The 144,179-nt window shown below is 43.4% G+C and overlaps 1 long non-coding RNA gene, 10 other non-coding genes and 5 pseudogenes across 11 annotated transcripts; all 16 read right to left on the reverse strand.

Annotated features, from left to right (window-relative positions):
* Nucleotides 1-15,943: 15,943 nt before the first annotated feature.
* LOC132118751 (U1 spliceosomal RNA) lies at nucleotides 15,944-16,104 on the reverse strand. Its single transcript, XR_009425978.1, has one exon. It is a non-coding gene; the product is annotated as a U1 spliceosomal RNA (small nuclear RNA).
* Nucleotides 16,105-16,456: 352 nt separating this feature from the next.
* Nucleotides 16,457-16,611, reverse strand: LOC132118870 (U2 spliceosomal RNA; annotated as a pseudogene).
* Nucleotides 16,612-33,071: 16,460 nt separating this feature from the next.
* On the reverse strand, nucleotides 33,072-33,235 carry LOC132118749 (U1 spliceosomal RNA). The gene has a single exon (XR_009425976.1). It is a non-coding gene; the product is annotated as a U1 spliceosomal RNA (small nuclear RNA).
* Nucleotides 33,236-44,992: 11,757 nt separating this feature from the next.
* On the reverse strand, nucleotides 44,993-45,156 carry LOC132118738 (U1 spliceosomal RNA). The gene has a single exon (XR_009425966.1). It is a non-coding gene; the product is annotated as a U1 spliceosomal RNA (small nuclear RNA).
* A 352-nt stretch (nucleotides 45,157-45,508) lies between these two features.
* Nucleotides 45,509-45,682, reverse strand: LOC132118818 (U2 spliceosomal RNA; annotated as a pseudogene).
* Nucleotides 45,683-55,471: 9,789 nt separating this feature from the next.
* On the reverse strand, nucleotides 55,472-55,629 carry LOC132118755 (U1 spliceosomal RNA). The gene has a single exon (XR_009425982.1). It is a non-coding gene; the product is annotated as a U1 spliceosomal RNA (small nuclear RNA).
* A 352-nt stretch (nucleotides 55,630-55,981) lies between these two features.
* Nucleotides 55,982-56,158, reverse strand: LOC132118816 (U2 spliceosomal RNA; annotated as a pseudogene).
* A 1,382-nt stretch (nucleotides 56,159-57,540) lies between these two features.
* LOC132117634 (uncharacterized) lies at nucleotides 57,541-61,636 on the reverse strand. The gene is made up of 3 exons (XR_009425787.1): nucleotides 61,489-61,636; nucleotides 59,787-59,913; nucleotides 57,541-57,612 (listed from the first exon to the last, which is right to left on the reverse strand). It is a non-coding gene; the product is annotated as an uncharacterized LOC132117634 (long non-coding RNA).
* A 9,506-nt stretch (nucleotides 61,637-71,142) lies between these two features.
* Nucleotides 71,143-71,306, reverse strand: LOC132118733 (U1 spliceosomal RNA). Its single transcript, XR_009425961.1, has one exon. It is a non-coding gene; the product is annotated as a U1 spliceosomal RNA (small nuclear RNA).
* Nucleotides 71,307-71,658: 352 nt separating this feature from the next.
* LOC132118848 (U2 spliceosomal RNA) lies at nucleotides 71,659-71,832 on the reverse strand (annotated as a pseudogene).
* Nucleotides 71,833-84,211: 12,379 nt separating this feature from the next.
* Nucleotides 84,212-84,376, reverse strand: LOC132118750 (U1 spliceosomal RNA). The gene has a single exon (XR_009425977.1). It is a non-coding gene; the product is annotated as a U1 spliceosomal RNA (small nuclear RNA).
* Nucleotides 84,377-84,728: 352 nt separating this feature from the next.
* LOC132118850 (U2 spliceosomal RNA) lies at nucleotides 84,729-84,910 on the reverse strand. Its single transcript, XR_009426034.1, has one exon. It is a non-coding gene; the product is annotated as a U2 spliceosomal RNA (small nuclear RNA).
* A 5,807-nt stretch (nucleotides 84,911-90,717) lies between these two features.
* On the reverse strand, nucleotides 90,718-90,881 carry LOC132118746 (U1 spliceosomal RNA). Its single transcript, XR_009425973.1, has one exon. It is a non-coding gene; the product is annotated as a U1 spliceosomal RNA (small nuclear RNA).
* Nucleotides 90,882-91,244: 363 nt separating this feature from the next.
* Nucleotides 91,245-91,417, reverse strand: LOC132118817 (U2 spliceosomal RNA; annotated as a pseudogene).
* Nucleotides 91,418-102,319: 10,902 nt separating this feature from the next.
* LOC132118745 (U1 spliceosomal RNA) lies at nucleotides 102,320-102,483 on the reverse strand. Its single transcript, XR_009425972.1, has one exon. It is a non-coding gene; the product is annotated as a U1 spliceosomal RNA (small nuclear RNA).
* A 363-nt stretch (nucleotides 102,484-102,846) lies between these two features.
* LOC132118819 (U2 spliceosomal RNA) lies at nucleotides 102,847-103,031 on the reverse strand. The gene has a single exon (XR_009426031.1). It is a non-coding gene; the product is annotated as a U2 spliceosomal RNA (small nuclear RNA).
* Between the last annotated feature and the right edge of the window lie 41,148 nt (nucleotides 103,032-144,179).

The following is a 144,179-nucleotide window of genomic DNA, read 5'->3' on the forward strand; positions in this document are numbered from 1 at the left end:
AAAACGTATGTTTATTTGTCTTGGCCTTTTTTTTTTTTTTCTTGCTGATCCGAAAAAAGATTCGATCCATACAAGGACGAGCGAGCGCGGGTTTGACTAGATGTATTTGGAGGTTATTGCTCACGTCTCGTTCTGCACATATCCAAATGTTTCCATATTCGCTATGTATCTGAATGTTAAACTATAATATATATATTTTTTTTTTATGTAAACTAGACGGAAAAGATCATCCTCTTCACATGAGCAAAAACGTGCATAACATCGGACCGGTATAATACGGTCTATTTAAACTGACGAGTTTTAAATGTTTGGTTGACTGTACTTTATTTTAATAATGAACAGACTGCGATGTAAGTTTGAAATTTGATTTGAATATTTTATTTCGAGCTAAAGAAAAGAAAAACAGAAATATATATATAAATAGTAAAAGAGAAAAAAAGACAAAATAATTTACATTACAGCTCGAAAAGGAGTGGGAAGAAGACAAGCTTATTGACTCCCACCCCTGTTCATAAACCCAAATAACAATAGACAACAACACTGCATATTTCTTACCATTTTACAAAACAACTATCAACCGAGTTGGTTACATATTAACAAATGCGACACTGCATTATACCAGGTCAACATTTACAGTATCTCACACGCTACAACCAGTGTATTATTTCTGTCTCCCATACAGAATTCATTACCATGTTGGCATTACCGTTATTCATCATCACCATTACAACCCATATAGCATTACTCTGTATCAAAGTGTTTGAATGATACATAAAATACTCCACTTTTATTCATGAAAGGTACAGTAATCTCAGACCGATTGATGCTCATGTTAACAAGAATAGTCTTAATGATATGTGTTAAAAGGGATTCGGGGCTTTTCCTTCTTTTCTGTGACTGGACCTGCTGCCAGAGGGGAGCAGCCCCCGAGCAACCAGACCATCATTTGTTAAGTGTCCTATACTATGTATTAAAAGAGACAAATTTTAGAAGTCTGCTGCCAGAATAGGGTTTCCTCGAGCTGCCGGCCCCCACATGTCTGCCCTATACTACGGGTTATGTTGAATGCGGAGTACATAAATATGTGCATGTTTTACTTCTAAGAATTTAATTCCTTTATATTACCATCAGCATCAATAGCAATACCTCTGTCTGAATTGATTGAGTTTGATTCTAAGAATAATCCACAGATTGTTAGGTATTAATCCTAGACTTTTACATTTGAAGTTTAAAGTTAAAATAGTGATGATAACAACACAACAGCAATATTAATAACAGTGGCAGTAACAACTGCAATAGTATAATAGTAACAACCACAATATACTTCATTATTAATTAGATCTGACCTTTAAAGTACACAACACTTTGTAACACCCATTAGCAATCAAGTACCCATTTCCTCCTTCTGGTACTTTGACCATACCATTTTTTTATATCTTGATTTGAAATGATGAATATTTGGACATTGTTTATATTCTGCCCCCAATTTGTTCCAGAGTTTAACTCCACATACAGACACACACATACTTTTCCTAGTGGAAGACACTGCTTGAACCTTAAAGTTATCACGCCCCCTCAGGTTATACCCCCCTTCTGTGCGTGCAAAAAGCATTTGTATCCTTGAAGGTAGCACATTTTTGTTTGCTTTAAACAGAAGTTGGGCAGTAGAGAAATCAACTAAGTCGTGCATTTTTAATAGTTTAGACTGCAGAAATAATATATTAGTGTGATCACAATATCCTACTTTATGTATAATTCTTACAGCCCGTTTTTGGAGTATAACAAGGGGGTGTAATGAGCTTTTATAGTTATTGCCCCAAACTTCTACACAGTAGTTTAGATATGGCAAAACTAATGAACTATATAACAAAAATAATGCATTGTAATTTAAGAAAAACTTTGCTTTATTAATGATTGAGATACTTTTGGAGACTTTACCTTGTATGTGTCTTATGTGTGGTTTCCAGCTTAATTTACTGTCAATGGTGACTCCTAAGAATTTAATTTCTAATACTGTATCTAAAACCACACCGTCTATATTTACTGAGTCTGGTTTTCTATTATAATTACCGAAAAACATTACTTTTGTTTTATTTAGGTTGAGGGACAATTTGTTAATGTCCATCCATGTTTTTAATTTCCTTAGTTCACAGTTTATGTTAGTTACTAAAGTACTATAATTGTCATTGGAATAGAAGACGTTTATGTCATCTGCGAAAATCACTAATTTTAATAATTTAGACACATTAAAAATGTCATTTATATATAAATTGAACAATTTTGGGCCTAAGACAGATCCCTGTGGGACCCCACAACCAATGTCCAAATAACCTGATGTAAACTCCCCCATCTTCACATACTGTTGTCTCCCAGTTAAATAGCTTTGAATCCAGCTCAAAGCCACTCCCCTTATGCCATATCTGCCTAATTTTTTTAATAATATAGAATGATTAAGTGTATCAAATGCTTTTTTCAAGTCAATGAATATTCCAGCTGCATGTTTCTTTCCCTCTAAGCTATTAGTAATCTCTTCTATTGCATCGATGATGGCCATTGTAGTTGACCTTGTTGCTCGAAACCCGTACTGACCTTCATTAATTAGTTTATGCTTATCTATGAAATTATCCATTCTACTGTTATAAAGTTTCTCTAAGATTTTGGAAAACTGGGGGAGCAGAGAGACAGGTCTATAGTTGGTGAAGATGTGTTTGTTCCCATTTTTATGTATAGGTATAACTTTTGCAATTTCCATTTTATTTGGAAATGTTCCTATTTGAAACGATAAGTTGCATATGTAGGTTAATGGTTTCACGATACTATATATAATTTGTTTAACTAGTGTCATATCTATATCAAAACAATATGTAGACGATTTGTTCTTACACCCGTTAACAACATCTATTACTTCTGTTTCAGTTACTCCAGACAAAAACATCGTTTTTGAATTAATGTCTATCAATGACTCCATTTCGTTGTTACTACACTCCGGAATCTCTGCTGCCAGATCCGGTCCAACATTTACAAAAAAACTATTAAAATTTTCCACAATATCATTCATATTATGATTGTCATTGATCCCATTAGTGAAATAGTTTGGATATGAATTATTTGTTGCATTACCCTTGATTATAGTGTTTAGTGTTCCCCATACCCCTTTCATGTTGTTCTTGCTTTTATACAACAGATCGGCATAATGTAGTTTCTTAGCCTTCCTTAATATATTGGTCAGTTTATTTTTATATGTTTTATATCTACTTTCAGAATCCTCGGTTCTTAGTCTAATGAATTGTCTATATAGAGTGTTTTTCTTCTTACAAGCATTTTGTAAACCCTTGGTTAGCCATGGACATTTTGTCGTTTTTCTGTTTTTACTGTATTGCTGAATTGGACAGTTTTTATTGTATACTACACTGAAAATTTCCACGAAAGTATTGTAAGCACTATCTACATCATTCTTGTTATATACCTCATTCCAATCTTGTTTTGTTAAGTCCCTATAGAGTGAGTAAATTGAGTCCTCAGTTCTTGCTCGTTTATAAAAATATTTTTGAGGTGATTTTTGATCTAACTCATTACCATCATACACCGTGAATACGGGCAGATGATCCGTTATATCACAAACCATTAGACCGCTGGTATTTGTGAACTTCATATTATTAGTGAAAATGTTGTCAATGAGGGTAGCACTGTGCGTTGTTATTCTACTAGGTCTTGTGATAGTCGGGTATAAACTCATACTGTACATCCTATTAATAATACTCATCAGTTGTCTTATGTTTATTTGGATTTATCAAATCGATGCTATAATCCCCACAGATAAATAATACCTTATTACTCAATTCTGAGAATGTTTTTTCTGTCCAATTTGTAAATATTTCCACGCATGAGCCTGGTGACCTGTATAAACAACTAACTATTATGTTTTTCTTTTTTTCATTGATAATTTCTATTGATAAGCATTCAAGCAAATTGTTTATTGATGCTGTCATGTTTTCCAATATTTTGAATTTAAATTTCTTGAGGACATATATAGCAACTCCTCCTCCCCCTTTATTAGTTCTGTTTACGTATAATTGTTTAACTAAAAAACAATGCCTCTATCCTCATTAAACCATGTTTCTGATAATGCAATGATACTAAATGGTTGCTCAAACTGTTTTAAGTATTCTTTGATTGCGTCAAAATTCGCGTACATGCTTCTACTATTGAAATGGATAATTGAGAATTTCCCTTCTGTTTTAACAGAGATGTTAAATTCATTCTCAGTGTAGTATTTGCAATTAATTGCGTTAGATGTTAAGAACAGGTTATCTGGATCTAACTGATCTTCCAAGTCCAGTGCATTATGTTCGGTGTACTCTGAAGCTTTCAGCTCTAAGAGCTCACAGTCCAAAATCCTTTGCTGTAATCCTAGGTCACTGCCATCAGTAGCATATGAAGTATGATTGGACTTCATTGTATGAGTATATACAGTATATTACAGGACATGTGAAATTATTTGTTTTTACATACCAAAATCCATACGTTTTCCCGGTGTTTAAACTTGATTTGGTGTACTGGTTCGCGGACGTACAATGAGTTTATCATATCGCAAGAAGGCTATGTCCCCCCGTTCCCTGGCAGCTCTCAGCTCCGGCATCAGCTCTTTTCGTTTCCTTTTAATGGAGTCCGTGTAGTCCTCGTTTATGTAGATTTTCGTTCCTTTGAGTTGTTTAGCGCGCTGCAGGATTGCTTCTCGAACCTTCCAACGCAGTAGTTTGGCGATGATAGGTCTCGGCCAGTCTCAGTCTCTGCGGCTCTGTCCCTCCAGATACTCCAGTTTATCCGTGATGACGTGCAGATTGTCACATACTTTATAAAAATCGGTTTGTATTGTGTCCGTGCGCTCAGTGAGTTTCCTTTTCTCTTCTTTTATAGTGTCCACCTCACCTTGCTTGTTTTTAGCTCTTGAATGTCTTTTAACTGTGAATCCATGCGGGTGTTTGTTGATTCCATGATGAGTTTTATGAATCCTTTGAAGTTTTCCTGCTGTTGTTGAATTAATTCCCTGAACATGACCCTCTGCTGCTCCATGAGTTCCGTGACTCGACTGAGGCTTACATAGTCCCGCTTCGTCTCTATTTTTGTCGGTTTTGGCATTTTGCTCCCTCTCAGCAGGCCTCTCAAAATTAGAATGCACTTTAGATGTTCTGTGTCATTTATACCAAACACAAATGTTTCTGGTTGCTAGTGTGTTTGCAGAACTACTGTTATTTATTTTTTATATATTAAATTTTTTATATTTTTCAGTTTAATTGATTTTTATTTCTAAAATTGTATTTATTTAAATGTATATTTAAGTTTACATTTATGTTCCAACAAACCTGAAAAATTCTACTTGATAAATGCACTAAAACTTTTATGTAAATGATTGATATATATATTACCTGTTTTATATATTTAATACTTGGTCGGTTTATTGATTTTGTTTGGTTAACTTTGGATACATTTTTTATTTTAATACCGTGCAGTGCACAAAATTAAGATTCGAGAGATGGTTCAAGTCAGTGCTCAATAAATGATGATAAGTTTAGAAATGTTGTGCGTCCACTTATTATTAGTGTGATATTTTACCATGCAAATGAAGGGGAAAACTTCAAGATATCGGCCCTAAAAATCGGCAAAACATATCGGCTGACCCTGACCTCTGAACATCGGCATCGGCTATAGAAAAACCCATATCGGTCGATCTCTAATATATATATATATATATATATATATATATATATATATATATATATATATATATATATATATATATATATATACGGATAAAAAGCTAAATGTTTTCATTTCATTTTCATTTTGGTTCATTCTTGTTTTTAAAAAAAAAATCTTCAGGTTCCATATGCAGAGCGAAATGAGAACGTTGCAACATTTAGCAATAATTATTATTAACTCTGTTATTATTCTTGATTTTTCTAACTGCTAACACTTCGTATTTTTGAATTATGCCTTATGTGTGTCCAAAAATGTAGTATTTTTTATTTCAGTTGTTTGATCGCGCTGGTGCCTCATGCACATATTCACTGGAGACAGCAGTTCACCAGACATTCAGTGTTAGCAGCGATCCACTTACTCCACATATTGTTAATTATGATTTTTTTCCATCGATACTGAAACACGCGTGAACTACAAAGCCTATTTTGCCTCACGAATAATAGTTAAGCTTCAAATGGGCAACATCACGAATATGGAAACAGATTTCTCTGGAGTGAAAGAATGAGAAAGCCCAACATTACTTTATGCTTAGCTTTAAATTATTATTATTTTTTGTTTGTTTATAGCTAAGCCTATATTATTATATACTGCAAATATATTTATCCATTAGAATTCTATAATTTTAATTCTTGTTTTGTTCTGATATATTTGTTAAATTTAAAGAATTTGTTGTAAAGTGAAGGGAACTAAATATATCCTGTTGGTACATTATAACATTGTTAGGCCAGCCATTTTTATTTCTAAATGTAATAAAATGCAATTTATACATGAATTATATAATATCAAAAAAAATAAAACATGCAGCAAACGAAAATAGGTGATTAATCCGTTAAAATTAGGGCTGGGACAACGCGTCGAGGTCATCGATGACGTTGACGCAAAAAATACGTCGACGCAAAATATGCGCATCGATTCGTCGACCTGTTTTTATTTCTCTAAAAAACGTTTGCAAAACGTTTACCTTATGTGCGCTGAATATACGCGATGGCCGGATCAACATTCTGTCCAACGTTATATAACCAATCCAGGGGTTTTTCTGCATTGATCTTTTTTTTGGCGACTGTCAAAGCCTTATTTGATCGGTGAGTGATGTAGAATAGAATGACTGTGCTGCGCCTGACAGGGCGCGTACGAGCGAGAGCCCCGGCTGTGCGCGCGCACTCACAGTCTTCAAACAACACGAGCGCTTCTTGCTCTCTCTCTCTCTCGTGCATATTAATCAAAATCATTAAACACGATAGAAAAAGGGCAAAACACCAAAGTTTCACGCGCGCTCGCGCACTCACAGTCTTCAAACTACACGAGCGCTGTCTTGCTCTCTCTCTCTCTCTCTCTCCCTTGTGCATATTAACCAAAATCATTAGACACGATAGAAAAAGGGCGAAACGGCAAAGTTTCACGTGGAGCATTCGGAGATTTTTTTTTCTCCATGACAGGCTGCTGGCTCCCACTGTTAATTTTTTTTTTTTTTTTTTTGGGAAAAGCACTCTGTATTAGCTTAAAGCCCTAAAGTTTACATTGGTTACTGTATTCTTTCAATTGCTCTAAACAAGTATTTTGGGTGACCTTTTTTATTGAATGCTAGACATCAAGTTGTTGTTATTTTCATCTGAAAGAAGAACTTTTTTTCAGTAAGCTAGGCCCTATGTGTTCAGTAAGCTATGTGTTTTCAAGGCTTCAAGGTTTTATTGAATGCTATCTCTATACAAGTGCAAAGTAATGCATTCTTAGTCAGTCTTTTATTTTGTAATTTTAAGAGCAATAAACATATATTGCAATGTTAAGGAATTCATGTTTTTTTCATTCAGATATGTAAATCAACATGTATAAATTGTTAGTAGTCAATTAATGGGGAGATAATCGAAATCGAATCGGTCTGAAAAAGTTAATCGTTAGATTAATCGATGCATCGAAAAAATAATCGCTAGATTAATCGTTTAAAAAATAATCGTTTATCCCAGCCCTAGTTAAAATGAAACCTATACACGACTCATATATTTCTTTTTCTCTCAAAAACTTAGTTTATTTTTTAGCGTGTTTAAAATAAATAAATAAAGAAAACATGCAGCAAATGAAAAAAGGCGATTAATCCATTAAAATTGTTACTCTGGGTTAACAGTAATTATAAGTATTATATACCTCAGAACAGAGCCTGGGCCTAATCTTGTTACTGTGCTAATTTATAGTGTTTTCACTATACTTTGGATATTAATATCCAGCGCAGATTTGATGTTAAACGGCTCGTTCAGTTAATCGCTGGCTGTCTGTGATCAGCCGTAAAACAGTGATTCTGTTCAAATTCCCTTTAAAATCTTAAATGATTCCCTTTGAGATAAATTAACCTGTTTCCCTTACATGTGTTCTGCGAGGTCCTGCAAACATACTGGCAAAATGAGGCAAAATGTTTATTATCTTTTGAAAATAGTAAAGTATAATGTTACGTTACCAGAGTTTACAAATCAGTAGCTTAAAGGATATGTATCCTGCAGAAGATAAATAAATACTTGTGTGTGTATTTTTGTATTGCTTTATCACAGATAATCAAGTTAGATGCTCATCTGTTGTTGTGTTGCTGGTTAATTGTGTTAATGTCTGTCCTTTAGGGATTTTTCCACATTTTCTTGATATGAATCCCATGCATTGGGTTTGTTATATATGTTTTAATTCTTATAATAGTCTCAAAGTGTTTTCTGAAACAAATGTTGGTACAATTTAAATGAGTTTATCCTAATTTATTTTTTAATTCATTTTCATTGTTTAAAGCAGTGGTTCTCAAAGTGTCAGGCCCCCTCTAGTTCTTACGCCGGGGAATCAATAAATTGTTAATACATTTTAATTTAATCTGAGTAAGGTTTTTTTTTTTTTTTTTTTACATTTAAGTACAGTACAGTTATGTTACTTTTGTTATAACACATTTTAATTTAAACTTTAAGTCTTTCATTTACGTTACCTGTATGTAAGCACAGTGTAGTGTTAATGTTCAAACTGTATTTACAATGTTAAAGTGGCTGATAACAATACATTTTCTTATTAGGAATAAAACTGCCTCATTTTTTAACTGTAGAGCTGTAGCTGAATAGTTTGGCCTAATACAATGCTGAAATTTAATTTTGGTCATTATGGTGAGAGACAAATGTTTTCTAGTGGTACTTGGTATGAAAGGAAATGGTATAAAATGAAATCCTGCTTTTTAAGAACTCTTCAGTAAAACATTTCTTCTTTCCCCTTGTAGAGTCATCAAGGATCCAGCTTGTTCTTGAAACATTGGTAAGAAATTGTTCATCTGCTACACTGCACTGTCACTTCTGCTAGAGATACATTGTCCTTTTGTGATAGGTTTTGATTTTACTTAGTTAAATAAAAATGTACTTAATTTGATTTTACTTGTTTTACTACATTGTATTGCTAGTGTTCCCTCTGGAGTCTAAGGGTATTTGTGGGGCCTGGAGAAGTTTTGTCATGCCCTGACATTTGTGCTTTTTTCAGTTTCTTATAAATATCTAAATGGGTAAAGTCTAATCTCACTGTAATCAGCACAAACTGGGCTGTAATAATTTGTGAAATACATGTATGTACATGATTGTATTTTTGAGAAAAAAATTTTTATGCGTGGTTAGTGAAAAACTAAACATGTTAAAACGCTTGAATAAGGCAAAAAAACACATACAGAACAATGGTTCCCGGGACTTTTGAGAACTGGAGCTTGTAGCCTAGAATTTTTCTTTTTAAATTATGTGAAAATCATCTTGTTTACTCACTCACAGAAAACAATATATTGATTTACATTTTCTAAGACACTTTTTGTTGGTAAAAGTCATATGCGAGTAGGCGTCAACTATCATGAATATCATTGTGATTTACACCTGAGAAGACAAAGGCCTGCATAATGAGCTGCATAATGAGCTTCATAATGAGCTGCATAATGAGCTGCATAATGAGCCTTTCAGTCATCTGTGCCACTGTGAGGGAAGAGTTACAAGAAAGAATGTGAAGACAAAATAAATGTATATAACTTTATGTTTGTAGTTTATTTAGAATATATTTAATTATCCCACAACATAATTTAATATCCACTTGGGGGAGCAGTTAAACAGTTTATCAGGAACAATCAAAGCTGACTTTCAAACTAATTTTTTTTTTTGCATCATTACAATCCTCACACATTCCTTCAGAAATCCTTTTAACAATCTTATTTTCTACAAAAAATTTTTCTGGTTTTTTAGGGGGGATAAATTAAAAGAACAACATTGTGTTACATTTGTTACAGTTACATTTATTTGTTACATTTACATTATTAACATCAAGCTTTTGAATGGTATATATTGTATATTGTTATTGAAACTTCATAATGTATATAAATAAATAAAAAGAGACTTACTCATGTTTATGATCTCTGCTGAATAAAGTGCTTCATTCTTTTTTTCTGAGGAAATCCATTTCTCAAATCCTCAACCACATAACATCTTTTTGGGGTGATTTATGTCTTATTCCTCTCATCGCGATGCAAACAGTAAAATAAAAGAACTTGAAGAACAGTCTGGCTGCTTTTTCTTCTGTGTGGGCGTATTCAAGCAGACAGCACACCTTGTTTGTTATCTTTATTTTATAAGTGCACAAAGTTTTGTTGTTATTATGTCTGTATCCAAAAAAAGTAGACCCTTTACAGATTCGATTGATGTATTCATCTTATCTGTACGATTAAAACGGAAAGTGTAATTTAAGTTCTTTTCGGGGTTATCAGGAGAAAATGACTCATAACGCGTATACGTGTTAATCGACTACAGAGGGTTAAATCAGTGTAACTGGGGGCTCTGAAAAAAACACTGCTTGTGAATAATTTGTTAATATTGTAAACTTTCATCTGAATACATTAAATAAGTGTTTCATGAATAATGGGGTGCTCTTTGTTTCCAACCTCACTGTTGCTGAACTGTAAAGTGAAATATTGTGTGATTTGTTTTGCATTCAGTTTTCAGTGAAATATATTTCACAATATCAAAGTTTATATTTTATGAGGATTTATGTGTGGTGTTTTTGTGTTTGTTTATACAGGACAGTACAGAAAGCGCACAAGTGGGAGAGAGTGGAGGGGACGGTGTCAGAAAGGACCCAGAGCTGGGACTCTTTCAAGGATCACCCGAAGCACAACCACACCTCTATGCACTATTGTCCTAATCTTGCCTTACCTTACAGCGTCCTTTTTACATTTTCACTGCACAAATGTACCCATCTCTTGTAATGAGACACATTACTAAAACATTACTAAATGTTTTTGACAAAAACTGTAGTTTTCCACCAAAATAAAAGATCTTCTGGTTTCAGTGATAAAGGTACAAGGGTTTCTCTTGCAAGTGCTGCACAAAATGCAAAAATATGCCAAATTATTTTTACAAAAACCTTTAAATATTATTGTATTTGTATTGTTCTTCTGCATGTTTTTAATAATACATCCATGCATACTCTGCAAAATAAAGTTTGGTATTATTTTAATCTTTTTTATACCGTATGTTTCCAAAATAAAACTGCCGTTTTACAATTTTGAGCATGTGGTAGTTTTCTTAAGTTGACTGTAAAGCCATTGCTGCCAGTCATTTGATTTTTAGCCTTTATGGTGTGCAGTGTTGATCTAAATGCAAACTAGGCTCGAATTGAACATACAGTGATGTATTTGTACATGGTGCAAGGTACAACAGTGAAACAACATTGTGTTATCGGCGTTGATTCACTTTTCAAAATCAACACCTCATTCAGCGCTAATCCAAGGTCTCCCGAACAACCATAATTCACCCGTGATGAAGGTAAGACGGTGAATCATCTGTATCAGATGTGATACAGCGTTCTCGTGCCAATCAGAGCGATACCTAGGTATCTACTCATTCCCTTTGGGTTTTTTTTAGCTTCTGCTTTTATCCTCCCCTTCCTAATTCCCCTGTCACCACCAGCTCTCCACCTGATCGAGGTTAGGTGGAAACTTCACGCATAACAGTCTCCTATGCTGGACCTATGATGTTTTTGGCTGGTTCTCTGTTCATAGCAGCCACCTTACTGATGGTCCGGACTAAAAGGATGTAACAGTTCATAGTTCTGTTACTATGGTTTTAGTAGGTTGTACAGTCGTGGCCAAAAGTTCTGAGAATTACATAAATATTAGTTTTCAAAAAGTTTTCTGCTAAACTGCTTTTAGATCTTTGTTTCAGTTGTTTCTGTGATGTACTGAAATATAATTACAAAGCACTTCATACGTTTCAAAGGCTTTTATCGACAATTACATGACATTTATGCAAAGAGTCAGTATTTGCAGTGTTGGCCCTTCTTTTTCAGGACCTCTGCAATTCGACTGGGCATGCTCTCAATCAACTTCTGGGCAAAATCCTGACTGATAGCAACCCATTCTTTCATAATCACTTCTTGGAGTTTGTCAGAATCAGTGGGTTTTTGTTTGTCCACCCGCCTCTTGAGGATTGACCACAAGTTCTCAATGGGATTAAGATCTGGGGAGTTTCCAGGCCATGGACCCAAAATTTCAACATTCTGGTCCCCGAGCCACTTAGTTATCACTTTTGCCTTATGGCACGGTGCTCCATCGTGCTGGAAAATGCATTGTTCTTCACCAAACTGTTGTTGGATTGTTGGAAGAAGTTGCTGTTGGAGGGTGTTTTGGTACCATTCATGGCTGTGTTTTTGGGCAGAATTGTAAGTGATGAGAAGCAACCCCACACATGAACGGTGTCAGGATGCTTTACTGTTGGCATGACACAGGACTGATGGTAGCGCTCACCTTTTCTTCTCCGGACAAGCCTTTTTCCAGATGGCCCAAACAATCGGAAAGGGGCTTCATTGGTGAATATGACTTTGCCCCAGTCCTCAGCAGTCCATTCACTATACTTTCTGCAGAAGATCAATCTGTCCCTGATGTTTTTTTTGGAGAGAAGTGGCTTCTTTGCTGCCCTTCTTGACACCAGGCCATCTTCCAGAAGTCTTGGCCTCACTGTGCGTGCAGATGCGCTCACACCTGCCTGCTGCCATTCCTGAGCAAGCTCTGCACTGGTGGCACTCCGATCCCGCAGCTGAATCCTCTTTAGGAGACCATCCTGGCGCTTGCTGGACTTTCTTGGACGCCCTGAAGCCTTTTTTACAAGAATTGAACCTCTTTCCTTGAAGTTCTTGATGATCATATAAATTGTTGATTTAGGTGCAATCTTAGTAGCCACAATATCCTTGCCTGTGAAGCCATTTTTATGCAACGCAATGATGGATGCACGCGTTTCTTTGCAGGTCACCATGGTTAACAATGGAAGAACAATGATTTCAAGCATCACCCTCCTTTTAACATGTCAAGTCTGCCATTCTAACCCAATCAGCCTGACATAATGATCTCCAGCCTTGTGCTCGTCAACTTTCTCACCTGAGTTAACAAGAGGATTACTGAAATGATCTCAGGAGGTCCTTTAATGACAGCAATGAAATGCAGTGGAAAGGTTTTTTTGGGATTAAGTTAATTTTCATGGCAAAGAAGGACTATGCAATTCATCTGATCACTCTTCATAACATTCTGGAGTATATGCAAATTGCTATTATAAAAACTTAAGCAGCAACTTTTCCCATTTCCAATATTTATGTAATTCTCAAAACTTTTGGCCATGACTGTAGTACTACTTCTGTCCTCTAGGGACCCTAAGTGGCTCTTCTCTTCTATCTTAAATCCCAGTGAGGTAGTAGAGGAAGGAGAGATCTGTTTGGTGAAGAGGAAGCATGGTTTTCTCCTCAAGTAATCAATGCAGTAGAGTCCAGATTGAGAAATGTGTTTCAAGCTCAATCATGTAAGTGATTTTCTGTTTATTAAAGTCTTGTATTTCTCTAACTAAAAGACTTTATTCATGTATGGTAATTTTGTTTAGCATGGTTGCTCTGTGTAATATGGGGTTGTTAGCAAGCTAACTCACTTTTTTGTACATTATTTTTAGAAGGACTCTTTAGTATTGGTAGAATCACTACTAATATGTACAATGGGGATGTGAGGAGCATTTCCACTGTGACAACTTCACAGAAACCTATAGTGGATCTTCTGGGAATATTCGTTCCACAACGACTAAAGCCTCAGTTGGGAAGCACATGGTGGATGGGGATCGGGTTGGTTTATTGTTTATTGCTTACTGAAAAAGACATTGTCAGCATCATCATCATCCTATACGTCCTCTACGCTGGGTTTAACAGACAGTCTCCAAAGGACAGTTGAGATTCTAACTGGACAATGGTCATATAAGGTTTTTCATACCAAAACTCACTTTGGTTTGCTATGATGTTTGTCTTTATGCTTACGGGTTGTGTTGATAGCACTTTCCAGTCTTCTTGAAATGAGTATGCTGATTTAGTTTACTTTATTTTTCCTTGTCTGTTGTTTTTGCCCATTCTTAATATGCAATAATCATTTGGTATAACTCTTCTATCTGTGTTGGTACAAACTTTATTTCTAATCTTGGTTGACATGTGAGTGATCAGCAATTTAGGGGCTTTTATTAAATGTGGTTGGTTGGCCCCTCCCTTAAAAATGATCAGTAGCTGTGCCTTTTAAGAAGAGGAGGACAGTTATAAGGAGGCACCCCTTGAGCGGGACTCCAGCGCAGGAGGGTGGGTGAGTACATAACCCTTTCTGTATATACTTATGTGTATTAAGATGCTATGGTAAGTGTGCACGTAAAGTCATTGCGCACTTTCTGAAACCCACACTGTGGTAAGTTCGCACGCTAGTGCCCTGCGTTCTTTCTAAAATCCTATATGGTGAGGGCTCCACGCGGTTGCTTCGTGCCCTTTCTTGAGTTGGTAAAGGCCCTGTTCATCTTGGGCGCCACTCCACTTATGTATCCTCGGATACCTATCTAAACAGGGTGTTGCTACTACGGATCTGTTGAGACAGCTCCTTCAGAAACGTTATGCAAGAGTAAGTGGTAGCCCATGTGTGACCTGCAAGACTTAGTATAAATACTGGGTTCTTAGCCATATCTGGGCAACTCCCATGGAAATGCTAGAGTTGGTACTTAGTGTTTGCCATGATCCTGGCCTGCACTCCCCTCAGCATGGTGGAGTGGGTATACTGTTCCCCATAGCGACCCCTAGAGGATGCAGTTCGAAGTTCCCTTAAAAGGAAACATCTCAGGTTACGAATGTAACTATGGTTCCCTTAGTAGGGAACGAGACATTGCGTCCTCTAGCTCCCTGCCATGCTTCGGATGCAAGCTTCACACGAAGAAGTGGATGACGTGTTCTCCTGGCGCCTATTTATAGTCGTGCCAGTAGTGACATCAGGGGCTGTCGATGTCCAACTCGTTGATTTTTCAATGTATGCTTCAGACACGGGTCACGACGAGGTGTTCCCCATAGCGACCCCTAGAGGACACAGTGTCTCATTCCTTACCCTGTTGGCTTCCTGTTCCTGTCTACAATGCTGCTGAGTGGTTTGTGATTGTAGCTCTGTGTAGCTTCGCTTTTCTGAGCCTGGTTTCTTCCAAGATTTTCTCTCCATTCTGTCACCGATGGAATTTAAGTTCCTTGCCGCTGTCACCTCTGGCTTGCTAGGGACACTTCATTTACAGCGATATCGTTGACTTGATTGCAAATGATTGCACAGATACTATTTAAACTGAACTGAGATGAATGATGAAGTCAATGATGAACTGCCTTTAACTGTCATTTTGCATTATTGACACACTGGTTTCCTAATTAATGTTGTTCAGTTGCTTTGACGCAATCTGTTTGGTTTAAAGCGCTATATAAATAAAGGTGACTTGACTTTATTGATTAAACTCTATCTTACTAAGACAGTGCTAAAATACAGTGATTAAATATAACTTAACTCCCATCCTTATCTCTTATATTATATTACATATGAAACTAATCTGATTAATTTGATAGTTCTCTATTATTCTAAAAGTGTCTATATGTCCAGGTCATATTTTGCACGTTGTATGGTCCCAGGGCCCTAGGATGCAGTCAATCCAATCGACTTGCAAAGTGAGGTCTGTGCAAAATTCAAACTAAACCACACACCAGGGACCGATATTTCAAGAGCGTAAGTGATTTTGTTTCATGAGCTCAAAACACATACCCAGCGTGTGGCAGGACTCATCGTTCTGAAACTAAAAAGTAACTGAGATAGATCTTTCTGCTTTGTTTCACCAGTTAATTCAGGGGAGAGCGCGAACGCAGTCCCACTACCATAAATTATGCAGTTCAGATTCCCACATTTGGGGAATTCGCAGGGATCAGCATGGCCGGAGTGCAATGGACAAGCCTCGCCCTGGGTGAACTGCCTTCTTGATCATGGTGTCTCCCCTGCCAGGTAAGTATGAAGACCCAGGCGGCCAGCCAGAGGTACAATTTGCGTCTCTACCATCCTCACCAACGGTTAGCCCTCCGTAAACCCCAACAAAGGAAGGATGGGCGACTTCCATTACTGGCCTGGAAACTGCTTCCCAACGCTGGTTTTAGATGACTCCCTTTAACCAAACACACCAAATTCGATACATCACCTCGTCAGTGAAAGACTCCGAGACCTCAGGTGGGAGCATCATTAGTGGAAGAGTCCAACACCTCAGGGGGGTGCCTCAGAAGAGAGTCCGCAATAAACCACAGGACCTGCAAAGGCAGACCTCATTACTTGCTCTGCTATTCGTCACAATAAATGGCATTCCCAAAAAAGGGAAAGCACACCGTTCCTGGAGACACTGCAATACCAGGCCGATGCGTGGAGTGGACGGAGCAAGCCCCGGCTCCAGCTCCGTGATCTAAAAATCCATTTAATATGTAGTCCCCGGATGGGGGACGTATCAGATATTAAAACTCCTTCAAAGAGTTTTATTGTCACCAGTCACATTTTTTCCATTTGCATTTTTACTTTCACACACATTTTTCTTTTCAAGCACACATTAAAACAAGCCATATAATATATAATAAATACACAAGGTAAAATGAAAGAAACAATCATTGTTAAAAAACATTTGATTAAAACCACAGTGTTTTGCTTGTTTTTAAAAGTCCATATTTGAGGTGTGTTTAAAAGGTGCGATCGGTTTCAAAAGTAAAATACAAATTTAAAAAAGCAAACAAGCCTCATATGCATGTTAATAAAACCAATTTCATTGATAAAACACAATAAAAACCAATAAAAAAAAACCATCTGTTGTGCAAGACCGGGGGTGAGTCCTTATCAAGTCGGTCTTCACCCCACTCTCCAGAACAGGGACATGAGATACTACTTTACGGGCTCAGCGGAGATCCCCTCTCCTCCGGCCCGCTGGCCCGCTGTTCCCGTAGCCAGAATGGTGAGGGTGCATCTACGGGCAGCCAGGGTCGGTGCCTGCCGGGACCCTCTCTGTGCGATCACGGCCCCCCGTCCGAATATCGTTGTCCGGTACCCCTGCAGCATTGAGGTTACCTTTAGCTCGCATGCATGGAGGGTTACCGTAACGCGCTTCCCCACCAGCAGGTTTCTGGTGGCCCAGATGGCATCCTTGATGACGTTGAGGGTGAGCCAGAGCGAGGTAAATTTCTGTGCCGTCAAGTCCTTCAAGCCCCGGCCCACCCCAAGGATGGCGAGCTGGTACCCGAACTGGGCCCCACCTGCTGGTAGGCACGGGAAATACAGGGGGCCGGTCTTGGCCCACAGGTCCCGCGCAGTGCTGCGGTCCCAGAGCAGGTGGTGGACGGTCTCCGGGGAATTGCAGCCGGACCGAGGGCAGATTTTTGGGGGTTTTTGGCCATGCCTCTGGAGTGCATAACCGCCCTGACCGGGAGGATCTCATGAGCCACCATCCACGATAAGTCCTTGTGCCTGTTCTGGAGAGCAGGGTGAGTCGCATTCCGCCAAACTTGTTTGGCCTCACTTAGTGTGAGGCCCGGAACTGGACTCACCGGTTCCCGGTCCTGCACAACAGAAATGAGAGACTTGTGTTTAGTTAAAATGGTGACATCTTCACTCTCTAAAAGGTATTTCTTTGAAAATTTTACCAGTAGATTTGAAAACCCCAGTGTCTTTTAACTTGCCTAAAGAGTACAGTTTTATAAAAAAGTTTTTAAAGTTCTTAGGTAAGACCCCATCCAAAATCGCGCCATTGCAGCCGTCTTGTTTTCTTTGGATGGGGTCATGGCATAACTGATCTGCAGGGCGGTGAAGCGGCTGCCTAAAAACAGGTGGGGGTCTGGGAGGCCTTTTCCACCATTCTCTGGCCTTTTCTTGACTGTCTCCCTCTTCAGGCGCTCCCACTTGGACCCCCACAGGAAGTAAAACACCGCCCTCTCCAGTTTCACCAGGAACCGCCGAGGGGGGCTAAAAACAGAACAGACAAGTAAAATCAGAGGTAAAATCACAGATTTAAAAATTAAAATTTTACCTTCAATCGTCAACTGTCTTATCTCCCCAAAACCCTAGTCTTTTCCTAACTTTCCCTAGCAAGTCAGTCCAGTTTTCCCGTCCTCCACCCTCTTTATCAAATTTAACACCTAGAATTTTAAAATCGTTGTCTTTAAAAACCAAATCAAGTCCTCCTGTGTCCACGTCCCCCCACGGCCCGAAGAGCTGGGCCTCAGACTTGTTTCTATTGAGTTTGGCGCCCGAGGCCCGACCGTACCAGTCAGTCAAGTCCAGTGCTCTTCGTATAGATAAAATGTCCGTGGTTAAAAGAGTAACATCGTCCATGTATAAGGCACAAGTCGCTGTCAGTCCACTGATCCATTTATCCATTCTCAAGATCTGTGCCAGTGGCTCGATACAAGCCACATACAGGAGAGGAGATAAAGGACATCCCTGACGGACACCACTGTGTATGTCAGAATCAGAATCAGAATCAGAATGAGCTTTATTGCCAGGTATGTTTACACATACGAGGAATTTGTTTTCGTGACAGAAGCTCCGCAGTACAACAGAATGACAGCGACAGAACATAAAACACATAATAAAAGAATATAAAAATACAAAAAATACAAATAAGTAGATAAGGAATGACAATATAAAAATTGACAATTGTAGGCCGGTATATTACAAAAATGCAGTTATGTATGTACATGTATATTATGTGCAAAATTTAGGTGTATACTAAGTATGTGTGTTAGATAAATTAAGTCTATGTGTATATAAATATAAAGTGTAGTGTGTTCAGTGTGTATCAGCTGTTCATAAGATGGATTGCCTGAGGGAAGAAACTATTCCTGTGTCTGGTCGTTCTGGCGCTCAGTGCTCTGTAGCGTCAACCAGATGGCAACAGTTCAAAGAGGGAGTGTGCTGGATGTGAGGGGTCCAGAGTGATTTTAACAGCCCTTTTGCTCACTCTGGATAAGTACAGTTCTTGAATAGAAGGGAGAGTTAAACCGATGATTCGCTCAGCAGTCCGGACTACCCTCTGTAGTCTTCTGAGGTCAGATTTAGAAGCTGAGCTGAACCAGACAGTTACTGAAGTGCAGAGGATGGATTCGATGATGGTGGAGTAGAACTGTTTCAGCAGATCCTGTGGCAGGTTAAACTTCCTCAGCTGGCGAAGGAAGTACAACCTCTGCTGGGCCTTTTTCACAATGGAGTCAATGTGAATGTCCCACTTCAGGTCCTGAGAGATAGTGGTGCCCAGGAACCTGAATGACTCCACTGCAGTCACAGTGCTGTTCATGATGGTGAGTGGGGGGAGTGCAGGGGGGTTTCTCCTGAAGTCCACAGTCATCTCCACTGTTTTGAGCGTGTTAAGCTCCAGGTTGTTGAGAGTGCACCAGACAGCCAGCTCTTTAACCTCCTGTCTGTAAGCAGACTCGTCACCGTCCTGAATGAGGCCGATGAGTGTGGTGTCATCTGCAAACTTCAGGAGCTTGACAGAGGGGTCCTTAGATGTGCAATCATTAGTGTACAGGGAGAAGAGCAATTGGGGAGAGAACGCAGCCCTGGGGAGCTCCGGTGCTGATTTTACGGGTGCTGGATGTGTATTTTCCCAGCCTCACTAGCTGCTGCCTGTCTGTCAGGAAGCTGTTGATCCACTGACAGACGGAGGTGGGCACGGAGAGCTGAGTTAGTTTGGGCAGGAGGAGGTTTGGCATGATCGTGTTAAAAGCCGAGCTGAAGTCCACAAACAGGATCCTCACATAGGTCCCCGGTCTGTCTAGGTGTTGCAGAACATAATGCAGTCCAATGTTTACTGCATCGTCCACAGACCTGTTTGCTCTGTAGGCAAACTGAAGAGGATCTAGCAAGGGTCCAGTGATGTCCTTCAGGTGGGCCAGCACCAGTTTTTCAAATGACTTCATGACTACGGATGTTAAAGCCACAGGCCTGTAGTCATTTAGTCCTGTAATTTTGGGTTTCTTTGGGATGGGGATGATGGTGGAGCGTTTGAAGCATGAAGGGACTTCGCACAGCTCCAGCGATCTGTTGAAGATCTTTGTGAAGATGGGGGCCAGCTGGTCAGCACAGGATTTCAGACAGGCTGGTGTAACACAATCTGGGCCTGGTGCTTTTTTCCTTTTCTGCTTCCTGAAGACCTGGCGCACCGCATCCTCGCTGATCTGTATTGCAGGTGTGGGGGAGAGGGGGGATGCAGGAGGTGTGAATGGTGAGAGCGCTTGATTGGAGAGGTGTTCAGGATGGGTTGCAGGAGTTGTGAGTGGTGTGAACAGTTGTTTGGAGAGGCATTCAGGGTTGGTTGCAGGAGTTGTGAATGGTGAGAGCGGTTGATTGGAGAGGTGATCAGGATGGGTTGCAGGAGCTGTGAATGGTGTGAACGGTTGTTTGGAGAGGCATTCAGGGTTGGTTGCAGGAGTTGTGAATGGTGTGAATGGTTGTGTGGGGAGGTGTTCAGGGCAGGTGATGGGTGTTCTTTCAAACCTGCAGTAAAACTCGTTCAGATCGTCTGCCAGTCGTTGATTTTCCGCAGTGCTGGGGGGTGGTGTCTTGTAATTGATGATCTTCTTTAGACTTTTCCACACTGATGCTGAGTTGTTTGAAGTGAACTGAGTCCTTATTTTTTCAGAATAATTCCTCTTTGCCACTCTGATCTCCTTTTCCAGTGTGTATTTAGCCTGTTTATACAAGACATTGTCCCCCTTCCTGTAAGCATCTTCTTTGGCCTGACGGAGCTGTCTGAGTTTTGCAGTGAACCACGGTTTGTCATTGTTGTAATTTAGTTGAGTCTTGGTAGGAATACACATATCCTCACAGAAACTGATATATGATGTTACGGTCTCTGTGAGTTCATCCAGATCGGTGGCAGCAGCTTCAAAAACACTCCAATCAGTGAGGTCAAAACAAGATTGTAAATCCTGCTCTGCTTCATTAGTCCATATTTTTACAGTCCTTAATACAGGTTTAGCTGATTTTAATTTCTGCCTGTAGGTCGGTATAAGATGAACCAGAAGGTGATCAGAACGTCCCAAAGCTGCTCGTGGAACAGAGTGATATGCATCCTTTATTGTTGTGTAACAGTGATCCTATATATTACTGTCCCTGGTGGGACAGGTAACATGCTGTCTGTATTTTGGCAGTTCACGGGAGAGATTGGCTTTATAAAAAGTCCCCGAGAATGATTAAAACAGAGTCCGGGTGTTGTTGTTCTGTCTCTGTGATCTGCTCAGCGAGTTTCTGTAAAGCCAGACTTACATGCGCTTGCGGAGGGATGTAAACACTAACTAGAATGAGCGAGTGAAACTCCCGCGGCGAATAGAACGGCTTGCAGTTGACAAACTGCATTTCTAGATCAGGACAGCACATCTTCTTTAACACAGTTACATCTGTACACCACCGTTCATTGATGTAAAAGCATGTCCCGCCGCCGCGCGATTTCCCCATTGATTCTGCGTCGCGATCCGCTCTAAACAGCTGAAAGCCCGGCAGATGGAGCGCACTGTCCGGTATGGCGTCAATCAGCCAGGTTTCCGTGAAACACAGAGCAGCAGAGTGTGTGAAATCCTTATTTGTCCGAGAAAGCAGAAGGAGTTTGTCCGTTTTGTTGGGTAGAGAGCGTAGATTTGCCAGATGGATGCTAGGCAACGGCGTTCGAAATCCGCGCTTCCTGAGTCTGACGAGCGCTCCCGCTCGCTTTCCCCGCCTGCGCGTCCTGAAGCGTTTGATCAGCGCCGCTGCTCCTCCGATAACAATATTCAGTAAAACGTCTGAATAATTGAAATCCGGAAAAACATCTTGGGGTGCTTTCTGCCGAATGTTCAGCAGTTCATCCCTGGTGAAACTGATTGCAGGAATATAACTAAAGACAGGACAAACTAACAAAAAGACAAAAACATATGCAGAGCACGTCACGGAGGCAGCCATCCTGTACCGGCGCAAAAGTCATCAACTGTTCACAGTTTTGGAAAGATACCCGTTTACAAGGAATTTGCTGACTAGTCCCTTGTACAGCAGTCCCACCCAGGCTACAAACCTCTTTGGAAAACCCATTTTTTGCAGTACCTGAAAAAGGTACTGGTGCGAGACTCGGTCAAATGCTTTTTCAAAGTCTAAATTTAGGACTACTAGCCGAATATTTCTGTCTCTCGCATAACAGATGGCGTCTCTGATCAGCACTAGGCTGTCTGTTATCTTTCTTCCGGGCACAGAACAAGCTTGATCCGGGTGAATCACGTCCTCTAAAGCCGTTGACATGCGTGTTGCTAAAATTTTGCTAAAAAGTTTATAATCAAAATTTAAAAGTGTTATGGGTCTCCAGTTTTTTAAGTCAGTCCGGTCACCTTTTTTGTGAAGTAAAGAAACTATCCCTATTCTAAAACTGTCTGGAAGTCTGTCGAGGGTCTCAAACTCTTTAAAAACTGTCAAAAGCTCTTGTCCTAAAATGTCCCAAAATGTTAGATAAAACTCTAGGGGAAGTCCGTCCACTCCTGGGGACTTCCCCTTCTTAAAACCTCCAAGAGCTTTTTGGATTTCTAAGATGTTAAAATCTTGGGTTAAAATCTCATTTTGACAGTCAACCCTTTCCTCAATAAAATTTAAAACTTCTTTTGCAGTGTCAAAGTGTACCTTTTTAAAACTATATAATGCCCCATAAAATATTTCCACATCCTCTAAAATCTCTTTTGTTGTGTTAACCTCCCTATCCCCTGTTTTAACCCTGGTTAACCCCCCACCCCTTGTTATTATTTTCTTAAAAAAAATATCTGGTACACTTTTTGCCTTCTTCTATTTCTCTCTCTTTACTTCTTAAAAGGACCCCTTTACTTTCTATATTGGCTAAAACTGACATTTCTTTTTTTACTTCCTGAATTTCGTCATTAAAATCAAAACCATTATTTAAAAGATTAAAATACCTTTGTAGTCTTTTCTGCAACCCCAACATGCGTTTCTTTTCCCTACTCTTCTTTTCTTTCCCTATCTTTCTAAAAAACTGTCTTGTCCGGTCCTTTACCATATCCCACCACTGTGCACGTGTATCGTAAAAGTCTTGGAGGGTCTGCCATTGGCTGAACTGTTCCCTATATTCTAAAACTATATCCTTGTCTTCCAACAGGGAACAGTTCAGCTTCCACAGCCCTCCCCCTACCGTCACACCCATGGGCAGTGAAAGGGTGCAAGACAGCATCATGTGATCAGAGAAAAAGAGGGGGGTTAATGTAGCATCAGTCGGCGGGCAGTCCCTTGTAAAAACGTAGTCGATTCGAGAGGCTTTGGTACCATCACCACTGAACCAGGTGAAGCCCTCCTCTCTTTGATGCAAAATTTTAAAACAGTCGACTAAATTAAAATCTCTGACTAAACCCTGCAATAAAACCGACGTTTTGTCCACTCTAAAATCCTCCCCTACCCTTTTCCTGTCTGTTTTGGATAAAACACAATTAAAATCCCCTGCTACCATTAGAGGGGCCCTACCTAGCATGTGGGGTTGCAAGTCTTCTAAAAGCTCATATCTTTCATTCTTTTCCGTAAAACCATATACATTAAGAACATTAAAATCCCTGTCTAAAAAGGTCAGATTTACTAAAAGTGCCCGGCCTTGCCTCACCACAGTGCTGCCCTTCACCAAGATGTTAAGATTATTAATTAAAACCGCAACTCCGTCATTTTTGTTAAGATTTGATCCGCTCCATATGGAGGCTCCTGCGGACCATAGCTCCTCCATTTTCTTGTACCTAGTTAAAAAGGGCAGAGAACACTCTTGTAATAAAAACTAACCTGACTTAAAAGATTTTAAAAGGGACAAAATACTCTGTGCTCTAATGGTGGACCTCACACTTCTTACATTGATAGTAGAGATGGTGAGGGCCATGAGCAGTAGGGTTAAAAAAAGTATAAGACATTTAAAACAGAAGACAGTAAAAAGCCTACAAAGATAGGATTAAAATCATGTTATATCTTGTTGCATTTGCCTTTCCTTTTCCTCAGACGAGCTGGGATCAGGAGGGCAAATGCCTGTCGCTTCAGAGGCCACAGAGGAAACCTCTTGTGGCTCCTTTGGCGACGATGCTGTTAGCTTAATGTGCAAAAAGGAAACCTTATTGGGGGACTCTAGGGGCCACATGCGCTCCAGATCTACCGAATCGGAACTATCAAGCTTATATGCTGCCCTAGATTTTTTCTCCTCCGTTACAATCAGAGGAGACCCCGCAGGTCTTTTTTGCACCTGAGCGTTAGGGAGTGAACACTCTCTCTCACTCCCGGTAGATTCCTGCACCCCATCAGAAACTGTTACTAGTGAGGAATTTGTTTTTTCCTCACTTTCCTCTCCTTCCATGACCATTTCCTGTTCCGTTGCCTCCGCCCCTGTGGCCGTCCCACTTCCTCCTTCCTGCCCAATCCCTGAGGCCGGCTGGGAATTTGAAATTCCCGCCAAAACCTCAGGGACCGCCTCCTCTTTCCTTTGTTCATTCGTTTGTTGCCCATGTGGGGCGGCCATTTTGAGCTTGTTGGCAAAACTTTTAGGGCAGTCTCTGTAGAGGTGGTTTGTTTCTCCACAAAGACTGCACCGTCTGCCATTGGTAAATCATCAAAACTGTGACCAATTTCTCTACACTTCCCACATACTAACTCTTGGCATGCTTCAGCGAGATGACCAAACCTGCAACACTTCCTGGAGAGTTTGGGCATTCCTTGATAATGTGTGTAGCCTCTGTTCTCTCCGAGCACAATCATGGAAGGCAGATGTTTCAGGCCCTGGTAGCCCCCAGCGTCTTCCCATTGTTTAATGGGAATTCGCCAGGAGCATGTCCAAATGCCATCTTCATCTAACACTTTGACAGGCTGGCCTCGAACAGTGCAAAATCTACCCAACCAAACACAAATATCATCTCCAGTCACTGTTTCATTGAACATCCTTACAATCACAGTTTTAAGTGTGTTATCAGAAAGTTTCTCGACAGTGAACATGGAGAACTGGACTTTAACTGAATCAAACCTTTGCCAAAAGTCATTAAGCAGGGAAGCGATTTTAAAACTGACATCAAATCCTTTGTTCAAGGGCAGAGTCATCAAACAATTCAGGTCGTCAGATCTAAAAGCTAAGGTCTTTTGGATCAGCTTCCTGGAAAAGTCCATACGGGACATTCCAAGGAGCTTCCCCTCAACCTGCCTGAATAAATGCTGAAGAAATATGTCATCGGAATCCTTGGCTCGAGCCGAACGAGATGCAGGTCTCAGATTGGCTCGTCGCTCTGATGAAATTTTTGGGTATTTTGGATTTTGTAGAAAAACTTCTTTTGCAAACTAGCAGCAGGTATTTGGCCCAGTCCCACCCAAATCAGCACAGAATGCTTCTCTGGAGTCTGACTGTCAATAATCATCCAAAAAAAGTGGAAATTTCCATTCAACTTGGCGAGGGGACCTCAAAACGTGCCAAGGTGGTGTGGCCGAGGTGGCTCAAATGGCTATAACTCCAGGAAGGAGTGAGATCCCTCCACCCAAATCGGCACACCTGTGCAGGGGCTCAGTCAGCGGTCAGGTGTAAAAGGGCGCTGCGACAGGCCACTAGGTGGCGCTGTAAGCGGAAAAAAACTAATATGATTTGAAAAAGCACAACCAAAAAATAACATGGAGACAGCTACAGCTAGGCTGCAGTCAATCCTATCGACTTTCAAAGTGAGGTCTGTGCAAAATTCGAAATAAACCACACACCAGGGACCGATATTTCAAGAGCGTAAGTGATTTTGTTTCATGAGCTCAAAACACATACCCAGCATGTGGCAGGACTAATCGTTCTGAAACTAAAAAGTAACTGAGATAGATCTTTCTGCTTTGCTTTGTGCTCCGTGATCTAAAAATCCATTTAATATGTAGTCCCCGGATGGGGGACGTATCAGATATTAAACTGATAAGAACAGATTTCTTTTTTTTTTTTTTTTTTTTTTTTTTATTAAATCCAAACACTCATACAAATTTACAAATTAATCACTTGTAACAAAGACATACATATTTTCTGAACATACATGTCCCAAGCCTACAGAACTCAAAAATCATTCCGAACTCAAAAATCATTTCATAAAGTGAAGATACAACACATTACAATCAGAACCTATTAACCAGTACTAAATTTTTAACACCAAAGACTTTATCCCACCCCTACCCGAGGGAGTCCCCCCCATACAGCCCTCATCCCCTCCTCCCCATGAACGACCTTATACCCATTTACCTCTTTCACCAAACTAGCCAAAAGTGTTGAAAATAACTTTTGAGGTTCTAAACCAGGCAACTGCTTCCTCAGGCACCTTAGTCGCCAGTCCCATAAGATACGCTTCCCTTCTGAGATAGTAACCCATACTACTCTTCTCTGATCGTTCTCTATATTTCCCAACCCTACTCCATACAACACTAAGTCCTGGGTAATCAGTGGTCCTCCCCACTCTCTCCACCACCCACTGACTGCTTTCCATAAAGCCACTGCTCCTGGACATGACCACAAGGCGTGCTCAATTGTCTCTTCTTCCCCGCAACCCACTGGGCACAAAGGAGATCTGCCCTGACCATGCCTATATAAACGCTCCCGTACTGGGAGCCTCCCTAATGCTGCCAACCAGTTCACATCCTTACACCTCCCTACCAAATAATCAGGTTGCAAGGACAACCAGTTCACTTCAATTGGAGGCCCTGCCTCTCTAGCTTCCTTAACAGAGCTCTCCTTCAATCTATCATACAGCTTCCTATGATTTAACAACAGTGACTCTTCCAAGCACCAAGGATTCCCTTTAATGATGTCTGCCGCCACTTTATAATGTTCAGGCCTATCCAGTGACCAAGGTACCCTATTACTCCACCCTGTTAAATGCCTCAAAGGCCAGCCCAACCAAAAGTGAGCCAGCACATGTGCTTTATGCTCTAGAGCCTGTACCACTAGGCGAGCTGCAAAAGCAATAAACAAAGCCGTAACCTTCCAAGGGAGGCATGGCACCCCTCTGCCTCCCTCACCCAGAGGACGAAACATCTGCGCTCTTGATACTAACTCAGTCCTCCCTCTCCAAATAAAAGAAAAAATCAACTTCTCCATTCTCCTCCCCTGCCAAAAAGGTATGGGAAAAACATAAGCCAGATAATTAATACTGGGCAACACATCTGCCTTCACTACCTGTACTCTACCCCATAGTGACAGATCCCTTACACTCCACCGGCTTACTTTAGACTGTAAAGATTCCAACAGCCCCTCCCAATTTTGTTGTGCACTATTCACCTTGAAAAAGCGAACACCCAAAATTTTTATGCCATCCTGACACAAGATATACCCTCCTGGAACCACAGTCCTCTTACTCCACTGTCCTACAAACATCACTGAAGATTTACTGACGTTTATCTTGGCACCTGTGGCTTCAGAAAAACTATCCAAAATATCTCCTGTCACTACAAAATATTTTTCAGTGGTCAAAAAGACTGTCATATCATCTGCGTAAGCTAACACTTTTGCTCTTATCCCTCCTCTACCTGGCATTACTACACCAATCAAAGCTGCTGTTAATCGTAGCCGACTAATCAGAGGCTCTAAAGACAGTATATAGCACAAGGGTGACAAAGGACACCCTTGCCTCACACCACCGAACTGTTTCACTGGTTCAGAAAAGAACCCGTTTATCCTAATCTGACTGAAAGCCTCACTATACAAAAGCTGGACCCAGGCTATGAACCCTGGGCCAAACCCAAGCTTCTCCAACACTGACCACAAAAAAGAATGGCTAACCCTATCAAAGGCCTTTTCCTGGTCAAGGCTCAGGATTGCCAAAGGAAGCTGACGTTGCTCAGCCCAACTGATCAAGTCCCGGACCAAAACTAAATTGAGGCTGCCTGATCTTCCTGGGACCCCACAAGTTTGATCTGGATGAACCACCAAATCTAACACCCCCTTAAGCCGTATGGTTAAGACTTTTGCCAGAATCTTATAATCGGTAGTAAGTAAAGTTATTGGCCGCCAATTTGCCAAATCCTCCTTACTATTTTTCTTATGCAGGAGGGTCACCAACCCCCTCCTCATAGACAAAGGCAATTTCCCCACTTCCAGACTTTCCTGATAAACTTTAATCAGTTCAGTGCCTACTAAAGGCAAAAAGGCTTGATAAAATTCAGCCGGTAGACCATCACCACCTGGAGACGTGCCTCTCTTCAAGGACTTAATTGCTACCTCTACTTCCTTCAAGGTGACCTCCTTCTCTAACCTGCCTGCCTCCACTTCCTCCAAGGTCCTGTCCAGATCCTCTAAAAACCCCTCCGCTGTTGGCTCCTTATAAAAGGCAACTGAAACCTTCAGCATTCCTTCAACTGAGTAGACCTTACCCTTCTCTGTATTTAAACATTCCATACTGCTGCGCTTCTGCCTGCCCTTCACAGTAGAAAAGAAAAACTTTGTAGGCCTTTCATCTAGCACACGCTGACATACACCTGACTGCATAACAAACTTCTGTGCTTCTCCTCTATAATGTTCATTCAAAGAATCCTGCAAGAGTTTGGCTTTCTTCCACCCTTGCCCAGTGCTCAATAGACCTTGAGAGCATAAAACTTGCAATTCTTTAGTCCATTGACGCACTTGATTCCTCTTAGCCTTCCCCAAAGCTAAACCCCATGCCCTGCAAAAAAACCTAATCCTCTCCTTCACCCCTTCCCACCAGTCAGAATGTGACTGGTAGAATCCTTTTAAATTACACCCTCCAGCAAATAATACCCGGAAAACCTTACAAAAGGTTTGGTCTTGGAGGTATGTTACATTCATCCTCCACTTCCCCCGACCCCTTTGCCCTGCTTCCACCTCTGCCCCAGCCCCAACTAAACAATGATCTGAACACCACATTGGCTGCCTTGTGTAGCTACTAACTTTAACAGACTTTGAAAAAAATATATAATCCAACCGCGATGCCTCCTGCCTACTGTTCCACCATGTATTACCTAAACCCTCCCCTCCAGCAGTCTGACCTGAATCTTGTAATCCAAAATTTTTAATAACCCCTGCCAATTCCCCCCCAGAACTTTTCTCTAAGGACATATTAAAATCCCCTGCCAAGACCACCAGCCGGTTCGTATATAATAATGGAAAAAATTTTCCCAAAAAACCTTCCCTCTCCTCTCGCTTACTGGGCGCATACACATTTATGAACCGTAAGGCCACCCCCCTCCATCTTGCATCCACGAACATCACCCTCCCTGGAACAATCACCCCAGATGTTTCAACAATTACCTCCCAGGAAAAGAATAAAATCCCCACCCCATCCGCCCTCACATTCCCCACTCCCCAAAAGGATGGTCCCCAAGTCCAATCCTTCGAGAACCTCTCCACATCCCTTTCATTCTCCAAGTGACATTCTTGTAAAAACAAAACATCATAATATAAATCTTTGACAGAAAAGAAAACTTCTGTCCGGCGTTCTGCCATTTTCAGCCCTCTTACATTAAAAGTTGCCACTCTTAACAGTCCCATTGAAAACCCTTAGACTCCCTCCCAAAGCCCCCTTATCCCCCACAATACTTCCCCATCCCACTTCCCCCCTTATTCCTTCCCATTTTTCCCACATTCTCTTCTTCCCCTTCCTCCCTTTACCCTCCTTGAAACCACTTCAGACCATTCCCCGGATTCCGCTATCATTTCTTCCCCTCCCTCTTCCTCTTCTTCTTCAATACTATCCCGCCACCCAGTGCTTGTCCCCACCTCCTCATTCTCTTTACCTTCATAGCCCTCCTCATTACAATCTTGACCCACAGAGTCCTGACCTACCGAGTTCTCCAGTTTGCTGAATTTGCATATTTCCCCATTATCAGGGTCACAAGCCTCAATCCAGGCTCTGCGACGGCCAGTCCCAGATGCTGACTCTGCTGCAATCTCCATCTTTGACCCACTATGTACTGTCTCTCGTTGGTGGGTTGATCCAGTTGCAGGTTCCAAAATGGTCTTCTCCTTATCCACCTCCAACACCTCAGAAAGCACCTCTGTGAAGTCCAGATCTGTCCATCCCGGAGACTGATTAAGCTGCTGCTCCGATCCCACTCCTTTTACCTCCTTTCCATCTAGGGACAAAGTTATCAGATCCCCCACGGCTCCATCCGCTTGTTCCTTTATACCAGTACACTCCTGACTTGATGCACTCATACTTCTCTGATCACTCGCACCTGTCGCTTGTTGAAGATGCCTCTCCCTTTCTGCTGGTAGACTGCTAAGAATGGCATCCAGGTCCGCCTGCAGATCATCACCTTCCTTCAATATGCTCGCATATGCATTTATGACCTCAAGGTTAGATTATTGTAATGCTTTATTGGGTGGTTGTTCTGCACGCTTAGTAAACAAACTACAGCTAGTCCAAAATGCAGCAGCAAGAGTTCTTACTAGAACCAGGAAGTATGACCATATTAGCCCGGTCCTGTCAACACTGCACTGGCTCCCTATCAAGCATCGCATAGATTTTAAAATATTGCTTATTACTTATAAAGCCCTGAATGGTTTAGCACCTCAGTATTTGAATGAGCTCCTTTTACATTATAATCCTCTACGTCCGCTACGTTCTCAAAACTCAGGCAATTTGATAATACCTAGAATATCAAAATCCACTGCAGGCGGCAGATCCTTTTCCTATTTGGCGCCCAAACTCTGGAATAACCTACCTAACATTGTTCGGGAGGCAGACACACTCTTGCAGTTTAAATCTAGATTAAAGACCCATCTCTTTAACCTGGCATACACATAACATACTAATATGCTTTTATTATCCAAATCCGTTAAAGGATTTTTAGGCTGCATTAATTAGGTAAACCGGAACCGGAAACACTTCCCATAACAACCTATGTACTTGCTACATCATTAGAAGAATGGCATCTACGCTAATATTTGTCTGTTTCTCTCTCGTTCCGAGGTCACCGTGGCCACCAGATCCAGTCTGTGTCCAGATCAGAGGGTCACTGCAGTCACCCGGATCCAGTACGTATCCAGACCAGATGGTGGATCAGCACCTAGAAAGGACCTCTACATCCCTGAAAGACAGCGGAGACCAGGACAACTAGAGCCCCAGATACAGATCCCCTGTAAAGACCTTGTCTCAGAGGAGCACCAGGACAAGACCACAGGAAACAGATGATTCTTCTGCACAATCTGACTTTGCTGCAGCCTGGAATTGAACTACTGGTTTCGTCTGGTCAGAGGAGAACTGGCCCCCCAACTGAGCCTGGTTTCTCCCAAGGTTTTTTTCTCCATTCTGTCACCGATGGAGTTTCGGTTCCTTGCCGCTGTCGCCTCTGGCTTGCTTAGTTGGGGACACTTCATCTACAGCGATATCGTTGACTTGATTGCAAATAAATGCACAGACACTATTTAACTGAACAGAGATGACATAACTGAATCCAATGATGAACTGCCTTTAACTATCATTTTTGCATTATTGACACTGTTTTCCTAATGAATGTTGTTCAGTTGCTTTGACGCAATGTATTTTGTTTAAAGCGCTATATAAATAAAGGTGACATTGACATTGACATATGATTTGTTTCTTGATGGACAGGTACGGAAGATGATCGGCCTTGCCCCAAAGGCTACAAAGCTTTGGTTGCGGGGCAGGCCAAAGCAACGTGGTCTGCCTTCCCACAAAACCGACAGCGCTGTCCTTCACAGTCTGTTTTAACGTGTCCTTCTCCACCACATCTCCTGCAATACACGGGCTGCCCAGGGTAGTAGAGAAAGCTCCTGTTAGGCCCAATGGAAATGGACCCTGGTAGGTGAACCAGGCTTCCAGGGACTGCTGAATCCACCCGGAGCTTCACAAAAAAACGCCTCTTTCCAGTCCAAATCCCAAACCGATCCCTCACACACTCACCTCCTTTCACAGCCTCACAGTGCCTCTCAAGGAAAGCCATTACCTCCACATCCTCAACAAAAGGATTATACAGATGGACTGTGAGAGGTAAGTAATCCTGTGCAAACAAAGGGAGCAAACTCAATCCTTCCAACAACTTGTGCTTTTTCTTTCCCCAAGACTCAAAAAAACTCACACAGTCCGTTAGATTGAAGAAGGTCGGATCCATAAATCCTAGTGCTGTGAAATCCTGAAGACAGAACACTAAAGAAACTGCTACATTGAAGACTCCTTTCAAGACATCCACGACCACAAATTCCCTCTTGAAGTTTTCCTTTACAAACCGGACAGCATTCTGAAGCACTTGAATCCGTACAGTATTCTTCAACCGCGCCATCATGGCCGGCAAAGTACCATCTCCTCTCGACATAGCAATCGTCGCAACACTTGATATTGGCCAAAAGGCCGAGAAGTGATCTTGATTTGATGCAGCGGGGAAGAAGCTGGACACGGCGATGCCCATCTCGGCTTTGGTAAGTCTGGGAGACCTGAAACGCTGTGGGATGGTAGTACCCTCCCCTGTCTGCAACGTCACCGGGCCTCACCCCGATCGGCCTGACGCTGGCTCTGCAGCGACAGAGAGTATGGCATCGCTCGTAACTCCCAAACGGTTCGTCGCAGAGCCACGTGCCTTATGTCATCGGAATCCTTGGCTCGAGCCGAACGAGATGCGGGTCTCAGATCCCTCCACCCAAATCGGCACACCTGTGCAGGGGCTCAGTCAGCGGTCAGGTGTAAAAGGGCGCTGCGACAGGCCACTAGGTGGCACTGTAAGCGGAAAAAAACTAATATGATTTGAAAAAGCACAACCAAAAACAAACATGGAGACCGCTACAGCTAGGCTGCAGTCAATCCAATCGACTTGCAAAGTGAGGTCTGTGCAAAATTCGAACTAAACCACACACCAGGGACCGATATTTCAAGAGCGCAAGTGATTTTGTTTCATGAGTTCAAAACACATACCCAGCATGTGGCAGGACTCATCGTTCTGAAACTAAAAAGTAACTGAGATAGATCTTTCTGCTTTGTTTCACCAGTTAACTCAGGGGAGAGCACGAACGCAATCCCCCACTACCATAAATTATGCAGTCGAGATTCCCACATTTGGGGAATTCGCAGGGGTCAGCATGGCCGGAGTGCAATGGACAAGCCTCACCCTGGGTGAACCGCCTTCTTGATCATGGTGTCTCCCCTGCCAGTCAAATACAAATTAAAAAAAGCAAACAAGCCTCATATGCATGTTAATAAAACCAATAATTTCATTGATAAAACACAATAAAAACACCATTAAAAAATTATCTGTTGTGCAAGACCGGGGATGAGTCCTTATCAAGTCGGTCTTCCCCCCACTCTCCAGAACAGGGACATGAGATGCTACTTAACGGGCTCAGCGGAGATCCCCTCTCCTCCGGCCCGCTGGCCCGCTGTTCCCGTAGCCAGAATGGTGAGGGTGCATCTACGGGCAGCCAGGGTCGGTGGCCTGCCGGGACCCTCTCTGTGTGACCCCGGCCCCCCCGTCCGAATATCGTCGTCCGGTACCCCTGCAGCATTGATGTTACCTTTAGCTCGCATGCATGGAGGGTTACCGTAACGCGCTTCCCCACCAGCAGGTTTCTGGTGGCCCAGATGGCATCCTTGATGACGTTGAGGGTGAGCCAGAGCGAGGTGAATTCCTGTGCTGTCATGTCCTTCAAGCACCGGCCCACCCCAAGGATGGCGAGCTGGTACCCGAACTGGGCCCCACCTGCTGGTAGGCACGGGAAATACAAGGGGCCGGTCTTGGCCTACAGGTCCCGCGCAGTGCTGCAGTCCCAGAGCAGGGTGTGGACGGTCTCCGGGGAATTGCAGCCGGACCGAGGGCAGATGGGGTTTTTGGCCATGCCTCTGGAGTGCATAACTGCCCTGACCGGGAGGATCTCATGAGCCACCATCCACAAAAAGTCCTTGTGCCTGTTCTGGAGAGCAGGGTGAGCCGCATTCCGCCAAACTTGTTTGGCCTCACTTAGTGTGAGGCCCGGAACTGGACTCACCGGTTGCCGGTCCTGCACAACAGAAATGAGAGACTTGTGTTTAGTTAAAATGGTGACATCTTCACTCTCTAAAGGGTATTTCTTTAAAAACTTTTTTATAAAATTGTACTCTTTAGGCAAGTTAAAAGACACTGGGGTTTTCAAATCTACTGGTAAAATTTTCAAAGTTCTTAGGTAAGACCCCATCCAAAATCGCGCCATTGCAGCCGTCTTGTTTTCTTTGGATGAGGTCATGGCAAAACTGATGTGCAGGGCGGTGAAGCGGCTGCTTAAAAACAGGTGGGGGTCTGGGAGGCCTTTTCCACCGTTCTCTGGCCTTTTCTTGACGGTCTCCCTCTTCAGGCGCTCCCACTTGGACCCCCACAGGAAGTAAAACACCGCCCTCTCCAGTTTCACCAGGAACCGCCGAGGGGGGCTAAAAACAGAACAGACAAGTAAAATCAGAGGTAAAATCACAGATTTAAAAATTAAAATTTTACCTTCAATCGTCAACTGTCTTAGTCCCCAAAACCCTAGTCTTTTCCTAACTTTCCCTAGCAAGTCAGTCCAGTTTTCCCGTCCTCCACCCTGTTTATCAAATTTAACACCTAAAATTTTAAAATCGTTGTCTTTAAAAACCAAATCAAGTCCTCCTGTGTCCACGTCCCCCCACGGCCCGAAGAGCTGGGCCTCAGTCTTGTTTCTATTGAGTTTGGCGCCCGAGGCCCGACCGTACCAGTCAGTCAAGTCCAGTGCTCTTCGTATAGATAAAATGTCCGTGGTTAAAAGAGTAACATCGTCCATGTATAAGGCACAAGTCGCTGTCAGTCCACCCGTCCCAGGAACGTCCAGTCCTTTGATCCATTTATCCTTTCTCAAGATCTGTGCCAGTGGCTCAATACAAGCCACATACAGGAGAGGAGATAAAGGACATCCCTGACGGACACCACTGTGTATGTTCACAGTTTTGTAAAGATGCCCGTTTACAAGGAATTTGCTGACTAGTCCCTTGTACAGCAGTCCCACCCAGGCTACAAACCTCTTTGGGAAACCCATTTTTTGCAGTACCTGAAAAAGGTACTGGTGCGAGACTCGGTCAAATACTTTTTCAAAGTCTAAATTTAGGACTACCAGCCGAATATTTCTGTCTCTCGCATAACAGATGGCATCTCTGATCAGCACTAGGCTGTCTGTTATCTTTCTTCTGGGCACAGAACAAGCTTGATCCGGGTGAATCACGTCCTCTAAAGCCGTTGACATGCGTGTTGCTAAAATTTTGCTAAAAAGTTTATAATCAAAATTTAAAAGTGTTATGGGTCTCCAGTTTTTTTAAGTCAGTCCGGTCACCTTTTTTGTGAAGTAAAGAAACTATCCCTATTCTAAAACTTTCTGGAAGTCTGTCGAGGGTCTCAAACTCTTTAGAAACTGTCAAAAGCTCTTGTCCTAAAATGTCACAAAATGTTAGATAAAACTCTAGGGGAAGTCCATCCACTCCTGGGGACTTCCCCTTGTTAAAACCTCCAAGAGCTTTTTGGATTTCTAAGATGTTAAAATCTTGGGTTAAAATCTCATTTTGACAGTCAACCCTTTCCTCAATAAAATTTAAAACTTCTTTTGCAGTGTCAAAGTGTACCTTTTTAAAACTATATAATGCCCCATAAAATTTTTCCACATCCTCTAAAATCTCTTTTGTTGTGTTAACCTCCCTATCCCCTGTTTTAACCCTGGTTAACCCCCCACCTCTTGTAAATATTTTCTTAAAAAAATATCTGGTACATTTTTCGCCTTCTTCTATTTCTCTCTCTTTACTTCTTAAAAGGACCCCTTTACTTTCTATATTGGCTAAAACTGACATTTCTTTTTTTACTTCCTGAATTTCGTCGTTAAAATCAAAACCATTATTTAAAAGATTAAAATACCTTTGTAGTCTTTTCTGCAACCCCAACATGCGTTTCTTTTCCCTACTCTTCTTTTCTTTCCCTATCTTTCTAAAAAACTGTCTTGTCCGGTCCTTTACCATCTCCCACCACTGTGCACGTGTATCGTAAAAGTCTTGGAGGGTCTGCCATTGGCTGAACTGTTCCCTATATTCTAAAACTATATCCTTGTCTTCCAACAGGGAACAGTTCAGCTTCCACAGCCCTCCCCCTACCGTCACACCCATGGGCAGTGAAAGGGTGCAAGACAGCATCATGTGATCAGAGAAAAAGAGGGGGGTTAATGTAGCATCGGTCGGCGGGCAGTCCCTTGTAAAAACGTAGTCGATTCGAGAGGCTTTGGTACCATCACCACTGAACCAGGTGAAGCCCTCCTCTCTTTGATGCAAAACTTTAAAACAGTCGACTAAATTAAAATCTCTGACTAAACCCTGCAATAAAACCGACGTTTTGTCCACTCTAAAATCCTCCCCTACCCTTTTCCTGTCTGTTTTGGATAAAACACAATTAAAATCCCCTGCTACCATTAGGGGGGCCCTACCTAGCATGTGGGGTTGCAAGTCTTCTAAAAGCTCATATCTTTCATTCTTTTCCGTAAAACCATATACATTAAGAACATTAAAATCCCTGTCTAAAAAGGTCAGATTTACTAAAAGTGCCCGGCCTTGCCTCACCACAGTGCTGCCCTTCACCAAGATGTTAGGATTATTAATTAAAACCGCAACTCCGTCATTTTTGTTAAAATTTGATCCGCTCCATATGGAGGCTCCTGCGGACCATAGCTCCTCCATTTTCTTGTACCTAGTTAAAAAGGGCAGAGAACACTCTTGTAATAAAAACAAATCTGACTTAAAAGATTTTAAAAGGGACAAAATACTCTGTGCTCTAATGGTGGACCTCACACTTCTTACATTGATAGTAGAGATGGTGAGGGCCATGAGCAGTAGGGTTAAAAAGGTATAAGACATTTAAAACAGAAGACAGTAAAAAGACTACAAAGATATGATTAAAATCATGTTATATCTTGTTGCATTTGCCTTTCCTTTTCCTCAGACGAGCTGGGATCAGGAGGGCAAATGCCTGTAGCTTCAGAGGCCACAGAGGAAACCTCTTGTGGCTCCTTTGGCGACGATGCTGTTAGCTTAATGTGCAAAAAGGAAACCTCATTGGGGGACTCTAGGGGCCACATGCGCTCCAGATCTACCGAATCGGAACTATCAAGCTTATATGCTGCCCTAGATTTTTTCTCCTCCGTTACAATCAGAGGAGACCCCGCAGGTCTTTTTTGCACCTGAGCGTTAGGGAGTGAACGCTCTGTCTCACTCCCGGTAGATTCCTGCACCCCATCCGAAACTGTTACTAGTGAGGAATTGTTTTTTTCCTCACTTTCCTCTCCTTCCATGACCATTTCCTGTTCCGTTGCCTCCGCCCCTGTGGCCGTCCCACTTCCTCCTTCCTGCCCAATCCCTGAGGCCGGATGGGAATTTGAAATTCCCGCCAAAACCTCAGGGACCGCCTCCTCTTTCCTTTGTTCATTCGTTTGTTGCCCATGTGGGGCGGCCATTTTGAGCTTGTTGGCAAAACTTTTAGGGCAGTCTCTGTAGAGGTGGTTTGTTTCTCCACAAAGATTGCACCGTCTGCCATTGGTACAATCATCAAAACTGTGACCAATTTCTCTACACTTCCCACATACTAACTCTTGGCATGCTTCAGCGAGATGACCAAACCTGCAACACTTCCTGCTGAGTTTGGGCATTCCTTGATAATGTATGTAGCCTCTGTTCTCTCCGAGCACAATCATGGAAGGCAGATGTTTCAGGCCCTGGTAGCCCCCAGCGTCTTCCCATTGTTTAATGGGAATTCGCCAGGAGCATGTCCAAATGCCATCTTCATCTAACACTTTGACAGACTGGCCTCGAACAGTGCAAAATCTACCCAACCAAACACAAATATCATCTCCAGTCACTGTTTCATTGAACATCCTTACAATCACAGTTTTAAGTGTGTCATCAGAAAGTTTCTCGACAGTGAACATGGAGAACTGGGCTTTAACTGAATCAAACCTTTGCCAAAAGTCATTAAGCAGGGAAGCAGTTTTAAAACTGACATCAGATCCTTTGTTCAAGGGCAGAGTCATCAAACAATTCAGGTCGTCAGATCTAAAAGCTAAGGTCTTTTGGATCAGCTTCCTGGAAAAGTCCATACGGGACATTCCAAGGAGCTTCCCCTCAACCTGCCTGAATAAATGCTGAAGAAATATGTCATCGGAATCCTTGGCTCGAGCCGAACGAGATGCAGGTCTCAGATTGGCTCGTCGCTCTGATGAAATTTTCGGGTATTTTGGATTTTGTAGAAAACCTTCTTTTGCAAACTAGCAGCAGGTATTTGGCCCAGTCCCACCCAAATCAGCACAGAATGCTTCTCTGGAGTCTGACTGTCAATAATCATCCAAAAAAAGTGGAAATTTCCATTCACCTTGGCGAGGGGACCTCAAAACGTGCCAAGGTGGTTGTGGCCGAGGTGGCTCAAATGGCTATAACTCCAGGAAGGAGTGAGATCCCTCCACCCAAATCGGCACACCTGTGCAGGGGCTCAGTCAGCGGTCAGGTGTAAAAGGGTGCTGCGACAGGCCACTAGGTGGCGCTGTAAGCGGAAAAAAACTAATATGATTTGACAAAGCACAACCAAAAAATAACATGGAGACAGCTACAGCTAGGCTGCAGTCAATCCAATCGACTTTCAAAGTGAGGTCTGTGCAAAATTCGAAATAAACCACACACCAGGGACCGATATTTCAAGAGCGTAAGTGATTTTGTTTCATGAGCTCAAAACACATACCCAGCATGTGGCAGGACTAATCGTTCTGAAACTAAAAAGTAACTGAGATAGATCTTTCTGCTTTGCTTTGTGCTCCGTGATCTAAAAATCCATTTAATATGTAGTCCCCGGATGGGGGACGTATCAGATATTAAACTGATAAGAACAGATTTCTTTTTTTCTTTTTTTTTTTTTATTAAATCCAAACACTCATACAAATTTACAAATTAATCACTTGTAACAAAGACATACATATTTTCTGAACATACATGTCCCAAGCCTACAGAACTCAAAAATCATTCCGAACTCAAAAATCATTTCATAAAGTGAAGATACAACACATTACAATCAGAACCTCATAACCAGTACTAAATTTTTAACACCAAAGACTTTATCCCACCCCTACCCGAGGGAGTCCCCCCCATACAGCCCTCATCCCCTCCTCCCCATGAACGACCTTATAACCATTTACCTCTTTCACCAAACTAGCCAAAAGTGTTGAAAATAACTTTTGAGGTTCTAAACCAGGCAACTGCTTCCTCAGGCACCTTAGTCGCCAGTCCCATAAGATACGCTTCCCTTCTGAGATAGTAACCCATACTACTCTTCTCTGATCGTTCTCTATATTTCCCAACCCTACTCCATACAACACTAAGTCCTGGGTAATCAGTGGTCCTCCCCACTCTCTCCACCACCCACTGACTGCTTTCCATAAAGCCACTGCTCCTGGACATGACCACAAGGCGTGCTCAATTGTCTCTTCTTCACCGCAACCCACTGGGCACAAAGGAGATCTGCCCTGACCATGCCTATATAAACGCTCCCGTACTGGGAGCCTCCCTAATGCTGCCAACCAGTTCACATCCTTACACCTCCCTACCAAATAATCAGGTTGCAAGGACAACCAGTTCACTTCAATTGGAGGCCCTGCCTCTCTAGCTTCCTTAACAGAGCTCTCATTCAATCTATCATACAGCTTCCTATGATTTAACAACAGTGACTCTTCCAAGCACCAAGGATTCCCTTTAATGATGTCTGCCGCCACTTTATAATGTTCAGGCCTATCCAGTGACCAAGGTACCCTATTACTCCACCCTGTTAAATGCCTCAAAGACCAGCCCAACCAAAAGTGAGCCAGCACATGTGCTTTATGCTCTAGAGCCTGTACCACTAGGCGAGCTGCAAAAGCAATAAACAAAGCCGTAAACTTCCAAGGGAGGCATGGCACCCCTCTGCCTCCCTCACCCAGAGGACGAAACATCTGCGCTCTTGATACTAACTCAGTCCTCCCTCTCCAAATAAAAGAAAAAATCAACTTCTCCATTCCCCTCCCCTGCCAAAAAGGTATGGGAAAAACATAAGCCAGATAATTAATACTGGGCAACACATCTGCCTTCACTACCTGTACTCTACCCCATAGTGACAGATCCCTTACACTCCACCGGCTTACTTTAGACTGTAAAGATTCCAACAGCCCCTCCCAATTTTGTTGTGCACTATTCACCTTGAAAAAGCGAACACCCAAAATTTTAATGCCATCCTGACACAAGATATACCCTCCTGGAACCACAGTCCTCTTACTCCACCGTCCTACAAACATCACTGAAGATTTACTGACGTTTATCTTGGCACCTGTGGCTTCAGAAAAACTATCCAAAATATCTCCTGTCACTACAAAATCTTTTTCAGTGGTCAAAAAGACTGTCATATCATCTGCGTAAGCTAACACTTTTGCTCTTATCCCTCCTCCACCTGGCATTACTACACCAGTCAAAGCTGCTGTTAATCGTAGCCAACTAATCAGAGGCTCTAAAGACAGTTTATAGCACAAGGGTGACAAAGGACACCCTTGCCTCACACCACCGAACTGTTTCACTGGTTCAGAAAAGAACCCGTTTATCCTAATCTGACTGAAAGCCTCACTATACAAAAGCTGGACCCAGGCTATGAACCCTGGGCCAAACCCAAGCTTCTCCAACACTGACCACAAAAAAGAATGGCTAACCCTATCAAAGGCCTTTTCCTGGTCAAGGCTCAGGATTGCCAAAGGAAGCTGACGTTGCTCAGCCCAACTGATCAAGTCCCGGACCAAAACTAAATTGAGGCTGCCTGATCTTCCTGGGACCCCACAAGTTTGATCTGGATGAACCACCAAATCTAACACCCCCTTAAGCCGTATGGTTAAGACTTTTGCCAGAATCTTATAATCGGTAGTAAGTAAAGTTATTGGCCGCCAATTTGCCAAATCCTCCTTACTATTTTTCTTATGCAGGAGGGTCACCAACCCCCTCCTCATAGACAAAGGCAATTTCCCCACTTCCAGACTTTCCTGATAAACTTTAATCAGTTCAGTGCCTACTAAAGGCAAAAAGGCTTGATAAAATTCAGCCGGTAGACCATCACCACCTGGAGACGTGCCTCTCTTCAAGGACTTAATTGCTACCTCTACTTCCTTCAAGGTGACCTCCTTCTCTAACCTGCCTGCCTCCACTTCCTCCAAGGTCCTGTCCAGATCCTCTAAAAACCCCTCCGCTGTTGACTCTCTTACTTCTCTATTCGCAAACAGCTCCTTATAAAAGCCAACTGAAACCTTCAGCATTCCTTCAACTGAGTAGACCTTACCCTTCTCTGTATTTAAACATTCCATACTGCTGCGCTTCTGCCTGCCCTTCACAGTAGAAAAGAAAAACTTTGTAGGCCTTTCATCTAGCACACGCTGACATACACCTGACTGCATAACAAACTTCTGTGCTTCTCCTCTATAATGTTCATTCAAAGAATCCTGCAAGAGTTTGGCTTTCTTCCACCCTTGCCCAGTGCTCAATAGACCTTGAGAGCATAAAACTTGCAATTCTTTAGTCCATTGACGCACTTGATTCCTCTTAGCCTTCCCCAAAGCTAAACCCCATGCCCTGCAAAAAAACCTAATCCTCTCCTTCACCCCTTCCCACCAGGCAGAATGTGACTGGTAGAATCCTTTTAAATTACACCATCCAGCAAATAATACCCGGAAAACCTTACAAAAGGTTTGGTCTTGGAGGTATGTTACATTCATCCTCCACTTCCCCCGACCCCTTTGCCCTGCTTCCACCTCTGCCCCAGCCCCAACTAAACAATGATCTGAACACCACATTGGCTGCCTTGTGTAGCTACTAACTTTAACAGACTTTGAAAAAAATATATAATCCAACCGCGATGCCTCCTGCCTACTGTTCCACCATGTATTACCTAAACCCTCCCCTCCAGCAGTCTGACCTGAATCTTGTAATCCAAAATTTTTAATAACCCCTGCCAATTCCCCCCCAGAACTTTTCTCTAAGGACATATTAAAATCCCCTGCCAAGACCACCAGCCGGTTCGTATATAATAATGGAAAAAATTTTCCCAAAAAACCTTCCCTCTCCTCTCGCTTACTGGGCGCATACACATTTATGAACCGTAAGGCCACCCCCCTCCATCTTGCATCCACAAACATCACCCTCCCTGGAACAATCACCCCAGATGTTTCAACAATTACCTCCCAGGAAAAGAATAAAATCCCCACCCCATCCGCCCTCACATTCCCCACTCCCCAAAAGGATGGTCCCCAAGTCCAATCCTTCGAGAACCTCTCCACATCCCTTTCATTCTCCAAGTGACATTCTTGTAAAAACAAAACATCATAATATAAATCTTTGACAGAAAAGAAAACTGCTGTTCGGAGTTCTGCCATTTTCAGCCCTCTTACATTAAAAGTTGCCACTCTTAACAGTCCCATTGAAAACCCTTAGACTCCCTCCCAAAGCCCCCTTATCCCCCACAATACTTCCCCATCCCACTTCCCCCCTTATTCCTTCCCATTTTTCCCACATTCTCTTCTTCCCCTTCCTCCCTTTACCCTCCTTGAAACCACTTCAGACCATTCCCCGGATTCCGCTATCATTTCTTCCCCTCCCTCTTCCTCTTCCTATTCAATACTATCCCGCCACCCAGTGCTTGTCCCCACCTCCTCATTCTCTTTACCTTCATAGCCCTCCTCATTACAATCTTGACCCACAGAGTCCTGACCTACAGAGTTCTCCAGTTTGCTGAATTTGCATATTTCCCCATTATCAGGGTCACAAGCCTCAATCCAGGCTCTGCGACGGCCAGTCCCAGATGCTGACTCTGCTGCAATCTCCATCTTTGACCCACTATGTACTGTCTCTCGTTGGTGGGTTGATCCAGTTGCAGGTTCCAAAATGGTCTTCTCCTTATCCACCTCCAACACCTCAGAAAGCACCTCTGTGAAGTCCAGATCTGTCCATCCCGGAGACTGATTAAGCTGCTGCTCCGATCCCACTCCTTTTACCTCCTTTCCATCTAGGGACAAAGTTATCAGATCCCCCACGGCTCCATCCGCTTGTTCCTTCATACCAGTACACTCCTGACTTGATGCACTCATACTTCTCTGATCACTCGCACCTGTCGCTTGTTGAAGATGCCTCTCCCTTTCTGCTGGTAGACTGCTAAGAATGGCATCCAGGTCCACCTGCAGATCATCACCTTCCTTCAGTATGCTCGCATATGATTTGTTTCTTGATGGACAGGTACGGTAAAGATGATCGGCCTTGCCACAAAGGCTACAAAGCTTTGGTTGCGGGGCAGGCCAAAGCAACGTGGTCTGCCTTCCCACAAAACCGACAGCGCTGTCCTTCACAGTCTGTTTTAACGTGTCCTTCTCCACCACATCTCCTGCAATACACGGGCTGCCCAGGGTAGTAGAGAAAGCCCCTGTTAGGCCCAATGGAAATGGACCCTGGTAGGTGAACCAGGCTTCCAGGGACTGCTGAATCCACCCGGAGCTTCACAAAAAAACGCCTCTTTCCAGTCCAAATCCCAAACCGATCCCTCACACACTCACCTCCTTTCACAGCCTCACAGTGCCTCTCAAGGAAAGCCATTACCTCCACATCCTCAACAAAAGGATTATACAGATGGACTGTGAGAGGTAAGTAATCCTGTGCAAACAAAGGGTGCAAACTCAATCCTTCCAACAACTTGTGCTTTTTCTTTCCCCAAGACTCAAAAAAACTCACACAGTCCGTTAGATTGAAGAAGGTCGGATCCATAAATCCTAGTGCTGTGAAATCCTGAAGACAGAACACTAAAGAAACTGCTACATTGAAGACTCCTTTCAAGACATCCACGACCACAAATTCCCTCTTGAAGTTTTCCTTTACAAACCAGACAGCATTCTGAAGCACTTGAATCCGTACAGTATTCTTCAACCGCGCCATCATGGCCGGCAAAGTACCATCTCCTCTCGACATAGCAATCGTCGCTACACTTGATCTTGGCCAAAAGGCCGAGAAGCGATGTTGATTTGATGCAGCGGGGAAGAAGCTGGACACGGCGATGCCCATCTCGGCTTTGGTAAGTCTGGGAGACCTGAAACGCTGTGGGATGGTAGTACCCTCCCCCGTCTGCAACGTCACCGGGCCTCGCCCCGATCGGCCTGACGCTGGCTCTGCAGCGACAGAGAGTACGGCATTGCTCGTAACTCCCAAACGGTTCATCGCAGAGCCACGTGCCTTATGTCATCGGAATCCTTGGCTCGAGCCGAACGAGATGCACGTCTCAGATTGGCTCGTCGCTCTGATGAAATTTTCGGGTATTTTGGATTTTGTCGAAAACCTTCTTTTGCAAACTAGCGGCAGGTATTTGGACCAGTCCCACCCAAATCAGCACAGAATGCTTCTCTGGAGTCTGACTGTCAATAATCATCCAAAAAAAGTGGAAATTTCCATTCACCTTGGCGAGGGGACCTCAAAACGTGCCAAGGTGGTGTGGCCGAGGTGGCTCAAATGGCTATAACTCCAGGAAGGAGTGAGATCCCTCCACCCTGTGCAGGGGCTCAGTCAGCGGTCAGGTGTAAAAGGGCGCTGCGACAGGCCACTAGGTGGCGCTGTAAGCGGAAAAAAACTAATATGATCTGAAAAAGCACAACCAAAAACAAACATGGAGACAGCTACAGCTAGGCTGCAGTCAATCCAATCGACTTTCAAAGTGAGGTCTGTGCAAAATTCGAAATAAACCACACACCAGGGACCGATATTTCAAGAGCGTAAGTGATTTTGTTTCATGAGCTCAAAACACATACCCAGCATGTGGCAGGACTCATCGTTCTGAAACTAAAAAGTAACTGAGATAGATCTTTCTGCTTTGTTTCACCAGTTAATTCAGGGGAGAGCACGAACGCAATCCCCCACTACCATAAATTATGCAGTCGAGATTCCCACATTTGGGGAATTCGCAGGGGTCAGCATGGCCGGAGTGCAATGGACAAGCCTCACCCTGGGTGAACCGCCTTCTTGATCATGGTGTCTCCCCTGCCAGGTAAATATGAAAACCAAGGCGGCCAGCCAGAGGTACAATTTGCGTCTCTTCCATCCTCACCAACGGTTAGCCCTCCGTAAACCCCAACAAAGGAAGGATGGGCGACTTCCATTACTGGCCTGGAAACTGCTTCCCAACGCTGGTTTTAGATGACTCCCTTTAACCAAACGCACCAAATTCGATACATCACCTCGTCAGTGAAAGACTCCGAGACCTCAGGTGGGAGCATCGTTAGTGGAAGAGTCCAACACCTCAGGGGGGTGCCTCAGAAGAGAGTCCGCAATAAACCACAGGACCTGCAAAGGCAGACCTCATTACTTGCTCTGCTATTCGTCACAATAAATGGCATTCCCAAAGAAGGGAAAGCACACCGTTCCTGGAGACACTGCAATACCAGGCCGATGCGTGAAGTGGACGGAGCAAGCCCCGGCTCCAGCTCCGTGATCTAAAAATCCATTTAATATGTAGTCCCCGGATGGGGGACGTATCAGATATTAAACTGATAAGAACAGATTTTTCTTTCGAAAAAGTTTTATTGTCACCATTTACATTTTTCCAATTTGCATTTTTACTTTCACAAACGTTTTTCTTTTCAAGCACACATTAAAACAAGCCATATAATATATAATAAATACACATGGTAAAATGAAAGAAACAATCATTGTTAAGAAGCATTTGATTAAAACCACAGTGTTTTGCTTGTTTTTAAAAGTCCATATTTGAGGTGTGTTTAAAAGGTGCGGTCCGTTTCAAAAGTCAAATACAAATTAAAAAAAGCAAACAAGCCTCATATGCATGTTAATAAAACCAATAATTTCATTGATCAAACACAATAAAAAGACCATTAAAAAATTATCTGTTGTGCAAGACCGGGGATGAGTCCTTATCAAGTCGGTCTTCACCCCACCCTCCAGAACAGGGACATGAGATGCTACTTTACGGGCTCAGCGGAGATCCCCTCTCCTCTGGCCCGCTGGCCCGCTGTTCCCGTAGCCAGAATGGTGAGGGTGCATCTACGGGCAGCCAGGGTCGGTGCCTGCCGGGACCCTCTCTGTGCGACCCCGGCCCCCCCGTCCGAATATCGTCGTCCGGTACCCCTGCAGCATTGATGTTACCTTTAGCTCGCATGCATGGAGGGTTACCGTAACGCGCTTCCCCACCAGCAGGTTTCTGGTGGCCCAGATGGCATCCTTGATGATGTTGAGGGTGAGCCAGAGCGAGGTAAATTTCTGTGCCGTCAAGTCCTTCAAGCCCCGGCCCACCCCAAGGATGGCGAGCTGGTACCCGAACTGGGCCCCACCTGCTGGTAGGCACGGGAAATACAGGGGGCCGGTCTTGGCCCACAGGTCCCGCGCAGTGCTGCAGTCCCAGAGCAGGTGGTGGACGGTCTCCGGGGAATTGCAGCCGGACCGAGGGCAGATGGGGTTTTTGGCCATGCCTCTGGAGTGCATAACCGCCCTGACCGGGAGGATCTCATGAGCCACCATCCACGATAAGTCCTTGTGCCTGTTCTGGAGAGCAGGGTGAGCCGCATTCCGCCAAACTTGTTTGGCCTCACTTAGTGTGAGGCCCGGAACTGGACTCACCGGTTCCCGGTCCTGCACAACAGAAATGAGAGACTTGTGTTTAGTTAAAATGGTGACATCTTTACTCTTTAAAAGGTATTTCTTTAAAAACTTTTTTATAAAACTGTACTCTTTAGGCAAGTTAAAAGACACTGGGGTTTTCAAATCTACTGGTAAAATTTTCAAAGTTCTTAGGTAAGACCCCATCCAAAATCGCGCCATTGCAGCCGTCTTGTTTTCTTTGTATGGGGTCATGGCATAACTGATGTGCAGGGCGGTGAAGCGGCTGCCTAAAAACAGGTGGGGTCTGGGAGGCCTTTTCCACCGTTCTCTGGCCTTTTCTTGACTGTCTCCCTCTTCAGGCGCTCCCACTTGGACCCCCACAGGAAGTAAAACACCGCCCTCTCCAGTTTCACCAGGAACCGCCGAGGGGGGCTAAAAACAGAACAGACAAGTAAAATCAGAGGTAAAATCACAGATTTAAAAATTAAAATTTAACCTTCAATCGTCAACTGTCTTAGTCCCCAAAACCCTAGTCTTTTCCTAACTTTCCCTAGCAAGTCAGTCCAGTTTTCCCGTCCTCCACCCTCTTTATCAAATTTAACACCTAAAATTTTTAAAATCGTTGTCTTTAAAAACCAAATCAAGTCCTCCTGTGTCCACGTCCCCCCACGGCCCGAAGAGCTGGGCCTCAGACTTGTTTCTATTGAGTTTGGCGCCCGAGGCCCGACCGTACCAGTCAGTCAAGTCCAGTGCTCTTCGTATAGATAAAATGTCCGTGGTTAAAAGAGTAACATCGTCCATCTATAAGGCACAAGCCGCTGTCAGTCCACCCGTCCCAGGAACGTCCAGTCCTTTGATCCATTTATCCTTTCTCAAGATCTGTGCCAGTGGCTCGATACAAGCCACGTACAGGAGAGGAGATAAAGGACATCCCTGACGGACACCACTGTGTATGTTCACAGTTTTGGAAAGATGCCCGTTTACAAGGAATTTGCTGACTAGTCCCTTGTACAGCAGTCCCACCCAGGCTACAAACCTCTTTGGAAAACCCATTTTTTGCAGTACCTGAAAAAGGTACTGGTGCGAGACTCGGTCAAATGCTTTTTCAAAGTCTAAATTTAGGACTACTAGCCGAATATTTCTGTCTCTGGCATAACAGATGGCGTCTCTGATCAGCACTAGGCTGTCTGTTATATTTCTTCCGGGCACAGAACAAGCTTGATCCGGGTGAATCACGTCCTCTAAAGCCGTTGACATGCGTGTTGCTAAAATTTTGCTAAAAAGTTTATAATCAAAATTTAAAAGTGTTATGGGTCTCCAGTTTTTTTAAGTCAGTCCGGTCACCTTTTTTGTGAAGTAAAGAAACTATCCCTATTCTAAAACTGTCTGGAAGTCTGTCGAGGGTCTCAAACTCTTTAAAAACTGTCAAAAGCTCTTGTCCTAAAATGTCCCAAAATGTTAGATAAAACTCTAGGGGAAGTCCATCCACTCCTGGGGACTTCCCCTTTCTTAAAACCTCCAAGAGCTTTTTGGATTTCTAAGATGTTAAAATCTTGGGTTAAAATCTCATTTTGACAGTCAACCCTTTCCTCAATAAAATTTAAAACTTCTTTTGCAGTGTCAAAGTGTACCTTTTTAAAACTATATAATGCCCCATAAAATTTTTCCACATCCTCTAAAATCTCTTTTGTTGTGTTAACCTCCCTATCCCCTGTTTTAACCCTGGTTAACTCCCCACCCCTTGTTATTATTTTCTTAAAAAAATATATGGTACACTTTTCGCCGCCTTCTATTTCTCTCTCTTTACTTCTTAAAAGGACCCCTTTACTTTCTATATTGGCTAAAACTGACATTTCTTTTTTTACTTCCTGAATTTCGTAGTTAAAATCAACACCATTATTTAAAAGATTAAAATACCTTTGCAGTCTTTTCTGCAACCCCAACATGCGTTTCTTTTCGCTACTCTTCTTTTCTTTCCCTATCTTTCTAAAAAACTGTCTTGTCCGGTCCTTTACCATCTCTCACCACTGTGCACGTGTATCGTAAAAGTCTTGGAGGGTCTGCCATTGGCTGAACTGTTCCCTATATTCTAAAACTATATCCTTGTCTTCCAACAGGGAACAGTTCAGCTTCCACAGCCCTCCCCCTACCGTCACACCCATGGGCAGTGAAAGGGTGCAAGACAGCATCATGTGATCAGAGAAAAAGAGGGGGGTTAATGTAGCATCGGTCGGCGGGCAGTCCCTTGTAAAAACGTAGTCGATTCGAGAGGCTTTGGTACCATCACCACTGAACCAGGTGAAGCCCTCCTCTCTTTGATGCAAAATTTTAAAACAGTCGACTAAATTAAAATCTCTGACTAAACCCTGCAATAAAACCGACGTTTTGTCCACTCTAAAATCCTCCCCAACCCTTTTCCTGTCTGTTTTGTATAAAATACAATTAAAATCCCCTGCTACCATTAGGGTGTGGGGTTGCAAGTCTTCTAAAAGCTCATATCTTTCATTCTTTTCCGTAAAACCATATACATTAAGAACATTAAAATCCCTGTCTAAAAAGGTCAGATTTACTAAAAGTGCCCGGCCTTGCCTCACCACAGTGCTGCCGTTCACCAAGATGTTAGGATTATTAATTAAAACCGCAACTCCGTCATTTTTGTTAAAATTTGATCCGCTCCATATGGAGGCTCCTGCGGACCATAGCTCCTCCATTTTCTTGTACCTGGTTAAAAAGGGCAGAGAACACTCTTGTAATAAAAACAAATCTGACTTAAAAGATTTTAAAAGGGACTGATAAGAACAGATTTTTTTTTTTATTAACACCAACACCAATTTTTACAACAAATTCACTGTACAAAAATACAAAATAAGTTTACAACATAAGTCCTCTTTTAGCATTGCATAATACTATTCAAAAATCAAAGGTCAAAAGTACATCCAGTTTCAAAATCAAACAAAAGTCAAAAAATAACAGTCATTCTTTCTACCCCACCCCAACCTTCTGCAGCCCTCTCCATACCCTTCTAGTCACCTCATCCCCAAAAAATGTTCTGAAAACTTTAACCTCTGCTGACATTTTCCCCAGCAGTTGAAAAAATAATCTTTCAGGTTCCAAACGAGGAATCTTTTTCCTCAAACACATTGTTCTCCGATTCCCATAGAACATGCTTCCCGTCTGAGATCGTACCCCATATGACTCTCCTTCGTTGTGCTTCAAAAGCATCTTGACCCAGCCCATACAACACTAAGTCCCTTGTAATAATTGGCCCCCTCCATCTCTCCCACCACAACATGACTGACCTCCAGAGCTCTGCAGCTCCTGGACACGACCACAAGGCATGCTCTATTGTCTCCTCTTGGCCGCAACCTGTCGGGCACCTTGGAGACCTACCAGAGCCATGTCTATACAACCTCTCTCTCACTGGTAACCGACCCAGGGCAGCTAACCAGTTGAGATCTTTGCAAAAGCCTATTAAATATGATGGCTGTATCATTATCCAATTAACTTCATATGGCAAATCCAGTTGTCCTACCCCTTCCACTAACTCCTTACTCAGTCTGAGGTGTAGTTTCCTTTGGTCTAGTATCAGGGACTGCTCTAGACACCAAGGCTTCCGAGCAATAAAGTCTGCCGCCCTGCGATAATGCTCTGGCCTATTTGTCGACCAAGGATTCGTTCCTTTCCAATTGCCCAAGGACCTCAAAGGAAAAGCCAGCCAAAATTGGGCTAAAAACCTGGCCTTGTGCTCCCTCTCATGGGATGCTAAACGAGCTGTCCAAGAACAGAAAATAGCCTCCATTTTCAATGGGATGCAAGGGACTCCCCTTCCACCATCCTTCAGTGGCCTGTACACCTGCCCCCTAGCAACCATTTCTGTGCTATTCTTCCACAAAAAAAGAGAATACTAGCTTTTCTAACCTTCTCCCAGACCAAAAGGGAACTAGAAAAACAAAAGCTAAATAATTAAGGCTTGGGAGAAGATCAGCCTTTACCACCTCTAACCTTCCCCACAAGGACAGCCCCCTAGAACTCCACCTTCCTATCTTTCTCCGCACTACCTTCAATCTTGCCTCCCAGTTTTCTTTAGCGCTGTCTCCTCTGTAAAATCGGACTCCCAGAATCTTCAAACCATCTGCACAAATACTATACCCTCCTCTTACTTCTGCTCTTTCAGCCCACTGACCAAAGAACATGACTGATGACTTGCCCACGTTCACTTGTGCCCCAGACACCTGGCAAAACTCCTCCAGAATTTTACCAACCACCTCAAAGTCCCGCTCTGAAGTCAAAAACACGGTTGTATCATCTGCATAAGCAGCCACTTTGGCACATATTCCACCACCTCCAGGCAAATGGACCCCCCTAAGAGAAGGTGCTGCCCTCAAAGCCCCCAACAAAGGTTCTAAAGATAAAACATAGAGAAGGGGGGACAAAGGACACCCCTGCCGTACTCCCCCTAACTGTTTAACCTTTTCTGTAAAATGTCCATTTATACCTATCCTACTGAATACCTCTCTGTAAAGCAATCTAACCCACGCCCTGAACACTGGACCAAACCCCATGCGCCTCAAGGTTGCCTCCAGATAGGAATGGCCGACCCTGTCAAAGGCCTTCTCCTGATCTAAGCTCAGGATGGCTAAAGGAAGCTGCCTTTGCTCTGTCCAGCTAATTATGTCCCTAACTAGGGCCAAGTTCATAGACACTGACCTCCCCGGCACGCCACATGTCTGGTCTGGCTGGACAACTGCTCCAATGACCTTCTTAAGTCTCTCTGTCAAGACTTTTGCCAACACCTTATAATCTGTGGTCAGCAAAGTAACTGGCCTCCAATTCCCTAACTCTTCCTTCGCCCCTTTCTTATGCAGCAATGTTACCAACCCTGTTCTCATCTTCTCTACCAACTTCCCCCTTCTAAAGCACTCCTGGTATACTCCCACCAGTTCAGTTCCTACCCACGGCAAAATCACCTCATAGAAGGCAGCTGGAAGACCATCACAACCTGGAGCCGTGCCTTTTTTCAGGGAAGCAACTGCAAAACCAACCTCTTGCAAGGTCAAGGGCCCTTCGAGTGCTCTCCTTTCCTCCTCATCTAAACCCCCAATCAGATTGTCTAAAAACTCCCCATATGCTGTGACTGAAGGAGTTCTTTCACTAAATAACTCTCTATAAAACCCTTCAGCCACCTTCAGCATCCCCTTCCCCGATGTCTGCACCCCCCCCCTTCACCCCTCAAACCCTCTATATAACTTTTCCTTTGCCTACCCCGCACTGTTGCAAAGAAATAGCTGGTTGGCTTTTCATCATAGAGCCGCTTCCGGACACTTGAACCTTGCAAAAAGGACTTAGCTTCCTCCCAATAATAATTCTTCATTGCTTCCTGCAGATACCGAGCCCTAGACCATCCATCAGCAGCCCCCAAGGCACCACCTGCCCATAGAGCCTGCAGCTCATCTGACCACTTACCAACTTTTTCCCGCTTACTTCTTGCCTTCTCCCTGCCCAAATTATGGCAGAAAACTGCAGCCCTCTCCTTGAATCCCTCCCACCATTCCCCTTGTGACTGAAACAAACCTCTCAAATTTTTCCAACCGGCTACCAAATTAAAGAGCGCTATACAAAAAACCTTGTCCTTCAGAAAGGAAGTATTGAACCTCCACACCCCTCTACCCCGTCTCTCACCTCCCACTTCCACCCATACCCCCACCAGACAGTGGTCTGAACACCACATAGGAACCTGAGTATAGTTAGCCACCTTCACATATGAAGGCAGAAAAACGCGCCGCCTCATTTCTACTGTTTCGCCAGGAAAATGTGGGCACCTTCCCTCCTGCCCCCCGAAAAGAATCACAGAGAGAGAACCTTGTCACTAGTTGAGCTAATGCACTACCAGAAGCATTGTCCAAAGACACATTAAAATCCCCTCCCAGCACTAGCAATCTATTTGTATATAAAATTGCATTCAAACTTTCCAAAAACCCCTCCCTATCACCCAATTTACTTGGGGCGTAGACATTTACAAAACGAAAACCTATCCCCCTCCACCTCACATCTACAACCACTACTCTACCTGGGATAATGACAATGGCTGACTCAATAACAAAGTCCCATGAATAAAATAAGATTTCCACCCCATCTCTATTGACATTCCCGACACCCCAAAAGGAAGGCCCCATTTCCCACCCAGCAGAAAAAATGGAGACATCATTTTTATCCTTCAAGTGGCATTCTTGTAAAAAACAAACATCCCAAGGTGACATTTGTAAAGATAGAAATATTGCAGTCCTTCTTTGTATCATTTTTAGTCCTCTTTCATTCAAAGTTGCCACTTTTAAACATGCCATTTAGACAGAAATAAGCTTAAAAGAAAAAAGAAAAAACCCAAGTAGATGCTCACAAAACCATCACATGCTCGATTTTCACTCTAAACATTTTTCCCCTTCCCCTTCCCCTTCCCCTTCCCCGTTACCTCCGTCCAATCTCCTCCTTCTCCTCCTTCACTCTTCTACCCCCCTCCCCTCTTATCCTCCCGCAAAATTGACTTGACCCTTTCCAAAACTCCTCCACCACCCCCTCCTCCTTCTACTCCACTCTCCCCAACAACCCTCTCCTCAGTGTCCATCTCACCCCCCGCCACCTTGTTTTGGACTCATCTGGGTACAGGTTCCTGGACTTTGCAGCACTTCTTTTCCGGATCTCCAGTCACATCTTCACAAAACTTCCTTCTCCTTAGGCCTTGGCCTGTGTCAGGCCCTATCATGTTCAGTTCCATTTCCATAGCTGAGGGAAGCTCCACTTCACCACCTGCAGACCCTGCCTTCCCCAGCTCAGTCTCCTCATAAATGCCACACAGTACCTCTGCCACATCAAACTCTGACCATTGCTGCGAAGGACTTATTTGAAGCTCTGGCCCACCTCCTCCCTCTTCGTTCCTTGTTTCCATCACCTGGCCTTTCACCATTTCACCACCTGCACCCACTCCTGAAGGGCCCGCCACTTGACTTTCCCCTCCACCTGGAACACTCGTTAGTAGACCTTCAAAATCAGCCTGCAGACCTTGTCCCTCTTTGAATAAGCTGGCATATGTTTTCTTTCTGCTAGGGCATACCCGGAACAGATGATCTCCTCCTCCACATAAACTGCATGTTTTTGGTTCTGGACAAGCTGATGCAACGTGCTCTGCAGATCCACAAAAGCGACATCTCTTTCCTGTGCAGTCTCCTTTCACATGGCCCTGCGCACCACATCTCCTGCAGAACACTGGTTGACCTGGATAGTGCAAAAAGCCCCTGTTTGATCCAATGAAGAAAGACCCAGGTGGATGAACTAAACCACCTGGCGACGCTGTGTCTGTACGCAGCTTAACGAGGTATCTTCTCTTTCCAGTCCATATACCAAACTGGTCCTTCAAACGTTCACCTCCTTTCACCGTATCACAGTACCTGGCTAAGAATGTTAAAACATCACCATCTTCCACAAAAGGATTGTACAGGTGGATCGTTAGTGGCAGAAAATCCTGAGCAAAAGCAGGTAAGAGATGCAGGTCGGTTAAGCGCTGGTGATCTTTTTTCTTCTCCCATGCTTCATAGAATGCCACGCAGTCTCTCAGTTGGAAAAAAGTCAAATCCATAAAGCCAGAGCTTGAAAAATCTTGCAAACAAAAAATTAAACATGCCGAAACACCAAAAATATCTCTCAACAGTTCAGTAACCACGAACTCTCTTCCAAATCTTCTCTTAACGTCAGCAGCTGCATCCACCTTGACTTGTAAACAAACAGTATTCTTCAGCCGCACCACCATGGTCGGCAAAGGTGCATCCTCTCTCGTTGGATCCATCTGGGTCGATCACACTTGATCTTAGCCAAAAGGCCGAAAAGCGATGTTGATTTGATGCAGCGGGGAAGAAGCCGGACACGGCGATGCCCATCTCGGCTTTGGTAAGTCTGGGAGACCTGAAACGCTGTGTGATGGTAGTACCCTCCCCCGTCTGCAACGTCACCGGGCCTCGCCCCGATCGGCCTGACGGTGGCTCTGCAGCGACAGAGAGTACGGCATTGCTCGTAACTACCAAACGGTTCTTCGCAGAGCCACGTGCCTTATGTCATCGGAATCCTTGGCTCGAGCCGAACGAGATGTAGGTCTCAGATTGGCTCGTCGCTATGACGAAATTTTCGGGTATTTGGGATTTTGTCGAAAACCTTCTTTTGCAAACTAGCGGCAGGTATTTGGCCCAGTCCCACCCAGATCAGCACAGAATGCTTCTCTGGAGTCTGACTGTCAATAATCATCCAAAAAAAGTGGAAATTTTCATTCACCTTGGCGAGGGGACCTCAAAACGTGCCAAGGTGGTGTGGCCGAGGTGGCTCAAATGGCTATAACTCCAGGAAGGAGTGAGATCCCTTCACCCAAATTGGCACACCTGTGCAGGGGCTCAGTCAGCGGTCAGGTGTAAAAGGGCGCTGCGACAGGCCACTAGGTGGCGCTGTAAGCGGAAAAAAACTAATATGATTTGAAAAAGCACAACCAAAAACAAACATGGAGACAGCTACAGCTAGGCTGCAGTCAATCCAATCGACTTGCAAAGTGAGGTCTGTGCAAAATTCGAACTAAACCACACACCAGGGACCGATATTTCAAGAGCGTAAGTGATTTTGTTTCATGAGCTCAAAACACATACCCAGCATGTGGCAGGACTCATCGTTCTGATACTAAAAAGTAACTGAGATAGATCTTTCTGCTTTGTTTCACCAGTTAATTCAGGGGAGAGTGCAAACGCAGTCCCCCAATACCATAAATTATGCAGTCGAGATTCCCACATTTGGGGAATTCGCAGGGGTCAGCATGGCCGGAGTGCAATGGACAAACCTCGGTGAACCGCCTTCTTGATCATAGTGTCTCCCCTGCCAGGTAAGAATGAAGACCCAGGCGGCCAGCCAGAGGTACAATTTGCGTCTCTACCATCCTCACCAACGGTTAGCCCTCCGTAAACCCCAACAAAGGAAGGATGGGCGACTTCCATTACTGGCCTGGAAACTGCTTCCCAACGCTGGTTTTAGATGACTCCCTTTAACCAAACACACCAAATTCGATACATCACCTCGTCAGTGAAAGACTCCGAGACCTCAGGTGGGAGCATCGTTAGTGGAAGAGTCCAACACCTCAGGGGGGTGCCTCAGAAGAGAGTCCGCAATAAACCACAGGACCTGCAAAGGCAGACCTCATTACTTGTTCTGCTATTCGTCACAATAAATGGCATTCCCAAAAAAGGGAAAGCACACCGTTCCTGGAGACACTGCAATACCAGGCCGATGCGTGGAGTGGACGGAGCAAGCCCCGGCTCCAGCTCCGTGATCTAAAAATCCATTTAATATGTAGTCCCCGGATGGGGGACGTATCAGATATTAAACTGATAAGAACAGATTTTTTCTTTCTTTCGAAAGAGTTTTAATGTCACCAGTTACATTTTTTCCATTTGCATTTTTACTTTCACACACATTTTTCTTTTCAAGCACACATTAAAACAAGCCATATAATATATAATAAATACACATGGTAAAATGAAAGAAACAATCATTGTTAAAAAACATTTGATTAAAACCACAGTGTTTTGCTTGTTTTTAAAAGTCCATATTTGAGGTGTGTTTAAAAGGTGCGATCGGTTTCAAAAGTAAAATACAAATTTTACAAAGCAAACAAGCCTCATATGCATGTTAATAAAACCAATTTCATTGATAATACACAATAAAAACCAATTTATTGAATAAAAACCAATAAAAAAAACCATCTGTTGTGCAAGACCGGGGGTGAGTCCTAATCAAGTCGGTCTTCACCCCACTCTCCAGACCAGGGACATGAGATGCTACTTTACGGGCTCAGCGGAGATCCCCTCTCCTCCGGCCCGCTGGCCCGCTGTTCCCGTAGCCAGAATGGTGAGGGTGCATCTACGGGCAGCCAGGGTCGGTGCCTGCCGGGACCCTCTCTGTGCGACCCCGCCCCCCCCGTCCGAATATCGTCCGGTACCCCTGCAGCATTGATGTTACCTTTAGCTCGCAAGCATGGAGGGTTACCGTAACGCGCTTCCCCACCAGCAGGTTTCTGGTGGCCCAGATGGCTTCCTTGATGACGTTGAGGGTGAGCCAGAGCGAGGTAAATTTCTGTGCCGTCAAGTCCTTCAAGCCCCGGCCCACCCCAAGGATGGCGAGCTGGTACCCGAACTGGGCCCCACCTGCTGGTAGGCACGGGAAATACAGGGGGCCGGTCTTGGCCCACAGGTCCCGCGCAGTGCTGCGGTCCCAGAGCAGGTGGTGTACGGTCTCCGGGGAATTGCAGCCGGACCGAGGGCAGATGGGGTTTTTGGCCATGCCTCTGGAGTGCATAACCGCCCTGACCGGGAGGATCTCATGAGCCACCATCCACGATAAGTCCTTGTGCCTGTTCTGGAGAGCAGGGTGAGCCGCATTCCGCCAAACTTGTTTGGCCTCACTTAGTGTGAGGCCCGGAACTGGACTCACCGGTTCCCGGTCCTGCACAACAGAAATGAGAGACTTGTGTTTCGTGTTTATTTCTTTAAAAACTTTTTTATAAAACTGTACTCTTTAGGCAAGTTAAAAGACACTGGGGTTTTCAAATCTACTGGTAAAATTTTTAAAGTTCTTAGGTAAGACCCCATCCAAAATCGCACCATTGCAGCCGTCTTGTTTTCTTTGGATGGGGTCATGGCATAACTGATGTGCAGGGCGGTGAAGCGGCTGCCTAAAAACAGGTGGGGGTCTGGGAGGCGTTTTCCTCCGTTCTCTGGCCTTTTCTTGACTGTCTCCCTCTTCAGGCGCTCCCACTTGGACCCCCACAGGAAGTAAAACACCGCCCTCTCCAGTTTCACCAGGAACCGCCGAGGGGGGCTAAAAACAGAACAGACAAGTAAAATCAGAGGTAAAATCACAGATTTAAAAATTAAACTTTTACCTTCAATCGTCAGCTGTCTTAGTCCCCAAAAACCTAGTCTTTTCCTAACTTTCCCTAGCAAGTCAGTCCAGTTTTCCCGTCCTCCACCCTCTTTATCAAATTTAACACCTAAAATTTTAAAATCGTTGTCTTTAAAAACCAAATCAAGTCCTCCTGTGTCCACGTCCCCCCACGGCCCGAAGAGCTGGGCCTCAGACTTGTTTCTATTGAGTTTGGCGCCCGAGGCCCGACCGTACCAGTCAGTCAAGTCCAGTGCTCTTCGTATAGATAAAATGTCCGTGGTTAAAAGAGTAACATCGTCCATGTATAAGGCACAAGTCGCTGTCAGTCCACCCGTCCCAGGAACGTCCAGTCCTTTGATCCATTTATCCTTTCTCAAGATCTGTGCCAGTGGCTCGATACAAGCCACATACAGGAGAGGAGATAAAGGACATCCCTGACGGACACCACTGTGTATTTTCACAGTTTTGGAAAGATGCCCGTTTACAAGGAATTTGCTGACTAGTCCCTTGTACAGCAGTCCCACCCAGGCTACAAACCTCTTTGGAAAACCCATTTTTTGCAGTACCTGAAAAAGGTACTGGTGCGAGACTCGGTCAAATGCTTTTTCAAAGTCTAAATTTAGGACTACTAGCCGAATATTTCTGTCTCTCGCATAACAGATGGCGTCTCTGATCAGCACTAGGCTGTCTGTTATCTTTCTTCCAGGCACAGAACAAGCTTGATCCGGGTGAATCACGTCCTCTAAAGCCGTTGACATGCGTGTTGCTAAAATTTTGCTAAAAAGTTTATAATCAAAATGTAAAAGTGTTATGGGTCTCCAGTTTTTTAAGTCAGTCCGGTCACCTTTTTTGTGAAGTAAAGAAACTATCCCTATTCTAAAACTGTCTGGAAGTCTGTCGAGGGTCTCAAACTCTTTAAAAACTGTCTAAAGCTCTTGTCCTAAAATGTCCCAAAATGTTAGATAAAACTCTAGGGGAAGTCCATCCACTCCTGGGGACTTCCCCTTCTTAAAACCTCCAAGAGCTTTTTGGATTTCTAAGATGTTAAAATCTTGGGTTAAAATCTCATTTTGACAGTCAACCCTTTCCTCAATAAAATTTAAAACTTCTTTTGCAGTGTCAAAGTGTACCTTTTTAAAACTATATAATGCCCCATAAAATTGTTCCACATCCTCTAAAATCTCTTTTGTTGTGTTAACCTCCCTATCCCCTGTTTTAACCCTGGTTAACCCCCCACCCCTTGTTATTATTTTCTTAAAAAAATATCTGGTACACTTTTCGCCTTCTTCTATTTCTCTCTCTTTACTTCTTAAAAGGACCCCTTTACTTTCTATATTGGCTGAAACTGACATTTCTTTTTTTACTTCCTGAATTTCGTCGTTAAAATCAAAACCATTATTTAAAAGATTAAAATACCTTTGTAGTCTTTTCTGCAACCCCAACATGCGTTTCTTTTCCCTACTCTTCTTTTCTTTCCCTATCTTTCTAAAAAACTGTCTTGTCCGGTCCTTTACCATCTCCCAGCACTGTGCACGTGTATCGTAAAAGTCTTGGAGGGTCTGCCATTGGCTGAACTGTTCCCTATATTCTAAAACTATATCCTTGTCTTCCAACAGGGAACAGTTCAGCTTCCACAGCCCTCCCCCTACCGTCACACCCATGGGCAGTGAAAGGGTGCAAGACAGCATCATGTGATCAGAGAAAAAGAGGGGGGTTAATGTAGCATCGGTCGGCGGGCAGTCCCTTGCAAAAACGTAGTCGATTCGAGAGGCTTTGGTACCATCACCACTGAACCAGGTGAAGCCCTCCTCTCTTTGATGCAAAATTTTAAAACAGTCGACTAAATTAAAATCTCTGACTAAACCCTGCAATAAAACCGACGTTTTGTCCACTCTAAAATCCTCCCCTACCCTTTTCCTGTCTGTTTTGGATAAAACACAATTAAAATCCCCTGCTACCATTAGGGGGGCCCTACCTAGCATGTGGGGTTGCAAGTCTTCTAAAAGCTCATATCTTTCATTCTTTTCTGTTAAACCATATACATTAAGAACATTAAAATCCCTGTCTAAAAAGGTCAGATTTACTAAAAGTGCCCGGCCTTGCCTCACCACAGTGCTGCCCTTCACCAAGATGTTAGGATTATTAATTAAAACCGCAACTCCATCATTTTTGTTAAAATTTGATCCGCTCCATATGGAGGCTCCTGCGGACCATAGCTCCTCCATTTTCATGTACCTAGTTAAAAAGGGCAGAGAACACTCTTGTAATAAAAACAAATCTGACTTAAAAGATTTTAAAAGGGACAAAATACTCTGTGCTCTAATGGTGGACCTCACACTTCTTACATTGATAGAAGAGATGGTGAGGGCCATGAGCAGTAGGGTTAAAAAGGTATAAGACATTTAAAACAGAAGACAGTAAAAGGACTACAAAGATATGATTAAAATCATGTTATATCTTGTTGCATTTGCCTTTCCTTTTCCTCAGACGAGCTGGGATCAGGAGGGCAAATGCCTGTCGCTTCAGAGGCCACAGAGGAAACCTCTTGTGGCTCCTTTGGCGACGATGCTGTTAGCTTAATGTGCAAAAAGGAAACCTCATTGGGGGACTCTAGGGGCCACCTGTGCTCCAGATCTACCGAATCGAAACTATCAAGCTTATATGCTGCCCTAGATTTTTTCTCCTCCGTTACAATCAGAGGAGACCCCGCAGGTCTTTTTTGCACCTGAGCGTTAGGGAGTGAACACTCTGTCTCACTCCCGGTAGATTCCTGCACCCCATCCGAAACAGTTACTAGTGAGGAATTTGTTTTTTCCTCACTTTCCTCTCCTTCCATGACCATTTCCTGTTCCGTTGCCTCCGCCCCTGTGGCCGTCCCACTTCCTCCTTCCTGCCCAATCCCTGAGGCCGGCTGGGAATTTGAAATTCCCGCCAAAACCTCAGGGACCGCCTCCTCTTTCCTTTGTTCATTCGTTTGTTGCCCATGTGGGGCGGCCATTTTGAGCTTGTTGGCAAAACTTTTAGGGCAGTCTCTGTAGAGGTGGTTTGTTTCTCCACAAAGATTGCACCGTCTGCCATTGGTACAATCATCAAAACTGTGACCAATTTCTCTACACTTCCCACATACTAACTCTTGGCATGCTTCAGCGAGATGACCAAACCTGCAACACTTCCTGCAGAGTTTGGGCATTCCTTGATAATGTATGTAGCCTCTGTTCTCTCCGAGCACAATCATGGAAGGCAGATGTTTCAGGCCCTGGTAGCCCCCAGCGTCTTCCCATTGTTTAATGGGAATTCGCCAGGAGCATGTCCAAATGCCATCTTCATCTAACACTTTGACAGGCTGGCCTCGAACAGTGCAAAATCTACCCAACCAAACACAAATATCATCTCCAGTCACTGTTTCATTGAACATCCTTACAATCACAGTTTTAAGTGTGTTATCAGAAAGTTTCTCGACAGTGAACATGGAGTACTGGGCTTAAACTGAATCAAACCTTTGCCAAAAGTCATTAAGCAGGGAAGCGGTTTTAAAACTGACATCAAATCCTTTGTTCAAGGGCAGAGTCATCAAACAATTCAGGTCGTCAGATCTAAAAGCTAAGATCTTTTGGATCAGCTTCCTGGAAAAGTCCATACGGGACATTCCAAGGAGCTTCCCCTCAACCTGCCTGAATAAAAAACGCACGCTGTGGTGCCTCCGCACGCCGGCACAGGCAGCCGACATGGTGGAGGCACCAATAGCCTAAAAACTTAAAACAACAATAAATACAATAATAAATAACAAAATAAATAATTAAAAGACCTTACCTTAAAACTTGTTGGAGCCAGAAGCAGCAGAGTTCAATGTACCTCTCGAAGTTGTGTGACTCAAGATATAAAAAGATCTCGAGTCAGGAAACCTCCAAGAGGCGATCGCAGTCTCAACCGTCCGACAAGATACGTGATCTTAGCCAAAAGGCCGAGAAGCGATGTTGATTTGATGCAGCGGGGAAGAAGCCGGACACGGCGATGCCCATCTCGGCTTTGGTAAGTCTGGAAGACCTGAAACGCTGTGGGATGGTAGTACCCTCCCCCGTCTGCAACGTCACCGGGCCTCGCCCTGATCGGCCTGACGCTGGCTCTGCAGTGACAGAGAGTACGGCATCGCTCGTAACTCCCAAACGGTTCGTCGCAGAGCCACGTGCCTTATGTCATTGGAATCCTTGGCTCGAGCCGAACGAGATGCAGCTGCAACGAGGTCTCAGATTGGCTCGTCGCTCTGATGAAATTTTCGGGTATTTTGGATTTTGTCGAAAACCTTCTTTTGCAAACTAGCGGCAGGTATTCTGCCCAGTCCCACCCAGATCAGCACAGAATTCTTCTCTGGAGTCTGACTGTCAATAATCATCCAAAAAAGTGGAAATTTCCATTCACCTTGGCGAGGGGACCTCAAAACGTGCCAAGGTGGTGTGGCCGAAGTGGCTCAAATGGCTATAACTCCAGGAAGGAGTGAGATCCCTCCACCCAAATCGGCACACCTGTGCAGGGGCTCAGTCAGCGGTCAGGTGTAAAAGGGCGCTGCGACAGGCCACTAGGTGGCGCTGTAAGCGGAAAAATAAGAAAAATGAAATGTAAAAGCACCATCAAACAAAGATGGAAACACCTGAAACGCTGTGTGATGGTAGTACCCTCCCCCGTCTGCAACGTCACCGGGCCTCGCCCCGAGCGGCCTGACGCTGGCTCTGCAGCGACAGAGAGTACGGCATCGCTCGTAACTCCCAAACGGTTCGTCGCAGAGCCACGTGCTTTATGTCATCGGAATCCTTGGCTCGAGCCGAACGAGATGCAGGTCTCAAATTGGCTCGTCGCTCTGACGAAATTTTCGAGTATTTTGGATTTTGTTGAAAACCTTCTTTTGCAAACTAGCGGCAGGTATTTGGCCCAGTCCCACCCAAATCAGCACAGAATGCTTCTCTGGAGTCTGACTGTAAATAATCATCCAAAAAAAGTGGAAATTTCCATTCACCTTGGCGAGGGGACCTCAAAACGTGCCAAGGTGGTGTGGCCGAGGTGGCTCAAATGGCTATAACTCCAGGAAGGAGTGAGATCCCTTCACCCAAATCGGCACACCTGTGCAGGGTCTCAGTCAGCGGTCAGGTGTAAAAGGGCGCTGCGACAGGCCACTAGGTGGCGCTGTAAGCGGAAAAATAAGAAAAATGAAATGTAAAAGCACCATCAAACAAAGATGGAAACACCTGAAACGCTGTGTGATGGTAGTACCCTCCCCCGTCTGCAACGTCACCGGGCCTCGCCCCGAGCGGCCTGACGCTGGCTCTGCAGCGACAGAGAGTACGGCATCGCTCGTAACTCCCAAACGGTTCGTCGCAGAGCCACGTGCTTTATGTCATCGGAATCCTTGGCTCGAGCCGAACGAGATGCAGGTCTCAAATTGGCTCGTCGCTCTGACGAAATTTTCGAGTATTTTGGATTTTGTTGAAAACCTTCTTTTGCAAACTAGCGGCAGGTATTTGGCCCAGTCCCACCCAAATCAGCACAGAATGCTTCTCTGGAGTCTGACTGTAAATAATCATCCAAAAAAAGTGGAAATTTCCATTCACCTTGGCGAGGGGACCTCAAAACGTGCCAAGGTGGTGTGGCCGAGGTGGCTCAAATGGCTATAACTCCAGGAAGGAGTGAGATCCCTTCACCCAAATCGGCACACCTGTGCAGGGTCTCAGTCAGCGGTCAGGTGTAAAAGGGCGCTGCGACAGGCCACTAGGTGGCGCTGTAAGCGGAAAAATAAGAAAAATGAAATGTAAAAGGACCATCAAACAAAGATGGAAACACCTGAAACGCTGTGTGATGGTAGTACCCTCCCCCGTCTGCAACGTCACCGGGCCTCGCCCCGATCGGCCTGACGCTGGCTCTGCAGCGACAGAGAGTACGGCATCGCTCGTAACTCCCAAACGGTTCGTCGCAGAGCCACGTGCCTTATGTCATCGGAATTCTTGGCTCGAGCCGAAATTTTCGGGTATTTTGGATTTTGTCGAAAACCTTCTTTTGCAAACTAGCGGCAGGTATTTGGCCCAGTCCCACCCAGATCAGCACAGAATGCTTCTCTGGAGTCTGACTGTCAATAATCATCCAAAAAAAGTGGAAATTTCCATTCACCTTGGCGAGGGGACCTCAAAACGTGCCAAGGTGGTGTGGCCGAGGTGGCTCAAATGGCTATAGCTCCAGGAAGGAGTGAGATCCCTTCACCCAAATCGGCACACCTGTGCAGGGGCTCAGTCAGCGGTCAGGTGTAAAAGGGCGCTGCGACAGGCCACTAGGTGGCGCTGTAAGCGGAAAAATAAGAAAAATGAAATGTAAAAGCACCATCAAACAAAGATGGAAACACCTGAAACGCTGTGTGATGGTAGTACCCTCCCCCGTCTGCAACGTCACCGGGCCTCGCCCCGAGCGGCCTGACGCTGGCTCTGCAGCGACAGAGAGTACGGCATCGCTCGTAACTCCCAAACGGTTCGTCGCAGAGCCACGTGCTTTATGTCATCGGAATCCTTGGCTCGAGCCGAACGAGATGCAGGTCTCAAATTGGCTCGTCGCTCTGACGAAATTTTCGAGTATTTTGGATTTTGTTGAAAACCTTCTTTTGCAAACTAGCGGCAGGTATTTGGCCCAGTCCCACCCAAATCAGCACAGAATGCTTCTCTGGAGTCTGACTGTAAATAATCATCCAAAAAAAGTGGAAATTTCCATTCACCTTGGCGAGGGGACCTCAAAACGTGCCAAGGTGGTGTGGCCGAGGTGGCTCAAATGGCTATAACTCCAGGAAGGAGTGAGATCCCTTCACCCAAATCGGCACACCTGTGCAGGGTCTCAGTCAGCGGTCAGGTGTAAAAGGGCGCTGCGACAGGCCACTAGGTGGCGCTGTAAGCGGAAAAATAAGAAAAATGAAATGTAAAAGGACCATCAAACAAAGATGGAAACACCTGAAACGCTGTGTGATGGTAGTACCCTCCCCCGTCTGCAACGTCACCGGGCCTCGCCCCGATCGGCCTGACGCTGGCTCTGCAGCGACAGAGAGTACAGCATCGCTCGTAACTCCCAAACGGTTCGTCGCAGAGCCACGTGCCTTATGTCATCGGAATTCTTGGCTCGAGCCGAAATTTTCGGGTATTTTGGATTTTGTCGAAAACCTTCTTTTGCAAACTAGCGGCAGGTATTTGGCCCAGTCCCACCCAGATCAGCACAGAATGCTTCTCTGGAGTCTGACTGTCAATAATCATCCAAAAAAAGTGGAAATTTCCATTCACCTTGGCGAGGGGACCTCAAAACGTGCCAAGGTGGTGTGGCCGAGGTGGCTCAAATGGCTATAACTCCAGGAAGGAGTGAGATCCCTTCACCCAAATCGGCACACCTGTGCAGGGGCTCAGTCAGCGGTCAGGTGTAAAAGGGCGCTGCGACAGGCCACTAGGTGGCGCTGTAAGCGGAAAAATAAGAAAAATGAAATGTAAAAGGACCATCAAACAAAGATGGAAACACCTGAAACGCTGTGTGATGATAGTACCCTCCCCCGTCTGCAACGTCACCGGGCCTCGCCCCGATCGGCCTGACGCTGGCTCTGCAGCGACAGAGAGTACGGCATCGCTCGTAACTCCCAAACGGTTCATCGCAGAGCCACGTGCCTTGTGTCATCGGAATCCTTTTCTCGAGCCGAACGAGATGCAGGTCTCAGATTGGCTCGTCGCTCCGACGAAATTTTCGGGTATTTGGGATTTTGTCGAAAACCTTCTTTTGCAAACTAGCGGCAGGTATTTGGCCCAGTCCCACCCAGATCAGCACAGAATGCTTCTCTGGAGTCTGACTGTCAATAATCATCCAAAAAAAGTGGAAATTTCCATTCACCTTGGCGAGGGGACCTCAAAACGTGCCAAGGTGGTGTGGCCGAGGTGGCTCAAATGGCTATAACTCCAGGAAGGAGTGAGATCCCTTCACCCAAATCGGCACACCTGTGCAGGGGCTCAGTCAGCGGTCAGGTGTAAAAGGGTGCTGCGACAGGCCACTAGGTGGCGCTGTAAGCGGAAAAATAAGAAAAATGAAATGTAAAAGGACCATCAAACAAAGATGGAAACACCTGAAATGCTGTGTGATGGTAGTACCCTCCCCCGTCTGCAACGTCACCGGGCCTCGCCCCGATCGGCCTGACGCTGGCTCTGCAGCGACAGAGAGTACGGCATCGCTCGTAACTCCCAAACGGTTCGTCGCAGAGCCACGTGCCTTATGTCATCGGAATTCTTGGCTCGAGCCGAACGAGATGCATGTCTCAGATTGGCTCGTCGCTCTGACTAAATTTTCGGGTATTTTGGATTTTGTCGAAAACCTTCTTTTGCAAACTAGCGGCAGGTATTTGGCCCAGTCCCACCCAGATCAGCACAGAATGCTTCTCTGGAGTCTGACTGTCAATAATCATCCAAAAAAAGTGGAAATTTCCATTCACCTTGGCGAGGGGACCTCAAAACGTGCCAAGGTGGTGTGGACGAGGTGGCTCAAATGGCTATAACTCCAGGAAGGAGTGAGATCCCTTCACCCAAATCGGCACACCTGTGCAGGGGCTCAGTCAGCGGTCAGGTGTAAAAGGGCGCTGCGACAGGCCACTAGGTGGCGCTGTAAGCGGAAAAATAAGAAAAATGAAATGTAAAAGGACATCAAACAAAGATGGAAACACCTGAAACGCTGTGTGATGATAGTACCCTCCCCCGTCTGCAACATCACCGGGCCTCGCCCCGATCGGCCTGACGCTGGCTCTGCAGCGACAGAGAGTACGGCATCGCTCGTAACTCCCAAACGGTTTGTCGCAGAGCCACGTGCCTTATGTCATCGGAATTCTTGGCTCAAACCGAACGAGATGCTGGTCTCAGATTGGCTCGTCGCTCTGACTAAATTTTCGGGTATTTAGGATTTTGTCGAAAACCTTCTTTTGCAAACTAGCGGCAGGTATTTGGCCCAGTCCCACCCAGATCAGCACAGAATGCTTCTCTGGAGTCTGACTGTCAATTATCATCCAAAAAAAATGGAAATTTCCATTCACCTTGGCGAGGGGACCTCAAAACGTGCCAAGGTGGTGTGGACAAGGTGGCTCAAATGGCTATAACTCCAGGAAGGAGTGAGATCCATTCACCCAAATCGGCACACCTGTGCAGGGGCTCAGTCAGCGGTCAGGTGTAAAAGGGCGCTGCGACAGGCCACTAGGTGGCGCTGTAAGCGGAAAAATAAGAAAAATGAAATGTAAAAGGACCATCAAACAAAGATGGAAACACCTGAAACGCTGTGTGATGGTAGTACCCTCCCCCGTCTGCAACGTCACCGGGCCTCGCCCCGATCGGCCTGACGCTGGCTCTGCAGCGACAGAGAGTACGGCATCGCTCGTAACTCCCAAACGGTTCGTCGCAGAGCCACGTGCCTTATGTCATCGGAATTCTTGGCTCGAGCCGAAATTTTCGGGTATTTTGGATTTTTTTCGAAAACCTTCTTTTGCTAACTAGCGGCAGGTATTTGGCCCAGTCCCACCCAGATCAGCACAGAATGCTTCTCTGGAGTCTGACTGTCAATAATCATCCAAAAAAGTGGAAATTTCCATTCACCTTGGCGAGGGGACCTCAAAACGTGCCAAGGTGGTGTGGCCGAGGTGGCTCAAATGGCTATAACTCCAGGAAGGAGTGAGATCCCTTCACCCAAATCGGCACACCTGTGCAGGGGCTCAGTCAGCGGTCAGGTGTAAAAGGGCGCTGCGACAGGCCACTAGGTGGCGCTGTAAGCGGAAAAATAAGAAAAATGAAATGTAAAAGGACCATCAAACAAAGATGGAAACACCTGAAACGCTGTGTGATGGTAGTACCCTCCCCCGTCTGCAACGTCACCGGGCCTCGCCCCGATCGGCCTGACGCTGGCTCTGCAGCGACAGAGAGTACGGCATCGCTCGTAACTCCCAAACGGTTCGTCGCAGAGCCACGTGCCTTATGTCATCGGAATTCTTAGCTCGAGCCGAAATTTTCGGGTATTTTGGATTTTGTCGAAAACCTTCTTTTGCAAACTAGCGGCAGGTATTTGGCCCAGTCCCACCCAGATCAGCACAGAATGCTTCTCTGGAGTCTGAATGTCAATAATCATCCAAAAAAAGTGGAAATTTCCATTCACCTTGGCGAGGGGACCTCAAAACGTGCCAAGGTGGTGTGGCCGAGGTGACTCAAATGGCTATAACTCCAGGAAGGAGTGAGATCCCTTCACCCAAATCGGCACACCTGTGCAGGGGCTCAGTCAGCGGTCAGGTGTAAAAGGGCGCTGCGACAGGCCACTAGGTGGCGCTGTAAGCGGAAAAATAAGAAAAATGAAATGTAAAAGGACCATCAAACAAAGATGGAAACACCTGAAACGCTGTGTGATGGTAGTACCCTCCCCCGTCTGCAACGTCACCGGGCCTCGCCCCGATCGGCCTGACGCTGGCTCTGCAGCGACAGAGAGTACAGCATCGCTCGTAACTCCCAAACGGTTCGTCGCAGAGCCACGTGCCTTATGTCATCGGAATTCTTGGCTCGAGCCGAACGAGATGCAGGTCTCAGATTGGCTCGTCGCTCTGCCTAAATTTTCGGGTATTTTGGATTTTGTCGAAAACCTTCTTTTGCAAACTAGCGGCAGGTATTTGGCCCAGTCCCAGCCAGATCAGCACAGAATGCTTCTCTGGAGTCTGACTGTCAATAATCATCCAAAAAAAGTGGAAATTTCCATTCACCTTGGCGAGGGGACCTCAAAACGTGCCAAGGTGGTGTGGACGAGGTGGCTCAAATGGCTATAACTCCAGAAAGGAGTGAGATCCCTTCACCCAAATCGGCACACCTGTGCAGGGGCTCAGTCAGCGGTCAGGTGTAAAAGGGCGCTGCGACAGGCCACTAGGTGGCGCTGTAAGCGGAAAAATAAGAAAAATGAAATGTAAAAGGACCATCAAACAAAGATGGAAACACCTGAAACGCTGTGTGATGGTAGTACCCTCCCCCGTCTGCAACGTCACCAGGCCTCGCCCCGATCGGCCTGACGCTGGCTCTGCAGCGACAGAGAGTACGGCATCGCTCGTAACTATCAAAGGGTTCGTCGCAGAGCCACGTGCCTTATGTCATCGGAATTCTTGGCTCGAGCCGAAATTTTCGGGTATTTTGGATTTTGTCGAAAACCTTCTTTTGCAAACTAGCGGCAGGTATTTGGCCCAGTCCCACCCAGATCAGCACAGAATGCTTCTCTGGAGACTGACTGTCAATAATCATCCAAAAATAGTGGAAATTTCCATTCACCTTGGCGAGGGGACCTCAAAAGGTGCCAAGGTGGTGTGGCCGAGGAGGCTCAAATGGCTATAGCTCCAGGAAGGAGTGAGATCCCTTCACCCAAATCGGCACACCTGTGCAGGGGCTCAGTCAGCGGTCAGGTGTAAAAGGGCGCTGCGACAGGCCACTAGGTGGCGCTGTAAGCGGAAAAATAAGAAAAATGAAATGTAAAAGGACCATCAAACAAAGATGGAAACACCTGAAACGCTGTGTGATGGTAGTACCCTCCCCCGTCTGCAACGTCACCGGGCCTCGCCCCGATCGGCCTGACACTGGCTCTGCAGCGACAGAGAGTACGGCATCGCTCGTAACTCCCAAACGGTTCGTCGCAGAGCCACGTGCCTTATGTCATCGGAATTCTTGGCTCGAGCCGAAATTTTCGGGTATTTTGGATTTTGTCGAAAACCTTCTTTTGCAAACTAGCGGCAGGTATTTGGCCCAGTCCCACCCAGATCAGCACAGAATGCTTCTCTGGAGTCTGACTGTCAATAATCATCCAAAAAAAGTGGAAATTTCCATTCACCTTGGCGAGGGGACCTCAAAACGTGCCAAGGTGGTGTGGCCGAGGTGACTCAAATGGCTATAACTCCAGGAAGGAGTGAGATCCCTTCACCCAAATCGGCACACCTGTGCAGGGGCTCAGTCAGCGGTCAGGTGTAAAAGGGCGCTGCGACAGGCCACTAGGTGGCGCTGTAAGCGGAAAAATAAGAAAAATGAAATGTAAAAGGACCATCAAACAAAGATGGAAACACCTGAAACGCTGTGTGATGGTAGTACCCTCCCCCGTCTGCAACGTCACCGGGCCTCGCCCCGATCGGCCTGACGCTGGCTCTGCAGCGACAGAGAGTACAGCATCGCTCGTAACTCCCAAACGGTTCGTCGCAGAGCCACGTGCCTTATGTCATCGGAATTCTTGGCTCGAGCCGAACGAGATGCAGGTCTCAGATTGGCTCGTCGCTCTGCCTAAATTTTCGGGTATTTTGGATTTTGTCGAAAACCTTCTTTTGCAAACTAGCGGCAGGTATTTGGCCCAGTCCCACCCAGATCAGCACAGAATGCTTCTCTGGAGTCTGACTGTCAATAATCATCCAAAAGAAGTGGAAATTTCCATTCACCTTGGCGAGGGGACCTCAAAACGTGCCAAGGTGGTGTGGACGAGGTGGCTCAAATGGCTATAACTCCAGGAAGGAGTGAGATCCCTTCACCCAAATCGGCACACCTGTGCAGGGGCTCAGTCAGCGGTCAGGTGTAAAAGGGCGCTGCGACAGGCCACTAGGTGGCGCTGTAAGCGGAAAAATAAGAAAAATGAAATGTAAAAGGACCATCAAACAAAGATGGAAACACCTGAAACGCTGTGTGATGGTAGTACCCTCCCCCATCTGCAACGTCACCGGGCCTCGCCCCGATCGGCCTGACGCTGGCTCTGCAGCGACAGAGAGTACGGCATCGCTCGTAACTCCCAAACGGTTCGTCGCAGAGCCACGTGCCTTATGTCATCGGAATTCTTGGCTCGAGCCGAAATTTTCGGGTATTTTGGATTTTGTCAAAAACCTTCTTTTGCAAACTAGCGGCAGGTATTTGGCCCAGTCCCACCCAGATCAGCACAGAATGCTTCTCTGGAGTCTGACTGTCAATAATCATCCACAAAAAGTGGAAATTTCCATTCACCTTGGCGAGGGGACCTCAAAACGTGCCAAGGTGGTGTGGCCGAGGTGGCTCAAATGGCTATAACTCCAGGAATGAGTGAGATCCCTTCACCCAAATCGGCACACATGTGCAGGGGCTCAGTCAGCGGTCAGGTGTAAAAGGGCGCTGCGACAGGCCACTAGGTGGCGCTGTAAGCGGAAAAAAACTAATATGATTTGAAAAAGCACAACCAAAAACAAACATGGAGACAGCCACAGCTAGGCTGCAGTCAATCCAATCGACTTGCAAAGTGAGGTCTGTGCAAAATTCGAACTAAACCACACACCAGGGACCGATATTTCAAGAGCGTAAGTGATTTTGTTTCATGAGCTCAAAACACATACCCAGCATGTGGCAGGACTCATCATTCTGAAACTAAAAAGTAACTGAGAAAGATCTTTCTGCTTTGTTTCACCAGTTAATTCACGGGAGAGCGCGAACGCAGTCCCCCACTATCATAAATTATGCAGTCGAGATTCCCACATTTGGGGAATTCGCAGGGGTCAGCATGGCCGGAGTGCAATGGACAAGCCTCGCCCTGGGTGAACCGCCTTCTTGATCATGGTGTCTCCCCTGCCAGGTAAGTATGAAGACCCAGGCGGCCAGCCAGAGGTACAATTTGGGTCTCTACCATCCTCACCAACGGTTAGCCCTCCGTAAACCCCAACAAAGGAAGGATGGGCGACTTCCATTACTGGCCTGGAAACTGCTTCCCAACGCTGGTTTTAGATGACTCCCTTTAACCAAACACACCAAATTCGATACATCACCTCGTCAGTGAAAGACTCCGAGACCTCAGGTGGGAGCATCGTTAGTGGAAAAGTCCAACACCTCAGGGGGGTGCCTCAGAAGAGAGTCCGCAATAAACCACAGGACCTGCAAAGGCAGACCTCATTACTTGCTCTGCTATTCGTCACAATAAATGGCATTCCCGAAAAAGGGAAAGCACACCGTTCCTGGAGACACTGCAATACCAGGCCGATGCGTGGAGTGGACAGAGCAAGCCCCGGCTCCAGCTCCGTGATCTAAAAATCCATTTATTATGTAGTCCCCGGATGGGGGACGTATCAGATATTAAACTGATAAGAACAGATTTTTTATTTCGAAAATGTTTTATTGTCACAATAATCTCTGGTTACATGCAAACATTTTTTTTGTTAAAAAACATAGTACATTGGTTGCTTTGGAGACTTTTTTTTTTTTTCCAAAACAACTGTTAAATAAGTTGATACAAAAATAAAAACATTTTGTGTGGAGTGTTTGTTTGTGTTGTGTATCTGTAGTGTTAAAAAAACAGTGTTATTAAAATCGAAAGACAGGTTTAAAACGTTTCTCTTCTGTTGTACAAAAACGGGTATGTCCTTTAAAAAAAATAAGAGGTTAAACCATTTACTCTGTTCCTCAAAAACAGTCCCAGAGACTTGACCCTTCTGGCTCAGAGCAGATCCTCTTAATCCGTGGCGCCGCTGCCCCACTTCAGGTGTTTGGGGGCATCTACGGGCAGCCAGGGCTCGTGGCTATGGGGACCTTTCCCGTGAAGCTCTGACCCTCCACATCCGAATGGCGACATGCGGTGTACTCCTGCAGCCTTGATTTAGCCAGCTGGATAGTGGCGTGGAGGGACCCCTGCATGCGCTTCCCTACCAGTAGGTTTCTGGAGGTCCATATGGCGTCTTTGATGCAGATGATGGTGAGCCATAGCTTAGGGGGTGTTTTTGCTGGCATTTCTTCTTGGCTCACCCCTCCTCTTCCCATTGGGTAGTCTAGGCAGGGGAGCCCCCCTACTGCCCCCTACTGGCAGGCACGGGAATTGCTGGGGGCCAGCTGTTGCCCACAGGTCCCTCACAGCGCTGCACTCCCAGAAGGCGTGCTTCACGGTCTCGGGTGCGCCACATCCGGGCCGTGGGCAGATGGGGTTCTTTGACATGCCTCGGGAGTGCATCACGGCCCTGACCGGGAGGATCTCATGGGCAGCCATCCAAGCCAAGTCTCGGTGTCGGTTGTGAAGAGCTGAGTGGGATACATTCCGCCAAACTTTTTGGGCTTCACCTAGAGTGAGCCCGCGCACTGGACACACTTGTTCCCATTCCTGCACAAGAGAGAGTATGGAGCGATGATTAGTTAAAACGGTCACACTTTCTTTTTCCAAATTGAATTTCTTTAAAAACTTCTTTATGTGGGTGTATGCTGGGGGTTGGTCAAAGGCAACCGGTGTTGTCAAGTCAATCTGTAAAATGTTTTGAGTTCTTAAGTAGGACCCCATCCAAAACCGGGTCATGGCTGCTGTTTTGTCTTGTTTGGATGGGGTTCGGGCATGTTTTATATGTAGTGCAGTATAAAAAGCTCCTAAAAACAAGTAGGGGTCTGGCACTCCTTTTCCTCCATTTTGGGGTGCTTTCTTCATGGTTGCTCTTTTAAGTCTCTCCCACTTGGACCCCCACAAAAAATAAAACATTGCACGTTCCAGGGATGCAAGAAAGAGTCTGGGTGGAAATAAAACAGAACACAACAATAAAACCAGGGGTAAAATCACAGCTTTTATTATTAAAACCTTTCCTTCAAATGTCAAATGTCTCAGTCCCCAGAAACCTATTTTTTTCCGCACTTTAACCAACACGTCATGCCAGTTTCCACTCCCTCACCCTTCTCTGTCAAATGTAATGCCCAATATGTTTAACTCTGTCTTTTTAAAAGTAGTGTCCAGTCCAGTAAGCTCGCTAGGTTTCCAGGGACCGTAAAACTGTGCCTGTGTTTTATCTCGGTTCAGTCTGGCTCCCGATGCTTTCCCAAACCAGTCTGTCAGGTCCATTGTCCTCTGTGTTGATAAAACGTCAGAACATAAAAGGTTGACATCATCCATATATAAAACGGTCTTTGCAGTCAGTCCTCCTGTCCCGGGTATAGTCAGTCCATTGATCCATTTATCCCTTCTCAATACCTGCGCTAAGGGTTCGATACAAGCCACATACAGGAGAGGAGATAACGGACAGCCCTGATGGACCCCGCTGCGTATATCTATCGCTTTTGAAAGATTCCCGTTAACTAGGATTTTGCTGGTTATATCTTTATACAGCAATCCCACCCAAGCTAAAAACCTCCTGGGAAACCCCATTTTTTCCAAAACTTGAAACAAGTAGTGGTGCGAGACTCGGTCAAATGCTTTTTCAAAGTCTAAATTTAAAACTGTCAGCCGAATATTTCTGTCTCTCGCATAACATATGGCGTCTCTTATCAGTATGAGGCTGTCTGTGATCTTTCTCCCAGGGACAGCGCAGGCTTGATCCGGGTGGATCAGATCTGCTAAAACTGTTGACATTCGTGTTGTTAAAAGTTTACTAAAAAGTTTACAATCAAAGTTTAAAAGGGTTATAGGACGCCAGTTTTTTAGGTCGGTCTTGTCATCTTTTTTGTGTAGTAGGGTCATTATTCCTATCCTAAAACTGTCAGGGAGCTGGTCGATCTTTTCAAAGTCATTAAAAACAGCCAGTAAGTCTTGTCTTAGAATGTCCCAAAAGGTCAAATAAAATTCAAGAGGGAGTCCATCAACTCCAGGAGTTTTCCCTTTTTTGAATTTTTTAACACTTTTGTCTATCTCAGAAATGTTGAAGTCTTTTGTCAGACTGGTATTTTCTTTTACTGTTTTCTCTATGCTTGTTAAAATTTCACTTAAAATACTATTGTCACTTGCCTTTTCTTCATAGAGTTCTTCATAAAAGCTTTCTACTACTGATAAAATACCCTTTGTGTCGGTCACTGTTTCTCCTTCTTTATTTCTCAGTTTAAATATTGCTCTACCTCCGTCCATGACTTTCTTAAAAAAGTATCTTGTGCATTTCTCGCCTTCTTCTATTTCCCTTTCTTTGCTCCTGAAGATAACACCTCTACTTTTGACTTCTGCTAATTCTGACATTTCTTTCTTAACTTCCTTAATTTCTTCGTTAAAATCGAAACCCAGACTAAGAAGATAAAAGTAACATTGTAGCCTCTTTTGCAGTCCCACCATTCGTCTTTTTTCCTTTAATTTTTTCTTTTTCCCTGCCCATCTAAAAAAGTTCTTGGTCTTTCCCTTTACCATCTCCCACCACTGTGCTCGTGAATCATAAAAGTCTTGTAAAGTCTGCCATTGGCTGTACTGCTCCCTGTAATCTGTTGTGATCTCTATGTCTTTCAGCAGGGAGCAGTTCAACTTCCAAATCCCACCACCTTTCGTCACACCTGTGGGAAAAGAAAGGGTGCAAGAAAGCATAACGTGGTCTGAAAAGAAAACAGGTGTTAGTTAGCATCTACTGGTGTAAGGTCTCGCGTAAAGATATAATCTATACGGGAGGCTTTAGTGCCATCACCACTAAACCAGGTGAATCCTTTTTCCCCAGGATGCATGGTTCTAAAACAGTCAGTCAATTTAAAATCCTTTATAATGTTCTGTAGTAAAATTGACGTTTTATCTATTTTAAAATCCCCTCTCTCTCCTTTTCTATCATTTTTACTTAAGATGCAATTAAAATCTCCTGCTAAAATGAATGGGGTCTTGCCTAAAAGGTGGGACTGCACGTCTTCTAAAAGGTCGTTCCTTTCATTTTTATCTGCGAAGGCATACATATTTAAAATATTAAAATCATGTCCTAAAAAGGACAGATTTATTAAAAGAGCTCTCCCATCTCTCACCACTGTGCTACCCTTCACCAAGAGCTGAGGATTTTTAATTAAAATGGCTACTCCATCTGCTCTGTTAAAATTTGATCCACTCCACACAGATACATGAGGCCATTGTTCTTCCCATCTCCTATAATTGGACATAAAAGGTAAAGCACATTCTTGTAAAAGCAGGATATCGCTATTTTGGGTTTGTAAAAAGGATAAAACCGTTTGAGCTCTCAACTGTGACCTCACACTTCTTACATTTAAGGTAGAGAGTGTGAGTGTCATGATAAAAACAGTTAAAAGGGATAAATACGACATTTTAGAAGACAAAAAATAACTAAAATTTCAATTAAAAAAGATATCTGTATCTTGTGAAACCAGCTTTTCCTTTTTTTCCCTATTTGGGGAATCCGGAGATTGAAGCTGTTTCCCCCCTGAGCTAGCTCTAGGGGTTGATGTTTGGAGATCTATTGACAAAAAGGATATTTCGTTTGGGGAACTGAGTGGGAAAAGCCGGTTCAGATCCTCTGATGAGGAGGAATCTGATTACCATCCCATTCGATCTCTTTTCTCAGTTTTCTCCTCAATGGGAGATCGGGCAATCCTTTTTTTCCCTCTCAGTATAACTCCTGGAAGATCATTACTTACCTCTATCTCTCGTTTCTCCTCCACTACCTTGTCCTGTTCTTGGTTGTCTTGTTCACTATCCCCATCCTTGCTCTGTTCATCTGACCCCGTTTCTTTCTCTATTAGGGATTGATGGAGTTCCATCTCCTCCTTTTCATCTGCTCCAATAGTATGGTTTGGCGGGAAGTTTGAAATTTGCTCAGCCCCCACTCTCTCCTTGCCTCTATCGTCCACTTTCTCTCCACCAACCACAGGGTTTGGCGGGAGATTTGAATTTGGCCCCGCCTCCTCGTTAACTTGTTGCATTTGCTCCTCAACTGCCATTTTGTGTGATTTAACTTTGTTGGCAAACGATTTGGGGCAATCTCTGTAAAGATGAGACAGGTCTCCACAAAGATTACACCTTCTGCCATTTGGACATTCTTCAAAGGAATGTCCAATTTCTCTACACTTGTTACAAAACACTTTCTGGCATGCTTCGACAAGATGTCCAAACTCCCCACAACGCCGGCAGAGTTTGGGCATTCCCTGGTAATGGATGTAGCCCCTGTTTTCTCCCAGAACTATCATTTGTGGTAAATGCCTCAGACCTTGGAAGCCCTGGGGGTCTTCCCATTGCTTAATGGGGACCCTCCAGGAACAATTCCAAATGCCGCCTTCATCATAAACCTTCATAGCCTGGCCCCTTACAGTGCAAAATCTACCCAGCCATATACAAATATCAAAGCAATACAATATACCTCTCGGAAGGTGTAGGACGTGCTATGGCAAAGCACCACCTAAGTACCTCCAAGAGGCGATCGCTGTCTCTTCCTCCAAGCCAGACACTTGATCTTAGCCAAAAGGCCGAGAAGCGATGTTGATTTGATGCAGCGGGGAAGAAGCCGGACACGGCGATGCCCATCTCGGCTTTGGTAAGTCTGGGAGACCTGAAACGCTGTGTGATGGTAGTACCTTCCCCCGTCTGCAACGTCACCGGGCCTCGCCCCGATCGGCCTGACGCTGGCACTGCAGCGACAGAGAGTACGGCATCGCTCGTAACTCCCCAACGGTTCGTCGCAGAGCCACGTGCCTTATGTCATCGGAATCCTTGGCTCGAGCCGAACGAGATGCAGGTCAGATTGGCTCGTCGCTCTGACGAAATTTTCGGGTATTTTGGATTTTGTCGAAAACCTTCTTTTGCAAACTAGCGGCAGGTATTTGGCCCAGTCCCACCCAGATCAGCACAGAATGCTTCTCTGGAGTCTGACTGTCAATAATCATCCAAAAAAAGTGGAAATTTCCATTCACCTTGGCGAGGGGACCTCAAAACGTGCCAAGGTGGTGTGGTTGAGGTGGCTCAAATGGCTATAACTCCAGGAAGGAGTGAGATCCCTTCACCCAAATCGGCACACCTGTGCAGGGGCTCAGTCAGCGGTCAGGTGTAAAAGGGCGCTGCGACAGGCCACTAGGTGGCGATGTAAGCGGAAAAATAAGAAAAATGAAATGTCAAAGGACCATCAAACAAAGATGGAAACACCTGAAACACTGTGTGATGATAGTACCCTCCCCCGTCTGCAACGTCACTGGGCCTCGCCCCGATCGGCCTGACGCTGGCTCTGCAGCGACAGAGAGTACGGCATCGCTCGTAACTCCCAAACAGTTCGTCGTAGAGCCACGTGCCTTATGTCATCGGAATCCTTGGCTCGAGCCAAATGAGATGCAGGTCTCAGATTGGCTCGTCGCTCTGATGAAATTTTCAGGTATTTTGGGTTTTGTCGAAAACCTTCTTTTGCAAACTAGCGGCAGGTATTTGGCCCAGTCCCACCCAGATCAGCACAGAATGCTTCTCTGGAGTCTGACTGTCAATAATCATCCAAAAAAAGTGGAAATTTCCATTCACCTTGGCGAGGGGACCTCAAAACGTGCCAAGGTGGTGTGGCCGAGGTGGCTCAAATGGCTATAACTCCAGGAAGGAGTGAGATCCCTTCACCCAAATCGGCACACCTGTGCAGGGGCTCAGTCAGCGGTCAGGTGTAAAAGGGCGCTGCGACAGGCCACTAGGTGGCGCTGTAAGCGGAAAAATAAGAAAAATGAAATGTAAAAGGACCATCAAACAAAGATGGAAACACCTGAAACACTGTGTGATGATAGTACCCTCCCCCGTCTGCAACGTCACCGGGCCTCGCCCCGATCGGCCTGACGCTGGCTCTGCAGCGACAGAGAGTACGGCATCGCTCGTAACTCCCAAACGGTTCGTCGCAGAGCCACGTGCCTTATGTCATCGGAATCCTTTGCTCGAGCCGAACGAGATGCAGGTCTCAGATTGGCTCGTCACTCTGATGAAATTTTCGGGTATTTGGGATTTTGTCGAAAACCTTCTTTTGCAAACTAGTGGCAGGTATTTGGCCCAGTCCCACCCAAATCAGCACAGAATGCTTCTCTGGAGTCTGACTGTCAATAATCATCCAAAAAAAGTGGAAATTTCCATTCACCTTGGCGAGGGGACCTCAAAACGTGCCAAGGTGGTGTGGCCGAGGTGGCTCAAATGGCTATAACTCCAGGAAGGAGTGAGATCCCTTCACCCAAATCGGCACACCTGTGCAGGGGCTCAGTCAGCGGTCAGGTGTAAAAGGGCGCTGCGACAGGCCACTAGGTGGCGCTGTAAGCGGAAAAATAAGAAAAATGAAATGTCAAAGGACCATCAAACAAAGATGGAAACACCTGAAACACTGTGTGATGATAGTACCCTCCCCCGTCTGCAACGTCACTGGGCCTCGCCCCGATCGGCCTGACGCTGGCTCTGCAGCGACAGAGAGTACGGCATCGCTCGTAACTCCCAAACGGTTCGTCGCAGAGCCACGTGCCTTATGTCATCGGAATCCTTTGCTCGAGCCGAACGAGATGCAGGTCTCAGATTGGCTCGTCGCTCTGATGAAATTTTCGGGTATTTGGGATTTTGTCGAAAACCTTCTTTTGCAAACTAGCGGCAGGTATTTGGCCCAGTCCCACCCAGATCAGCACAGAATGCTTCTCTGGAGTCTGACTGTCAATAATCATCCAAAAAAAGTGGAAATTTCCATTCACCTTGGCGAGGGGACCTCAAAACGTGCCAAGGTGGTGTGGCCGAGGTGGCTCAAATGGCTATAACTCCAGGAAGGAGTGAGATCCCTTCACCCAAATCGGCACACCTGTGCAGGGGCTCAGTCAGCGGTCAGGTGTAAAAGGGCGCTGCGACAGGCCACTAGGTGGCGCTGTAAGCGGAAAAATAAGAAAAATGAAATGTCAAAGGACCATCAAACAAAGATGGAAACACCTGAAACACTGTGTGATGATAGTACCTTCCCCCGTCTGCAACGTCACTGGGCCTCGCCCCGATCGGCCTGACGCTGGCTCTGCAGCGACAGAGAGTACGGCATCGCTCGTAACTCCCAAACAGTTCGTCGTAGAGCCACGTGCCTTATGTCATCGGAATCCTTGGCTCGAGCCGACTGAGATGCAGGTCTCAGATTGGCTCGTCGCTCTGATGAAATTTTCGGGTATTTTGGGTTTTGTCGAAAACCTTCTTTTGCAAACTAGCGGCAGGTATTTGGCCCAGTCCCACCCGGATCAGCACAGAATGCTTCTCTGGAGTCTGACTGTCAATAATCATCCAAAAAAAGTGGAAATTTCCATTCACCTTGGCGAGGGGACCTCAAAACGTGCCAAGGTGGTGTGGCCGAGGTGGCTCAAATGGCTATAACTCCAGGAAGGAGTGAGATCCCTTCACCCAAATCGGCACACCTGTGCAGGGGCTCAGTCAGCGGTCAGGTGTAAAAGGGCGCTGCGACAGGCCACTAGGTGGCGCTGTAAGCGGAAAAATAAGAAAAATGAAATGTCAAAGGACCATCAAACAAAGATGGAAACACCTGAAACACTGTGTGATGATAGTACCTTCCCCCGTCTGCAACGTCACTGGGCCTCGCCCCGATCGGCCTGACGCTGGCTCTGCAGCGACAGAGAGTACGGCATCGCTCGTAACTCCCAAACAGTTCGTCGTAGAGCCACGTGCCTTATGTCATCGGAATCCTTGGCTCGAGCCGACTGAGATGCAGGTCTCAGATTGGCTCGTCGCTCTGATGAAATTTTCGGGTATTTTGGGTTTTGTCGAAAACCTTCTTTTGCAAACTAGCGGCAGGTATTTGGCCCAGTCCCACCCGGATCAGCACAGAATGCTTCTCTGGAGTCTGACTGTCAATAATCATCCAAAAAAAGTGGAAATTTCCATTCACCTTGGCGAGGGGACCTCAAAACGTGCCAAGGTGGTGTGGCCGAGGTGGCTCAAATGGCTATAACTCCAGGAAGGAGTGAGATCCCTTCACCCAGATCGGCACACCTGAGCAGTGGCTCAGTCAGCGGTCAGGTGTAAAAGGGCGCTGCGACAGGCCACTAGGTGGCGCTGTAAGCGGAAAAATAAGAAAAATGAAATGTAAAAGGACCATCAAACAAAGATGGAAACACCTGAAACACTGAGTGATGGTAGTACCCTCCCCCGTCTGCAACGTCACCGGGCCTCGCCCCGATCGGCCTGACGCTGGCTCTGCAGCGACAGAGAGTACGGCATCGCTCGTAACTCCCAAACAGTTCGTCGCAGAGCCACGTGCCTTATGTCATCGGAATCCTTTGCTCGAGCCGAACGAGATGCAGGTCTCAGATTGGCTCGTCGCTCTATGAAATTTTCGGGTATTTGGGATTTTGTCGAAAACCTTCTTTTGCAAACTAGCGGCAGGTATTTGGCCCAGTCCCACCCAGATCAGCACAGAATGCTTCTCTGGAGTCTGACTGTCAATAATCATCCAAAAAAAGTGGAAATTTCCATTCACCTTGGCGAGGGGACCTCAAAACGTGCCAAGGTGGTGTGGCCGAGGTGGCTCAAATGGCTATAACTCCAGGAAGGAGTGAGATCCCTTCACCCAAATCGGCACACCTGTGCAGGGGCTCAGTCAGCGGTCAGGTGTAAAAGGGCGCTGCGACAGGCCACTAGGTGGCGCTGTAAGCGGAAAAATAAGAAAAATGAAATGTAAAAGGACCATCAAACAAAGATGGAAACACCTGAAACACTGTGTGATGGTAGTACCCTCCCCCGTCTGCAACGTCACCGGGCCTCGCCCCGATCGGCCTGACGCTGGCTCTGCAGCGACAGAGAGTACGGCATCGCTCGTAACTCCCAAACAGTTCGTCGTAGAGCCACGTGCCTTATGTCATCGGAATCCTTGGCTCGAGCCGAATGAGATGCAGGTCTCAGATTGGCTCGTCGCTCTGATGAAATTTTCGGGTATTTTGGGTTTTGTCGAAAACCTTCTTTTGCAAACTAGCGGCAGGTATTTGGCCCAGTCCCACCCAGATCAGCACAGAATGCTTCTCTGGAGTCTGACTGTCAATAATCATCCAAAAAAAGTGGAAATTTCCATTCACCTTGGCGAGGGGACCTCAAAACGTGCCAAGGTGGTGTGGCCGAGGTGGCTCAAATGGCTATAACTCCAGGAAGGAGTGAGATCCCTTCACCCAAATCGGCACACCTGTGCAGGGGCTGAGTCAGCGGTCAGGTGTAAAAGGGCGCTGCGACAGGCCACTAGGTGGCGCTGTAAGCGGAAAAATAAGAAAAATGAAATGTAAAAGGACCATCAAACAAAGATGGAAACACCTGAAACACTGTGTGATGATAATACCCTCCCCCGTCTGCAACGTCACTGGGCCTCGCCCCGATCGACCTGACGCTGGCTCTGCAGCGACAGAGAGTACGGCATCGCTCGTAACTCCCAAACGGTTCGTCGCAGAGCCACGTGCCTTATGTCATCGGAATCCTTTGCTCGAGCCGAACGAGATGCAAGTCTCAGATTGGCTCGTCGCTCCGATGAAATTTTCGGGTATTTGGGATTTTGTCGAAAACCTTCTTTTGCAAACTAGCGGCAGGTATTTGGCCCAGTCCCACCCAGATCAGCACAGAATGCTTCTCTGGAGTCTGACTGTCAATAATCATCCAAAAAAGGTGGAAATTTCCATTCACCTTGGCGAGGGGACCTCAAAACGTGCCAAGGTGGTGTGGCCGTGGTGGCTCAAATGGCTATAACTCCAGGAAGGAGTGAGATCCCTTCACCCAAATCGGCACACCTGTGCAGGGGCTCAGTCAGCGGTCAGGTGTAAAAGGGCGCTGCGACAGGCCACTAGGTGGCGCTGTAAGCGGAAAAATAAGAAAAATGAAATGTAAAAGGACCATCAAACAAAGATGGAAACACCTGAAACACTGTGTGATGGTAGTACCCTCCCCCGTCTGCAACGTCACCAGGCCTCGCCCCGATCGGCCTGACGCTGGCTCTGCAGCCACAGAGAGTACAGCATCGCTCGTAACTCCCAAACAGTTCGTCGTAGAGCCACGTGCCTTATGTCATCGGAATCCTTTGCTCGAGCCGATCGAGATGCAGGTCTCAGATTGGCTCGTCGCTCTGATGAAATTTTCGGGTATTTGGGATTTTGTCGAAAACCTTCTTTTGCAAACTAGTGGCAGGTATTTGGCCCAGTCCCACCCAGATCAGCACAGAATGCTTCTCTGGAGTCTGACTGTCAATAATAATCCAAAAAAAGTGGAAATTTCCATTCACCTTGGCGAGGGGACCTCAAAACGTGCCAAGGTGGTGTGGCCGAGGTGGCTCAAATGGCTATAACTCCAGGAAGGAGTGAGATCCCTTCACCCAAATCGGCACACCTGTGCAGGGGCTCAGTCAGCGGTCAGGTGTAAAAGGGCGCTTTGACAGGCCACTAGGTGGCGCTGTAAGCGGAAAAATAAGAAAAATGAAATGTCAAAGGACCATCAAACAAAGATGGAAACACCTGAAACACTGTGTGATGATAGTACCCTCCCCCGTCTGCAACGTCACTGGGCCTCGCCCCGATCGGCCTGACGCTGGCTCTGCAGCGACAGAGAGTACGGCATCGCTCGTAACTCCCAAACGGTTCGTCGCAGAGCCACGTGCCTTATGTCATCGGAATCCTTTGCTCGAGCCGAACGAGATGCAGGTCTCAGATTGGCTCGTCGATCTGATGAAATTTTCGGGTATTTGGGATTTTGTCGAAAACCTTCTTTTGCAAACTAGCGGCAGGTATTTGGCCCAGTCCCACCCAGATCAGCACAGAATGCTTCTCTGGAGTCTGACTGTCAATAATCATCCAAAAAAAGTGGAAATTTCCATTCACCTTGGCGAGGGGACCTCAAAACGTGCCAAGGTGGTGTGGCCGAGGTGGCTCAAATGGCTATAACTCCAGGAAGGAGTGAGATCCCTTCACCCAAATCGGCACACCTGTGCAGGGGCTCAGTCAGCGGTCAGGTGTAAAAGGGCGCTGCGACAGGCCACTAGGTGGCGCTGTAAGCGGAAAAATAAGAAAAATTAAATGTCAAAGGACCATCAAACAAAGATGGAAACACCTGAAACACTGTGTGATGATAGTACCCTCCCCCGTCTGCAACGTCACTGGGCCTCGCCCCGATCGGCCTGACGCTGGCTCTGCAGCGACAGAGAGTACGGCATCGCTCGTAACTCCCAAACGGTTCGTCGCAGAGCCACGTGCCTTATGTCATCGGAATCCTTTGCTCGAGCCGAACGAGATGCAGGTCTCAGATGAAATTTTCGGGTATTTGGGATTTTGTCGAAAACCTTCTTTTGCAAACTAGCGGCAGGTATTTGGCCCAGTCCCACCCAGATCAGCACAGAATGCTTCTCTGGAGTCTGACTGTCAATAATCATCCAAAAAAAGTGGAAATTTCCATTCACCTTGGTGAGGGGACCTCAAAACGTGCCAAGGTGGTGTGGCCGAGGTGGCTCAAATGGCTATAACTCCAGGAAGGAGTGAGATCCCTTCACCCAAATCGGCACACCTGTGCAGGGGCTCAGTCAGCGGTCAGGTGTAAAAGGGCGCTGCGACAGGCCACTAGGTGGCGCTGTAAGCGGAAAAAACTAATATGATTTGAAAAAGCACAACCAAAAACAAACATGGAGACAGCTACAGCTAGGCTGCAGTCAATCCAATCGACTTGCAAAGTGAGGTCTGTGCAAAATTCGAACTAAACCACACACCAGGGACCGATATTTCAAGAACGTAAGTGATTTTGTTTCATGAGCTCAAAACACATACCCAGCATGTGGCAGGACTCATCGTTCTGAAACTAAAAAGTAACTGAGATAGATTTTTCTGCTTTGTTTCACCAATTAATTCAGGGGAGAGCGTGAACGCAGTCCCCCCACTACTATAAATTATGCAGTCGAGATTCCCACATTTGGGGAATGCGCAGGGGTCAGCATGGCTGGAGTGCAATGGACAAGCCTCGCCCTGGGTGAACCGCCTTCTTGATCATGGTGTCTCCCCTGCCAGGTAAGTATGAAGACCCAGGCGGTCAGCCAGAGGTACAATTTGCGTCTCTACCATCCTCACCAACGGTTAGCCCTCCGTAAACCCCAACAAAGGAAGGATGGGCGACTTCCATTACTGGCCTGGAAACTGCTTCCCAACGCTGGTTTTAGATGACTCCCTTTAACCAACCACACCAAATTCGATACATCACCTCGTCAGTGAAAGACTCCGAGACCTCAGGTGGGAGCATCGTTAGTGGAAGAGTCCAACACCTCAGGGGGGTGCCTCAGAAGAGAGTCCGCAATAAACCACAGGACCTGCAAAGGCAGACCTCATTACTTGCTCTGCTATTCGTCACAATAAATGGCATTCCCAAAAAAGGGAAAGCACACCGTTCCTGGAGACACTGCAATACCAGGCCGATGCGTGGAGTGGACAGAGCAAGCCCCGGCTCCAGCTCTGTGATCTAAAAATCCATTTAATTTGTAGTCCCCGGATGGGGGACGTATCAGATATTAAACTGATAAGAACAGATTTTTTTTTTTTTTTAATTAAATAAGTATGCTTTATTTCCACTCATTCCACATTATTCATTTTCCTATTGAAAATCATTATAATACCTAATTTCCAACACAAATATGCATATATAACACAACATTTATCCTATTGTCCAAATAATATCTAATTTTAACACAAATGCCAACATTTATCTCATTTCCCCAACTAATACCTGATTTTGACACAAATATCGACATTTATCCCTTTTCCCCATTCATAATTATACCTTATTTGATAAAAATCATCAACCTTGGTCACTATACATTTCAACCAAATCTTTCCACCTTTCTTTGGCTGCACGTTTATCCCACCTTTGAACATCCCACTTGATCCTTCCCCTTAATTCATGCTCCACTTTCCGTACTATCCCTTCCACTGACCTCTTGCCTTTTCCTTTACTTAATTCTTGTCTTTCATCCCATATACCTTTCTTTACCAAACTCATTATTAACAAAAGTATAAATGCAACTCTCCCCTCCCCCTTCTTACATTTAAAACCCCCAATAATATTCTCCCCTGAGACTCTAAAGTTCTTTGAGACCACCCTTAGCACCCTCCTTGCCCTCCCCCACACTCTCTGAGCAAAGGCACATTCCCAAAAGGTATGTCTTATAGTTTCTTCTTGCGAACACCCCTCCCTCAAACACCTGCCATCTTTTGATAGCCCATGTCTATACATAACCTCCTTCACTGGCAAACGCCCCAAAAAACATAGCCAGTTAAGATCTTTTAGACCATTATCCAGACTCTTTGGCTGAATGTTCAACCACACCCTTCCCTGGACACCAACTCTCACTTCACTAGACACCCTCTTCCTTACCTTCCCATACAACTTCCTCTGCTCCAAACATACAGCCCTATCCTTACCCTCAGTGTATTTCTCCAACCATCTGGCAGCGTGTCTGTAGTGCCAAGGCAGTACCTCTGCCTTTGGACCATCATTGGACCACATGATTACATGCCGTGCTTGATACGAGAAAAACAGTTTAAGGAAATACCCTGATGGATGCTCTACTGGCTTGGCTAACTGCGCCAAAGTAGAAGACACAAATAAACAGTCAAGTTTTAGAGGGATATGAGGCACATCCCGCCCCCCTGTGCTAACATGGTTAAACATATCTGACCTCTTAACGTATTCATACCTACCCCCCCAAACAAAGTTTAATAGTAACCGTATTACTGCCCTTCTCATACTTGCTGGTAATGGGTAAATATAAGCCAAATACTGAAGCACTGGCATCACGTCCATCTTCACTACCAGGACTTTCCCCATCAGTGACAACCTACGCCCTTTCCACTTTGCCAACCTCTTCTGCACTGACGAAATACGTCCGACCCAATTCAGAGTGGCTGAACCTTCATTCTGAAAATGTATACCAAAAATCTTCAAAGGCCTTTCACTCACCTGCAGACCCCCCAAGCTTTCACGCCTCTTCCTAAACTTCCCAAAGAACTTAATGGCCGACTTTGCAACATTTAGACTAGCCCCTGATGCTAATGTAAACTCTTCAAAAATGAACAGAGCTCTCTCAAGACACCTGTCTGACATCAACAAGAGTGAAGTGTCATCACCATACTGTGATAGTTTCACTTCAGCTCCCTTTGCTCCTGGTAGCACAAACCCCTTTATTTTACCGTCTAGTCTGATCGCCTCTGCCAACGGCTCCATGTATAAAATGAAAAGCAATGGTGAGAGAGGGCATCCCTGCCTCACCCCTCCCTCTGCTTCAAATCCCTGCCCTACATTCCCGTTAACTTTAACCAAACAATTAGAACCTGTATACAGTGCTCTAATCCACCCTATAAAGACCACCCCGAATCCCATTCGCTCCATCACTTTAAACATAAACCCCCTATTGACCATATCGAAGGCCTTAGCCTGATCTAAGCTGACCACCATTAGGGGTAGCTCCCTATCCTCTGCCCATGCAATAACATCCCTGATGAGTTGCAGATTCCATTTGATGCTACGGCCCACTACCCCACATGTTTGATCTACATGCACAACATGGGGTAAGGCTTTCTTCAACCTATCCGCCAAGAGCTTTGCTATAATTTAGTAATCCACTGAAAGCATAGTAAGCGGCCTGTAATTGGCAATGTCTGACCTTTCCCCTTTCTTATAGAGAAGTGTTAGTACTCCTGTTGCCATTGAACCTTGTATATTCTTAGTCTCCAACGCCTGTCTAATCACTTCCAACAAATGAATACCTAAAATACTAAAAAACTTAACATAAAATTCGACCGGCAAGCCATCTATCCCTGGCACTTTGCCTTTACTCATTCTCTTCAAAACACCCTCAACTTCAGCTATTGTAATGGGAGAATCTAATCCCACCCTAACTTCCTCAGGGACAACTTTAGACAAAAAATTAACAAACATCTCACTTTTCTCTAGTACTATCTCCCTCTCACTAAAGAAGTTTTTAAAATGGTCTCTTACATAACCATTTATCTCTTCAACTTTGGTCAAACTCCCCCCTTTCTTATTCTTTAATTCCACTATCACTTGTTTCTCTTTACAATCCCTAACAGATCTGAAAAGAGAAGCAGTACAGCCCTCCCCTGTTTCCTGTGTTTCCTGTCTTATTTTAAACAGAAACTTTTTGGCTTGATCCTCATAAATCCCCCTTAACTGTCTCTTGAGTGCATTAATGGTCGCCCAATCAAATGAGCCCCCTACATTATACTCTTCAAACTTCAACTCTAACTTCCTCTGTAAATCTCTTGCTTGTCTCCAAAAGTTCCCAGTTCGTCTTTTACAATATCTAATTATCCATGCCTTTGAGCGCTCCTTAACCATTTCCCACCAACCCAATACATCACTATACATACATTTTAACTCCTCCAACCCCCTAAAATACACTGCATACCCTTCACAAAATTCTTTCTCTCTCAATACCTCTACATTCATCCTCCAATACCCCATACCGAATTTAACTGTATTCCCCTTAATCACAAACCAGACCATTTCATGATCAGAAAAGAAAACAGGCTTCACCCCCCCCCCCTTCTCCAAGACAATTTTCCTTGAAAGGAAAACATAATCCAACCTTTTCTCCACCCCTCTAGAATTCCTCCATGTTCTCATACATGCTTTGGGGTGGACCCTCTTCCCTCCATCCACCAAATCATGCCCTTGCAGAATCCCTTCAAGCACCTGCTGACTACTATCCCCTTTATCCCCTACCTGCATGTTGAAACCCCCCCCCCCATATAATTTGTCTATTAGTTGCACAAACCGTTAGCAATAAATCAAAAATCCCTTTCCTCTCCTCAGCTGTCTGAGGAGCATACACTGAAAGTAACCGATATCCCCCCCTCTCCACTTTACATCTGCCCCAACCACCCTCCCTTGTGAAACTGTAAAGTGATTCTCAACTTCTATTTCCCGGTCCCAAAACAATATCCCAACCCCTGAAGAAAAAAACCCACCCACACTCCACACTGCACCTCCCCTGCCCCACTCTTCACTAAATTCCTTTACATCCTGAATACCTTTTAAATGAACTTCTTGCAAAAAATAAATATTACATTTACAAGTATGCAAAAAAGAAAACACTGCTCTTCGTTTAACTGGATCTCTTATACCCCTTACATTAATAGTCCCCACAGTCAGTTCCTCGGTAGACACCTTTATTCGCTCTTTAATGTCCCCTCGGTTCCTTGTCCTTCCAGGCTTGTGGCTTCAGCCTCACTCACCACTAAATCTGCCCAGCTCACAGGTGTTGCTGTACCACCCGACGACTCCTCTTCCTGCTCTTCATGCCCCCTAATGTCCATTTCCTCTGACAGTTGAAATAAGGGCCTTGCATTGCCCATCTCAAGCCCATCTTGACTGTCTGTAGATGATGATTCCTCTGAAAACCTCAACTTTAGAACAGTCTCAGGCTTCCTCTTCTTACTTGGCCTCCCCTTCCTCGTTCCAACTTTTCTAACCAGTTGGTTTTCTTCTCCTCTTGCATTAGCTGAGACATTCCCCTTCTCAACTTCCATCTCCTCTTCTACATTGTCCCCGTGCTGCTTGGGGGTTTTGAACTGCTCCCCACTCAACGCTTCCAAGAATGCCGCCATCACATCTTTCACTTCCTTTATCTCTTTGCATCTCTCCATACTACTTGCTCCCACCTCCTTCCTTGCCTCAGACGTTTCCTCCACCACCACCTGTTGATCGAGGATCCTCTTTTTGCCATCTTCCCCCAACAGTCCGTCCATCACATTTTTGTCCTCTCTCACACCCTCCCTGTTCTGCTTTCGGCCATCTTTGCATTCCTTCATCAAGTGGTCTGACGAGCCACAGCTGTGACAAGTCTTGGCAGCACTGCACTCCTTTACTGTGTGTCCCAGCTGGGCACACCGCAGACACCTTTGCTCGTCACAGCCACCATCATTATGTCCATAACGTCTACACCTCCTACAAAAAGGAGGCTGTCTGGAGTACAACAGATAACCTTTGTCTGCTCCGATGTTGAACTGTGCAGGTGGATGCATCAACCCCTCAACTCCACTCTCTTCAGTTCTTAAAAGAACCTGGAATTGCCTCTTCCCGGTCCATAATCCCAAACCATCTCTCACATAACGAGCAGGTGTAAGAACTTCAGCATATCTTGCAAGGAATGCAATTAAGGTCTCATCCGTGACATATGGGTTATACATGTGCAGGGTAATGACTCTGAAATTTGGTCTGTCTAGGCTTATCAGCTTAAAACGCCCCAAAAGGCCTACCTTCTCACTCTTCTCAAACTTCTCCATCACTGATTTGCACAGTGAGTCTGTTGTCCTGTAAACAGTAGACGTCTTCCACTCTCAAATCCATCTTTTCCAAAAGAACAACACGTGCAAAGACTTCTCTCTCCATCATATACATTGATGCATCCTTCAACTGGAATCACAATGGGTTTCTCAGTCCAGCTCTAGGAACTGAGGGCGCAGATGAACCCGCCATACTTCTCTCTCAAAAGATCAAATCCCAACCACTTGATCTTAGCCAAAAGGCAGAGAATCGATTTTGATTTGATGCAGCGGGGAAGAAGCCAGACACGGCGATGCCCATCTCGGCTTTGGTAAGTCTGGGAGACCTGAAACGCTGTGGGATGGTAGTACTCTCCCCCGTCTGCAACGTCACCGGGCCTCGCCCCGATCGGCCTGACGCTGGCTCTGCAGCGACAGAGAGTACGGCAGCGCTCGTAACTCCCAAACGGTTCGTCGCAGAGCCACGTGAAATTTTCGGGTATTTTGGTTTTTGTCGAAAACCTTCTTTTGCAAACTAGCGGCAGGTATTTGGCCCAGTCCCACCCAAATCAGCACAGAATGCTTTGCTGGAGTCTGACTGTCAATAATCATCCAAAAAATGTGTAAATTTCCATTCACCTTGGCGAGGGGACCTCAAAACGTGCCAAGGTGGTGTGGCTGAGGTGGCTCAAATGGCTATAACTCCAGGAAGGAGTGAGATCCCTTCACCCAAATCGGCACACCTGTGCAAGGGCTCAGTCAGCGGTCAGGTGAAAAAGGGCGCTGCGACAGGCCACTAGGTGGCGCTGTAAGCGGAAAAAAACTAATATGATTTGAAAAAGCACAACCAAAAACAAACATGGAGATAGCTACAGCTAGGCTGCAGTCAATCCAATCGACTTGCAAAGTGAGGTTTGTGCAAAATTCGAACTAAACCACACACCAGGGACCGATATTTCAAGAGCGTAAGTGATTTTATTTCATGAGCTCAAAACACATACCCAGCATGTGGCAGGACTCATTGTTCTGAAACTAAAAAGTAACTGAGATAGATCTTTCTGCTTTGTTTCACCAGTTAATTCAGGGGAGAGCGCGAACGCAGTCCCCCACTACCATAAATTATGCAGTTGAGATTCCCACATTTGGGGAATTCGCAGGGGTCAGCATGGCCGGAGTGCAATGGACAAGCCTCACCCTAGGTGAACCGCCTTCTTGATCATGGTGTCTCCCCTTCCAGGTAAGTATGAAGACCCAGGCGGCCAGCCAGAGGTACAATTTGCGTCTCTACCATCCTCACCAACGGTTAGCCCTCCGTAAACCCCAGCAAAGGAAGGATGGGAGACTTCCATTACTGGCCTGGAAACTCATGGGCTGGCGCTTCCCAACGCTGGTTTTAGAAGACTCCCTTTAGCCAAACACACCAAATTCGATACATCACCTCGTCAGTGAAAGACTCCGAGACCTCAGGTGGGAGCATCGTTAGTGGAAGAGTCCAACACCTCAGGGAGGTGCCACAGAAGAGAGTCCGCAATAAACCACAGGACCTGCAAAGGCAGACCTCATTACTTGCTCTGCTATTCGTTACAATAAATGGCATTCCCAAAAAAGGGAAAGCACACCGTTCCTGGAGACACTGCAATACCAGGCCGATGCGTGGAGTGGACGGAGCAAGCCCCGGCTCCAGCTCCGTGATCTAAAAATCCATTTAATATGTAGTCCCCGGATGGGGGACGTATCAGATATTAAACTGATAAGAACAGATTTTTTTCTTTCGAAAATGTTTTATTGTCACAATAAACTCTGGTTACATGCACACATTTGTTTTGTTAAAATACATAGTACATTGGTTGCTTTGGAGACCTTTTTTTTTTTTTTCAATGCCCAAAACAACTGTTAAATAAGTTGATACAAAAATAAAAACATTTTGTGTGGAGTGTTTGTTTGTGTTGTGTGTCTGTAGTGTTAAAAAAAAACAGTGTTATTAAAATCGAAAGACAGGTTTAAAATTTTTTCTCTTCTGTTGTACAAAAACGGGTATGTCCTTTAAAAAAATAATAGGTTAAACCATCAGCTCAGTTCCTCAAAAACAGTCCCAGAGACTTGACCCTTCTGGGCCCAGAGGAGATCCTCTTAAACCGTGGCACCGCTGCCCCACTTCAGGTGTTTGGGGGCATCTACGGGCAGCCAGGGCTCGTGGCTATGGGGACCTTTCCCTTGAAGCTCTGACCCTCCACATCCGAATGGCGACATGCGGTGTACTCCTGCAGCTTTGATTTAGCCAGCTGGATGGTGGCGTGGAGGGACCCCTGCATGCGCTTCCCTACCAGTAGGTTTCTGGAGGTCCATATGGCGTCTTTGATGCAGATGATGGTGAGCCATAGCTTAGGGGGTGTTTTTGCTGGCATTTCTTCTTGGCTCACCCCTCCTCTTCCCATTGGGTAGTCTAGGACCCCCCCCTACTGGCAGGCACGGGAATTGCTGGGGGCCAGCTGTTGCCCACAGGTCCCTCACAGCGCTGCACTCCCAGAAGGCGTGCTTCACGGTCTCGGGTGCGCCACATCCGGGCCGTGGGCAGATGGGGTTCTTTGACATGCCTCGGGAGTGCATCACGGCCCTGACCGGGAGGATCTCATGGGCAGCCATCCAAGCCAAGTCTCGGTGTCGGTTGTGAAGAGCTGAGTGGGATACATTCCGCCAAACTTTTTGGGCTTCACCTAGAGTGAGCCCGCGCACTGGACACACTTGTTCCCGTTCCTGCACAAGAGAGAGTATGGAGCGATGATTAGTTAAAACGGTCACACTTTCTTTTTCCAAATTGAATTTCTTTAAAAACTTCTTTATGTGGGTGTATGCTGGGGGTTGGTCAAAGGCAACCGGCGTTGTCAAGTCAATCTGTAAAATGTTTTGAGTTCTTAAGTAGGAGCCCATCCAAAACCGGGTCATGGCTGCTGTTTTGTCTTGTTTGGATGGGGTTCGGGCATGTTTTATATGTAGTGCAGTATAAAAAGCTCCTAAAAACAAGTAGGGGTCTGGCACTCCTTTTCCTCCATTTTGGGGTGCTTTCTTCATGGTTGCTCTTTTAAGTTTCTCCCACTTAGACCCCCACAAAAAATAAAACATTGCACGTTCCAGGGATACAAGAAAGAGTCTGGGGGGAAATAAAACAGAACACAACAATAAAACCAGGGGTAAAATCACAGCTTTTATGATTAAAACCTTTCCTTCAAATGTCAAACGTCTCAGTCCCCAGAAACCTAGTTTTTTCTGCACTTTAACCAACACGTCCTGCCAGTTTCCACTCCCTCCCCCGTCCCTGTCAAATTTAATGCCCAATATTTTTAACTCTGTCTTTTTAAAAGTAGTGTCCAGTCCAGTAAGCTCGCTAGGTTTCCAGGGACCGTAAAACTGTGCCTGTGTTTTATCTCGGTTCAGTCTGGCTCCCGATGCTTTCCCAAACCAGTCTGTCAGGTCCATTGTCCTCTGTGTTGATAAAACGTCAGTACATAAAAGGTTGACATCATCCATATATAAAACGGTCTTTGCAGTCAGTCCTCCTGTCCCGGGTATAGTCAGTCCATTGATCCATTTATCCCTTCTCAATACCTGCGCTAAGGGTTCGATGCAAGCCACATACAGGAGAGGAGATAACGGACAGCCCTGATGGACCCCGCTGCGTATATCTATCGCTTTTGAAAGATTCCCGTTAACTAGGATTTTGCTGGTTATATCTTTATACAGCAATCCCACCCAAGCTAAAAACCTCCTGGGAAACCCCATTTTTTCCAAAACTTGAAACAAGTAGTGGTGCGAGACTCGGTCAAATGCTTTTTCAAAGTCTAAATTTAAAACTATCAGCCGAATATTTCTGTCTCTCGCATAACAGATGGCGTCTCTTATCAGTACGAGGCTGTCTGTGATCTTTCTCTCAGGGACAGCGCAGGCTTGAAGATAACACCTCTCCTTTTGACCTCTGCTAATTCTGACATTTCTTTCTTAACTTCCTTAATTTCTTCGTTAAAATCAAAACCCAGACTAAGAAGATAAAAGTAACGTTGTAGCCTCTTTTGCAGTCCCACCATTCGTCTTTTTTCCTTTAATTTTTTTCTTTTTCCCTGCCCATCTAAAAAAAGTCTTGGTCTTTGCCTTTACCATCTCCCACCACTGTGCTTGTGAATCATAAAAGTCTTGTAAAGTCTGCCATTGGCTGTACTGTACTTCAATTTCCAAATCCCTCCACCTGTCGTCACACCTGTGGGAAAAGAAAGGGTGCAAGAAAGCATAACGTGGTCTGAAAAGAAAACAGGTGTTAGTTTAGCATCTACTGGTGTAAGGTCTCGCGTAAAGATATAATCTATATGGGAGGCTTTAGTGCCATCACCACTAAACCAGGTGAATCCTTTTTCCCCAGGATGCATGGTTCTAAAACAGTCAGTCAATTTAAAATCCTTTATAATGTTCTGTAGTAAAATTGACGTTTTATCCATTTTAAAATCCCCTCTCTCTCCTTTTCTATAATTTTTACTTAAGATGCAATTAAAATCCCCTGCTAAAATAAATGGGGTCTTCCCTAAAAGGTGGGACTGCACGTCTTCTAAAAGGTCGTTCCTTTCATTTTTATCTGTGAAAGCATACATATTTAAAATATTAAAATCATGTACTAAAAAGGACAGATTTATTAAAAGAGCTCTCCCATCTCTCACCACTGTGCTCCCCTTCACCAAGAGCTGAGGGTTTTTAATTAAAATGGCTACTCCATCTACATGAGGCCATTGTTCTTCCCATCTCCTATAATTGGACATAAAAGGTAAAACACATTCTTGTAAAAGCAGGATATCGCTATTTTGGGTTTGTAAAAAGGATAAAACCGTTTGAGCTCTCAACTGTGACCTCACACTTCTTACATTTAAGGTAGAGAGTGTGAGTGTCATGATAAAAACAGTTAAAAGGGATAAATACGACATTTTAGAAGACAAAAAATAACTAAAATTTCAATTAAAAAAGATATCTGTATCTTGTGAAACCAGCTTTTCCTTTTTTTCCCTATTTGGGGAATCCGGAGATTGAAGCTGTTTCCCCCCTAAGCTACCTCTAGGGGTTGATGTTTGGAGTTCTATTGACAAAAAGGATATTTCGTTTGGGGAACTGAGTGGGAAAAGCCGGTTCAGATCATCTGATGAGGAGGAATCTGATCGCCATCCCACTCGATCTCTTTTCTCATTTTTCTCCTCAATGGGAGATCGGGCAATCCTTTTTTTCCCTCTCAGCATAACTCCTGGAAGATCATTACTTACCTCTATCTCTCGTTTCTCCTCCACTACCTTTTCCTGTTCTTGGTTGTCTTGTTCACTATCCCCATCCTTGCTCTGTTCATCTGACTCCGTTTCTTTCTCTATTAGGGATTGATGGAGTTCCATCTCCTCATTTTCATCTGCTCCAATAGTATGGTTGGGTGGGAAGTTTGAAATTTGCAGGAACAGATTTTTTTTTTTTTTATTAACACCAACACCAATTTTTACAACAAGTTCACTGTACAAAAATACAAAATAAATTTACAACATAAGTCTTCTTTCAGCATTGCATAATACTATTCAAAAATCAAAGGTCAAAAGTACCTCCAGTTTCAAAAACAAACAAAAATAAAAAAAAACAGTCATCCTTTCTACCCCACCCCTACCTTCTGCAGCCCTCTCCATACCCTTCTAGTCACCTCATCCCCAAAACATGTTCTGAAAACTTTAACCTCTGCTGACATTTTCCCCAGCAGTTGTAAAAATAATCTTTCAGGTTCCAAACGAGGAATCTTTTTCCTCAAACACATTGTTCTCCATTCCCATAGAACATGCTTCCCCTCTGAGATCGTAACCCATATGACTCTCCTTCGTTGTGCTTCAAAAGCATCTAGACCCAGCCCATACAACACTAAGTCCCTTGAAATAATTGGCCCCCTCCATCTCTCCCACCACAACGTGACTGACCTCCAGAGCTCTGCAGCTCCTGGACACGACCACAAGGCATGCTCTATTGTCTCCTCTTGGCCGCAACCTGTTGGGCACCTTGGAGACCTACCAGAGCCATGTCTATTCAACCTCTCTCTCACTGGTAACCGACCCAGGGCAGCTAACCAGTTGAGATCTTTGCAAAAGCCTATTAAATATGATGGCTGTATCATTATCCAATTAACTTCATATGGCAAATCCGGTTGTCCTACCCCTTCCACTAACTCCTTACTCAGTCTGAGGTGTAGTTTCCTTTGATCTAGTATCAGGGACTGCTCTAGACACCAAGGCTTCCGAGCGATAAAGTCTGCCGCCCTGCGATAATGCTCTGGCCTATTTGTCGACCAGGGATTCGTTCCTTTCCAATTGCCCAAGGACCTCAAAGGAAAAGCCAGCCAAAATTGGGCTAAAAACCTGGCCTTGTGCTCTCTCTCATGGGATGCTAAGCGAGCTGTCCAAGAACAGAAAATAGCCTCCATTTTCAATGGGATGCAAGGGACTCCCCTTCCACCATCCTTCATTGGCTTGTACACCTGCCCCCTAGCAACCATTTCTGTGCTATTCTTCCACAAAAAAAGAGAAAACTAGCTTTTCTAACCTTCTCCCAGACCAAAAGGGAACTGGAAAAACAAAAGCTAAATAATTAAGGCTTGGGAGAAGATCAGCCTTTACCACCTCTAACCTTCCCCACAAGGACAGCCCCCTAGAACTCCACCTTCCTATCTTTCTCCGCACTACCTTCAATCTTGCCTCCCAGTTTTCTTTAGCGCTGTCTCCTCTGTAAAATCGGACTCCCAGAATCTTCAAACCCTCTGCACAAATACTATACCCTCCTCTTGCTTCTGCTCTTTCAGCCCACTGACCAAAGAACATGACTGATGACTTGCCAGCATTCACTTGTGCCCCAGACACCTGGCAAAACTCCTCCAGGATAAGCATAAGCAGCCACTGTGGCACATATTCCACCACCTCCAGGCAAATGGACCCCCCTAAGAGAAGGTGCTGACCTCAAAGCCCCCAACAAAGGTTCTAAAGATAAAACATAGAGAAGGGGGGACAAAGGACACCCCTGCCGTACTCCCCCTAACTGTTTAACCTTTTCTGTAAAATGTCCATTTATACCTATCCTACTGAATGCCTCTCTGTAAAGCAATCTAACCCACGCCCTGAACACTGGACCAAACCGCATGCGCCTCAAGGTTGCCTCCAGATAGGAATGGCCGACCCTGTCAAAGGCCTTCTCCTGATCTAAGCTCAGGATGGCTAAAGGAAGCTGCCTTTGCTCTGTCCAGCTAATTATGTCCCTAACTAGGGCCAAGTTCATAGACACTGACCTCCCTGGCACGCCACATGTCTGGTCTGGCTGGACAACTGCTCCAATGACCTTCTTAAGTCTCTCTGTCAAGACTTTTGCCAACACCTTATAATCTGTGGTCAGCAAAGTAACTGGCCTCCAATTCCCTAACTCTTCCTTCGGCCCTTTCTTATGCAACAATGTTACCAACCCTGTTCTCATCGTCTCTACCAACTTCCCCCTTCTAAAGCACTCCTGGTATACTCCCACCAGTTCAGTTCCTACCCACGGCAAAACCACCTCATAGAAGGCAGCTGGAAGACCATCACAACCTGGAGCCGTGCCTTTTTTCAAGGAAGCAACTGCAAAACCAACCTCTTGCAAGGTCAAGGGCCCTTCGAGTGCTCTCCTTTCCTCCTCATCTAAACCCCCAATCAGATTGTCTAAAAACTTCCCATATGCTGTGACTGAAGGAGTTCTTTCACTAAATAACTCTCTATAAAACCCTTCAGCCACCTTCAGCATCCCCTTCCCCGATGTCTGCACCCCCCCTTCACCCCTCAAACCCTCTATATAACTTTTCCTTTGCCTACCCCGCACTGTTGCAAAGAAATAGCTGGTTGGCTTTCATCATAGAGCCGCTTCCGGACGCTTGAACCTTGCAAAAAGGACTTAGCTTCCTCCCAATAATAATTCTTCATTGCTTCCTGCAGATACCGAGCCCTAGACCATCCATCAGCAGTCCCCAAGGCACCACCTGCCCATAGAGCCTGCAGCTCCTCTGACCACTTACCAACTTTTTCCCGTTTACTTCTTGCCTTCTCCCTGCCCCAATTATGGCAGAAAACTGCAACCCTCTACTTGAATCCCTCCCACCATTCCCCTTGTGACTGAAACAAACCTCTCAGATTTTTCCAACCGGCTACCAAATTAAAGAGCGCTATACAAAAAAACTTGTCGTTCAGAAAGGAAGTATTGAACCTCCACACCCCTCTACCCCGTCTCTCACCTCCAACTTCCACCCATACCCCCACCAGACAGTGGTCTGAACACCACATAGGAACCTGAGTATAGTTAGCCACTTTCACATATGAAGGCAGAAAAAGATAGTCTAAACGCGCCGCCTCATTTCTACTGTTTCGCCAGGTAAAAGTGGGCACCTTCCCTCCTGCCCCCCGAAAAGAATCACAGAGAGAGAACCTTGTCACTTGTTGAGCTAATGCACTACCAGAAGCATTGTCCAAAGACACATTAAAATCCCCTCCCAGCACTAGCAATCTATTTGTATATAAAATTGCATTCAAACTTTCCAAAAACCCCTCCCTATCACCCAATTTACTTGGGGCGTAGACATTTAAAAAGCGAAAACCTATCCCCCTCCACCTCACATCTACAACCACTACTCTACCTGGGATAATGACAATGGCAGACTCAATAACAAAGTCCCATGAATAAAATAAGATTCCCACCCCATCTGCATTGACATTCCCCACACCCCTTAAAATGAAGGCCCCATTTCCCACCCAGCAGAAAAAATGGAGACATCATTTTTATCCTTCAAGTGGCATTCTTGTAAAAAACAAACATCCAAAGGTGACATTTTTAAAGAAAGAAATATTGCAGTCCTTCTTTGTATCATTTTTAGTCCTCTTACATTCAAAGTTGCCACTTTTAAACATGTCATATAGACAGAAATAAGCTTAAAAGAAAAAAGGAAAAACCCAAGTAGATGCTCACAAAACCATCACATGCTCGATTTTTACTCAAAACATTTTTCCCCTTCCCCGTTATCTCTGTCCAATCTCCTCCTTCTCCCTCACTCCTCTGCCCCCCTCCCCTCTTATCCTCCCGCAAAATTGACTTGACCCTTTCCAAAACTCCTCCACCACCCCCTCCTCCTTCTACTCCACTCTCCCCAACAACCCTCTCCTCAGTGTCCATCTCACCCCCTGCCACCTTGTTTTGGACTCGTCTGGGTACAGGTTCCTGGACTTTGCAGCACTTCTTTTCCGGATCTCCAGTCACATCTTCACAAAACTTCCTTCTCCTTAGGCCTTGGCCTGTGTCAGGCCCTATCATGTTCAGTTCCATTTCCATTGCTGAGGGAAGCTCCACTTCACCACCTGCAGACCCTGCCTTCCCCAGCTCAGTCTCCTCATAAATGCCACACAGTACCTCTGCCACATCAAACTCTGACCATTGCTGCGAAGGACTTATTTGAAGCTCTGGCCCACCTCCTCCCTCTTCGTTCCTTGATTCCATCACCTGGCCTTTCACCATTTCACCACCTGTACCCACTCCTGAAGGGCCTGCCACTTGACTTTCCCCTCCACCTGGAACACTCATTAGTAGACCTTCAAAATCAGCCTGCAGACCTTGTCCCTCTTTGAATAAGCTGGCATATGTTTTCTGTCTGCTAGGGCATACCCGGAACAGATGATCTCCTCCTCCACATAAACTGCATGTTTTTGGTTCTGGACAAGCTGATCCAACGTGCTCTGCAGATCCACAAAAGCGATATCTCTTTCCTGTGCAGTCTGCTTTCACATGGCCCTGCGCACCACACCTCCTGCAGAACACTGGTTGACCTGGATAGTGCAAAAAGCCCCTGTTTGATCCAATGAAGAAAGACCCAGGTGGATGAACTAAACCACCTGGCGACGCTGTGTCTGTACGCAGCTTAACGAGGCATCTTCTCTTTCCAGTCCATATACCAAACTGGTCCTTCAAACGTTCACCTCATTTCACCGTATCACAGTACCTGGCTAAGAATGTTAACACATCACCATCTTCCACAAAAGGATTGTACAGGTGGATCGTTAGTAGCAGAAAATCCTGAGCAAAAGTAGGTAAGAGGTGCAGGCCGGTTAAGTGCTGGTGATCTTTTTTCTTCTTCCATGCTTCATAGAATGCCACGCAGTCTCTCAGTTGGAAAAAAGTCAAATCCATAGAGCCAGAGCTTGAAAAATCTTGCAAACAAAAAATTAAACATGCCGGAACACCAAAAATATCTCTCAACAGTTCAGTAACCATAAACTCTCTTCCAAATCTTATCTTAACGTCAGCCGCTGCATCCACCTTGACTTGTAAATGAACAGTATTCTTCAGCCGCACCACCATGGTCGGCAAAGGTGCATCCTCTCTCGTTGGATCCATCTGGGTCGATCACACTTGATCTTAGCCAAAAGGCCGAGAAGCGATGTTGATTTGATGCAGCGGGGAAGAAGCCGGACACGGCGATGCCCATCTCGGCTTTGGTAAGTCTGGGAGACCTGAAACGCTGTGGGATGGTAGTACCCTCCCCCGTCTGCAACGTCACCGGGCCTCGCCCCGATCGGCCTGACGGTGGCTCTGCAGCGACAGAGAGTACGGCATCGCTCGTAACTCCCAGACAGTTCATCGCAGAGCCACGTGCCTTATGTCATCGGAATCATTGGCTCGAGCCGAACGAGATGCAGGTCTCAGATTGGCTTGTCGCTCTGACGAAATTTTCGGGTATTTTGGATTTTGACGAAAACCTTCTTTTGCTAACTAGCGGCAGGTACTTGGCCCAGTCCCACCCAAATCAGCACAGAATGCTTCTCTGGAGTCTGACTGTCAATAATCATCCAAAAAAAGTGTAAATTTCCATTCACCTTGGCGAGGGGACCTCAAAACGTGCCAAGGTGGTGTGGCCGAGGTGGCTCAAATGGCTATAACTCCAGGAAGGAGTGAGATCCCTTCACCCAAATCGGCACACCTGTGCAAGGGCTCAGTCAGTGGTCAGGTTAAAAAGGGCGCTGCGACAGGCCACTAGGTGGCGCTGTAAGCGGAAAAAAAACTAATATGATTTGAAAAAGCACAACCAAAAACAAACATGAAGACAGCTACAGCTAGGCTGCAGTCAATCCAATCGACTTGCAAAGTGAGTGTGGTACCCGTCAAGCAGTAAATCTTTACGGTCTGACTACGCCACCCCCTGATGATGGGCAGGAGGACCCACAAGTCTTCCCTTAATGTAGTGTAGCTAACTCTATATTTTCCCCGCAAAGGGACAGTTGACAAGAGGCAGATATATCGATGTATTCCAAATTTATTACAATTTAGTACAAAAAGTGTGAAAGTTCTTAAAATGGATCTTAAATACTGCTATACAATTAGTGGATTCTCCTCAGTCTAGGAAGGTCGGATCAGCCAATGCGAAACCCCTGCTCAGGAGGACCCTGGTGAGACAAGAAGAAACAGGAGACAGCAAGCCAGCACCAGAAGAAGCATGCAACACAGCAAGCACCACACATTCAAGATCTTCAGATACCACGACAAAAATCTCATACCGTGTTATGAGATTAAGTAAATACACCCCAAACCAATGTCTCTAACAAGGTGGTCCCTTGGCAAGAAGGGGCAAAGCATCAGTGTGAATCCGGCCTTGTACAGGGATAGCCTAAGCAGAAGACATAGTTAGAGAGGAGAACCACCAGCATTGATGGCACCAGAAGTTAAGGAACAATGCTACTAAAAATAGGGCACATGGGTGGTAGGCCCAGAAGCAAAATCACATCACACAATCACACAAACAAACCAACAAAACAAAAAAAATGCATATTAATCACAAGAAAACAGTGGCTGGCCTGGTCCCTTTTTGGAAATAAAAAATCATGTTAGTTGCCAGCCTCATTAAACAGCATAGTCAACTCAAACATGGCTAGAAAATATAGGCCTACTTTTCAGTATGCTCAACTGTCCCACGGCTCATTGATATAAGACAAAGGTGAACATTCCGTTGCTACAGACAGAAAAAGTATTTTTAAAACATGTTCCAATGCAGATAAAAAAAAAACACTCAATGTACATATTAAAGCATTTACCGATGCAGCCCAGCAGCTCAGGTCACAATGAGATGGATTACAACATATTTTAAAACTCCATGCAGAAGCCTGTGTCCTCCATGAAGAGTAGACACACACTTCTAGAAATTACCCTGATAAAACAAAATAAATATAAAAATTCAAATGGCAGTGATTAATCATGCTCTACCATTACCAACAGTACCTACATGAAAAGGAAGCCCAACGCACACAACAGTGTCCAGCACCAACACAAAGAGAATCTGCCTTGCAACCAGCAGACACTTATCACTTCCTAATTGGTCATGTGACTTTTCAAAACATCATGTGATCCTGGGTGTTGTGTGAACGTGATGCAGCTATGTTGTGTGCCTGCCTGTGTAGATCCCCACATGAGGTTTGTGCCAAAATTCGAACTAAACCACACACCAGGGACCGATATTTCAAGAGCGTAAGTGATTTTGTTTCATGAGCTCAAAACACATACCCAGCGTGTGGCAGGACTCATCGTTCTGAAACTAAAAAGTAACTGAGATAGATCTTTCTGCTTTTTTTCACCAGTTATTTCAGGGGAGAGCGTGAACGCAGTCCCCCACTACCATAAATTATGCAGTCGAGATTCCCACATTTGGGAAATTCGCAGGGGTCAGCATGGCCGGAGTGCAATGGACAAGCCTCGCCCTGGGTGTACCGCCTTCTTGATCATGTTGTCTCCCCTGCCAGGTAAGTATGAAGACCCAGGCGGCCAGCCAGAGGTACAATTTGCATCTCTACCATCCTCACCAACGGTTAGCCCTCCGTAAACCCCAGCAAAGGAAGGATGGGTGACTTCCATTACTGGCCTGGAATCTCATGGGCTGGCGCTTCCCAACGCTGGTTTTAGATGACTCCTTTTAACCAAACACACCAAACTCGATACATCACCTCGTCAGTGAAAGACTCCGAGACCTCAGGTGGGAGCATCGTTAGTGGAAGAGTCCAACACCTCAGGGGGGTGCCTCAGAAGAGAGTCCGCAATAAACCACAGGACCTGCAAAGGCAGACCTCATTACTTGCTCTGCTATTCGTCACAATAAATGGCATTCCCAAAAAAGGGAAAGCACACCGTTCCTGGAGACACTGCAATACCAGGCCGATGCGTGGAATGGACGGAGCAAGCCCCGGCTCCAGCTCCGTGATCTAAAAATCCATTTAATATGTAGTCCCCGGATGGGGGACGTATCAGATATTAAACTGATAAGAACAGATTTTTTTTTTTTTATTAAACCAAAGCATATATTCCATCAGAAAGTATAACCATCAATACAACACAATTCTTACTTTTCTCTTATACAATGTGGCTCTTCTTAGAAACAGGCTAAATAGACCGGTGTATAACTTAACCGCTACATTTTAAGAAACAGACAGAATAAACCTTTTTGCTTCATCAAAGCATTGTATATGTTCTTCAAAAGTGAATATTCCATTACCCACAAAATAGATATTCCATGAAAAGAAAATAAAACAGAAAAACAAACCCAAGCTAAAAAATTGCCCTTTTGCTTACCCCACTCCGACTTTTGGCAACCCCCCCCCCCCCCCCCCACACTCTCTTCGTTTTTTCCTCCCCAAAACAGCATTTAAATGCTTTCACCTCAGTAACTATTTTACTCAACAGTCGCAAAAACACAGTCTCTGACGCCAAACGAGGTATTTGCTTTCTTAAACAATCAGTTCTCCATTCCCACAGTACATGTTTCCCTTCTGAAACCACCACCCAAATTACAATTCTTTCTTCCTTTACAAAGCCTTCCAACCCTTCCCCATAGAGTACTAGGTTCTTTGTGATTTTCGGCCCCCCCCACTTTTCCCACCACGTAGTCACTAACTTCCAGAATGTAACTGCCCCCGGACAGGACCAGAAGGTATGCTCTACAGTTTCGTCCTGGCCACAGCCAACTGGGCACTTTGGCGACCTCCCTGAGCCATGTCTGTATAGCCGCTCCCTCACAGGCAGCCGACCCAGCGCTGCCAACCAATTTAAATCTTTACAAAACCCAGTCAAATAAGTAGGCTGCAACATGGCCCAACCCACTCTATATGGCGGGACAACTTTCTCTGCCCCTGCCACTAGCTCGTCCCTCAATCTACTGTACAGTTGCCTATGCTGAAGGATCAAAGATTGCTCCAAACACCATGATTTCCCCACTATGAAATCTGCCACCCTCTGATAATAGGCCGGCCTATTTGTTGACCATGGCATTGTTGCCCTCCATGAGCTAATAGATCGCAATGGAAAAGCCAGCCAAAACTGGGCCAAAATCCTTGCATTATGCGCTGCCTCTTGTGTTGCTAATTGGGCAGAAGAGGAAAGGAAAAGTGCATCCATTTTTAAGGGGATACAAGGAACTCCCCTCCCCCCCTCCTTCACATGGCAGTACATCTGTGTTCTCGCCACCATTTCAGTACCGTTATTCCAAAGAAAAGAAAAAAACAGCTTCTCCAACTTCCTACCATACAAAAAAGGTACCGGAAAAATATAGGCCAAATAATTCAAACTTGGGAGTAGGTCTGCCCTCACTACTTCCAGCCTACCCCACATCGATAGCCCCCTTAATTTCCACCTAGCTATCTTTGTTTGCGCTGCTTTGAACCTAGCCACCCAGTTCTCCCGAGCGCTATTCTTTCTGAAAAACCTGATCCCTAGGATCTTCAATCCCTCTGCACAAAAGTTATACCCACCTGGCACAACTGTTCTTTCTGCCCACTGGCCTGCAAACATTACAGAAGACTTACTCGCGTTTACACGCGCTCCTGAAGCCTCGCAAAAGCCTTTAATGATTTTGCATACTGTCTCAAAATCCAGATCTGAGGTTAGGAACAATGTCATATCGTCTGCATATGCAGACACCTTTGCACACGTACCCCTGCCTCCATGTAAATGCATGCCTGTCAACGAATCAGCCACCCTCAAGGCTGCCATCAGGGGCTCTAGAGACAGAACATAAAGCAGAGGCGACAAAGGGCACCCCTGTCGAACCCCACCCAACTGCTCCACCCTCCCTGAATAATATCCATTTATCCCTATCCTGCTTGAAACCCTACTATACAACAGCTTTATCCATGACCTGAAGACTGGGCCAAACCCCATACGCACCAGGGTGGCCATTAAAAAAGCATGACTTACCCTGTCGAAAGCTATCTCCTGGTCCAGGCTCAAAATCGCCAAAGAGAGCTGCCGCTGTTCCGCCCAGTACAGAATGTCTCTCACCAAAGCTAGGTTTAAAACGCCTGACCTACCAGGCACTCCGCAAGTTTGGTCTGGCTGCACTACCACCCCAATCACCTTCTTAAGCTGCTCTGTTATCACCTTGGCCAACACCTTGTAATCAGTTGTTAACAAGGTTATTGGCCTCCAGTTTGTTAACTCCTCCTTATGACCTTTCTTGTGTACCAATGTCACCAAACCCATTCTCATTGTCGATGGCAGCTCTCCTCTTTCTATACTTTCCTGATAGACACAGACTAGCTCGGGGCCTATCCAGGGCAAAACGGTCCTATAAAACTCCGCTGGGAGGCCGTCACACCCAGGGGCCGTGCCCCCTTTGAGTGAGGATATCGCAGAGCTTACTTCCTGCAGTGACAAGGGGCCTTCCAATGCTTCCCTCTCCTCCTCTTCCAGAGTTTTCTCTAATGCATCCAAGTACTTGTCCCCAGAGCAACCTGTAGAACCTCTACAACTAAAAAGCTCCCTGTAAAAGCCCTCAACAACTCTCAACATCCCCTCTACAGTTGCTTCAATCCCTCCATCCTTCCTCAAACCCTCTATGAAACTCCGCTTTTGCCGGCTCCGCACGGTGGAGAAGAAAAACCTTGTTGGCCTTTCATCTAAAAGGCGCTTTTGTGCACCTGACCACAACAAAAATGACTTGGCTTCATTCCAGTAAAAATCCTTCATAACTCCCTGAAGGTACCTGGCCCTAGCCCACCCATCCGTTGTTCCCAATGCACCCTCTCCATATAGCAATTGCAATTTCTCAGACCACCTACCTACTTTAGCCCGCCTGCACCTCGCCTTCACTCTACCCCAATCATGACAGAAAAAGGCCACATGTTCTTTAAAACCTTCCCACCACGCGGCATGAGTCTCAAACAGACTCCGCAGATTTTTCCACCCAGCCACTAAATTATAGAGAGCTACACAGAAGGTTCTGTCCTTTAGAAAGTAGGTGTTAAATCTCCACACACCCCTCCCTCTCTTCATGCCCCCGATCTCTGCCCACACCCCCACTAAACAGTGATCCGAGCACCACATTGCCATCTGTGTATAGTTGTGTAGCTTCACATGTGCCGGGAAGAATAAATAATCCAGCCTGGAAAACTCCTGCTTGCTACTTCACCATGTATAGGTGGGCTCCTGACCTCCTGCTCCCCGGAAGGAGTCTTCCAAAGAAAACCCAGCAACCAAAAGTGCCAATTCTTTACCCGAATCATTATCAAGGGACATATTGAAATCCCCTCCCATAACTAGCAATCTATTTGTAAACAAGACTGGTGCCAAATTATCTAAAAACCCTTCCTATCCCCCAACTTACTTGGTACATACACATTAACAAACCGAAAAGCCACCCCCCTCCACCTGGCATCCACCACTACCACTCTTCCCGGAATCACCACATTAGCAGACTCAACTATGAATTCCCAGGAATAAAATAAAATGCCCACCCCATCCGATCTTACATTCCCTACTCCCCAACAGGAAGGCCCCACCTCCCACCCCACAGAAAAAAACAGATACATCTTCTTTTCCTTGTAAATGACATTCTTGTAAAAAACAAACATCAAAAGGCATCATCTTTAAAGAAAGATAAACTGAAGTCCTGCTCTGTAACATTTTAAGTCCCCTTGCATTTAATGTTGCCACCCTTAAACAAACCATAAAAAAGCAAAAGAAACCTTGAGTCACCCTTCCAAAATTCACATACTCCCCTTACCCAAACTCTTCTTCCCTCTACCTTTCCCAACTGATACTTACATCCATTCCTCCCCGTCTCCCCTCCCCCCTTCCTCTTCATCTCCTTTGCCCCCTTCCCCCATACTCTTACTTAGAATTGATTTAACCTTTCTCAAGACACCTTCGTTTTCCTTTTTCCCCTTTGCCCCTTCGTCCTCTAAACACCTCCCCTCGATATCCATCTCACCTCCCTCTTCCCAGACTTGTCTAGTTCCCCGCTCTTGAGTCTGGAATTTGCTGCATTTCCGCTCTCTTTCTCCAGCCCCATCCTCAAAAGGCCTCCGTCGCCTTATACCTTGACCCATGTCAACGTTCAGCACGTCTTCTTGCTGCTGGCCCCCGCTGCTTGATGTCTCTGCTACCTCCTGCTCTGTATCCTCATAGATCCCACAAAGTACCTCTGCCACGTCTATTTCAGACCACACTTGTGATGGTGCCATCTGATGTGCCTCTTCCTCACCTCCTCTTTGTTCTGGCCCATCTCCTATTTCATCTGCTTGCTCCCTCAAGACTTTTCTATGATTTAAACCTGAGGGCCCCGCCTTCTGGCCATCTCCTTCCTCTGATACATTCATCAGCAGACTTTCAAAATCTGTTTGCAAGTCCGGTCCTTCTTTAAAGAGGCTGGCATAAGATCTCTGCCTCCTAGGGCACACTCTGTACAGATGATCTTTTCCCCCACATAGGCTGCAGGTCTTTGGCTCTGGACAGTCTGTGGCCATGTGCTCCATCGATCCACAAAAACGGCACTGCTGGCCAGCACAATCTGCCTTTTCATGTCCACGAGCACCACACCTTCTACAATACATTGGCTGACCCGGATAGTGAAGAAATCCTCTGTTTGATCCTATGAAAAAGGATCCTGGAGGGTGGACAAGTCCCCCTTTCAATGCTGGATCTGCCCGCAGTTTCACCAAATATCTCCGTTTACCTGTCCAGATGCCAAACCGATCTTTCAGGTGCTCTCCCCCTTTCACTGTCTCGCAGTATCTGGCCAGAAAGGTTAAAACATCTCCATCCTCCACAAAAGGGTTATAAAGGTGAATTATCAAGGGCAAAAAGTCCTGTGCAAAGGCTGGATGCAGCTGCATGATCTTTCTTCTTTTCCCAAACCAAAGAAGCTGGAACTCCAAAAATTTCCCTTAACAGTTCAGTCACCACGAAGTCACGTCCAAATCTCTTTTTCACCTCTGCGTCCGAATCCGCATTGACTTGTAGCCTGACAGTGTTCTTCAGCCGCACCACCATGGTCGGCAAAGGTGTATCCTCTCTCGTTGCATCCATTTGGGTCGATCACACTTGATCTTAGCCAAAAGGCCGAGAAGCGATGTTGATTTGATGCAGCGGGGAAGAAGCCGGACACAGCGATGCCCATCTCGGCTTTGGTAAGTCTGGAAGACCTGAAACGCTGTGGGATGGTAGTACGAAATTTTCAGGTATTTTGGATTTTGTCGAAAACCTTCTTTTGCAAACTAGCGGCAGGTATTTGGCCCAGTCCCACCCAAATCAGCACAGAATGCTTCTCTGGAGTCTGACTGTCAATAATCATCCAAAAAAGGTCCTGAAAAAAAGGTCTGAAAAAAATCTACTCCGCGGTTTTTTGTTTTTTATTATTTATTTTTTTTTCTTTGTTTTTTTGTTTTTTTGAGCAGCAAATCAGAATATCAGAATTAAAATAAATAAATGCAGGCTTGGTGAACAGAAGAGACTTCTTTAAAAAAACATTAACAAGCTTACTGTTCAAAAACTTTTGATTGGTAGTGTATAGGCAACTTATATTTTTCTCGAACTTCAGGCTTTTAATTGGCTTAGAAATCTATAACTGCTGGACAATAACAAAAAATAATGATTTGTTTATATACACTACAAACACTTTTTTATCACATAATAAGGCAGAATAGTTTCTATACTGTAATAACACTGCATTGTTCATATACTTTATTTATCACCTGCTGGAGATGACTTGAAAAACCATATTGTCACAATCGTATGTTTAATGTGTTCTTGTTTCCAAAACTGTCTGTTTTTCTGTGAAAACAACTGTTTTCACACAGCATAGCTGGACGCTTTTGTCCATATTAGGAGTTTCCTGGTATGATTTTCTGCGCGAGAGCGCCCTCTGTCTTCGAGTATGAATGAAACACACACTGCAGGAGAGTTTAGCGCTCCGTGATGTTCATCTCGTCTTCTGGGTCCGAATAAAATATCAGATCATGCGCAGACAATCCTGTCTCTTTGAGTCTAAGTCTATATTTATTCACACCAGCTCCTGAAAACCGCTATGCGAACACACTTGACCGAAAAAGTGCGGGGGACGATTTTCCTTGATATTAAAAGTGGGGGGGACACGTCCCCCGCGTAATCTACGCCCCTGTGACTGATGATGGATGGATTTCTGCAGAGACTCTGGCTACCGAGCTTGGCATAAGATCAGTCCGAGTTGTGCAGAGGCTGTTGAACCATCTATATGAGTGCATGCCGGTGGACTACAGTGACTCTTTATTTTTACACCAAGAAGAAAATGCTGTTTCTTCTTCCCAGAACTGGATATTACAGCTGTGACTGGCTTGTGGTAAGAAAATTAAGGTGTTATTCTATCCTTTAAGACACCTCAACTGAGGTGTTTCAGAGACATTGGGAAAAAAGCTACTTACATGCTATGTGTAAAAGTTCTTCATCCTCGTGCATTTGGAACTGTAAAATAGTCTAAATGGACAGAATTTTTTGGATCAGACTCTTCCCCGAAAGGTAGCTGGAGCACCATGTACAAGCCCCCCATTGATAAAAAGGTCTGGAGACCTGCAGTGGTTTGTTGTACATAGTATTATAGCTACAAACAAACACAGAGCACATTTTGATCCACTAGCAGGAATTGGGTGTCCTTTCTGTGAACAACAGGAGACAGTTTTTTATTTGTTTGCTGACTGTAGTAGGTTATTGCCTCTTTGAAATTCTTGGAGGGTGGTGTCAGACATTAGGAGAAGTTTTCCCACTTGAGTTTTATATCTATGGACCTAAATATAAACGTAGCAAGAGGGAGATTTATCATCTACTCAATTCTTTTTTGGACAAGCAAAGTTAGCTGTTTGGCTCTCTCGTAAAAGTAAAATAGGTGGTATGGGACAAACTGATGTGGTACAAATTTATGAGGGTTTGATGAAGTCAAGGTTAAGAACAGAATTTGAATATGATTGACTGAATGAGAATATTGAAGATTTTAAGTTTAAGTGGGTTATAAATAACTGTATTTGCCATGTTGACTGCAATGGCAATTTACAAATTTATGTATAATTATATGATAATTCAATTCAAGTTTAATATAGCGCTTTTTATGAAACAAATCATTACAAAGCCACTGTACAGAAAATTACGTTTCTATAATATTTAGTAGTAGCTTATAAGTGGTGACTGTCAGTTTGTGTGCATATGACAGGATTTTTTCAGAACAATTAATACAAGACGTAGTCAGCCAGACGATGAACATTATTAACAGCAATTATTATATGATGCAGTCACACTTGTAGCAATATTTGTTAGTTCTGTTTGTTGATTTGGGTTAGCATCATCACTTCTCAGGTGTTCTGGATCCAGAATGGAGCTTGGCAAAACAGAGAAACAAATAGAGGCATCATTAGCATAGCTGCTGTTCCAACAAAGAAAAATTCATTAGTTTAACCCAAGCTAAAGAATAAGAATCCGCATTTGATCAGATCCAACTGCAGTCACAATTTAAGAGATGCATTATTCGAATGCTTGGCGAAAGAGATGCGTTTTTAATCTAGATTTAAACAGAGAGAGTGTGTCTGAACCCCTAACATTATCAGGAAGGCTATTCCAGAGTTTGGGATCCAAATGTGAAAAAGCTCTACCTCCTTTAGTGGACTTTGCTATACTAGGAACTATCAAAAGTGCAGCGTTTTGTGACCTTAGGGAGCGTGATGGATTGTAACGTCGTATAAGGCTAGTTAGGTATGCAGGAGCTAAACCATTTAGGGCCTTATAGGTAAGTAATGATAATTTGTAACTGATACAGAACTTAATAGGTAGCCTGTGCAGAGACTGTAAAATTGGGGTAATATGATCATATTTTCTTGACCTGGTAAGGACTCTAGCTGCTGTATTTTGGACTATCTGTAGCTTGTTTATTGAAGATGCAGGACAAACACCTAGAAGTGCATTACAATAGTCCAGTCTAGAGGTCATGAATGCATGAACTAGCTTTTCTGCATCAGAAACAGACAACATGTTTCGTAGCTTGGCAATGTTTCTAAGATGGAAGAATGCAGTTTTTGTAACATGGGAAATATGATTTTCAAAAGACAAGTTGCTGTCTAGTATAACACCCAGATTTCTGACTGTAGAGGAAGTAACAGTACATCCGTCTAGTTACAGATTGTAATCTACAATATTCTGTGTACTGTTTTTTTTGGTCCAATAATTAATATCTCTGTCTTATCCGAATTGAATAGGAGAAAATTATTGGTCATCCAATCTTTTACATTTTTAACACACTCTGTTAGCTTAGATAATTGGGAAGTTTCATGTGGTCTCGTTGAGATATAAAGCTGAGTATCATCAGCATAACAGTGGAAGCTAATTCTGTATTTTCTAATAATATTACCAAAGGGCAGCATGTATATTGAAAATAGAAGGGGACCTAGGACTGATCCTTGTGGCACTCCATATTTTACTGGTGATAAATGAGATGACTCCCCATTTAAATAAACAAAATGGTAGTGATCAGACAGGTAGGATCTAAACCATCTTAGAGCCTGCCCTTGAATACCTGTATAGTTTTGTAATCGATCTATGAGTATATCATGATCTATGGTGTCGAACGCAGCACTAAGATCAAGTAAAACTAGCAATGAGATGCAGCCTTGATCTGACGAGCAGAAGCAGGTAATTTGTAATTTTAACAAGTGCAGTTTCTGTGCAATGGTGGGGCCTGAAACCTGACTGAAATTCTTCATAAAGATCTTTTTTTTTTTTTTTTTTTTTTTTTTAGCAGGAAGGAGCTCAGTTGAGCAGACACAACTTTTTCTAAAATTTTTAACATAAATGGAAGATTTGAAATAGGCCTATAATTTGCCAGTTCACTAGGATCTAGTTTTGTCTTCTTAATAAGAGGCTTAATAACCGCCAGCTTGAATGGTTTTGGTGACCTAAAGATAACGATGAGTTAATAATATTGAGAAGCGGTTCTTCGGCTACAGGTAACAACTCTTTCAGTAATTTAGTGGGTACAGGATCTAATAAACATGTTGTTGGTTTAGATATAGTGATAAGTTTATTTAGCTCTTCCTGGCCTATTGTTGAGAAGCACTGCAGTTTATCTTTGGGTGCGATGGAAGTGTTAGACGCTGTAGAATCTACATTCGCTATTGTATTTCTAATGTTATCTATTTTATCAGTGAATAAATTCATAAAGTCATTACTATTAAACTTTGATGAAATATTTTAATCAGGTGGCATCTGGTTATTTGTTCATTTAGCCACTGTGCTAAATAAAAACCTTGGATTGTTTTGGTTATTTTCTATGAGTTTGTGGATATGCTCTGCCCTAGCAGTTTTTAGAGCCTGTCTATAGCTGGACATACTGTTTTTCCATGCAATTCTAAAAACTTCCAAGTTAGCTTTTCTCCAATTTTGTTCAAGACTACGAGTTACTTTCTTGAGAGAGTGAGTATTACTGTTATACCATGGTACAGTACGTTTTTCTCTAACCTTTTTCAATTTGATGGGGGCAACAGCTTCTAATGTATTAGAGAAAATATTGTCCATGTTGCCAGTCATTTCGTCTAGTTCATGTGTATTTTTTGGGTACAAATAGCAGTTGAGATAAATCAGGCAGGTTATTTGTGAATCTGTCTTTGGTGGCTGGAACAATAGTTCTGCCCAGACGGTATCGCTGAGACATATAGTTAATATCAGTGATACGCAGCATGCACGATACAAGGAAATGGTCTGTAACATCATCACATTGAGGTACGATATCTATATCAGTAAGATTGCTTCCATGCGATATAATTAAATCTAGTTTATGATTAAAATGATGAGTCCTAACGCAAGTCATAATGCATCATTCGTATTATCAATGTGAGTATTAAAATCTCCCATGATTAGCGCCTTATCAACTGTAACCAGAAGGTCTGAGAGGAAATCTGCAAATTATTTTAAGAATTCTGTATACGGCCCTGGTGGTCTATACACAGTAGCCAGACCAAGATATACAATAGATTTCTTTTGCATATCTGACAGTGTAACATTAAGCAGAAGTATTTCAGTTAAACCTCTATCCTGTTTTCTGGGTAACATTGAGAATATCACTATATATTGTTGCAACACCTCCTCCACGACCAGTCTGACGGGACTCATGCTTATAACAGTAGTTTGGTGGAGTAGACTCATTTAGACCAATATAATCATTTGGTTTCAGTCAAGCAGAGTACATCAAAACTATTATCTGTGATCATTTCATTTACAATAACTGCTTTGGGTGTGAGTAATCTAATATTTATGAGCCCAAACTTAAAAAATAGTTTTTGTTCATTTACATTTTCTAGTTAATCACGATAAGATTTTTTCTAGATCCTACATTAAATTTATATTTTGACCTTACTATTCGGGGAACAGACACAGTCTTAATAGACTGTACAGCGCAAGTACTTTTATCATTTGAGCGTGTAGAACAAAAGTCAACGTAATAGTTATTTGAGAATTGGCTTACTAGTCATATTAAATTAAAACACCACAGCTTCGCCTCCATTTGTCATGAGTTACACTAAGCCTTATATGCACACACATAAACACTTAATCAAAAATGAAAGAACATGAATGAATAACACAACCAAAATAAAAGTTTGCGGTAAGGCAGGAAATATCTTGTGTCTTACAGGGGATTTCACATGTGCACTGATGAAAACAAACAGAGCTTTAAAAGTAGAAAGAAGAGACTGAATCTGCTTTTTTTTTTTTGAAAGTAATGAAAATAGGCTTAAAAAGCTGTGAAAACTGATGGATACAAGTTGACAAAAACAACAATTTTAAGTGTATGCTGAATTGAGGAGATTAGATATTATACTTAACAATTTGGTATAAATCAATTTAACTGTATTAGTAAAGTAGCAAAATTACATAATGAAAAATCGTTTTCTTATCTTTTTCTTACCATGTTCTTTCTGAACCATTTTCATTTAAATTTTTATATGTTATATTGAGCCAATATACAGTTCACAATGAGCTTTTCAGCAGGCTAAAACCACATGTGTGGGTGCATTTACTTTTATTTCAGTTTTAAAATGTGCAGCACATGGGGCTGTCCCCTTATTTTTACTTTCACTGACCTTTATGACTGATTTCATAACAGCACGTTACTAATACATTTTAGGTTGAGTGATAACACTAATACAAGTGTTGGGCATGTTACTTTAAAAAAGTAATAATTTATAGTTACTAGTTACTTCTCACAAAGAGTAACTGAGTTAGTACATGAGACACATTATTATAAAAGTAAAATAAAAAATAAATAAATAAATAATAATAATAATAATTAAATATCTGTCAAATAAGTCAAAAAAGGTGGATGCCCCCAATATTAAAATGTTAAATACATTAAATGGACAGTAAATAGAATAAATTATTATAAACATCAATCTACAACACTAATATACAATATTTGAATGTTGCTGTGGGACAATGTGAGAGACATTCAATACAATATTGTAAATATTATCAACCCTCTACGGACACCTTGGCAATAGAATCCCATATAAAACTTAATCACAACATTTAAACCTATTATGATAATTTAGCATTATATGATAGAACTTTCGTAATTAGAATGACCATGTATGAATACATATTTGTCATGTTCACTGAATTTAGGATTGGTGGTGGTGCATAAGATATTGTTTTGTCATTTAGTGAGGCTTTTGACAGGTTCTTGTAAGAGAGATCATATTACTCCAGTCCGTTTTTTATTTTATTTTTTATTTATTTATTTATTTATTTATTTTTTACAATGGTTACCGATCCCCTGTAAAATTAATAACAAAAAAAATACTAATATTAATATTATATTTTTTTGTCTTTAAATCATTGCATAGTTGGGCTTCATTGTACTTATTGAACTGACTGAGAAATATGAGCCAAAATGGTCTCTAAGGTCAGCTGATCAGAGAGGGTATAGATATTTCTCTGTATATTGAAATTGTGGAGTTTATTTCACTGTCATTGTATTGTGGTATTAGCAGGGTGCGATTTGCTGTTGGGACGGCTCACAAAACTTATCACGAATTCCGTGGTTTGATTAAAGTCAATTTTATTTTAAAATGCGTTACGCATTTTTTTTTGGCTGTCTCTGATACAGCTGCTGCGCAGCCTCTCTGTATTCACCACTCTGCAGACTTGCTCAATGTCCCGCCCACGTCGCTATCTGATTGGTTACACCTCACTAGTAATAGCCTATCAACACTTGCGAGACAGTTGATGCCGGTCCACTGGGCAGTGGAGTTGCTAACTTGGTGTCTTCGTCGCTAGATTTAGCGACGTTTTTTTTTTTTTTTCTTTCAAAAAAGCTTTGCAGAGCGAGCCTCTCTTTCTCTGCTTCTGCGGTGTTCAGCGAGTGCAGAGAGGAGCAGCACTTTCAGTTAAAAAAAAGATATTCTGTTGCTTCTAACTCTATTTCACAAGCAAGTATAGCCGACATCAGTCACAGCACAATCACTGACTTTATCGTATGTGTATTTGATTTCATTAGTGCAGATTAATGTTTGAGAGCTGGTTATGTAGTCTTAATGGACCGCGTTTCAGTCATTACAATATTCATTCCGTTGTCTGACAACAGAAACATTAAAATATAGTAATAAAAACAGTTTTATTGAGAATTTAATTAAATTGCAGTATGTGAACATAGGGAGGCAATACAATACGACGCACTTACGTCTTAAATATGCTAATTAGCGCATGACGTCATTTAGTTCATGTTCTCATGATATATTTTTATGAATTAAAATATTTCAAAACATCCCCCCCTGTTTTTTTCACAAATCGCACCCTGGGAATTAGTGTTGAGTTTTATGTTTTGAGACTGTTTGATTATGTGTTTACGTATTGTACAGCACTTTTGGTCACTTTGGTCAATTTTATGTTTGTGTAAAAGTGCTCAAAAAAAAAAAAAAAAAAGCTGACGCCCCTGGAATGAGAATATTTAGCAAGTACTGTACCTGGTATATATCCAAAACAATCGATATTGAATCTAATCGAAAGCTTGTGAATGAGAATTGAATCAAATCGTGGAATTTTTCAAAATCCAGCCCTAACTAACATATATTTTTTCCCATTTGTTTGAAAAAAAAGTTCAATTTTCAATAATTAAAATATAAATTAAATTAATGTTTTATAACTTCATTTGATAACCAGAAAAATGTAAACACAAAACACAGAGTTTGAGGAAAAAGTCTACTTTAAGAAAAAAAGAATAAATCAAGTTGTTTTGTGCATTCAAATAATTAAACATGCTAAAACTGAATTTGGAAACGATATAAAAAATGGTGGGACAAAATAAAACATTTCATAGGGCCTTATACATGCAATTTTTGTTAAACCTTTAAACGACTGAGGTGAAATTGTGTATGTTTCATGATTTTAATTAATTAGACATGGTTTTTGATTATAAAAATGTAATTTAACTTTTGACCCATTAGTGCACAAACCAAAAATTAAAGTCTAAACTCCCTGAAACCCACATACTCAATTAAACTACCATTCTATGTCTATCTATCTATCTATCTATCTATCTATCTATCTATCTATCTATCTATCTATAGTATCTATGTATCATCTATCTACAGTATCTATCTTCAAACTTTTTCTATCTATCTTCAAACTTTTTCCATCTATCTATCTATCTATCTATCTATCTATCTATCTATCTATCTATCTATCTAACTATCTATCTATCTATCTTCAAAAATTTTCTTGCTTTCTTTCTTACTTTCTATCGGTCTATCTACGTATCTATCTGACTGTTTCTATCTATCTATCTACTCATCTAATATTTCTTATCTATCTATCTATCTATCTATCTATCTATCTATCTATCTATCTATCTATCTATCCTAGCAACATGCTCATAATGTTAGAAACATGCTAGTCGCATGCTAGTCATGCTAGAAACATGCTAGCAACATGCTAATCATGCTAGAAACATGCTAGCAACAGGCTAGTCGCATGTTAGTCATGCTAGAAAACATGTAAGCAAAATGCTTATCAAGCTAGAAACATGTTAGCAACATGCTAATCATGGTAGAAACATGCTAGTCGAATGTTAATCATGCTAGAAATATATAGTAGCAACTTGCTAGCAAGATGCTAATCATGCTAGAAACATGCCAGCAACATGCTAGTCGCATGTTAGTCATGCTAGAAACATGCTAGCAACATGCTAATCATGCTAGAAACATGTTAGCAAAATGCTAATCATGCTAGCAACATGCTAGTCGAATGCTAATCATGCTAGAAACAGCCTAGTCACATGTTAATCATGCTAGAAACATGCTAGAAATATGCTAGCAACATGCCAATCATGCTAGAAACATGCTAGTCACATGTTAATCATGCTAAAACATGTTAACAACATGCTAATCATGCTAGAAACATGCTAGTCGAATGCTAATCATGCTAGAAACATGCTAGTCAAATGCTAATCATGTTATAAACATGCTAGTCACATGCTAATCATGCTAGAGACATGCTAGCAACATGCTAGTCACATGTCAGTAATGCTAGAAACATGCTAACAACATGCTAATTATGCGAGAAGCATGCTAGTCACATGCCAATCATGCTAGAAACATGCTAGCAACATGTTAATCATGCTAGAAAAATGCTAGACACCTGCTAATCATATTACAAACATGCTAGTCACATGCTAATCATGCTAGAAAAATGCTAGCAACATGTTAGTCGCTTGTTAGTCATGTGAGAAACATGCTAGCAACATGCTAGTCGCTTGTTAGTCATGCTAGAAACATGCTACCAACATGCTAGTCGAATGCTAATCATGCTAGCAAAATGCTAGTTGCATGCTAATTGTGCTAGAAACATGCTAGAAACATGCTAGTCACATGTAAATCATGTTAGAAATATATTAGCAACATGATAGCAATATGCTTATGCTTTCTTTCATACTAATCTATCTATCATTATTTCTATCAAACTAATCTATCTATCTATCTTTCTTTCTTTCAAACTAATCTATATCATTCTTTCTTTTGAACTCATCTATCTATCATTCTTTCTAACTAATCTATCTATCATTTTTTTAACTAATATATCTTTCTTTCTAACTTATCTACCTATCTATTATACTTCCTTTCAAACTAATCTATCATACTTTTCTTTCGAACTAATCTATCTATCATTCTTTCTTTCGAACTAATCTATCTATCATTCTTTCTAACTAACATCTTTCATTCACCAAATCTATCAATCTAACTTTAAACTTTTTTTTCTAGTTATTATTATTATTAATATTATATCCAAAATGATCCACTAGAAGTTAATGTATGCTAAGTGTCTTGTTCAGGGCCAAAATTGTGAATGAATGAATAATTGAGGCATTTACATAGTGCTTTAGTGGCAAATCCTTTCAAACTCACAACTTTGATGTTCCATTTGGAAGCACAGATCCCTAAACACTAGACCACCCACCACCCCCATGCTGCGGTTGAGTTGTTTAACTTGATATGTAGTCATTAACTGTGGGCCACCTTGCCTCCTAACAAGAGCAATATTTTGCCTTTTGCAGTGTTGCTCCTGTGAGACAAATGAATACAAGTGTCCTCATGTAGTGCCCTCCAGCATTGGTGCAGCCATCAATGCCAAATTACTGAAATTAGAGGAAAGAAACAAAAACATCTGGAAACTTTAATGCACTTTGATTGATAACCATGACTCTGTGTGTAAATTATTAATGTGGAGTATCATTTGATTGTGTCACTGAGTTAAAATAAAAGTGTTCCATTGCAAATCTGAGTAAGTCACTGACTGAAATCTTATATGATTAGTATATTCAGAGATACTAATATTCAGAGATATTGACTGAACTCATGTATGATAATTATATGTAGAGTTATAGTAATATTATTGCTGTAATATAATTAATATAATATAATACTAATATAAGAATAATATAAGAATTAGGTGGAAACCTATAAAGCTTGAAGAGCAGGCACACAATTTTCCCTATTTAAGCAATATTAAATCGGTATGAAATACATATAAACAAATGACACAAAATGTAAATAAATACTATATGACTTTAATAAGACTAGCGTATGATTCAATATAAGAACTTCAAGTGATTTGTATATAACTGTCAGTGATTTCGGTAGCACTTTATTTTACAGTCCTGTTCCCCATGTACATACCATGTACTTATTATAGTAATTACAATAACTATGTAATAACTAGGTACTAACCCTGAACCTACCCCTAAACCTAACCCTACCCCATGTAGTTACCTTGTATTACCAGAACTTTCTTAGATGAATACACTGTAAGTACAGTATAAGTACATTTAAGTACACGTACTGTAAAATAAAGTGCAACCGTAATTTCCTTTATTTTTTTACTAATACCATACACCTTTGCATACTGTTGTAATATAAAACTTATACAACCCGAATTCCGGAAAAGTTGGGATGTTTTTTAAATTTCAATAAAATGAAAACTAAAAGACTTTCAAATCACATGAGCCAATATTTTATTCACAATAGAACATAGATAACATAGCAAATGTTTAAACTGAGAAAGTTTACAATTTTATGCACAAAATGAGCTCATTTCAATTTTGATTTCTGCTACAGGTCTCAAAATAGTTGAGACGGGGCATGTTTACCATGGTGTAGCATCTCCTTTTCTTTTCAAAACAGTTTGAAGACGTCTGGGCATTGAGGCTATGAGTTGCTTGAGTTTTGCTGTTGGAATTTGGTCCCATTCTTGCCTTATATAGATTTCCAGCTGCTGAAGAGTTCGTGGTCGTCTTTGACGTATTTTTCATTTAATGATGCGCCAAATGTTCTCTATAGGTGAAAGATCTGGACTGCAGGCAGGCCAGGTTAGCACCCGGACTCTTCTACGACGAAGCCATGCTGTTGTTATAGCTGCAGTATGTGGTTTTGCATTGTCCTGCTGAAATAAACAAGGCCTTCCCTGAAATAGACGTTGTTTGGAGGGAAGCATATGTTGCTCTAAAACCTTTATATACCTTTCAGCATTCACAGAGCCTTCCAAAACATGCAAGCTGCCCATACCGTATGCACTTATGCACCCCCATACCATCAGAGATGCTGGGTTTTGAACTGAACGCTGATAACATGCAGGAAGGTCTCCCTCCTCTTTAGCCCGGAGGACACGGCGTCCGTGATTTCCAACAAGAATGTCAAATTTGGACTCGTCTGACCATAAAACACTATTCCACTTTGAAATAGTCCATTTTAAATGAGCCTTGGCCCACAGGACACGACGGCGCTTCTGGACCATGTTCACATATGGCTTCCTTTTTGCATGATAGAGCTTTAGTTGGCATCTGCTGATGGCACGGCGGATTGTGTTTACCGACAGTGGTTTCTGAAAGTATTCCTGGGCCCATTTAGTAATGTCATTGACACAATCATGCCGATGAGTGATGCAGTGTCGTCTGAGAGCCCGAAGACCACGGGCATCCAATAAAGGTCTCCGGCCTTGTCCCTTACGCACAGAGATTTCTCCAGTTTCTCTGAATCTTTTGATGATGTTATGCACTGTAGATGATGAGATTTGCAAAGCCTTTGCAATTTGACGTTGAGGAACATTGTTTTTAAAGTTTTCCACAATTTTTTTACGCAGTCTTTCACAGATTGGAGAGCCTCTGCCCATCTTTACTTCTGAGAGACTCTGCTTCTCTAAGACAAAGCTTTTATAGCTAATCATGTTACAGACCTGATATCAATTAACTTAATTAATCACTAGATGTTCTCCCAGCTGAATCTTTTCAAAGCTGCTTGCTTTTTTAGCCATTTGTTGCCCCCGTGCCAACTTTTTGGAGACCTGTAGCAGGCATTAAATTTTAAATGAGCTAATTAAGTGGATAAAAGTGTAAAATTTCTCAGTTTAAACATTTGCTACGTTATCTATGTTCTATTGTGAATAAAATATTGGCTCATGTGATTTGAAATTCCTTTAGTTTTCATTTTATTAATATTTAAAAAACGTCCCAACTTTTCCGGAATTCGGGTTGTATAACATTGTTCATTTATGACTCAGAATCCCCTACAAGTTGTATGTGTGCTTATTGGTATGAAAGTGGCCATAATCAGTCTGATTTTGTATAGGACATGTATTGGACGTGCATGAAACAGAAGGTATTTCTGGCCAATTTAAATAATTGAGATATATGGTTGCTGTATATGAATCATGTTTTTTTTTTTTTTCTTCTCTTCATATGGGTAGCCTCAGTCAGCAAGTGCATGTATCACTGTGAGGTATGTTTTAAGCTTTTTGTGACACAGAAATGATGTCTTCACACACATATACTCACGTTAAATGTCAGATATTAGCTGTTTCTGGAAGCCACTGGGGCTCAAATATTTGCAGCGTTTGCAAATGTGTAGGCAGTGTGTCTGAGTGTGTTTATGCGCGTGTGTGTGTGTGTGTGTGTGTGTGTGTGAGTCAGAAGCAGAGCTCAGAGCGGCTCTCACATGTGTGTGGGCAGCTTCCAGATGGCTCCTCCAGCAAGCACACAAATGTCACTCTGATAACAAGCTGAAAGAAAATGAGAAAAACAAGTTGTTGGAAGCCTATAGATACTCAAACACATACACTACACTGAATATGAAATATTAGCACAGAAAAACACAGGGACATATAAAGGTGACACCTATAAACTATACAAATACTGAAGTTCAAAAACAATTAATTTCTTTAACATCTCAAATTATTCTCCAAGAGAGTTATAATATTAAATAAAGAGCAGTTTTTTTTACCACCACAGTGTTAATGGACCAACAACCTCCTTAATATACAGTTGCTGATCATATAATTAGAATATCATCAAAAAGTTGATTTATTTCACTAATTCCATTCAAAAAGTGAAACTTGTATATTATATTCATTCATTACACACAGACTGATATATTCCAAATGTTTATTTCTTTTAATTTTGATGATTATAACTGACAACTAAGGAAAATCCCAAATTCAGTATCTCATAAAATTTGAATATTGGGAAAAGGTTCAATATTGAAGACACATGGTGCCACACTCTAATCAGCTAATTAACTCAAAACACCTGCAATGGCCTTTAAATGGTCTCTCAGTCTAGTTCTGTAGGCTACACAATCATGAGAAAGACTGCTGACTTGACAGTTGTCCAAAAGATTACCATTGACACCTTGCACAAGGAGGGCAAGACACAAAAGGTCATTGCAAAAGAGGCTGGCTGTTCACAGAGCTCTGTGTCCAAGCGCATTAATAGAGAGGTGAAGAGAAGGAAAAGATGTGGAAGAAAAAAAGTGTACAAGCAATAGGGATAACCGCACCCTGGAGAGGATTGTGAAACAAAACCCATTCAAAAATGTGGGGGAGATTCTCAAATAGTGGACTGCAGCTGAAGTCAGTGCTTCAAGAACCACTACGCACAGACGTATTGTAACGGCAAATGAAGGTGAGGAAGCAAGTGCAACTAAAAGGGGTTTTATGCAAGACAAGGGTTTCAGCTTGTGTTAAGCCACTCTTGAACAACAGACAGCATCAGAAGCTTCTCGCCCGGGCTAAAGACAAAAAGGACTGGGCTGCTGCTGAGTGGTCCAAAGTTATGTTCTCTGATGAAAGTAAATTTTGCATTTCTTTTAGAAATCAGGGTCCCAGAGTCTGGAGGAAGAGAGGAGAAGCACACAATCCACGTTGCTTGAGGTCCAGTGTAAAGTTTCCACAGTCAGTGATGGTTTGGGGTGCCATGTCATCTGCTGGTGTTGGTCCACTGTGTTTTCTGAGGTCCAAGGTCGTATACCAAGACGTTTTAGACCACGTCAGGCTTCCTTTCTGTTGACCAACTTTATGGAGATGCAGATTTCATTTTCCAACAGAACTTCGCACCTGCAAACAGTGCCAAAGCTACCAGTACCTGGTTTAAGGACCATGGTATCCCAGTTCTTAATTGGCCAACAAACTTGCCTGTCCTTAACCCCATAGAAAATGTTTGGGGTATTGTGAAGATGAAGATGCGATATGCCACACCCAACAATGCAGAAGAGCTAAAGGCCACTATCAGAGCAACCTGGGCTCTCATAACACCTGAGCAGTGCCACAGACTGATCGACTCCATGCCACGCCACATTGCTGCAGTAATTCAGGCAAAAGGAGCCTGAAGGCAAAAGGAAGTAATATTCTAATTTTCTGAGATACTGAATTTAGGATTTCTTTTTTTCTTTTTGCTTAGTTCTCAGTTATAATCATCAAAAAAGAAATAAACATTTGAAATATATCAGTCTGTGTGTAATGAATGTCTATTATACAAGTTTCACTTTTTGAATGGATTTAGTGAAATCAACTTTTTGATGATATTCTAATTATATGACCAGCACCTGTACAGTCGTGGCCAAAAGTTTTGAGAATTACATAAATATTGGAAATTGGAAAAGTTGCTGCTTAAGTTTTGATAATAGCAATTTGCGTATACTCCAGAATGTTATGAAGAGTGATCAGATGAATTGCATAGTCCTTCTTTGCCATGAAAATTAACTTAATCCCAAAAAAACCTTTCCACTGCATTTCATTGCTGTCATTAAAGGACCTGCTGAGATCATTTCAGTAATCGTCTTGTTAACTCAGGTGAGAATGTTTACGAGCACAAGGCTGGAGATCATTATGTCAGGCTGATTGGGTTAGAATGGCAGACTTGACATGTTAAAAGGAGGGTGATGCTTGAAATCATTGTTCTTCCATTGTTAACCATGGTGACCTGCAAAGAAACGCATGCAGCCATCATTACGTTGCATAAAAATGGCTTCACAGGCAAGGATGTTGTGGCTACTAAGATTGCACCTAAATCAAAAATTTATAGGATCATCAAAACTTCAAGGAAAGAGGTTCAATTCTTGTAAAGAAGGCTTCAGGACGTCCAAGAACGTCCAGCAAGCGCCAGGATCGTCTCGTAAAGAGGATTCAGCTGCGGGATCGGAGTGCCACCAGTGCAGAGCTTGCTCAGGAATGGCAGCAGGCAGGTGTGAGCGCATCTGCACGCACAGTGAGACGAAGACTTTTAGAAGATGGCCTGGTGTCAAGAAGGGCAGCAAAGAAGCCACTTCTCTCCAAAAAAAACATCAGGGACAGATTGATCTTCTGCAGAAAGTATAGTGAATGGACTGCTGAGGACTGGGGCAAAGTCATATTCTCCGATGAAGACCCTTTCCGATTGTTTGGGGCACCTGGAAAAAGGCTTGTCTGGAGAAGAAAAGGTGAGCGCTACCATCAGTCCTGTGTCATGCCAACAATAAAGCATCCTGACACCATTCATGTGTGGGGTTGCTTCTCATCCAAGGGAGTGGTCTCACTCACAATTCTGCCCAAAAACACAGCCACGAATAAAGAATGGTACCAAAACACCCTCCAACAGCAACTTCTTCCAACAATCCAACAACAGTTTGGTGAAGAACAATGCATTTTCCAGCACGATGGAGCACCGTGCCATAAGGCAAAAGTTATAACTAAGTGGCTTGGGGACCAGAATGTTGAAATTTTGGGTCCATGGCCTGGAAACTCCCCAGATCTTAATCCCATTGAGAACTTGTGGTCAATCCTCAAGAGGCGGGTGGACAAACAAAAACCCACTTATTCTGACAAACTCCCAGAAGTGATTATGAAAGAATGGGTTGCTGTCAGTCAGGATTTGGCCCAGAAGTTCATTGAGAGCATGCCCAGTTGAATTGCAGAGGTCCTGAAAAAGAAGGGCCAACACTGTAAATACTGACTCTTTGCATAAATGTCATGTAATTGTCGATAAAAGCCTTTGTAATTATATTTCAGTACATCACAGAAACAACTGAAACAAATATCTAAAAGCAGTTTAGCAGCAATTTTTTTTGAAAACTAATATTTATGTAATTCTCAAAACCTTTGGCCACGACTGTATATAGAACAGGAGACATTTCAGATGCGTGTCCCACTCCATGTCAGTGCCAGGCACGAGTCAAGGGAGCGTGGAAACGGTAGTACTTGCAGCGTATGATTTTCAATTGCACACACAAAGGCGCCGGCGCATGCTGTAGCATGTATCCTTTAATATCAAAGTGCGAAATAAACTACGTGCATGCAATGTTGTAGTCAGTTAAGTCATGAAGTTACCGAAAAGGCAATTGAAGCTGCCTTAAAATTGTGCTTTCATGAAATATATTTTATTTTAGTCACATTTATGTCTCTAAAATGGTTTTCAAAACTGTCCTGGAGCAGCCCAGCACTGTCTCACTCATCTAACACACCGGATTCAACTCCTCAGCATCTGTTTATTTTAGCACTTCTTTCAGTGAATACAAAGCCTGCAAAACACCAAAATACATATCAAAGAAATAACACACTCAATCTTTTGCGACATGGTCGTGTAGACACGGTTCACTGTAACTCAGCCAAACAAGTGCCGCATTAACTCATCATCTGCATGTGTTCTCTTTGAAATAGGAATTGTTGCCACATTTCTTGGTAACATCTTTCATTTATCACGGTCTCATTTGTATTTGGCCAGTTTGGAGACAGACCAGCCAGGTGTTTGCGATCACAGAAAGGTGTACAAATGCGGCTGTGAGACATGAATGGTGATGGCTCCAGATCGGCAATGTAGTAGTTGGTTGCCAACACAAAATTAATTTGCGTAATGCATAAACTCTTTTTCCTGCGCTCAAGCCTGCCAATCTAAAGGAAACGCTGTGTACAGCGTTTGAGGTAATTTGTGAATTATCATAGACTTTTAGGCTAAATAAAACAATTTGCACCTATATTACTGTTATTATACTTGTGTACAAACCTTCGTATAATGCTTGTTATAGAGTGCATGACGTCATGTGCACTACCGCCGGTAGCAGTAAACAACCAAGGTGGCAACGGCGATAGTCACAGTTCATCTTTCAGAATGTGAAAAATTTTAGGGCGGGACTTGGGGCAGATGTGGCCTTATGATTAGAGGGTCAGACTTGTAAACCAAAGTCTCGGTACCGGCAGAAATTGTAGAGTGAGTAGAGTCAATGACCGGTGCTCTCTTCCATCTTCAATACCACGACTGAGGTGAGACCCTTGAGCAAGGCACCGAACCCTAAACTGCTCCCCAGGTGCCACAAGACTGGCTGCCCACTGATCTATGTGTGTGTTCACTACTTGTGTGTGCACTTGGATGGGTTGAATGCAGAACACAAATTCCAAGTATGGGTCACCATTCTTGGCTACACGTCACTTCACTTGACTTAATTTATTGTTACAGAAATGTCTAAATTTAAGGGTGGGGGTGACTGGGGTAGCTTGGTGAATGGGACCTGAAGAGCAGAAATGCGCCACTTGTCTTTGATCATGGCTGTGTGTGTTTTGGGTTTTATATGACAAATTGTTCTAAGTTAGGTTAGACAGTATTTCAAAGGGGTCATATGATGCGATTTCAAATTTTCCTTTCTCTTTGGAGTTTTACAAGCTCTTGGAGTATAAGTTTACTACCCTAAATGTAATTGAAGTGGCTCCTGTTGTAACAACTGTAGTCTGTATGTTAATTAAGTTCTGACACCTTTTATTCTGAGGTGGTTCCCAGTGTCCCAGACCTGCTCCCATTCTACAATTGGTCACCATTTGCACAGGATGTGATCATCCCAAATGGTCTACAAACAACATAACTACTGACACAAAAGTATTTTCACATTCAAAACAAAGCTATAGACATTTAATCACAGAATGCATTTAAATAATTTCTCAGAAATTATAAAGAATCACTCCCCTTTTGATAGTAAACATATTTTTCTAAAATATTTTACTATCATCTTCGCATGTGTGAACTACTCTGTGCAATTAATGCAGACATGAGATTTTGTTTAGTTGCATTTGGCAAACCACTGTAACAGCTGAACTTTTCCCACAACCTGGATGCAAATGCTAGAGGATGCGCTCCAATTTGCATTGTCACCTCAGTTATCTTTCTCAAGTTAACCAAGTTAGTCCCAGCAAGTTTAAGTAGAGAATCTCTCCTTGCACCTTTGTCTGCTCTTTTTTCACAAACTTTCGGTGAGAGAGCACTAGTTAATGATCGAGGAATGCGGATCATAAGAAGTCTACAAGCATCTTCGTCTGACACACTATAAACATCCATTGCCTTCTCCAGTTTTGACAAAAACTCTACAGCATCCATGTTGTCAGGGTCAAAAGTACCCACTGCTGTAACAAGACTTGGAAAGTCCATAAGAGACAGTTGTCAAACAGCTTGGCCATTTTAATTTCTTTTATCAAGAACTCTCTCATTTCCAGTCTGTCTAGTTCACACTGGTGCTTCTGGGAACCTCACAGAACCAGCTGAAGAATTATGTTGTTAACTAAAGGCTTCCTTGCAGTTATTCTTGTCATATTTAGGACCCGAGCACCGATTGTGCGAGGACCCTCTTGTATCTGCTCTGTTTATTAGGGCCCGAGCACTGATGGTACGAAGTCGGTTATTGTTAATATTATGAGCAAATTTTGTGTAATTTTTGTCATTTCCATGCGTTGTATTTTAACGAACTCCTCCTAAAGATTTATTCAGATCAACACCAAATTTGATATGCCTAATCTAAAGGCCTTTGCGATGTTAAATTTTGAAGATCTTGAGTTTTCGTTGAAGGGCGTGTCCGTGGCGGCCTGGCGAATTTCGATGATTCACCATGTAAAATGAAGTTGCTATAACTCCAATGTCCAATCTGCCCCAAACTTCACATGTTTGACAAGACTCCGAACCTGAACAGATTGACATGCCCATATTCAGTTAAAGTCATAGCGCCACCTATTGGCAACAGGAAGTGACATATTTTACACTGCGACGATCTGCTCCTAGAAATTTTATGACATCAATGTCTTTTTTGTGGTCAGTCTAATCTAAAGGCCTGTGCGATGTTCAGTTGTGAAGATCTTGAGTTTTCGTTAAAAGGCGTGTCCATGGCGCCGTGACGAAGGTTGACGTCTCACCATGGGAATAAAAGATGTTATAACTCAGGCATAAAATGTCCGATCTTGCCCAAACTTCACATGTTTGATAAGAGTCCTGACCTAAACACATCTGAAGGCCAATATTCCATCGGGTGTGGCAAAATGGCTTGATAGCGCCACCTATACATTTTCAACGGAGTGCGCCTCGAGCTACGTTTCCTCTACTTGTACAAAAATTGGTATACACATGTAACTCACCAATAGCTACATAAAAGTCTCTTGGTATGAAATTCGACTCCCAACAGGAAGTCGGTTATTTTGAATTTTCTCTATAAAATTTGTGTTGTTTTTGCCATTTTCAGGGGTTGTACTTTAACGAACTCCTCCTAGAGATTTATTCAGATCAACACCAAGCTTGGTCAGTGTAATCTAAAGGCCTTTGTGATGTTAAATTGCAAAGATCTTGAGGTTTCGTAAAAGGGCATGTCCATGGCGCCCTGACAAATTTTGATGTTTCGTCATGAAAAAGGAAGTAGCTGTAACTCAAACATACAATGTCCAATCCGCCCCAAACTTCACATGTTAGATAAGACTTCTGCCCTTAACAGATCTACATGCCCATATTCAGTTATAGTCATAGCGCCACCTGCAGGCAACAGGAAGTGACATGTTTTACGCTGTGACAAACTACTCCTAGAAATTCTTTGACATTAATGTATTTTTTGTGGTCAGTCTAATCTAAAGGCCTGCGCAATGTTAAATTGTGGAGATCTTGAGTTTTTGTTAAAGGGCGTGTCCATGGCGCCATTACAAAATTTGATGTCTCGCCACAGCAAGAGAAGTTGTTGTAACTAATTAAATGTTCGATCTTCCCCAAACGTCACATATTCGATAAGAGTCCTGGCCTGAAGACATCTGAAGGTCAATATTCCATTATAATGATAGCGCCACCTACTGGCAACAGGAAGATTAGCACATATATGGAATATACTTTGATATATTCCACTTAAATTTATGACTTTAAATGCCTATTTCTCACCGTTCACCTTTTTACTAAAGCCACTCTCTGCTGGTGAGCCCGGGTGCGAGGGCCCGTTCATCGCTGCTTGCAGCTTTAATTATTTTTTTTTTGCTTTCGATATAGTGTTGCCATGGCAACGTGTCAATCTTGAATATTCTGTTATGGTGATTTTGAGGCAGATAACAACCTCAGATTTACATGAAACTCTAAACACATATCAGTATTAATGATAGTTTGGATGCCGCAGAGGCTTAGACCTGGGCGTGTCACAGGGGCTCTACGGCGCCCCCTGGAACAAAGTCAGAAATCTTTAAGCATAGCTCACACATACGCATGTATTTATATGAAACTCTGTACACTTATAGATCTAGTTGAGCCGTATGCTCATTATACCCTGGCGTCAAACTGTTTTCCTTAACCTTCCTTAAGCGTAGAGGAGCAACTGTATTTAAAGTGCTAGAAAAGAGAGAGTCCATAGTTTCTGTTACATCATCAAGTTGTTCTGAGGTTTTGGATATGCTAAGGAATTTGGATACATCAGGAAGATAACTTAAAAAGCAGTCTTTTGTGGTAGAAGTGATGGTTCTTCCATACTTGTAACAAGAAGTAGAATTTACAATTTGAAAGTGAAAAGTGACGTGACATTCAGCCAAGTATGGTGACCCATACTCAGAATTTGTGCTCTGCATTTAACCCATCCGAAATGCACACACACAGAGCAGTGAACACACACACACACTGTGAACACACACCTGGAGCAGTGGGCAGCCATTTATGCTGCGGCACCCGGGGAGCAGTTGGGGGTTCGATGCCTTGCTCAAGGGCACCTAAGTCGTGGTATTGAAGGTGGAGAGAGAACTGTACATGCACTCCCCCCACCCACAATTCCTGCCGGCCCGGGACTCGAACTCACAACCTTTCGATTGGGAGTCCGACTCTCTAACCATTAGGCCACGACTTCCCTCAATTTTGGCTATATGAAGTTTGCACAAAACTAAATAATGATCTGAGATATCATCACTTGGCTGCATAATTTCAACACTATCAGCATCAATTCCATGTGACAGTATTAAATCTAGAGTATGATTTCGACAATGAGTAGGTCCTGAAACGTGTTGTCTAACCCAAATAGAGTTCAGAATATCTATAAATGCTGATCCCAATGCATCTTTTTCATTATCAACATGGATATTAAAATCACCAACTATTATAACTTTATCTGCAGCCAGAACTAACTCAGATGTAAAATCACCAAACTCTTTAATAAAGTCTGTATGGTGCCCTGGTGGCCTGTATACAGTAGCCAGTACAAACATAACAGGGGATTTATCATTAACATTTGTTTCTCTGGATAATATTATATGAAGCACCATTACTTCAAACGAGTTTTACTTGAAGCCTGCCCTCTGAGAAATCCTGAAAACGTAGTTATAAATTGAAGCAACACCTACCGTGTCTAAAAGGCAAAGGGCGCCCCTTAGGGCTTGAGCCCTATTGATTTTCTAAGGATTATTCTTATTATTATTTTTTTTATTTTTCTTTCGACTAAACGGGGGTTTTTGGGGGCCTTAACATGCTCAAAAGCTCTTGAAAATTGGCACACACGTTGGAATCTGCAGTCATCAGGACGCCACCGAGATTGAGACCTGGGCGTGGCACAGGGGCTCTACAGCGCCCCCGGAACACAGTCAGAAATCTTGAACCATAGCTCACACACACTTGCATGTATTTATATGAAACTCAGTACACTTATAGATCTCATTGAGCTGAACAACTTTCGCACTCTATGTCATAGGCTCCACCCAACAGGAAGTCAGCTATTCAGGGCTGTTTAAAAAAAACATGCTCTGGAATTTGAAATACTCCTCTGAGGTTTTCCACCCATTCACCACGAAACTCTGTGAACATGATCTCAAGACATTGAGGATGAAAAATTGCGAGGGGATTTTTGATATCTCGAACGGTTTGCCCTTGGCGAGGCGTTGAAATTACGGCAAAAAATGAGAAACAGGAAATGCCTAATAACATCCACATACATTACCTGAGTTTGATCAAACTTCATCGGTTTGTTCGTTGTATGATACCGATCGTATATATGTTACTATTAGGAGTCAATGTTATAGCGCCAACAACTGGCAGTAGGAAGTGAGTCATTTTCAAAATGCTTTGAATTCAGCATCTTATTTTTACCCGATTTGCTTCAAACTTCATCAGAATAACGCCAAAACACAGCCAATATAAAACTGTTAAGCGGATATTAATATCTATAATATTGTTGCCATGGCAACGTGTTAAACCTGAATATTCTTCTCTGGTGATTTTGAGGCAGATAACAATCATAGAATTTCATGAAACTCGAAACACATATCAGTATTAATGATAGTTTGGACGCAGCAGAGGCTTAGAACTGGGCATGGCACATGGCGCCCCCTGGAACACAGTCAGAAATCTTTAAGTATAGCTCACACATACTTGCATGTATTTATATGAAACTCTGTACACTTATAGATCTCATTGAGCCGAACAACTTTTGCTATTTATGCAATAGGCTCCGCCCAACAGGAAGTCGGCTATTCAGGGTTGTTTAAAAAGTGCATGCTCTGGAATTTGATATACTTGTCATAGGTTTTTTTTTACCTGATTGCCACAAAACTCGGACAACATGATCTCAAGACATTGGGGATGAAAAATGCCAGGGGATTTTTGATATCTCCAATGGTTTGCCCGTGGCGATGCGTTGAAACTAGGGCAAAAAAGAGAAACAGGAAATGCCTAATAACATCCACATACATTGCCTGAGTTTGATCAAACTTCATCGTTTTTTTTCGTTGTATGATACCGATCGTATAAATGTGACTATTAGGAGTCAACGTTATAGCGCCACCAACTGGCAGCATGAAGTTTGTTATTTTCAAAATGCTTTTAATCCAGCATCTTATTTTTACTCGATTTGCTTCAAACTTCATCAGAATAATGACAAAACACTGCCGATGTAAATCTGTTGTGGGTATATTGATATTTAATATAGTGTTGCCATGGCAACGTGTCAAACTTGAATATTCTGTTCTGGTGATTTTGAGGCAGATAACAGGCCCATATTAAAACACAAAACTCAAAACACATATCAGTACTAGTGATAGGTAGATACTGGCAAAAGCTTTTAAAAGGGCATGGAAGAGGCACTCTATAGCGCCACCTTTTGTCAAAATTGGGGGGGGGGGGGGGTTTATCTACAGACACCAAACTCGGTACATATACTGTTCTTATCAAGACGGACAACTTTCTAAATAACAGTCACTAGCTACGACCATCAGGAGGTCGGCTATTTTAATTTTATTGTGGATTTATGATAAAATCAGCCTGTAAATTAATTCATACTCCTCCAAGAAGACACAAGTAGTTCACACCAAACTTTTTCAACACGATGCCAATATACTGAAGATGTATAATTGCGAATGGGTTTAGGATACCTTGAATGGTGTGGCCATAGCGATTTATTAAAGTAACTAAGGAATACAATAGTTATTTTACTATATTTTTAACATTTTTAATTCTAACTCTTCATAATTTTTATATATGTAGAACTCATCATTTGAAGGAAGCACAGTAAGTTTCATAGCTTTATCATGTTCAGGAGCCAGCATAAAATTAAAACTATCATAACTTTTAAATCAAGCTTCCAATTTTTAGTACCAATAATGGCCACCAGATGGAGCTATAGGACTACTTTTAAATAATTATTGTAGAAACGAGTATGATTTAAATCATTTATAGAAATCTTTCAAAGAAAAATAATATGTATTTTACTGATAAAATGACCCTCACTTAATTAGAATAACATGCTGAAGTATTGTGAAATACAGTATATTAAGAATAATTCTTTATAGGCTTTATGGACAGATAAGTTTTGAGTGACTCTTGAAGGATCAGCACCACATCCTCTTTTACCACTGTTTAAAGAATTTATCTTACTGAACAGGTGCGAATGAATTTTGGATAGCTTGAATGGTTTTGTCGTGGTGATTTTTTGAAATAACAGTAAAAAAGGAACCAGTTAATGTCTTTTATTTTTTTAAAGTGCAGCTTCTAAACACTTCAAAAAAAATGTACACATAGAAGACAAGCCATTCTGAGGAAATATGCATAGTTTCATGACTATACAACACTATATGGATGATAGAAAATTAAAACAACTAACATACATCTGATGTCACTCTGTCCCTCTGTCACTGTGGGTAATGTGTGTGTGTGTTAAGTGTGTGTGCTGAGTTTGTGTGAATGTGTGGGGGAGGGGGAGGGGCTGGGTGTCAGAGAGAGAGAGAGAGAGAGAGAGAGAGAGAGGGAGCCTTAATCATCTCTTTAATCACCAGAATTATAGGTAAATAAAATCATTACAAAACACTAATAAATTATTAAGAGAGAGAGAGAGAGACAGAGAGAAACATCTCAGAGTTAACATCTCTTTAATCTAATCTAATCTAATCTAATGTTGTGTTGTTGTTTTTTTTTTTTCATCATTACAGCTTAAGAAATATCTTAGGCCTCATCATTTTCTGTCAGTTTTAGGGACAAAAAAAACTTAATTTAATTTGTTACAAAAGTTACTTTGTAAAAATTAATAAAAAAATCCTGAACCAGTTAATTTAATTAATTTACATAACACATTAACTGGAAAAGAATTAAGAATTAAAGTGAAGAATTAGGTGTGAAACTATCAGGGAGCATTTCGTCTCCAGCGCCAACATTTTACAGAACTGCCACTTTCCTGGAGTCTCCAGAATTACTCGGTGTCAGGTTCTGAGAAACTTAAGATTCCAAAAAAAATGATTTAATTAGAATACCATGAAGTATTGTGAAATACTATATATTAAGACTTTATATATAGGCTTCATGAAAAGATAGGTTCTGAGTGAATCTTGCCCAAACTTCACATGTGTGATAAAGGTCCTGGCCTGAACAGATCTGAAGGCCAAAATTCCATTGGGTGTGGCAAAATGGCTCGATAGCGCCACCTATACACTTTCAACTGAGTGCATATACACTTTCAACGGAGCGCGCCTCGAGCTCCGTTTCATGTACATCTACAGAAATCGGTACACACATGTAACACACCAATACCTACAAAAAAGTCTCTTGGTACGAAATCCGAATCCCAACAGGAAGTTAGTTATTTAGAATTTTCTCTGCAAAATTGGCGTTGTTTTTGCCATTTTCAGGGGTTGTACTTTAACGAACTCCTCCTGGAGATTTACTCAGATCAACACCAAACTTGGTCAGTTAAATCTAAAGGCCTTTGCGCTGTTAAATTGCGAAGATCTTGAGGTTTCGTTAAAGGGCGTGTCCATGGCGGCCTGGCAAATTTCGATGTTTCGCCATGAAAAAGGAAGTTGCTGTAACTCAGACATACAATGTCCAATCTGCCCCAAACTTCACATGTTAGTTAAGACTTCTGCCCTTAACAGATCTACATGTCCATATTCAGTTATAGTCATAGTGCCACCTGCTGGCAACAGGAAGTGACATGTTTTACGCTGCGACAAACTACTCCTAGAAATCTTTTGACATTAATGTATGTTTTTGTGGTCAGTCTAATCTAAAGGCCTGTGTAATGTTAAATTGCGGAGATCTTCAGTTTTTGTTAAAGGGCGTGTCCATGGCGCCATGACAAAATTTGATGTCTCGCCACAGCAAGAGAAGTTGTTGTAACTCAGGCATAAAATGTTCGATCTTCCCCAGACTCCGCCAGTTCGATAAGAGTCCTGGCCTGAACACATCTGAAGGCCAATTTTCCACTATAATGATAGCGCCACCTGCTGGCAACAGAAAGATTGGCACATATATGGAATAAACATTGATATATTCCACTTATATTTATGAGTTTAAATGCATATTTCTCACCGTTCACCTATTTACTAAAGCCACTCGCTGCTGGTGAGCCCGGGTGCGAGGGCCCGTTCATCGCTGCTTGCAGCTTTAATTAGGGCCCGAGCACCGATGGTGTGAGGACCCTCTTGGAATTGCTCCGTTTATTATTATTATTATTATTATTATTCTTCTCTAAGATGAATCGCATTTTTGAGAGCCTAAACATGCTCGAAAAGTCATGAAACTTTGCACACACCTCAGAACTGGCGAAAATTTACGTCTGATATGGGTTTCAGAAGTGGGTGTGGCAAAATGGCTCAACAGCGCCACCTATACATGTTCAACGGTGTGCACCTCGAGCTACGTTTCACGTACATGTATGAAAATTGGTATACACATGTATCTCTCCAATACCTACAAAAAAGTCTCTTGGAGCAAAATCCGAAACCCAACAGGAAGTCGGTTATTTTTAATTTTGTGAGCAAATTTTGTGTAATTTTTGTCATTTCCATGCGTTGTATTTTAAAGAACTCCTCCTAGAGATTAATTCAGATCAACACCAAAGTTGGTATGCCTAATCTAAAGGCCTTTGCGATGTTAAATTGCGAAGATTTTGAGTTTTCGTTAAAGGGCGTGTCCGTGGCGGCCTGGCGAATTTCGATGATTCGCCATGAAAAATGAAGTTGCTATAACTCAGACATATAATGTCCAATGTGTCCAAAACTTCACATGTTTAATAAGACTCCGAACCTGAACAGATTGACATGCCCATATTCAGTTATAGTCATAGCGCCACCTATAGGCAACAGGAAGTGACATATTTTACACTGCGACTAACTACTCCTAGAAATTTTATGACATCAATGTCTTTTTTGTGGTCAGTCTAATCTAAAGGCCTGTGCGATGTTAAATTGTGAAGATCTTGAGTTTTCGTTAAAAGGCGTGTCCATGGCGCCATGACGAAGTTCGATGTCTCGCCAAGGGAATAAAATATGTTATAACTCAGGCATAAAATGTCCGATCTTCCCCAAACTTCACATGTGTGATAAGAGTCCTGGCCTGAACACATCTGTAGGCCAATATTCCATCGGGTGTGGCAAAATGGCTCGATAGCGCCACCTATATACTTTCAACATAGCGCGCCTCGAGCTCCGTTTCAAGTACATGTACAAAAATCGGTACACACATGTAACACACCAGTACCTACAAAAAAGTCTCTTGGTACGAAATCCTAATCCCAACAGGAAGTCGGTTATTTTGAAATTTCCCTGCAAAATTGGCGTTGTTTTTGCCATTTTCAGGGGTTGTACTTTAACGAACTCCTCCTAGAGATTTATTCGGATGAACACCAAACTTGGTCAGTGTAATCTAAAGCCATTTGCGATGTTAAATTGCGAAGGACTTGAGGTTTCGTTAAAGGGCGTGTCCATGGCGGCCTGACAAATTTCGATGTTTCGCCATGAAAAAGGAAGTTGCTGTAACTCAGACATACAATGTCCAATCTGCCCCGAACTTCACATGTTGGATAAGACTCTTGACCTGAACAGATCTACATGCCAATATTCAGTTATAGTCATAGCGCCACCTATTGGCAACAGGAAGTGAAATATTTTACACTGCGACAAACTACTCCTAGAAATTTTATGACATCAATGTTATTTTTGTGGTCAGTCTAATCTAAAGACCTGTGTGATGTTTAGTTGTGAAGATCTTGAGTTTTCGTTAAAAGGCGTGTCCATGGCGCCGTGACGAAGTTTGATGTGTCGCCATGGGAATAAAAGATGTTATAACTCAGGCATAAAATGTCCGATCTTGCCCAAACTTCACATGTGTGATAAGGGTCCGGGCCTGAACAGATCTGAAGGCCAATATTCCATTGGGTGTGGCAAAATGGCTCGATAGCGCCACCTATACATTTTCAACAGAGTGCATATACACTTTTAACGGAGTGCGCCTCAAGCTATGTTTCACGTACATGTACAAAAATCGGTACACACATGTAACACACCAATATCTACGAAAAAGTCTCTTGGTACAAAATCCGAATCCAAACAGGAAGTCAGTTATTTAGAATTTTCTCTGCAAAATTGGTGTTGTTTTTGGCATTTTCAGGGGTTGTACTTTAACGAACTCCTCCTAGAGATTTATTCAGATCAACATCAAACTTGGTCAGTTAAATCTAAAGGCCTTTGCGAAGGTAAATTGGGAAGATCTTGAGGTTTCGTTAAAGGGAGTGTCCATGGCGGCCTGACAATTTTCGATGTTTCGCCATGAAAAAGGAAGTTGCTGTAACTCAGACATACAATGTCCAGTCTGCCCCAAACTTTGAATGTTAGATAAGACTTCTGCCCTTAACAGATCTACATGCCCATATTCAATTATAGTCATAGCGCAACCTGCTGGCAACAGGAAGTAACATATTTTACGCTGAGACAAACTACTCCTAGAGATTTTTTGACATTAATGTATTTTTGTGGTCAGTCTAATCTAAAGGCCTGTGTACTGTTAAATTGTGGCAATCTTGAGTTTTTGTTAAAGAGCGTGTCCATGGCAAAAATGACAAAATTTGATGTCTCGGCACAGCAAGAGAAGTTGTTGTAACTCGGGCATAAAATGTTTGATCTTCCCCAAACTTCACATGTTCGATAAGAGTGCAGCCCTGAACACATCTGAAGGCCAATATTCCATTATAGTGATAGCGCCACCTGCTGGCAACAGGAAGATTTGCACATATATGGAATAAACATTGATATATTCTACTTATATTTATGAGTTTAAACGCATATTTCTCACCGTTCACCTATTTACTAGAGCCACTCGCTGCCGGTGAGCCCGGGTGCAAGGGCCCGTTCATCGCTGCTTGCAGCTTTAATTAGGGCCCGAGCACCGATGGTGTGAGGACCCTCTTGGAATTGCTCCGTTTATTATTATTATTATTATTATTATTATTATTATTATTATTATTATTCTCCAAGATGAATCGCATTTTTGAGAGCCTAAACATGCTCGAAAAGTCATGAAACTTTGCACACACCTCAGAACTGGCGAAAATTTACGTCTGATATGGGTTTCAGAAGTGGGTGTGGCAAAATGGCTCGACAGCGCCACCTATACATGTTCAACGGTGTGCGCCTCGAGCTACGTTTCACGTACATGTATGAAAATTGGTATACACATGTATCTCTCCAATACCTACAAAAAAGTCTCTTGGAGCAAAATCCGAAACCCAACAGGAAGTCGGTTATTATTAATTTTATGAGTAAATTTTGTGTCATTTTTGTCATTTCCATGCGTTGTATTTTAACGAACTCCTCCTAGAGATTAATTCAGATCAACACCAAAGTTGGTATGCCTAATCTAAAGGCCTTTGCGATGTTAAATTGCGAAGATTTTGAGTTTTCGTTAAAGGGCGTGTCCGTGGCGGCCTGGCGAATTTCGATGATTCGTCATGAAAAATGAAGTTGCTATAACTCCGACATACAATGTCCAATCTGCCCAAAACTTCACATGTTTAATAAGACTCCTGACCTGAACATATTTACATGACCATATTCAGTAATAGTCATAGCGCCACCTATAGGCAACAGGAAGTGACATATTTTACACTACGACAGACTACTCCTAGAAATTTTTTGACATCAATGTCTTTTTTATGGTCAGTCTAATCTTAAGGCCTGTGCAATGTTAAATTGTGAAGATCTTGAGTTTTCGTTAAGGGGCGTGTCCATGGCGCCGTGACAAAATTCAAAGTCTCGCCATGGAAATAAAAGATGTTATAACTCAGGCATAAAATGTCCGATCTTCCCCAAACTTCACATGTGTGATAAAAGTCCTGTCCTGAACAGATCTGAAGGCCAATATTCCATCGGGTGTGGCAAAATTGCTCGATAGCGCCACCTATACACTTTCAACGGAGTGCGCCTCGAGCTATGTTTCATGTACATGTACAAAAAGTGGTACACACATGTAACACACCAATACCTACAAAAAAGTCTCTTGGTATGAAATCCTAATCCCAACAGGAAGTAGGTTATTTAGAATTATCCCTGCAAAATTGGTGTTGTTTTTGCCATTTTCAGGGGTTGTACTTTAACGAACTCCTCCTAGAGATTTATTTAGATGAACACCAAACTTGGTCATTGTAATCTAAAGCTATTTGTGATGTTAAATTGCGAAGGACTTGAGATTTCGTTAAAGGGTGTGTCCATGGCGGCCTGACAAATTTCGATGTTTCGCCATGAAAAAGGAAGTTGCTGTAACTCAGACATACAATGTCCAATCTGCCCCAAACTTCACATGTTGGATAAGACTCTTGACCTGAACAGATCTACATGCCAATATTCAGTTATAGTCATAGCGCCACCTATTGTTAACAGGAAGTGAAATATTTTACACTGCGACAAACTACTCCTAGAAATTTTATGACATCAATGTTATTTTTGTGGTCAGTCTAATCTAAAGACCTGTGTGATGTTTAGTTGTGAAGATCTTGAGTTTTCGTTAAAAGGCGTGTCCATGGTGCCGTGACGAAGTTTGATGTGTCGCCATGGGAATAAAAGATGTTATAACTCAGGCATAAAATGTCCGATCTTGCCCAAACTTAACATGTGTGATAAGGGTCCTGGCCTGAACAGATCTGAAAGCCAATATTCCATTTGGTGTGGCAAATTGGCTCGATAGCGCCACCTATACACTTTCAACTGAGTGCATATACACTTTCAACGGAGTGCGCCTCAAGCTATGTTTCACGTACATGTACAAAAATCGGTACACACATGTAACACACCAATACCTACAAAAAAGTCTCTTTGTACGAAATCCGAATCCCAACAGGAACTCGGTTATTTAGAATTTTCTCTGCAAAATTGGCGTTGTTTTTGGCATTTTCAGGGGTTGTACTTTAACGAACTCCTCCTAGAGATTTATTCAGATCAACATCAAACTTGGTCAGTTAAATCTAAAGGCCTTTGCGAAGTTAAATTGGGAAGATCTTGAGATTTCGTTAAAGGGCGTGTCCATGGCGGCCTGACAAATTTCGATTTTTCGCAATGAAAAAGGAAGTTGCTGTAACTCAGACATACAAAATCCAATCTGCCCCAAACTTCACATGTTAGATAAGACTTCTGCCCTTAACAGATCTACATGCCCATATTCAATTATAGTCATAGCGCCACCTGCTGGCAACAGGAAGTGACATGTTTTACGCTGCAACAAACTACTCCTAGAGATTTTTTGACATTAATGTATTTTTGTGGTCAGTCTAATCTTAAGGCCTGTGCAATGTTAAATTATGGAGATCTTGAGTTTTTGTTAAAGGGTGTGTCCATGGCACCATGACAAAATTTGATGTCTCGCCACAGGAAAAGAAGTTGTTGTAACTCAGGCATAAAATGTCCGATCTTCCCCAAACTTCACATTTGTGAAAAGAGTCCTGGCCTGAACACATCTGAAGGCCAATATTCCATTATAATGATAGCGCCAGCTGCTGGCAACAGGAAGACTGGCACATATAAATGATTTTGACATATTCCACTTATATTTACGACTTTAAATGCATATATCTCGCCGTTCGGCAATTTACTAAAGCCTCTCGCTGGCGGTGAGCCCGGGTGCGAGGGCCCGTTCATCGCTGCTTGCAGCTTTAATTATTATTATTATTCTTCTTCTCTAAGATGAATCGCATTTTTGAGAGCCTAAACATGCTCGAAAAGTCATGAAACTTTGCACACACCTCAGAACTGGCGAACATTTACGTCTGATATGGGTTTCAGAAGTGGGTGTGGCAAAATGGCTCGACAGCGCCACCTATACACGTTCAACGGTGTGCGCCTCGAGCTACGTTTCACGTACATGAATTTTGATGATTCGCCATGTAAAATGAAGTAGCCATAACTCAGACATACAATGTCCAATGTGTCCAAAACTTCACATGTTTAATAAGACTCCTGACCTGAACAGATTCACATGCCCATATTCAGTTATAGTCATAGCGCCACCTATAGGCAACAGGAAGTGACATATTTTACACTGCGACTAACTACTCCTAGAAATTTTATGACATCAATGTCTTTTTTGTGGTCAGTCTAATCTAAAGGCCTGTGCGATGTTAAATTGTGAAGATCTTGAGTTTTCGTTAAAAGGCGTGTCCATGGCGCAATGACGAAGTTCGATGTCTCGCCAAGGGAATAAAATATGTTATAACTCAGGCATAAAATGTCCGATCTTCCCCAAACTTCACATGTGTGATAAGAGTCCTGGCCTGAACACATCTGTAGGCCAATATTCCATCGGGTGTGGCAAAATGGCTCGATAGCGCCACCTATACACTTTCAACATAGCGCGCCTCGAGCTCCGTTTCAAGTACATGTACAAAAATCGGTACACACATGTAACACACCAGTACCTACAAAAAAGTCGCTTGGTACGAAATCCTAATCCCAACAGGAAGTCGGTTATTTTGATATTTCCCTGCAAAATTGGCGTTGTTTTTGCCATTTTCAGGGGTTGTACTTTAACGAACTCCTCCTAGAGATTTATTCGGATGAACACCAAACTTGGTCAGTGTAATCTAAAGCCATTTGCGATGTTAAATTGCGAAGGACTTGAGGTTTCGTTAAAGGGCGTGTCCATGGCGGCCTGGCAAATATCGATGTTTCGCCATGAAAAAGGAAGTTGCTATAACTCAGACATGCAATGTCCAATCTGCCCCAAACTTCACATGTTGGATAAGACTCTTGACCTGAACAGATCTACATGCCAATATTCAGTTATAGTCATAGCGCCACCTATTGGCAACAGGAAGTGAAATATTTTACACTGCGACAAACTACTCCTAGAAATTTTATGACATCAATGTTATTTTTGTGGTCAGTCTAATCTAAAGACCTGTGTGATGTTTAGTTGTGAAGATCTTGAGTTTTCGTTAAAAGGCGTGTCCATGGCGCCGTGACGAAGTTTGATGTGTTGCCATGGGAATAAAAGATGTTATAACTCAGGCATAAAATGTCCGATCTTGCCCAAACTTCACATGTGTGATAAGGGTCCTGGCCTGAACAGATCTGAAGGCCAATATTCCATTGGGTGTGGCAAAATGGCTCGATAGCGCCACCTATACATTTTCAACAGAGTGCATATACACTTTTAACAGAGTGCGCCTCAAGCTATGTTTCACGTACATGTACAAAAATCGGTACATACATGTAACACACCAATATCTACGAAAAAGTCTCTTGGTACAAAATCCGAATCCAAACAGGAAGTCAGTTATTTAGAATTTTCTCTGCAAAATTGGTGTTGTTTTTGGCATTTTCAGGGGTTGTACTTTAACGAACTCCTCCTAGAGATTTATTCAGATCAACATCAAACTTGGTCAGTTAAATCTAAAGGCCTTTGCGAAGGTAAATTGGGAAGATCTTGAGGTTTCGTTAAAGGGAGTGTCCATGGCGGCCTGACAAATTTCGATGTTTCGCCATGAAAAAGGAAGTTGCTGTAACTCAGACATACAATGTCCAGTCTGCCCCAAACTTTGAATGTTAGATAAGACTTCTGCCCTTAACAGATCTACATGCCCATATTCAATTATAGTCATAGCGCAACCTGCTGGCAACAGGAAGTAACATATTTTACGCTGAGACAAACTACTCCTAGAGATTTTTTGACATTAATGTATTTTTGTGGTCAGTCTAATCTAAAGGCCTGTGTACTGTTAAATTGTGGCAATCTTGAGTTTTTGTTAAAGAGCGTGTCCATGGCAAAAATGACAAAATTTGATGTCTCGCCACAGCAAGAGAAGTTGTTGTAACTCGGGCATAAAATGTTTGATCTTCCCCAAACTTCACATGTTCGATAAGAGTGCAGCCCTGAACACATCTGAAGGCCAATATTCCATTATAGTGATAGCGCCACCTGCTGGCAACAGGAAGATTTGCACATATATGGAATAAAAATTGATATATTCTACTTATATTTATGAGTTTAAACGCATATTTCTCACCGTTCACCTATTTACTAGAGCCACTCGCTGCCGGTGAGCCCGGGTGCGAGGGCCCGTTCATCGCTGCTTGCAGCTTTAATTATTATTATTATTATTTTTTTTATTTTTTATCAAACCTTCCGGGGGTTTTGGGGGGCCTTAACATGCTCAAAAACTCTTGAAAATTGGCACACACATTGGAACCTGCGGCCCTGAGGACGCCACCGAGATTGAGACCCAGGCGTGGCACAGGGGCTCTACAGCGCCCCCTGGAACACAGTCAGAAATCTTGAACCATAGCTCACACACACTTGCATATATTTATATGAAACTCAGTACACTTATAGATCTCATTGAGCTGAACAACTGTCGCGCTCTATGTCATAGGCTCCGCCCAACAGGAAGTCAGCTATTCAGGGCTGTTTAAAAAAAGCATGCTCTGGAATTTGATATACTTGTCATAGGTTTTTTACTTGATTGCCACCAAACTCGGTTGACATGATCTCAAGACATTGGGGATGAAAAATGGCCAGGGGATTTTTGATATCTCGAATGGTTTGCCCGTGGCGTGGCGTTGAAATTTGGGCAAAAAATTAGAAACAGGAAATGCCTAATAACATCCACATACATTGCCTGAGTTTGATCACACTTCATCGGTTTGTTTGTTGTATGATACCGATCGTATATATGTGACTATTAGGAGTCAACGTTATACCGCCACCAACTGGCAGCAGGAATTGAGTCATTTTCAAAATGCTTTGAATTCAGCATCTTATTTTTACTCGATTTGCTTCAAACTTCATCAGAATAATGACAAAACATGGCCGATGTAAATCTGTTGTGGGGATATTGATATCTTAAATATTGTTGCCATGGCAACGTGTCAAACTTGAATATTCTGTTATGGGGATTTTGAGGCAGATAACAACCTCAGATTTACATGAAATTCGAAACGCATATCAGCATTATTGATAGCTAGACATTGGAAAAAGCTTTTAAAAGGGTGTGGAAGAGGCACTCTATAGCGCCACCTTTTGTCAAAAGTGGGGGGGTTAGTTTTAGCTACAGACACCAAACTCGGTACATACATTGTTCTTATCAAGACGGACAACTTTCTAATTCACAGTCATCAGCTACGACCAAAAGGAAGTCGGCTATTTTGATTTGAATGTGGATTTTTGGGAAACTTCTGCTGTGAATTAATGCATAGTGCTCAGAGGAGAAGTACACTTGACACACCAAACTTTGTCTACATGTTGAAAAAACATTGAGGAACTTAAATTGTGAATGGGTTTTGGATAGCTTGAATGGTTTTGCCGTGGTGATTTTTTGAAATGACCGTAAAAAAGGGAATCATTAATTGTATTGTATTTATAATTGCAGCTTCCAA

This window comes from Carassius carassius, chromosome 37, assembly GCF_963082965.1.
Source record: "Carassius carassius chromosome 37, fCarCar2.1, whole genome shotgun sequence".
NCBI classification, from domain to species: Eukaryota; Metazoa; Chordata; class Actinopteri; order Cypriniformes; family Cyprinidae; genus Carassius; species Carassius carassius.